This window comes from Macrosteles quadrilineatus, unplaced genomic scaffold (genome assembly GCF_028750875.1).
Source record: "Macrosteles quadrilineatus isolate MER2022 unplaced genomic scaffold, UCM_ALF_1.0 Scaffold_28__1_contigs__length_1566739, whole genome shotgun sequence".
Lineage (NCBI taxonomy): Eukaryota > Metazoa > Arthropoda > Insecta > Hemiptera > Cicadellidae > Macrosteles > Macrosteles quadrilineatus.
In genome coordinates this window covers 1,230,702-1,368,554 of record NW_026542621.1, presented here as the reverse complement: position 1 = coordinate 1,368,554, position 137,853 = coordinate 1,230,702, and the positions used below count along the sequence as shown (strand labels likewise).

General features: G+C 33.6%; 4 protein-coding genes across 4 annotated transcripts; 3 read left to right on the top strand and 1 right to left on the bottom strand.

Annotated features, from left to right (window-relative positions):
- The first annotated feature begins 4,312 nt into the window (after positions 1-4,312).
- Positions 4,313-8,779, top strand: LOC129005633 (ADP-ribosylation factor-like protein 6-interacting protein 4). The gene is made up of 2 exons (XM_054434593.1): positions 4,313-5,122; positions 8,563-8,779. Exons 1-2 carry the CDS (start codon positions 4,731-4,733, stop codon positions 8,687-8,689), a joined length of 519 nt encoding a protein of 172 aa, XP_054290568.1. The 5' UTR covers positions 4,313-4,730; the 3' UTR covers positions 8,690-8,779.
- An 8,422-nt stretch (positions 8,780-17,201) lies between these two features.
- Positions 17,202-72,843, top strand: LOC129005644 (uncharacterized). Its single transcript, XM_054434604.1, has 37 exons — positions 17,202-17,271; positions 17,819-17,947; positions 20,482-20,526; positions 22,448-22,552; positions 23,521-23,562; positions 24,422-24,553; positions 27,448-27,492; positions 29,355-29,486; positions 30,373-30,417; positions 31,707-31,832; positions 33,231-33,275; positions 34,431-34,556; positions 34,911-34,955; positions 38,862-38,990; positions 40,007-40,051; positions 41,076-41,204; positions 42,161-42,202; positions 47,004-47,132; positions 48,226-48,270; positions 48,457-48,582; positions 49,227-49,268; positions 49,677-49,838; positions 51,273-51,317; positions 51,597-51,722; positions 52,356-52,397; positions 53,288-53,419; positions 54,329-54,373; positions 56,239-56,364; positions 58,093-58,134; positions 58,486-58,620; positions 65,651-65,695; positions 66,012-66,137; positions 69,760-69,804; positions 70,073-70,198; positions 70,630-70,674; positions 71,240-71,365; positions 72,699-72,843. Exons 1-37 carry the CDS (start codon positions 17,214-17,216, stop codon positions 72,764-72,766), a joined length of 3,198 nt encoding a protein of 1,065 aa, XP_054290579.1. The 5' UTR covers positions 17,202-17,213; the 3' UTR covers positions 72,767-72,843.
- Positions 72,844-76,069: 3,226 nt separating this feature from the next.
- On the bottom strand, positions 76,070-97,532 carry LOC129005627 (serine palmitoyltransferase 1-like). The gene is made up of 10 exons (XM_054434584.1): positions 97,322-97,532; positions 96,625-96,726; positions 92,829-92,927; positions 91,423-91,585; positions 89,417-89,549; positions 86,236-86,365; positions 84,090-84,287; positions 80,681-80,792; positions 78,726-78,988; positions 76,070-76,431 (listed from the first exon to the last, which is right to left on the bottom strand). The coding sequence occupies exons 1-10, from the start codon at positions 97,367-97,369 to the stop codon at positions 76,249-76,251; spliced, it is 1,431 nt and encodes a 476-aa protein (XP_054290559.1). The 5' UTR covers positions 97,370-97,532; the 3' UTR covers positions 76,070-76,248.
- Positions 97,533-101,808: 4,276 nt separating this feature from the next.
- On the top strand, positions 101,809-126,118 carry LOC129005635 (protein cortex-like). Its single transcript, XM_054434595.1, has 9 exons — positions 101,809-101,936; positions 102,597-102,716; positions 104,916-105,087; positions 108,487-108,671; positions 109,815-109,927; positions 111,887-112,106; positions 114,568-114,769; positions 115,287-115,403; positions 125,496-126,118. Exons 1-9 carry the CDS (start codon positions 101,910-101,912, stop codon positions 125,636-125,638), a joined length of 1,299 nt encoding a protein of 432 aa, XP_054290570.1. The 5' UTR covers positions 101,809-101,909; the 3' UTR covers positions 125,639-126,118.
- The last annotated feature ends 11,735 nt before the right edge of the window (positions 126,119-137,853 follow it).

Sequence of the window (137,853 nt, the reverse complement as noted above, 5' to 3'; positions counted from 1 at the left end):
TTATCCCCTGGCGCTGCGGAGTGGGGGAAATGATTCTCCCTCCACCTCCCCTCTAGACGGCGTCCAAACAAGCCCGCGTTGTTTTACATGCATATCATATACCTATGCTGCAGTTTTTCAATAAGTTAAAAAATGAATATTTATAAAATTAAACTGTCATAAACTAACCTAACCAACCAAACATGCTGATTATATAAAACATATATAAAATAATCGAATGAAGGTTTACTAATCGAAAAAATAGTTCTGTTGATAAAATAAAATTATAAATGCCTTGAATTCAATTTTAGAATTTATTAATTATGAAATTAAACTGTCATAACCTAACCAAACCAACCAAACTTGCTGATAATGAAAAATCGAACAAGGTTTACTAATAGAAAAAAAATAGTTCTAAAATTATAATAGCTCAAATTGAATTTTATAATGTTTCAATTAACAAATTAAACTGTCATAACCTAACCAAACTTGCTGATAATGCAAAAATCTCAGAGAAAAAGTTAGTGCTACCGAGAGGATTCGAACCTGGTACCTTCAGATCCTCAGCCCGGCACGTTATCCATTAGACCACCGGGTTACAAACCGTATCGTTGCGGTAATGGTGTTCCCTCAGCCAATAGAATGCTTCCCCCACTCCGCAGTGCCAGGGGACAACATCGTGATGATTTAGCCAAGGTCTAGTTACCCCGAGTGGTGTAACTACTTAACTAACTTGTTCTTAAATAACTTAAACAAAAAAAAATACTTAAAAAACTTAAATAACTTGTTCAGCACATGACACGCATTACAATACACTTTCGCGGCATATTGAAACACCATGTAGACCGAGTTGTTAATCTAATTATTAGCAAATTTACTGTTAAAAATACCCCCGCCACAGCAAACCTGCCGACTAAGCGAATTTCCATTTGTCTGAATAGATTTTCAGTTAAATATATTTTAATAACATTAGGTTTAACGAGTACCTAGGTTTGCTGCTACAAGGAAACTAATAAAGTGTGTTTTTTTAGTAAAATATTGATAGCTTAGTACAAAATAAATAAATTTGCCAAGTTTGATCAAAATATATCCATAAACAAGCAAACTACAACATTTGACAATATTCTCCATAAGAATAACATGGGAATTTTAAATTTAAAATTTTTTAAATTTTCTCCGTTACAAATAACCGAACAAAAATACTTTAATATACTTAATTATTTGTTTTTTAAGCTCTTTAAAAAGGTCTAAAGAGAAATTGGGAAATTTTGTGTTTTGAGGGTCAAAAATGAGAAAAACCTATTTTTACCCCATAAAACCCCCCGTAAAGCCCCGTTCCCATGGTCCGATCATGCTGGTTCGCGAACTCATTCAAGTTTATCCCGCTTTACACCTTTAACACGTTCGCTACTGCAATAGTACGAAATTTTCCATTCACATGGACCAGCGACGCACATATGCGACGGCCGGTTTCCACCCATGGACTGCCGTCGCATATATGCGACGGTTAGTCACATTAAAATAGACTGCCGACGCATATTTGCGTCAGGGTTCTAATGTTATTAAAATGCTTATATCTTTGTAGTGGTCTATTTGAAGGCACTGAATTCCCTGCAGTGGTCTACAGAGATGTCTGACGCACAACTGCGTCGCTTGGTATGTGGATATGATGATTGGCGACGTCATATAATAGTTGGAAAAACTGGTCTTTACTTTTCTGCATCACTGTATGTATGTATGCAGTATGTATGCTGCATTATCCTATGTAGCTTTTTATATTTGTTCAGTTATAAACTGTTCTTGAATAATCTGTTTATTTCTTTACTTACTTTCACCTTAAAACACAAAAAAATGAACTGTCGCATATATGCGACGTTTAGTCTATTTCAAGAAAACTATGATAATTTTCATTATTGTCTTCGCTGTAGACCGGGCGTCGCAAATATGCGACATTACAAAAGGTTATAAAAAATACAAATAAACAAGAATAATTGATTTACAAACACCATTGTAGCGTATTACAATGTAAATGATCGCTGTTTTACAGGTTTTCGCCCGTGGTCTGTGTGTACTGTTATCCAAGTGACAGTCGGTATATGTGTAAGATTCAAATGTATACCTCGGTCTGTGGCAATGACCGCGGCGTCGCATATATGCGACGCTCAGTAGCGAACGTGTTAAACCAAATTTCATCAAAATCGGACCAAAATTACTCAAGTTATCGCGTTCACGGACGTATATATATATATATATATATATATATATATATATATATATATATATATATAAATCTATATATATATATACATATATAAAAATTTTAACGAATGGTGTTTTTGGCCTCTGGGGACATCAAAATGAAAAAGTAAATCGGTCCCGGGTCTAGGTCTTACCGTGCCACCTACGGTAATAGCTATTTCCCTATAGGGAAATTCGCTAAATAGTGGGAAAACCACACTGAGCTATAATAATAACTGGAGTAACCATTCTGTGTTTTAAAAACGTACCACTGTTTTTGCTGGTTTTGTTTCAGAGTTTCGTTTTGTTAGGTTGGCCGGGTGATCGGGTTGGTGGGACTTGTCAAATTAGAGGCAAAATCAAGATGGCGTCATCCTGTTTTGTTGATGATAGTAAACAAAAATCTGCCAACTCAACATTATGATTGCAATATAAGTTTATTTATTTATTTTACGAGCAAGAGCAACCCATTTTAACAGGATCATAAACCGATGGTCGTTATTTAATCAAATGCAATAGGGCTATTGGCCTAAACCAATATCTCCAAACCAGGAAACTTGACTAGCCTATTTTCACCAAATAGCTTGAAAAGAGGTAAATAAGTTAGTATTAATTTACTATCAAACAAAAACAATTTATAATGTTTCAAAATAACTTAAAAATACAGAGGTTTTAACGTGCCATAACTTAAATAAGTTTTTGATACAAGTCCTTGAAATAACGGATAACATAACCCCAAATAAATAGTATGGTTAGGTTCGAATGAATTGGAATTATTTGACAGCATCCCACCAACCGATCACACGGCCAACCTAACAACACGAAACGCCAAAAACAAACCAGCCAAAACAGTGGCCACTGAGCTAGTGACAGTGGCACGTTTTTCTCTAACGTTTAACCAGAGAGTAGTGACTCCAGTTATAATCTATTATCTCAATGGAAAACCAACGGCATTCACCTAGATTGCAATCTTTTGTTGTCTTTGGATTTGTGAGTTTATGTCGTGTGGTGGTGGTAGTGGAGCGAGTGAGTGTCGAGAGAAAAAAAGAGTTGCTTGAGCTTGAGCTTGGGCAGTGGCTATTCGCACGTCAGACGTGCGCCGCTACCACGCACGTCTGCTCCAAATGACGTCACATTACGTTCCTAATCTAGTAACTGTTATAGCTGTTTGGGAACAGGTTGGACACAAATATATCCTAGTATTAGGTACGGTAACGGTAATACCTCATATTAGCCGAAATCGAAACGGATGGGATAAACTTCGTAAAGAGAAAGGTAAAAGAGTTGAACAGAGCCAAAGAGGTTATAAGCAGTCGAAAATATAGGTGCTGGCCAATAATAAAATGTGTATTAGAAATACACATTAGAAGATTCAATACCGTATAGGAATCGTAAAAAACTTAAGCCTAGGCCAGGCCTGATGTTAGCCTACATTACCTTTACCATATCAACGGCTAGGCCTATAAAAGGTATGGCCTAATATTGGTAGGCCTATGTTGGCCTAGATAGCCCAGAAGTAGGCTAGGCATTAGGATAAAATATTAGTCAATCACCAGGCTGTCATCGGCTTAAAGCTTAACATTTTACAGTGTTAGATGTAAGAGCTTACAAGTAAAATCTTAATTAAGTAAATCTTAAGTAGATCTTAGTTAAATCTAAATTTTAATGTTGGCCTACTTAAAATCTTATTATTTTTTATTTGGCCGCTTTCCCAAGCTTTTACTTTCCTTGTACCACTGTGTATGCATCTGTAAGTCAATTAATAATATTTAAAATTATCATTTGTGTGTGTGTTTTTTTTTTTGTTTTTTTTTACTTTTAACACCTTTCTTTCTGGCTCCATCGATTGTTCTTGAACGTTTCAATTCAAGGCTTCTTAAAACCTCAGAGTACGGTAATTACTCTGAGTTAAAACTTAGAAGTACAGTAACTGAAACTGAAACTGAACGTTCTGAAAGTTCTCGTTGCATTATTTTGTAACTGGAACTGTAACAGAGTAACAGAAAACTGGAACGGGAACGGGCTGTGGAGCATTTTGACGTGCGAATAGTCACTTCGTTGAGCTTGACAAGGACAAGACAGACCACAGCACAGACCAGTAGACCACAACTAACAGAAGAACAGAAGACAACACGAACACATCCACCCGGCACCCACACAAATGTAAAAAAAGACTGACTTGGTAAAGGTAGAAGATTTAAAGTTTTTATTGATTCATTTTAATATCGCGTCACATATGGTTCTTGTTGAAGTTGAAAGCAAAGTTCCATAGTTTTATCTTCGATTATTTGAATAAGTTACCTATTGAAGGTTACCAAAACAAGGTAGGGATCTAGGCCTACTTGCATATCGGACTAAAACTTTAGGTTAATTTATGTATTCCTATGAGGAGATTTTTGTCAGGCCTAATTAAATTATGCCCAATGAACCTGAGAAGGTGGTTATGAACAATATTTTTGTTTACAACGTAAATACGTAAGTCTCATCCTTCTTGTTAATTTACTACTCTCCGTATGGACTCAGAGCCAGTTATGGCTGAAGAAGAGTTACCTAATGATGCATGTACAGATAAGGACAAGAAAAGTAAAAAGTCCAAGAAAAGCAAGAAAAGAAAACATTTGTCAAGTGATAGCGAATCCACTACTTCCCCAAAGAGGCTAAAGAGTAAAAAACACAAAAAGAAGTGCAAGAAGAAACATAAACATTCCAAAGATAAGAAGCATAAATTAGAGGGGACTATCCAAGTAACTAAGCCTGAAGCTGAAGGAGACACCATAGTAGGACCTGAAATCCCAAAAGAGATTCTCGAGAAGTCTCAGACAATGGCTCCTCTGTCCAAAGAAGAATGGGAGAAAAAACAGAACACAATCAAACGTGTTTTTGATAAGACAACGGGTAGATCAAGGTAAGACTAACTTAATATTTGGTTTCGGTTTTTTTCGTTATTTAGCCTAGTTTGTTTTTTAAAAATTATAGTTATTATTTACAAACCTAGAGTACCGGTAACTTATAACTTAGTTAAGGTTCCCTACAATATATCACCTGGATTTCCCCGAGGATTAGGCCTACTGGATTTTCAGCATTACATTTCAACATAAAACAGGAAAATTCCTCTTGACGTATTGAAAAAAATGTATATAGTTTAGTTTTTTTTTTTTTTTGTAACTCAACCCAGATTTTTTTGTTTACAGAAAGATACCTGTAAATTCAGCTGAAGTCTGGTAAATTTTCCAGCAGTTTTGCAATAGTCTTAATACGAAGCTACTTTCCGTGCACAAGTTAGGCTTGCCCCGTACAACATTGCTATAGGCTCTCAATTAAGCTACCTCCCCTCTCCCCCACACATAATAGACTCGCCCACCCCAACGATGTTAATATTTCATTAGTTTAAACTTTAATCACCTCAATTTACGACCTAATATTGTGTAGAATTAATTAATTAGCCTAATGAAGATCTATTTCAACAGAGAAATATTGTGATAGTTCAGTTACTGTAAGAGAAATTAGCACTAGTGTGCTACCTGATAAATCAAAAACTGGTATGAGTTAGAGTACCCTATCTTATTCCATGTTTTCAAAGTGGCGAAATGATAGATAAATTAGTAAGGTTAAACAGTGTTTTGATTGTATATACGGATTGTATATTTCTTACTCTGTACATTTGTTGCTGGTAGTGTGTAAAAAGTATTGTCTGGCTATGTGACTCATCCGAGAAATGTGACTCATTCCCCCCATTGTTGCTTAGTTGTATATATATGTTTTTGTGTTTTAAATGTTTTTAATGTAAATAAGACGCAATCAATCCAACTTTGTTGGTCAAGGATGAAGTAACCAAGTATCAAGTAGGTAAGTAAGTATCAAATAAGTAAGAAAGCTAGTGATGTGGGCCGGGTAAATACCCAGTGGGTAGGTAAATATAAATTGGGTATTTACCCGGGAATTTACCCCAGGCCAGGGTAAATACCCAAAAACTGGGTATTTATAATTTGTATTAAAGTTAGAGAAGATTGAGATGTTTTATTGTAATTATAACCCTGTAAGGATAGTAAAATGATGATAAAATGTGTTAAATAAAATTTCATATGGTCACTACTAGCATTTTACTTCTGGGTACAATCGCTATAAATACCCAGGTCTGAGCATAAAGCATAACCGGCATAAATAACCTGGTCGCATGGTTGCACTGCTCTTGACTTCGTATCATTTTTTAATTTCTATGATAGATAGATGAATTTATTTTATTGAAAGTGAAGAAAAATAATTTGCAAAGTAATAATTATTATTTATAAATACATGAAAATTTAACCTAGTTGTGGCCTAGGCGTGTAAACAATTTAAGAAAATAATTAAAGTTCAATCTGTAGGATGGCAGTATTAAATAAATGATATTTTTGTTCTAGATCTTTTGTTGGTATCAATGGTATCAAAATAATAAAAAAAACTAATTTCATAAACTTGTGATACAAAACATTAAAATCTATAGCACAATAAATCTTTCAAAATTATATTAAGTTAGACCAAAAAACAGGAGATACATTTTTTTAGTAGGTTTATCCAAATATATTATTGTTTCCAACTAAGCGGTAACACAGAAAAGTTTAATTTCTTTTAGTATTCTGCCATTCTGCCTTAGGTCTGTCTAGCCTTCCATGCCATTTATACGATAAACATTTTAACTATCATAATTTAATAACAGTAGAAGTAGGTTTAGGTTCACTATTTCTCTGATGAGGTGTTGTCTTGATAATAAACGAAACCCCATTCTTATTTAAAAACTTAATGTTTTATTTTAAAAAGTCCTAAATCATTAAATAAAAGTTGTTGTATTAATAGTCAAAGATAAAAGGTACTAGCAAAGCTTCAAGTTACAGTAAAAGATGTTATAGACTATCCTAATTTTTCATGTAATGATAACAATAACATATTTAGGGGTGAATATAAATGAATTCCTATCGATTTTATAAATACCCAAAATACCCGGGTATTTATGGATTTTGGGTATTTACCCGGGTAAATATCCAGGGTTTTTACCCTGAGTTTTAAATACCCGGGTATTTTACATCACTAAAGAAAGCTCAATACTTCCAATCCGAGTCCGGAACAAATGGCTAGCTATGTATTTGTAAATTGATTCACCATTTTACAGAAAAAAATACATGGTAGGCTATATTTATAACAACCAGTGTTTCCTCACGACCAAAATAAAAACCCCGCTTGACAGGTCAAAGAAAATCCTGTTTTATCTGTTATTTTTACATATCAGCTCTTACTGGCTTATCTTGCTTTCACACCAGTATGGTCAGGGCTTATTTTGCTAGTTACAGTAAGTCAATCAGCAGTTTTGCCAGTATCAGGAGTTGAGTGCAGTTGGTTCTCTTAGTTCTCTTGTCAACTGCCTTTTGTAGGTTGAAAGTGGGTTGTACGATATGGAGAAAGAATTGACCTATTTACAAACCAGTGGATCTTAATGTTTCTTGGTGGGTGTACTTTCTTTGTAGTTACGACATGTCAAGCATAAGTAAGCCACTTATTTTTGATTGTGAAGTCACTGTGTCCTCTGAACACAGATAGCAGACTGAAACTATTTTTAATGTTGGCCTTCAATTAGTCTGGATAAATGTTCCAATCTGGACCGGGACCACACTGAGTGTGAAAGCGGTCAGAATCAGATGCAGAAACACTTTAATCAAGATTTACATTATAGGCCTATAAATACAGAGGGGGGCGTCAATATGTACACAATTTTGAAAAAGTTATAAAAATGCTCAGTAAATGAGTAGTAACATTTGTTGATTATAAATATCTTAAATTTGTTTTTAAATGTCTTTAGTATAATTTAATTCCTACAATATCTTTAGGCAGGAAATTAAAAAACCTTGACCTGCAGCTGTAGGGTTTTTACCATAAAACTAAATTATGTCCCTGGATGGCCGAAGTAGCTCCTACAAGGACGGGGAAGTCTTCGGCCAAGGTTTGAAACCAGCATGTTCAGCTGGGATGCTTTGATGTAGCTTGGGTGACAGTTTAACGTGTAAAAGTTTCTGCATTAAGGCGCTTAGTTAGGTTGGAAGTTAGTAACTTTCGGCAAGCTCTAGCTCCTTCCCTGGTTTTAAGTTTTCAATTAAATATTTTATCTTGTAAATGCTTCTGGCATTTTGCCAGTTGTAAAAAATTTTGTTAAATTCATAATTATTTTCTTAACACTGCACAAGGAATGATCTTCAGGAGGAGGAGAGGCCATCTCTGTCTCCCCACAGCATTACAACTAATGTCATTAGAATTGCACAAATTTAAATTCAACTTAGCTAATAAGAGTGTAAAATACATATATGTTGACATTTTCAGGCTTATCAGAGGTGACGGAGAAATCATTGAGGAGATTGTAAGCAAAGAAAGACATCAAGCTATAAACCGCCAGGCTACTCAAGGAGATGGTGACTTCTTTCAAACCAAGATTAAAAAGTATGTTTGATATCCATTAACTTACCTGTTGTGTGACATAATTGTACCCTTTAGAGTTTGAACAGTGTTAATAAAATGCAGATTGTGAATGAAATGTTAACTATGACTCTGTAAAAGTTTTTACCACCCTGTAGTTATGTCAATAACAAAATTAAGTTTAAAAGGCCCATAACTTACTGCCAACTGCCTTCAATAATTTTTCACTTTGAAAATCTTACATACAGCACTAGACACAACTACTTCCATTGCAGGAACCTTGCATACTAGCCTAAGCGAATTTCCAGTTTCTGTAGGCTAATGGATATTACCCAAACAGGTTCGTAACAAACTGAAATTTACACTTTTTTTATTAATTTTAGAAGACGAACACTTAGTTTTGCTTCTAAAGAAACACGCAGGGGTTTTGTTTTGATTAAATTCCAAATGCCTACCATGGGTCAGCAGGATTGGCTTTGGAACTCGCTAACCTCATGTTAAATGCCCTATCTTCAAATTTGGTCAATGAGCAGAACTTGCTAAAGCGCAACCTACATTGGAAGCGGAATTTGACGGTCTGAGCGGGTCTGCGCGAGTCTGACAGGGTCTGCCAGAAACAAACACAAGTAGCGCCGTCTCCCCTCCTACACTGGCACAATTGTAGTGTCGGGAAGGAGGAACGGATCTGAGCTTATCGGAAACAACTCAAAATAGTTTGTTTTTTTCACCCGGTCAGACCAGACCCAGAGACCCAGTCGCATTGAATTTTGAATCTTTGACCGAGGTTGGTGTATAGTTGATGTTATTTATTTCGTCTCTTTGTTTTTTTAGATTGTGCTAAAATGGTTGACAAAGTTGGCCGTGGCCCAAGTGACTATAAAACATATAATAAAACATAAGAAAGTGGCTTTGTGGAACCAGAAAGACAAATACTACTAAAACCTCAATTGCTGTCCATTTTTCAAACCGAAAACAATAACAAATACTAAACAACAAAAACTATGCTAAAGTTGACTAAAAACACAAAATTATAAACAAATTTAACTAACAAAAAGTTAAACAACAACAAGTTAAGTTAAATAACTTTAATAACAACACAAATGCTTTGTGCCGCGTGCACTGTGACTGTGGAGTGTTTGTGAGCAAAGACCGTGAGACTGGCTGCATAGAGCGCTGGTAGGAGCGTCACCCCGCTTCTGGTCTGATCAGTCTGGTCGGGTTGGCTGAACAGAAAAAAATCTGTTTTTACTTTTTAGTGACATTTACCCAAGTTCCATTCTGCTAAATAAACTATGATAAAATTCATCATCATGGTCATGGCGAGTTGGTGGCTTGGTCAGTAGTAAACTGAACCGTGAAACCAATGTACTCTCATAGGTTTGTGTCCCGTTGCTGCCGCTTAAAATTTATCCTCCCAATTCATGATTCCTTAGGAGTTAGCCTAATACTTACACGTCACATAGTATTACGTGCTCTAAAATAAGTGTTTGAGTCAGTAAACTTGGTAAATTTGTGTAGGCCTACATGTGTACTTTTTCAAATACATAGTTTCCATCTTTCTAAAGACTAATAAACTTATTTCTGGTAACAAGTCTAAGAAAGTCGGACTTTTCTTTAAAGTTTTTGGAATCTATAAATTACTGTCTTTATTAAAAGTAGGCCTATATATAGTTCTGCCTATTGTTAATTTTAACTTCCTTCATTCTTTTGCGTGTCTCAATACTTTTGACTTCGTCTTTCTTTGGGGATGTGTAAGGATCTGTTTCCCACTTAACATGGCAGAACTCTTTCCATCTATTCTCAGAATTAGAGAGTGGTTGCTTCTATCTTCTGGTTGGCTAGCAAGTACCGAGTTTGTTTCGTCTTCATAAAGTTTTTTTTTTTCTTTTGCAAATGTGACATGAATTTTTAAGCTTGAGAAGCCTCATTACAGTGTTCATAATCCAAAAATCTCCATGAAATTCAACTAGAATTGCTATCTGGATGAATATGCACATTATTTAGAGCACATTTCGAAGAATATGTTTGCTAGTTTATTCAGATTCCAACATGCTGGTGCGCTGATTTGAAGCTTGAAGTTGTTCAAGATTGGAAACTATTCCAAAGTTGTTTTCTCTGTTTTCTACGAAGCTGATTTTCGTAGAACTCCAAGCCTACCCTAGCTCAAGAATTCATGTGTATTGAGTGTGATACATAGTCAGGTAATTTCTTTAAATCATTTGTTCTGTAATGACATTAAGGCAAGCCCTTGCTTTTATTACTGCCTACCATGGGCGTCCAACAATCCACGTCCCAATGTTCCCAAAATTCCCACCACAAATTCTATGTTCCGTTGGTTCTACGTTAACCAAATTTTTAAAATTTTGAAAAATTATTCAAAAAAATACATTTACAATACATAAAACACATTTAGTTACAGCAATTTGTAATATCGACCATTTTGTACATAAATGTTAAACATTTGCCATGTGAGGACCCTTAACCTCCCTTTTTACTGGGGGTTATTCCTCATACCCTCCAGTTCCCCCAGCCCTCTTATGGACAGTTATATGCATACAATAACCTACAGATATTATATACAACACAGATATTATTACATAACATTATAGATATTATTAGCGTTGTTCACTGTATTGACGCCCATGCTACCTGCAAAATTGCCAAAAAGCGGGAAATAAAAAAAAAGGGCTGTGTTGGTTGAGCCAATGCCTACTATACTGTGATGAACATGATGTAACATCTAGACAACCACTTCACTTAACTACGAGTACCATTTCTCCGTACCATTTTTTCATGGTATAGACTAAAATGTTAAGTATCTTTTAATTTTAGTGATCTTAATACAGAGATAATATTAATAACTCCTGATTATACCTGATAGTCTTGCATATGATGGTAAAATTAAATAACAATTCCTCAAGATCAAGAAATTATACGAGTATGGTATTTACTCTTACTGTTGTCAAAACATAGTCTTTTTTGGGCACTAGGCTGTTGAAATGTAAATTTTTTTTACCACTCTACACACTGTTATAACAAACTTACCATGCAAGTATTTAGTCTGGAAAACAGCTATTTATCACCGGTTTAATCAAATGGGGTTTCATTATGTACTACTGTATGCAGTGGCGTAACACCAATGCAACCAAAACGGTGCATTGGGGCGCAGGCCTTAGGGGCGCCAAAAACTGATAGGCTATTCTGGATGTTGAAGCAAAACTCCCTCAAGCTTACCGAAAATAAATGTAAAAAAAATATTCCTGGTACTTTATTCCGTTACAGTCACAACAGTATGTTGATGACTCTTTTGTTAACTATCATCGTTATTTCCTCGGCGCGAAGGTGCACATCTGCGCTTTGTGCTTATCTTGTTCTTATCACAAGAATTTACTGCTCTTGTTTATTTATCGTTGTTTATGTTTTGGTCAATGAAGTAATTTGCTTAAAAATGTAGTCAAAGACGATATCAAAAGTAATAAAATAAGAAAAATCAGCCAGTTGGCTGATTTTCTATCTATTGATTAGGAATAAGTTTATTGCATCAAGTGTGCCAAACATGTACACAGCACTCATAATGTTTCTTACATTACCCATAATTGTTGCAAGTATAGTTAAAAGTCTTTTTCTAAACTAAAAATAATAAAGAACTACAAGGAATTCTATGCCCAATACTAGGCTGTGAGATTTTAGTTTAGTTAGTATTGAACATGAAAGAGCTCGTTCTTTAGCAAGACGGTTCCTAGAAACAAGGAGCCGTAGGGGCTTTGTCAGGGAATAGGAATTAACGTACAGTGTTGTCTTCTGTCCTCCTTCAAACACCTTGTTTTGAGCTTATTTCTAACACTTCTTATATACTAAAGTAAACACCTTTGAAATTACCAATTTATGACACTCAACATTTTGAAATAAACAGTTTACTGACTGTCTGATTTTTTGGAATCACTTGTAATTTGACAGATTATATTTTAAATAAACTTGGACTCACCTTAGTCGGTGGTTTAAACTAATAAAAATGCAAAGACAAAAGCAAATTGTAAATGTATTGGTACGATCGGATAAGGAAAATTAAAGATGGTATTTGAAGGAGAATTTATACATTGTACAAAAAATGTTTTTTTTTTTACAAATTACATTGATTGTTCTCAAATTAATGTTATTTTGAATTTATACAGGCTTGATTCCAGGCATAGCATAAGATTGTAAAATTGTATATATCAAATTTGGTCAAAACCACCAAACGTGCAATGTCCACGGAAAAATAAATAATAGATCAGTGTTTAGTAGAGACCAACAAACTCCCCAAATATATATTTGTCACAGCCGGCCGGTTGTATAGGCCTACTATTCCAACAGGAACTATTTTGTCAGTGATCTGTATTTAAGTACCATCACTGTCGTTGTTTCAATACAAGGGGCTGATTTACTTCTGAGCAAGATCATTTGTACGTTTGATTAATTATAATTTACTGACTCTAATGGGAGTTTATCCTCATGATCTATTGTATTCCCTCCTAAACCTTCGACCGTGAAACAATGCACCGTTACTTTTAATTCCTTAAATACAATCACTTTCTCACACCGGGTTTTAAAATTTAATCGACAATAAACTTAATCTAAAATACAATAATGTTTCTTAATTGTACATTGAACAAAGACAGATGTTTAAATATAAACCTGTAGATTGCTTAAAAATAAACTTTTAACAGGTTCAATCTTATATATTTTAAATATTCCAAAATTCCTGAAGCGGACTAGACGATTATAACAATTTGACAAAACTAATCAATGGTTTACAGCTATATTGGAATTTGGAAATTATTCCCATGGCATTGAAAACATAAAATTTGAAACAAACTTATACAGGAAAAATTGTAACACTGGGCAGATTGGCGTATGCTAAATTAATACTAAGACACAAATAACACAGACATTTACTTACGTTCACGAGGTCGACCACACATTCATTCACACTCACGGACTACATTCATTATAAGAAACTTGGCTTGTAGGGTTTATCGAACCGAGAGAATTATTCCGACAACGATTTTTTCGATGTTTGAACAATAAATTTCTCTAGTTTTTGAGTCAGTAATTTAGATTCTGTCTCGAAATTCTATTATTAATAAACAATTCAGTAACAATTTACTATTGTGCTGACACACGCACAATATTTCCCGAATCCTTCTTTCCAAACTTCAAAGAGATAAACTTTACGAATGCACAAAAATCGTCGATACGTCCGTTCAAGACAATATTTGCCCTCCAGTCTGTTAGAGCTGTTCTGTATCCTTCCGCGATCGTCCCTGATTGGACCATTTCACCACGGTGTTTGGCGCAGATTTTAAATTTGAATGGGCAAATCGGCACACAAAACAAGTATAAATCAGTTTATGAGCAACAAAATCTTAAAGACAAGACAACACCATAGCTGCACGCTAAAAGTAGCAAAAGAATCTTACGATTAAATAGTCTACCGGTGTCCCAAATATTGTCGAGAAATCAAAAAATTAATAAGCTTAAACCTTGTGCATGGTCAATATACTTTGTCTTTACCAAAATGTCAATGGTAATGTCAATGGGTTAAGGTTCAAACTTACTAAAACTTAAAATGTGTCTCTATCCACATGTACAAGTGATATTGAACTTGAATTCACAAACCATGACATATTCAGGAGAGATCGTGACAACACGAGAATATGAGAATAATCTCACAAGTAACGAATCTGGAAACACAACTAATAATATACTATGCATATTTCTCATCATTATTGATATGGTGTCTTGATCTGGGGTAACCCTTCTCATTCAAAAAAGATGATTAAATTACAAAAAAAGTAATACAAATTATTGGCAAAGTTCATTGAAGAACTCCTACCTATTAAAAACCATTTCGAAATTGTCAAGTCTAACTTTTTACGATCACTATATTTATATTTTTTATATTTTGGAAATAGCATGCTGGGTTCATAAAACCTGTCCTATTTAGGAATATCTAAACTAAAAATAATTACAATACTAGAAATAAAAATATTACTAAACCTGTAGATAACAATTTAAAATATTCCAGTTATCACCACGATACATTGGTCCAAAAATCTTTCTTTTAGTTTTAAGTCTTAGATCCAACCATCGATACCAGGAGAGTTAGCAGTCGGCCAGGAAGAGCTATCAAAGGTAAACGATTGACATCACAGCTACTTGACAACAAATAGCATAGTTTATGTAATTGTGCTTTTGGTTATCTTATTATCCATGTAAACCTCCAATACCTGTACATTTATATAAAAAAAATCGTATTGTGGGCGAGCGCCCATTTGATCGTGTACGCCACTGCGAGTTAGACAGTCATGGATCACAGTGGCAGTGGACGACTGTACCACGACAGTTTGTCGTAGTCATGAGATTATCGTACAGTGGGCGAGCGCTCATAAGATCCAATGGTTCACTATTGGAATGTTGTTGTTCCGACACAGTGTCGTACGACCGAAATCATATAGTGGGCGAGAGGCCTATGGGGCCGAGAGATAATTGCGCCCCTCTCCACCTACCTTGTAATATAGGGGAATTGTTCTCTTCCTTCCACCCCAAACAAGCCTAAAACATCTTGCGCTCCAGGGACCTTTATAAAAGTGGCCTTGCCTATGACTGTTACATTCCTTAAAAAAAGTGATGCAAGGATACTGTCTGTAACAATTGCGTGTGCCAAATTCAATCTAAGACTAAATATTGCTATTAGTTCCCGTATATTAGGTTGTGTTTAATAGAAAATCTGCACTACCTTTCAACTTCCAATAATTCTATCCTTCTGAGGAATGACATAAGCACATAACTCTTGGCATGTAGCTGTTTTGTTAGTTTCCTAATATTTATTTGAGTCACGCCTATATTTTTATTGTATGATATTTTCATACAAACTGAAGAAATGTTTAACCGAAGTAAAAAAACTTAAAGTTATTTGACTGTTGCATGTACTGTTATTCACACTTTATATCTCATAAAAAGTTTTTAATTATATATTATTTTAAATGCATATGAGGCTAAATATATATTATCAGTTACTAGCTGAAATCAAGAACATAGACTCCATCTCTGGTTCAAACAATCTTTAAAAACTTTCATTTCATTTTTTCCCTAGGAATAATAACTAGAAGGTATATGAAAATACTCTTATGTCCCTTCATATATTTAAATATAACTTCCCGATTATTATATGGTGCTCTTATATGAATATAATAAAATAGGCCCTCCAAACACTTTCTGATACATGTAGACCATAAGTTATCATTTTTTATTACAGTTATGTAGTTAAATACCATCAAAATTATTGTTAATTTATTTTAGAGTTATGTAAATTGTTATATTTTCAGAGTTATTTAAATGTTAATTTATTTTAGAGTTAATGGTTATGTTAACAGTTTTATTTTAAAGAGTGATTGCTACTCACTTGGTCCATTCTTTCTGTTACTGTAACAGAAAAGCCATATTGTTTGTTAGACTTTAGAAAACATTGACTGTGTCTATTGTAATACTAGTATTACTTAATGACAAATGAAGATATTGAATCTTGAATCTTGATAGCTAAAACAAATGTAAAACAAAATTTCAATCAAACAATATTAATTAATTAAAACAAAATTAAAATCCATATTTTTTCCCTGAGCTGCAACGTAACTTAAGTTAAACAATTGTTAATTAACAAAACATTGTATAATTTTGATGATTTGTAGATTAGTTTAGAATGACACCCTTCAAAGTGTACTAACTGCTGTAAACATGTACAAGAAGGTAAATATATAGAAAAGATTTTACAATGGCAATGGATTTTGATTGGAGACCCCTGTCATCATTAGGACTAAGTAAAATCTTTTATATATTTTCACCGTCTTGTAAAAGTTTACAGTTTCACCGTCTTATTGTCATAGTTAAAACATACTCCCTTAGTAGATTTCCCATCCTTAAAGAACAGCTTAAGCAAATTTTGTCGTTAGTTCTGTCCGGTGCACTGTAGAGGTTGTGTTTTGTTTACAATTTGTTTCTTTGTATTTCAGTTATTTAAAACCTCATTTAACCAAATAAAACGATATAGCGCGCGTGAGTCGTGGTTAGGCGCTCACAACGATTGCGTGAGAAGAGGAATAACCTTGAAAACACCGCACGTTGATTTTGGTGCGGCGAAACGTCGGTGTTGAGAACTTTTGTCTGATATTTTAAATTTAGTTTTATTTTTATTTTTGTATATTTTTATGTGCAATGAACTGTGTATGATTGTGACATGACAAGGACTACGTTCTCGTGATTTCAATAAGGTGAGTGATGCCCAACAAAAAATTATCATACTGAAAAACTTATATTTGTTTGTACTTATGTTATAGTCATTTAGTATATTTGTCCAATAATACTGTTGCACTGTTTCTGACAAAGCAAGCATAACTGAGGAATGTTTGAGTTTGTTGACAGCATAAAGTCATGAAACAGCTATTGAAACCACACGAGCAACTCAAGTTAATAGCTCAAACCTGTATAAGTAGCCATGTCCACAACTGCAAGCCATTTCCGAGATGCAGCTGTTTGTAGCATCTTCGGTTTTAATCTCCATCGCTCTTCTCGCCCCCAGAGGTAAACTTAGTAACTAAATAATTCCTTGTTAGCGTAACAGAGGTTATTAGGACTAAATGAAAAAGAAATTGCTTCTAACATTTTATAACCTATTTAGATCTACTTTGTATTCATTTGATATGATAAATATAGATGAATAGACGGTAAGTTGTGACTGATTGAATTATAGGTACTTGAATTATTAATATAATTAGTTTATGTTCCAAAGCTATTTTCTAATATCTCTGATAGAAATTCACCACCACTTGTCTTATAAGAATTTACCAATCTTATCATGAATAAGAATACTATAATAAGCATTTTGTCAAGTTTTTGGTTTATTTATCCTTTATGAATAATAATCTATTAAATTTGGTTTGAGTAAAACATAACACCTTTTACTTATTAATAAAATATTTGTTCTGCTTAAGTTATTAGTTGAAAATCGGATATTCGTTTTTATAAATTACAAAAAGAAATTTGTTATTAAATGTTTATAGCTGATGGAATTATGGGTTAAATGTTTCATTCTAGAAGATAAGAATAGAGAGAGTGCTTTTGTTGACAGTGGAAGGAGGATGTTCTCTTTCCTGTGCTGAAGACCAGAAGCCTGTTTGCGGACACAGTCGGAAATATGGTTATAAGAGCTTTGAAGATAAGTGTGACTTGGAGCAAGCAAACCATTGCAAAGGAGGAGGTAGGCAAAATGAAAATGTAGGGAAATACTGTTTCGTCATTATAATAAATTTTAGTTTATACCTACAAACTATTTTAAAGTTTTGAAAATATAACCAAACCCCAAAAATATATTATACCATATAGAGGGTGTTCAAAAAAGGTGGGGACATAATTTATGTAGGTAGTGATTCCTTGGGTCAAAATAAAGAGAAAATCAAGAATAACATTTTTATCAAAATCGCTTCGTTAACCAGATATAAGCCATTTTGTATTTTTTACATACAATTTTTTTAACTGATCCTTATGAAACTTAGTGTGTATTTTAAGGCCAAGTCACACCGAGCTCGCTCACTTCCGTGGAGGAAGCGAATTTAAAAAAATCACTCACCATGTTATCAAATGTGTCCACGCCCGCTTGCTGAGTGACTTTTTGAGACTAGCGCGGCGGGAGTTTTGTCTAGCACATGCGCAAAGGTGCATCTCGAATGGCCAAGCTACTTTAAAGTTTTTAAAGTAATACAGCTTAATACAGTTTGAAATTAAATTTAACATGTTTCTTTTGTTTGATGATGTATGTTGTTTTGTATTATCCCTTTACTACTATGTAGTCAATTGTTTTCGTAATATTTTCATCACCAGAAACAAATCACGATTGTGTACCATGCTAAAATAATGTTTACGGTGCAAATTTAATGTTTCCTATCAAATTTTTTATATTGTCGACGTAAACAAACAATTTTTATTTTATTTTGATTGTTTCATCACCTATCATTCATGTTATTCTGTCGTCAACTGTCAATTCGCAACAACCAAAACTGTACAATCAATGTAAACTTAAACTTTTAATAGAAGACTTAGAAAAGTAAGTTACCATTAGTTTAAATGTTTGTATGATTTTATTTAAAAAGTAATAAGTATTTATACTGTAGCGAAAAATAACGTTCAAAACACTGAATGTGGATAATTTATCCTCAACCATATTTAAAATGCTTGCACTACAAACATTTAAGGTCTAAATATAAAATAATAATAGTTACGGTTCACTTTTTAATGTACACTAACAAATAAATAAACATTCAATTTCTCTTCTTAAACACTTTACTACATAAAAAAATACGGAAAATTTACATGGCATGGTACTAAATTGGTAAGATGTGTTTCTTATGTAAAACAAATTGTAATGAAATCACCTCAAAACTCCCGCCGCAGACGCGGTACTTTTGGTGTAACATGGCTCGGCGGATGTCAGTGTGACACGGCCTTTAAGGTAAAAGTTAGAAAAAAAATCATCTTTATTCTGATTTAGTCTGCAGATTTGCTGCGGTGGGGTTATTTTAAAAGTCAGGTAATTACACTTCTAAGAATATTCATTGGGAACCTTTGTCTCGGATAATGAAGGGGGGCTTATTATTAAGTATAATTAACGGTTAGTTCTACCTTGTTAAAAATAAAACAGTGAGGAAACAAATAGTAATTTGATAAACCTCCTGTATAACTAGTTTATATTATGAGGAATGAACTAGAAATCGAAATTTTTTTTGATAAATCATTTTAAAAATTAAGTATTGATTGAAATATGATAATACAGTGGAGTCCCGATAGACTGAACTTCGGTAATCCAAAAGTCCGCATAATCCAAAACCAAAAAATATTTTATTTTTAAAATTTTTAAATTTTTTAAAAATTCATTTTAAAATTTATTTTTGATTTTTGCCCAGTACGGGCTTTCACTTACTGCTTACACTTAAGTCGAAACTACTAGTACCGTCGCGTGAATTAATGCAGTTTATTGTAGACACAAAAATTGATGACCCAGTACGTGCTGTCACCCATTGGGTAAAGCCGAAACTGCTAACACTATCGTGTAATGACAGTTAGCTGTACCTCGTTGAAGTATTCTATAGCGGCCGGGCGAGATAGAATTGTTGTATAGAGTATTTTAGTTAACATTTGGCATTTTTCATTTTCGTCCCGGGTCCCAATCCCGCCAAATCACCAATAGAGTTTATCTAAGTGATAATGCCGCAACCCCTAGATCTAGCCTAAAGTAATGTAAAAAACAATCCCTGGCTCGTGCCTAGCGTCCTAGGACAAAAACAAATTTTAATTTTAAAACAATTAAAAAAACAATAAACCAAAATAACGTTAAATAACGACTATCGGGACTCTACTGTATTGTTTCGATCTATAATAAAACAGCTTTATGTGGACAAGTAGGTGGTATTGAGGATGTATTGTGGTACGAATGCTGAATAATTTATGTTAAAAAAATGTGCATTTATTAGTTTCATTCATGATAAGTACACCAATACACATCGGTTATTGCAAGCGTTACCATTTTGCTAATTGAATGAAGCTCTTTGAATTTTTGTATTTAAAAAATTCTCATTCTGATGTTAATAAAAATATAAATAAATATTAAATATATATTAATATAAGGAAAGGCCATTTACTATTGACAATATTGTTTGTATTAAAGTGCAGTTTCTGAGATAATATATAGTTTTAAATTATTCTTTATTTTATTAATTTCATTACTTATTCTTTTTATAGATTGGTGTCTGATTCATCAAGGAAAGTGCTCACATACTGAAATAGGTAAGCCAAAATTTACTACAAACAAAGGGAAGGTTAAAATGTTTTGTTAATCACTACTTTTGGACTGAAACTAGAAAAGAGTGATTTTCAACTTAAAGATTTAAATAAAAATTTTTCTTAAAGTTGTTTGGACTTTTGGCGTTCTTACTAGAGTGACACACACATACATACATATATATAAGGCTTAGTTTGGTTTTACTTTTTGAAAGATTTGTATATCCTCCACTCCTTCATGTCTGTGCAGCCACCCAGGTTTCATACTAAATAAAATCTGGAAGTAGGATGGGTTTGAAATTCTCATGGGTGCTGAAAATTACCACTCCTACATTTCATATCCTTTGAAATTTCACAACATTCATAGGGTTGCCATAGGGTAATTTGTAAAAAAGAGGAGATTTTAGCTGGCGGTCCCCAATACAGTAAATAAAAATTTACGGGCTAGCAAAATTGTATACCTACATAGCAGAAATATTATAACAAAAACTGTATGGGCCATAGACATAAAAAAAGTCACTGGCCCGGAAGTAAACAAGTTTTTTTTATTCATATTTAAATGGAAATGTCAAAAAACGCCCAAACCAGTTGTTACGGCTATTAGAAGGCCTATTGACATTCGGGCCAGTGACGTCATTTGTTTATGTTTATTAATCCATAACTTTTCTGTTTAATATTCATGCTACAATGTCAATAATCAAATATGGTACGCGAAAGCATAAAATTTGCATTTTGCTTGTCGCATCTCACTAAAAATATCGAATAACGTAAACAAAACGCTCTCCGTCTGCTAGACTCGGTTCGGCTTTGGTAGTGAACACGGATACAGTACCTTCAGACTTCGGACTGGCCGGCAGACGCGAATTGAAGGAATGGGAGCAATGAAACAGACGATAAACTAAGGACATTGCTGGCCAAAGAGAAGCTAAGGAATAAAAAAAACCGTTAGTATTCCAAAAGTGCCGTTAATAGAGAGTCGTTATATTGTAATAGAGAGTAAAAAATTAGGAGATTTCTCACTTTTTGCAGAAATCCCCCGAAGCTAAATTTTGTACGTCAAAATCTGGTAATCTCTGGGGAAATCCGGAGATATGGCATTGGCTACCCTAACCATTAAACATTTCATGTGTTGAAGCATTGCCCAACTAGCTCATCATGCTTGCAAACTTTACAAGTACTGGAGAAAGTCTAATACATCACAGTTTATGGAGCTGTGGTAAACTGCATTGATGTTGATAAGACGTTAAAATGTTTTAAGATATTTTTCACTGTCTGACAAAGGTCAGACTACGCCTTTCACCCAACAGAAGTCCAACACCACAGGCGTCAATTCCACAAAACTATAATAGTCTCTCCCTATTTTGCTCCACAATCCATTGCTTCTCCATGAAATGTACAACAGCGAGCTCTTGATTGAAACATTCACCATAAATGATATGGTGACATTATAAATAGACAATAATCAAAGTAGGCTTATAACAAAATATCGATGTTCACTGAAAGGGATAATCTGCTATGGAGCCTGGGATTTCAGTCAAGGGTTTCAGAGACTGGTGTAATAACATTAGACACTTAAAGATTAATTTATAACAAACTAAACAAAACAGAAGACCAATTAGCTTTTGCGTATTGTTGTGTTAGATGTAGTGTACTGTCGGTCTAAGAGAGTTACCAAATAACAGCACCCTTAAATATTTTTTTGCTAAAGCATGGGTCAAGTTGCCATCTATCCACTAGCTATTTCAGGGCTTTAAAATGTTTTTTTCACTAGTTTGTTTTTATTGTAGTTATGTCAGGGTGGTTTGGGGTATGATTTTGGCTATATGGAAGTTTTTATATAATTAACACATTTGCAGAACTTTGTGTATTCTTTTGAAAAATAAAAACATGTTTTCATATTGTAATACAGATTTTATTTTGTCTTTAGGAGGATGTCCACAGTATTGTGAAGAGGTTTGTGGCTACAGTCCCTCTCAGGGATACAAAAGCTTCATCAACAAGTGCTATCTGGACATAGAATCTAGCTACTCAGGTTTGTTGCACATTCTAAATATGTAGTATCAAATCAGTTTTTCTTTACATCTATCTATACTCAGATACAGTTGAATTGAAGCAGTCATGTTGCATTGCTCTCTTACAGTAATGCCAATACAAAATTTTATTTTTAGGGCGTTTTCCTCATCAAAAATTGAAACAATATTGTATTTTGTTATTTTAGATTATTATTATACTTAAACAAAGAATAATTTGGTTTGCTACAGGTCTCAAGTGGCACTCCGTCCATGGTCATAACGGAGTTGGTTCAGGATTTTTCTGTTGTAAAATTCACTTAATTTAGTTTTACCAGAATTTAGAATAAGATGATTTTTGCTGCACCAATTTGACATTTCAAGCAAGCCAGTTTGGGCGTTTTCAATTGGGATGTTTCAAATAGAGCTTGGGACTAGGTGACAAATGTCATGAGCAAAAAACCATAGATTTCCAGAAGATATGAAGCCAGGCAAGTCATTCACGTATAATAAAAAAGATAGGTCTGAGGTTTGATCCCTGGAGGACACAGATGTTCAGAGCTGGTGAAGGAGATGACTTATATGACCGGAGGATGTTGTCAGGGCCTCTGTGCTTCAAGGATACTATCATGTGTCCATCTTTAAGATAGGAAGATATCCATATCGCAGCGGGTGTCCAGAAATGCCAAGGGCCAGCTTATCCAGAAGGTTACTGTGATCAAAAAGGCCAAAGGCCTTTGTTATGTCGTAGGAAAGACATAATAGGTGGTTAGATATGTCAAGGTGGTTGTATACTTCCTTAAAAAGAGCAAAAATGGTATCACAGGTAGACATGTTTTTTTCTGAATCCAAATTGCAAATTTAATAAGATGTTTGATTCAATAAAATTCAATATTATATAATATATAAAAGTATTATATAATATTTTTCTGATATGTCTTTTCTTAGTGGAGCATATTGCTACAGGGCATTAATTAATGAATGTTTCTAGATTACAAGTTTGCTCACAAGGGTGCCTGCACTCCAAAAGAATGTACGTAGCACAACAACCTTCCTTTGAGGTTTAAAAAAAATATGTTTAGATTTTCAAATATAGGTATAGATGTTTAATTTAAATGTTTAGGAAATACCCATCCACTTACATTCTCAAGACAAAACACTGAAATAGCACTGATCATTTTTGATCAACATAATGTTTATACTAATATGAGGTACATACCTTTATAATGTTTATTTTGGCATATATTACAATTACAGCGAACTTGGATCTGTGTTATTTGACAAATAAGAGGGCTGCATCATATTATTTAGTGTACAGTAGTTACTTTTTCTTAAAAAAAAACCGTTTTTGATTTATTGTCTGAACCTATTTTAGATATATTGGCTTAGAAAATTCTTTTCAAGTTTGCCAAGAGTGATACAAAAATTCATTCGTTAAAATGGAACAAAAACTGAAAATTTGAGAGGGTCTAGAATCTAGATATGGTTCAGTAAAAAACCATATATCAGGATTTCAACTACAGTAAAAGTGTTGTTAAGGACAGGAATTTGATTCGCTAACAATACCTTGGTACCTTCTGACAATTTTTGGTGCAGCCCTTTTATATGCTCTAGACTTGAGACATTGGGGGGAAGTCTAATTATATGCAAGTTGCTAAATCTGACAACTTCTTTTAACTATTGTTAATGCACAGTTTTGGACTTTGTAAAAGTAGAATCTCTTTCCTTATAATATTGTACCCCCTCTCACTACTGGCAATTGTATATTTCTAATCATTTTTTACTAGGGCAGTTTAGAGAAAAATACTCTTAAGAAATGTGCTTTTGATTTTTGAAGTGTATTACAATCTGATAATTTGTTCAATCAAGCTATTGTTATTAATCTTTTATAGTGTCCTCTGCAAGATGTCCTTGGGTTTGCCCAAAACTCTTTGCACCTGTTTGTGTGTACAGTCCCAACAGTGGTTACCGAACCTTTCCCAACAAATGTTTGTACGAAGCAGAAAACAGGTGTCACTATGGAAGTAAGTGCTGTTTTTATTTAAAGTAAATTAAATATACCTCAAATACGAGGGCAGTTCTTTAAGTAATAGCTTAAGTTTGTAATCAAAAAACTTCTCTAATCTTATCTCGCACGCGAAAGGAGATTCGATAGTTTAAGGAAATTAAAAAAACACGCAGCAAAACATGCATGTCAGCTACAGAGATGCAAATGGTGTAATTCTAATCACAAATGAAATGATGCCATTAAGTGGTGAGGAGCCTCATTGTGGAATACAAGCGAACTACAGATCTATATGCAAAAACACCCCTTGCTTAAATAACTGCCCTTGTATTTAACTACCACAATATTGCAAATGTCTCAAAGTTACAAACACATACAAAGTGAAATGAAGTGATTGAGTCGGAGGCTTAGTTGGTAGCAAGACAGACTGAAACCGAGGTATCGATGTTTTGGGTTCACGTTCACATCTCAGTTTATCAATACAGGTCATTTTTGTACTCTAATAGCTCACCCTTTGCTTTGCTTGATACATTAAGATCTGAGGCCCTGTGTGGTGGGCAAATTTAAGGTCAAAAGAAGCTGCCAAGCTCTAAAAAATGGACATAATTATGGCGTAAATAAACTGTATTGGACCTGCCTTACTAACAAAGAGAGTGAACAATTCATTTACCCCCTCAAAAATCAATCACTCCCAGCTACCTCGAGGGTAAGAATAAATTGGCAGGCAATAATAAAGTATAAAAACAAAACAAAAAGAAACAGAAAATAAAACAGGTACGGTAAGGCTAAAATGTTTACTCACTTTGAAGGAGTAAACAGTCTGAATCAAACATGTTATACAACTAAACTCTTCCCAAGCTTATTATCAGATGGAATGAGTACAATTAATAATATATATAATATAAATATTTTATTATTTATTTTAAATTTTTCATTAGATGCAATTCTGCTTATACAGTGTGTAAATTAAGTATGGAAACAAATCTGTATTTTTAAAACCGAAATAGATAGAAATATTCTATTTGTGGCAATAATAGTTAACAAAGATTCCGCAATTTTTCACATGAAAAATATTTTTTTACCCCCCTAACAGGGTAGGTGGTAGGGGGTGACTTATTTTTTTCAAATAGCAACCCCTATTGAGTGACCCCTCATTTTGAAGGGTTTGTCAAAAGAAACACAATGACGCAAATCCGAGGTGAATATCTCACTCCTAGCTAACATGGCGGATATTCCAAAATGGGCTTTTTTTTTACAAAAATTAAATTTTTCATTACCCACCATTTAGGCTAGGGGTGAAATATCTACCTCGGGTTTGCGTCATTCTTTTTCTTTTAACAAACCCTTCAAAATGAGGGGTCACTCAATAGGGGTTGTTGTTGAAAAAAATAAGTCACTCCCACCCCCTACCCTGTTAAAGGGGTTGAAAAAATATTGTTGATTAAAAAAATTGCGGAACCTATGTCAACAATCAATTCCACAAACAGAATAGGTATTTCTATCTATTTCGGTTTTAAAAATACAGATTTCTTTCCATTATTTGTGAAATTGGTGCTTTTCACGTACAATAAATCAAATTTTGGAATATCCGCCATTTGGGCTAGGAGTGAGATATTCACCTCGGATTTGCGTCATTGTGTTTCTTTTGACAAACTCTTCAAAATGAGGGGTCACTCAATAGGGGTTGCTATTTGAAAAAAATAAGTCACCCCCTACCACCTACCCTGTTAGGGGGGTAAAAAAATATTTTTCATGTGAAAAATTGCGGAATCTTTGTTAACTATTATTGCCACAAATAGAATATTTCTATCTATTTCGGTTTTAAAAATACAGATTTGTTTCCATACTTAATTTACACACTGTATATAAATTAATGTTTTGACCTTATCAATTTATAGATTACATAGTTGGGAGTTATTGGTACAATTGCTTTTCATTTGACATATTTTACTTAAATATATGAGTTCAATAACATTTTAAAACTAGATTTTAACACTGAGCTCTAAGTGTCTCTTGTAATAATTTTAAAAACGGACGTGTTAACATGTAGGATTTGTGAAAATTCCTCAGAGTTCACAGACATCCTGCAGATCTTCAAAGGTCAAAGGTGGTTGAAATCAACCAAACAATCTTTTGGAAGGATAAAATTCAAAATTGAAAATTGCATTAAATGAACAGCGTTAATTGAGGAATTCAACTATTTGATGGTAATCTATACTGAAAATTTCCAATAAGGGTTCGGTTTACAAAAAGGGTTTTCTCTGTAACACCCCTTTTTTAGTCCTACTTAACCGATTTTTATTTTTTACGATTGAGGTGTCATGGTAAAGCTTAATTTAGTGGAGTGAGGAATAATACTGTAACTAAATAGGTCCTTTCCTTAAGGTATTTGTCCCCCTTGCGTTTGATTTCTTTCTAGAATTTGCTTTCAAGTTTCAAAGACCTGGCGATGCTGACAAAATTTATTTAGCAAAATGTGAATGGTAACTTAAGATTTGATCCTTCATTTAAATGTTAAACCACAGTTAGTTTGTAAACAAGAGACAAAACATTTTATGCATGCCGTATTAGTTTTTAACGGGAAACCTTTATTATGATATAACAAGATTGAGGTACATAAATAACTCGTTATTATGTACATTTACAATTAATAGTTTATTGTAATTTAGTAGTTTTATTAGCCTAATAACTTCCTGAAACAAACATAAACTCTGAAAGGTAAAAGGGTATTGTATTTTTTCAATTGCAAACAAATTTGAATGCTATTAAAATATACAATATGTGCATGGGTCCCCTTGTGTATTCTTTATTTATGAGATAATGCTTAATTTTCAGCAGCTTGATAAAATATATTGCATACTTATCTAAGTTTGTTTTTGAAGGACTTAAGAACTGAATATGTGTATGTCTTAGGTTACTCATTGAAACACACTGGTGCATGCACTGAAAAAGAGATTGGTAAGTGGATCATTATATTTTAAAGACCTAACTTACACATTTATAATTTATAAAACCACTCTCTCTAGTTGAGAAAGTAGTAAGTGACTTAGCTGTTTTAAAATGTGTTGTGTTAGTTTACTCACTTTTATATTCATTTACTTGTGGATCAATTAAAGTTCATCCAGTTTAAAGATGAGCTTGGTTTTTCTCCAAGAATTGACGTGATCAGACACTTCCCCTAGAAAATCTCAGCAACATTGTTGTTACTAATCTTTGTTTAATAGTTTTTTATAATAGTTTGAAACTTGAATAATACAAAATATGGAAGACAAGTTAAACAAAAAATTGAACTAATTACTCAGCAGCAATCTTTTCCTGTTTTGGAACGTAACATAAGTTTTGGAATTGTACTCTATCAAAACTACAAAACTAATAGAGTGTCTCGATGATCAAAGATTACCTTTACTTAGTCAATACCATATGGTACCGGTAATTGTTTATTTCATTGAGTAGGGATACAATTTATTTTATTTATTCATTTCATCAGTATGCAGGTTTATTTATTTATTTACAAAAAAAGAAGAAATATAGTAATGACAATACTGTAATTCTAAGAAAAAAAGTAGGCAGTTTATCCTTTGAATAACATAGATGCTTGCTGAAAAAGCTAGATACTGTATATTGACAATATAATATGCTATATATGATCTAACAAAGAAAATATTAAAGGATTTTTACGACTTTATGAACAAAATATGTAGGTTTACCTAATGGTTGCCAGGTTCTTGAAGTATGTTTGATATGAAGCCCAATGTACATTTCACCACATGTGTGGCTTCATTAGGAACTAGTTTATATTTACATCACTTCTTAAAAACACTACACTATTTATTTATAATGGTCAACGGACAATTTACAAAGCGGGCGTTGAAACCGGAGACGTTACATTTGTCACTTTCTGATTGTTGAGTGGGTCTGGTAGTGTTGGCTTGAGGTATGGTTGTGATATTGTGATGTTGGAACTTTCATTCTAAGACAGTGGTGTTGTCGGTTCTCTGCAGCATTAGAAGTGATAGTCTTGTATTGAATTGTAAGGGGTCCCGGCACATCATCTGAAGCTTATTGTGCATCTAACTAGGTAAGCCTATACCCGTGTCCTTGAACTTTTGCCCAATGTTAGCGTTTGATTCATCACCCAGCTGCTTTAGACCGTACAGAGCCTCAAGCCTGTTGCAATACAGAATGATGTGCTTTGCAGTCTCATGGACTGGTTGTAAAGTCAACAATCCTATGGTTGACATTGATGATTCCCAGAGTTTGATGGTGTTTCTTGAAATGGCCGTGTCCAGAACGACTCAATAGTCAGGCAATTACAAGTGTAGCGTCTCTCCTCTCCTCACGTGTTCCTACGCCTGCGTCATAAATCGTCTACCAATCAAAGTAAATAAATAGTGTAGTTTTTTTTTTTTTTATATATATAAATACATTTTGCTCCTGGTGATGCACACTTGAGCCCAAATACATATTAGGCATACTTAAAAAACATGGCAACCATAAAGGAAACATTCATATGAAATCAAATTTTCTTATTCTTAGTATACAAGTAGTGCATTTAAATAGCGTCAGTATAAAGATTACGATAATTAACTATAAAATACATAAAAGGTTACATTAATTTTTAGAGTGATAGAGACTTTTCTTTAAAAAAAATAACAATATTGTAATACTGTACAAATTCAAGGAATCGTTCTTAAGACTAGGAATACTACACAAATTTATGAACTACTCGTCAGACAAAACATACTTTCAAGATTCAACCCCCTATCTTTCTATTTATATCTTCCACCCTTAAAATACATTATAGATTCGTTTGTTTATAGATTCCAACTGCAATTGGTTCTGCACAGAGGAATACAGACCTGTTTGTGGCTTCAGCGAAGAAAAGGGCTACAAAACCTTTGGAAACTTGTGTATCTTCTACAAAGAAAACTCCTGTCCCAAGTTTGATTCCAGTATGAGATTGATTTGATTTATTTTGATTTGATTTGATATAACAGATATATTATAATACAGGAAGAATGCAACAGTTTGTTCCTCTAAGAAATTCATTCCAAATAAATTTTTATAGAAATGTATTTTTCTAGATATTTAACTTTTTCAATTATGTAAATACATGCTAATGGTAATCCACAAAATGTACTCAGAAACTAGTTTGAGTATAACATTGGTACCATCTTCAGTTTGTACCAGGATGTATATTTTCCCTTTGTCTTGTTTTGCTATAACCTTCATCTTTATCAAATATAAAACTATTGTTTTAATCTTCTGTGGGAGATGACATATGTCAAGATATGTCCTATTACAGCCTGATATCATCATTTTTGTATTGAAACTAGTTTCTGAGAGCATTCTAGGGTATGGATTACCATAAGCCAATATTTTCATAATTTCCCATATTTATCTGAAATTTTGAGGCTATTTACGATCATTTCCATTTTGTAATGTGGGGACTACATTAAACATTCAGAGTTAATTAACGTTTAGTATACTCTTTAATGAATGTCATAGGTCTTAATTACAGTAATTTCAGTCTTAATATTTCATAATTATTTTTGATGCATCCCTAATCTAAGTAGTTGTAAATTCCACTATTAATTAAACTACTGAATCTAATACTATTATGTAACCTCTTTTATATATTCTAATACTTCATGAACTTAAATTCTCGGTAACGTTATCAGAATTATTGTAGACTTTTAACAAATTATAACATCTGCATTGGAAGCTTCTTCTAAAATTAACATTGATCCTTCAAAATGTTGCTATAGTAATCTCTCAATCCTTAAATCTGGTGACAAACTTATAATCATGAGTAATATGACGTTAACTCTGTTTCAGATTACAAACTGGTACATTCTGGTGAATGCAAAAAGGAAGAAAAAGGTAAAAATTGTATACATTTTTAAAATCACTAATAAATTTCTCTCCTGAATCTAAAACAGGATGTTTTCCTTTTAGAGAAATGTTCGTACAGGTGTGGGATGCTTTGTTATTATTCCCTTTATGTTTTACTAAATCACTTTTAAAGACATATGCCTTAGAAAATACATAAACATCATTTGCATCACTTAATAGGATAAAATATCATTGCAATACTGACTCATCATAATACTCGTTAAAATACTCATGAAATAATCATTTTCTGGTTAAAGTGATACGTTAAACACATTACTTACAGAAATGTTTAATAAATAAAGGTAGTGATTGAGGTAATAGTATATTACGTTACTAGTCCTGAAAACAGGTGTTTACCGGACGAGTGTGGTCGTTCCCGTGCGAGATGAAGTCAAGTTCGGGATTACCATACGAGTCCGGGAAACACATTTTGGACAGGTGACGTACGATGTTTTATGCCATACTACTCTAAGAAGCTAACTGATCAATAAAAAATCCCTACAAATCCTTATTCCCAATGACTAACAATCACTACTCATATCCAATAAGAGAGGTTATGTTTTTGTTTATGATCACTCATTGCCAAATAAAATCAGCTGTTTGGTGTCTTTTAAAATTATTGAATCCCCCACATGCTAGATAAAGTCAGTGATATGTTTTTTAACCACAAGAAAGTCAAGCACAACGATGCCGACATTCATTGCCAGATGACTGAAGGTTATGAACCTAATGCAATGAGTGAGGGTAAAGTGCTGAAATTTATGGTTAGGGAGTGCAAAAATGGCTGTGAAAACTTTAGTTTTTGATAATTTGTGAGAAGTCTGAGTACCCACCAAAAACACAGCTCCTTCCAAAATGAAAATTTTCAGGTCATTTTTAAACTCTCTAACCCATTTATGCTCTTTCACGACTCATTGCATCAGGGTCATCAACTTCAGTCACCTGGCGATGAACGTCTGCAGCCGATATGTTTCTTGCAGTCAAAAACATATCACTGACCTTATCTTGTATGCAGCAGGAGATTCTATAACTTTAAAATTGTTCTAGACACACTGCAAAGTGTGAAGCTACAGAGCTTCAAATGGCGCCGTTCTGTTCACAAATGATGCCAGTAACCGGCGAGCAGCCTTGTAGCATCAAACAAGCAATCTAAGAAGCTATACGCACAAACAGAGTTTACTTAAAATCAACCCTCGTATTTTAGGTTGAGAAAGGTCTTGAATATAAAAATGGACTGAATTCTTCAAATAACCCCAGCTATTCTTATGTTCTTTCAGAATCATTCTGTAAGCCTGGGTTCTGCCCAGAAACTGGGGAACCTGTTTGCGCTGTCAGTCTTCCGTACTATCGAACCTTCCGCAACAAATGTCTCTTCTACGTTGAGAACAGCTGCAAATACGGAGGTAGGATTGTTTATGTACAACAAAGAAAATTTGACCCAAAAGGGTCAAGGGGATGATGAATACTCAGCACTGCTTTCCTACCTAATAATATTATATAATTGTTGCTATAATAATTTTCCGGTGTATTTCAAAGGGCTAAATAAATGTTAGAACCTACCAATCACCACGGTTTTTAGCTAAGTGATAATGCTGTGGTTTGTAGTTCACTTTAATCTGTTGGTCCATCTGAAAGAAAAAAAAAAAAAAAAAACTGTTCTTTTGGTGAGGAAAACTGTCACGTTATTGTAGAACACATTTTTTGTACACTACCCAATATGTATAGGCCAATCACCGGAGAGTAGGTAGGCAAGATTTAATTTAGAATTATTATCCTTCAACACCAAGCTAACAGCTAAGATGGTGTTTGCTGAGATAACCTATCATTTGGTGATTTCCCTCAGATGGTAGGATGCTGCACAAATTACTCCAATGCATGGTAATAACAAATTATAATTTTATTCTTCAAAATAATGAAAATCCTTTATAATCTTCCTTATAAATGATACCTAATATTACTATATCAGTAATTAAATGGCAACAGTCTTACTTGGTAAAATTCCTACGATTTGACTGGCTTAAATAGGCTGTGATTCCCAGTTCCTACGGACTATGACTGTTTCAAGTACAGTAGGCCTAATGCTTGAACTCGTCTGTAACAATTTCAAAAGAAATAATAACAGGTAAACTAAAGTTATACTAATTTCACATAGTTGAAGCAAACAGAATTAATTTAAGGTGATTTTACAATTTACAAAATATTCTCAGAACATGTGCTTTTTCATCCAAATGTAACATGAAAGTTGAGTATTTAATATTTAACATTTACAAAGTTACTAACTGACAGACAATCAAAAGAATATATATAATCATAGGTAAAAACATGGCAATCAAGATTATTTACAATACAAACCACATAAATCAATTTTCTTATTTTTAAAATGTTTTCTACTTACATTTTCACGAGTTTGTACAATTTTTAAGGGAAACAGCCAACTAAGAAAGATTTGAAGAAGCAGCTCATTACAAAAATGACTTTAGTTAATTAACAGCTGTTCTCCAGTTCTGCCAACAAGGTGAAGTGTAAATACAGTGAAACTAGTTAGCCATTGATCATTATATTATATGTACATTATATATTCTGTGAATTAAAATAATTTAAATTTAATAAACATTTCCCTTACATCAGTATACAGAATACAGAACACACAGAAATTTCTTTTTACTAGACAGTTAGACGATTTTAATCAGTGGATAAAATTTGTAGTATGTGCTGTTGTAGCCCAAGTAAAAAGTATTTTAAACATTTAGTGGAAAACGCAAAACAGTGATCCTAAACAATCTATAACATTTTTGTTCCAGATTTCAAGATTGTTCATAAGGGCGAATGCTCCGTTACTGAAACTGGTAGGTATTTTATTTCTTTCACAATAATTAAGATTTGTCAATCATAAATTTTGTAGCCAAATTTTTTTCCGTTTCTTTGTTAGAGTTGATGTCTGAGTTATAACTTTTATTTTAATTTATTGATGAAGGTTACTAATTAAATTAAAATATACATTTAAGAATATTAAAAAAATAGTTTACAATACAAACAAAATGTTCTAAAATTATGACATGTCCAAAATATCATAAAACAATTGTGTTTGTAATTGAATCCAAAATATAGATTATATAAAAAATATTTTACTCAAAATAAGATACTTGGTTATAATGAACAGTCTATTCTGCATTGTTTTAGAATTAAAAACAAATAGTTGAAACCATATTTAATTCATTTCTCGAACAAGGACGCAGTGATTGTGCCGAAAAAAATGTTTCACCTCTATACAGTATATTATATCTATAAAAATATATAACCACAACTAAGAAATTGTGGACTTATTTAGCTCTGAAAATATGATACAGTACTGAATATTCACATGTTGTCTGTGTATGATTTTCTCTTAGTTTACTTTTATAATAACGAATAATTTAGAAAAAATAATTTATATAATTATTGATTCAACTCATTCTTAACCAATGAGCTAGCTGTCCCCACTATAAAGTAGTTAACTCAACAATCATTTATACACAATTTTGTTTGGCAATTGATTACAGGTTTTACATTCATACAATATAGATACATCAATTTTAGATCTACCATTATTTCCTTATGATTGTGTTTTTACAGAATTACGACGCCTATTAGCTCGATACACTGAATTCTGATGTTTTGCTAAATGAGTTATTGTCTGGTGTCTGTGTTTGTGTTGTATTTGAATTTGATTTGTGTTGTGACATGAGTCATGTATTCTTATTTCCATGTTATTCATTCTCTTATAGGAGTCCTTACAGCATTAAATTATTAATTTCACCTCTTATAGTCGTAAAGTAGGTATATAATAAGGCATCAGGAGCTACGTTAATTTTGTATAATTTATTCGATCTGACAATTTTGGTCAAGTAATTGGCTGATTACCGGTATCAAAATTCAGTTTAAGAAAATGATTATATTTTATTTAATTGTGTAATATAGGACAAGTTTTGCCATGGTTAAGGTGTATTGTTTGTCCTAAACAGAGAAGAGCTGTAAGGAGAAGTGTTATCACTCAGAGGAACCTGTGTGCGGTTACAGTTATGCAAGAGGCTACAAAACCTTCACTAACAGATGTTATCTCAACTATGAGAACTCGTGCTACGGATCAGGTCAGAGATTTCACAACTTACTTTTATTAAATAGAACACTGTGATAAAATATTTATTCACAAACGAGAAGATTGTGTTGATTTTTATACATTTGTTAAATTAAATACTTGGTTCTTTAGCTGGCAAACAAATAAACTGTGCCATCATTAATATTAGATGCCACTCGTAAACTATTGGATTTAGAGAAAATTGTAAACTGTTAAATTAAACAATTTTGTTTTGACAGAAAAAAATATTTTATCAATTGTTTTTTTAAATGACCACCATTTTGTAGCACCTTATGTTTTATTATGTTATTATAATTTAAATAGACCTTAAAATCTTTTTTATTCTTGTCATTTTTTTACTCTGTAGATTATGCCGCTGTTCATCGTGGGGAATGCAAAAAAGAAGAACTTGGTAAGCATTCATTGAGAGAATAAATCCTTTTGAGAAATCAGCTAAAACACACAACACAAAATAAGAAATAGACTATGATATCATTTAAACATCTGTTTAACAAAATTGGTTATTCATTATAATTTAAATTGACTTGGTAAGCATTCATTGAGGGTATAAGGCTCTTTAAGAAATCATCTCACTCACACAAAATTAAACAACCTAAAATAGCGTTCACATATCAGTTTAGTAAAATTATTTATTGATTGGTGTGACAATTTATGACCGGTCCCTCTGCAATATTTGCTCACAGGTCTCAGGTTTTGTTACAAACATAACACAAAGTACTCTTGAATGTTCAATAAAGGGTGGAGGTAATTGCTAATAAATTTACTAATAAATTGAATTCTTGTATATATTTATTCTAATATGCCATTCTAAGTGTCAATTACAATGCATGATTTGTATTGTTAAGTCACATATTCATTTGCTGATCTTCAACCACTGTATTGTGAATTTATGGGATGAATAAATTCAACTAAATTGATAGAGGGAGCAAGCTGGTATAGTGGAGTGAAAATTTAAAAACGTACGTTTTCATGTCCCTGGCCTTTTACTTCGTAGATACTGGAGTTATAGTTTATTATTATGTGTTTTAATATTTTTTGGGACGGGGGCAACATGTTACACACATTTATTTGGTTTTAAATAGGATCTAGGTATTTTTTTCGTATTTTTAAAGTCTCGAAATTCACGACCATGACGTGTCCCTAGGGTACATTTTCCAACTTTCACGCTGTTTTTAGACTAATAATTCATGCCGAAATATATAAAGCCATATGTTTATGTCATCAATGGTTATTAAACTTACAAAAAAGGAGCATATTATAATTTTATTGTCATTGCAGACTGACTACCATGACAAAATAAGTCTGTCCCTCGATTTGGCGTCACGACCATTTGGGAAAAATTTTCAACTTTGGAGCACGACAGTGGCAAGCCTGGCGTCGATGGAGTCAGTTGGTTTTATAGACTAGTTCGGGGTGTACGTCAGGATTGTAGTGCCGGTCGTTTTGAGTTGAAAGGAGGAATTACAAGATTAATAAAGGAAAGATTGTGTTTTTTGTAATTTTGGTGTGTCCATGACCGTACGTAGTCATTCGATGAAGTAGACATGGTGTTAATTTTTGTTTATAAGACATTTCAATTGCTAGATTAACCTAGAAGTCCACTTTGTATCCTCGAACATGAGGTGCAGGGCTACCGCCAGAACAGAGCCAAATAACACGTAATTTCACGACCAAAGTTTCACGACCATCGCGGTTTTTTTCACGACCAATCCAGCCTTATGGATTATAGTGTGTTTGGTCGTGACAATAACTTTAATATAATTGTAAATTGAACAGTTAAGTTCAATTGAAACACATAGTTTTATTATAACTAACAGTCTAATTGAAGGATTGTTTAGAAAGATTTTGATTATTCCAGAGAATTCACGACCGTACCGCTTGTCCCTGACCATCACGTTTATGATTTCTATCATAAAAATTTCAAAAATTAAAATATCGTCATATTTCAATGTTTTATACACAAAAGAAGCACACCTCTATACAAACATAACGGTTTTTTGGGTCTCAGGTAAGTTTTTTTGGAGTTATACAAACTTAAAAAGATTTATTGGCTTTTTTCTATTTTTTTATTTTTTTTTATTTTTTTCTAGAAAGACCAAATATACCAAAAGCTCAGTGACCTTTTTATTGTATAATGGTCATAAAAGTAAATTAGTTTATAGCAAAACATAGTTATAAAAATAATATTAACTATTTTTAATATTCATTTAAACGTCCGTTATGGTCGTGACAGGATTTTGTGTTTTTCTACGAAAGATGCTCTTTAAAAAGAAAACTACCAAAGATATTGCGTTACCATGGACATTTTATGAAACTTCAAATGTTAATGAAATAAAAAAAATAATAAAATTTTTGAAAAAAGGGGAAAAAAATTTGCAAAGTGCTTTTCCTGAAAACGTACGTTTTTAAATTTTCACTCAGTGGTAGAATGATGAGATCCGGGGTTTAAGTTCTGCCAACCACCAACCGCTTTAGTTTATGTGATAATGCTAAGCCTCTTAACCTAGCCTTAAGTAATGTGTGAAACGGTTCCGGACTAGAGTCTAGGGTTCTATTCTGAAAAGGAAGGACACACTAAAAATTATTAAATGATTAAAACAATACAAGACTTGCACATTTTTTAAACCAAAGTTGACATATTTCACAAAGAAAATTCTAAAAGGTGTAACAAGTTTTGTGTCTTTGAATTCGTCAGCCCATCCAAAGCTCGGGCGTCCCTGCAGATAAGAATCAGCAGGGGTGTTAGGCCTGTTTCACATATACCCAGCTGTTGGTGTCGTTTAACTGGCATTTGGGTGAAGAAGTATATGGGACTGTTCATATATGCATGACGTGTCGTGGTCGGTTAATTACTTACCCTTCTGCCGTGTATTCTTCGGGGGATACCAGGTGCCCCCTCGAGACTGTTCACATACAACCGGCCACTGTTGTCTGTTGTCCGCCTTAACGAGGTATTTTTACTATTGTTTATTTACTGTAGTGTGTTCAGTTTTAATTATGTCAAAAGTAGATGTTGAAATGCTTATGAGTTTAGTACAATAATACACACTATAGTTAAACATATTAACATATTATAGTTTCAATAGTCATTACAAAATATTAAAATAATCCTTTACTGCCATTTCTTAAGCCATCAAAAGGAATATAAAAAGCCCCAAATTGGTTTCTTTTCATGTTTAAAGGGTGTACCTAGTGCAGTCGATTCTTCCCTCTTCTTATTTTCAACAGTCTATACGAAAGTAAGATTGCAATTGCTTTACCACGTTCCAGTGGCGGATATAGAATAGTTTTTTGAAGGGGCCGAAATTAATTTAAGGTTAGGTTAAGTAATTTAGAGTAGACACACCATGATACTTTATCTCAGTTTTTCTGCGGTAATTTGAGCTAAATGTGTCCTTTACTTTACCAAGATTACACTTTATTATTATATCCTTCCATTAAATTATAAAATATATCTATTCAAGCCAAATGAATAAGATATCTCAATTACTAAATCAGAAAACATTGGTCAAGATTTAACAGTGTGTCATCCAATCTGTAAACACTTATCCGAACCTAAGGAGTCAAATACATGCTTGTGATTATCATATTCGGAGGGATTCTTACCACTGTATATAAGTACTCTTTTGTGCAAACTGCAAAACATTAACATTTCAGTACAAAATATGTCGAACAGATGTAAATAACAATTAGCAAACAATAACAATGGCTACCATTGAACTGACTGAACTCGTCATTACTCCCCTCCCCTGTGGCCGGTAGATATGCTGGTCTCTATCGGTCCCTGCTGCAAGCGAAGATAGCCGGGTGGCGGGTGGGAGCTTGAGTGATTCTGAATCAACCTGAACTTGCACAAACTATCACTGTCTACCATGGCGATGACTTCGCGTATGATTCATGATAAATAATTCATATAATGATACCTATTCTTTCTTAATATCCATCATTTTGGGGGGACCCAGGCTCCTTGCCCCCCCCCCTCCCTTATATTCGCCCCTGCCACGTTCCATTGCTTTGCCATCACTACACACAGCACAAGCTGCAAGTTGCACAAGCAGGAGTAGAACTGCTGGAGTGCCGGTGTTGGCTTAAGTGAACAGTGCACCCGTGCAAGTGCCGACTAGAAATTGGGTTAACGGCATGCTGGGTATATGTGAAACGAGCCTATAAGTTAAATTTAACTGCATAAGAGATAATCAGCAGTTTATACCCTGAAAATGGATATTTTTTACTGTACTTTTATCAGATATGTATTTTTAACATGAAATTTATAACAATGAAATGTCTAATTTTTCAGAATTGTACTGCAATAGCTTTTGTAAAGGATACAAAGGTAAAAAAGTGTGCGGTGTGAGCCCAACAAAAGGTTATACTACTTTCGATAACGAGTGCTACTTGTACTCTGAAAACACCTGCAAATACGGAGGTATGTCTTAGAAATACATATATACAATAAATCGGCATTTACATTTTTAAATTTATTTTCTGTGCCATAAAACCATAATATTTTGTATTATGTTGAAAATAGTTTATTCTTGGCCTTGACACATAAATAACTAATCTCCAATTCCAAGCACTATGAAATAAACTAGGGATGGTCAAGTCTCGAAATTTCGGGAAATTTTAAATCTCGTTACACGAGACGAGATTTCTTTTTGGCCGAGATTTTTATCGAGACGAGAAAAAAAAGTAAAAAAAAAGTCAATGCAATACCCGCAATACAGGAGCGTGTTGTAGTTGCGTTTCCTTTTCGAAGGCGTTCTTTTTTAATTAATTCTTTGAATGTAAATATTACTTTAATTATTTTGATAATATTACTTTAATAACATATGAGAAGTTTTGTTAAGTGTAAGCAGTGTGAGGAATGTTTTATTACTATAAAAAGTTTAAACAAGTAACTATTTTATAAAAATTAATATTGCTTTTATTTTATGATTTATTTTATTTTAGGATAAGTTGAACTCTATCCTAACTGATATCACTATGTTTCCTAATCGTAGGCATTTTTAATAAGTTAGGCGGGATTAATAAAAAAATTTTATGCTGATGTTTTTTAATAAAAGATTGTAAATATTCTTGCCTATTATCATTATTTTTGTATTTAAACAGTCATCTAACAATGTTACAAAATCAGGTAAAAATTTTGAACGTGCATTTCCCGTTATGTATGAGAAGGGAAATCCCGTCTCGATCTCGTCTCGAAATTTTATGAGAAATAAAAAATCTCGTCTCGTCTCGTCTCGAACTAAAAATCCAATCTCGTCCATACCTAAAATAAACATATGTTTGTCATCAACATTTTAAAGTAACAGGTTATAGAAATAATGATAGTTTATTTATATATTTATTCAAGTACAAAATTTAAGTTTTACAATCTCCAATAAGCTGCAAAAGCCTAACAAGGCTTGTCTGCGTTAATAATATACTTTTTTTAATTTTCAGATTATAAATTTGCCCACTTTGGGGAGTGTACAAAAAAAGAGAATGGTAAGTACAATAAAAAAAATTGTATCAGTAAAAAAAAATGTCTTTTAAAATATACAGGTTGTCCCGGAACTTTCTACCAAAATTTTAGAGCATTGTTCCTGAGTAAGAAACATATCTAAATACCATAATTAAATTGTCCGGAAGTCCTTATTTACTCACACAGCCGTCATGTTGTTTGTTCACTTATTAATTTTTTTCTAAAGAATGGTTAAACATACAAAATGGAAACTTCGCACAAACATTTATGACAACTAGACCAAGCCACCAAAAAATTATGAAAAATTTTCAAATTCATAAAACAAAATGGCGGACATTTAAAATTTTGTTTCTTAAATAACTCAAAAACCGTTGATTTTACAAAAACTTTACAACAATAACCTTTTTAAGGCAATTTCATTGTAAGCCGATTGACACCTTATTTTTTAAGTTTGGACGAATATTAACTGAGATATGGCAGCTTTAGTGATATGTGACCGCTTTCAGCATGAGCTGCAACTAACCTCCAGCGGTCAGGTATCACTAAAGATATGTTTCTTACTCAGGAACAATGATCTAAAACTTTTGTAGAGAGTTCCGGGACACCCTGTATAATACCTTTGATTTCTTATATACTGCAGCATCCTGTCTATGAGTTCCTCCTGAGGAAGGTGTCTGCCCCTTGTCATGTTTTAAAGAGTAATTTCCCTCAATCACCCTCTGAATTGCACAGAGATGGTACAGAGAAGAAAGGGAGCGATGGGTGATTGTTCAGCAAGCTTAGAGCTATCAGTCTAAACTGATCCAATATCCTTTCATAAAATTATAATAGGTAATATTATTTTTCCTAAACTTGAAACATCATCTGGAGTTCCAATTTAAGTTCTTTGACAAACCAACTTTCTTTCCCCTTGTTTTGATGTTTGGCATATGGGGATAAGTTTTATCATTTTCCCACAAGCCTCAACTTATGGGAATGGACAAAGTGATGTAAAACATTGTCACTTTTAATAAAAACCTCCAAGTGAAACGGATTTTACTGTGGCAGGTTTGATCTGCTTACCTGATTTCTGCCTGAAGCCTGGAACGAAGGTTTGTGGATACAGCAAGTCCAAGGGCTTCTTCACTTTTCCTAACAGGTGCCAACTGAACAAAGAAAACATCTGTAACGGTAGAGGTGAGCTACAAAATATAACCTACTAAGTGAAAATCTTACTATAAAATCTGTTTACAACTCTGATGTCACCCTGTATATTTTCATATAGTTTTAACTGAAAGTCTCCCAGTACTGTAAATATCCATCTGGTTTATCTGTAATTCACCCTGTAAAATATCCAGCTAGTTTTATCTGTAAGCCACCCTGTAAAATATTCAGCTAGTTTTATCTGTAAGCCACCCTGTAAAATATTCAGCTAGTTTTGACTGAAAGTCACCCATAAAAAATATCCAGCTAGTTTTATCTGTAAGTCACTCTATAAAATATCCAGCTAGTTTTATCTGCAAGTCACCCTGTAAGATATTCAGCGAGTTTTGACTGAAAGTCACCCTGTAAAATATCCAGCTAGTTTTATCTGCAAGTCGCCCTGTAAAATATTCAGTGAGTTTTATCTGCAAGTCACCCTGTAAAATATCCAGTTAGTTTTGATTGAAAGTCAGTTGTGTCCAGGTTTTCAAGATCTTTTGTCATTATGCAGATTTTATTGAAGAAATACCTTAAATTAAATTGGAGGATAAAATGTTCATTTGGTGTACTGTAATAACATCAATATCATAAGTTTAATTTTTTTTTAGTTTTGAATTCTAAATATTTATGACATATTTGCATCAAATTATTGTCTCTTTATGGATAATTTTCAGGCCAGTAAGGAATAATGGAAACTTAAAATTGATAAAATTGATATTATCACCTCATATTATTTTGTCAAAACTCTTTAAGTAAAAATCTACCACTATTTATTTTTGTGTTTAAGGCTGAATCATTTCTACCTCTTAAAAATTAAAACTTTATTAGCCATGGTCTTTTGGTATGAAATATTGATGTAATTTCCACAATAGATGCATTTTGATACATTTTGACAGATTGATAAAACAAAATCGAAATTATTCAGCATCATTTTGTTGTTTTTTTTTCAGACTACATAGTAAAGCATGAAGGGGAGTGTTCAGCTAGTGAAAGTAAGTACAATAATTAAATATCATTTAATTGGTTAGCATATTTATATTACCAAACAAATCAGCTATTTATTTGATTGAAAATGTAAACTTACCTTGGTATATTATGTAACAGGACTTAAAACAAATTTTAACAGCAGTGAACATTGTTTGCTATAATTAAATAACACTTGCTGTATTTGATACAAACTTATAAAAAAATGTTTTATATGGACACTGTTTTAAAGACAACGATGATAAAGCTTACCCCTTAAAGTAAAAACAAAAAAAACCGACTAATAGTTTTTTTGACTTTATAGGCTAAGGCAAAAATAGACTTTATAGGGTCAGTAGTCCAAAATTTTGGAGGTAAGCCTATAAAGTCATTATCCGTAGTCCAGGGGCTATCAGAATGAATAATATAATAGTTTTTTTTATTAAGTTGTTTCATTGCCGTGTGTTAAAAAGGTGAATTATAAACACAGTACGGTATATATATTAATTAATTTAGGAAATAATATTTATAACATGAACTACAAGCTAATCTTTTTGAGTTCTCTCTACAAAGGTTGTATGTAAAATATTGAATCCATTGTGCCCGTGTTGTGACTGAGTCAGTCAGCTCAAATCTGAAGCCAGCATTGTGTTCAACTAATCTATTTATTTATTGGTATACGGCAAACACCATTTTACATTTCACATTGCAATTATATACAGATGGCCAAAAAAAGATGACGTAATAATACATGCGTGTGACCATTACAGCTATCTACTACCTACACTTAATTAACAAAACAAAGTTGAGAAAATAAATATATGATAAATATCACAGGAAGTGGCAATAAGACTAGTTAACATGCAGGAACAATAATACAATAAATATTAACGAAGTAGAGACTAACAATATAGTCCAGCATCTATAGGGGGTTGAGTATGCACTGAAAGTGTAACTCTTTTTGACTTTTGATTGTTGTTGGGGGCATCTTGGAGATGACAAAAACCGATGTTGTCGCCCTCCCAGCAGGTGCACAACTTGGGGGGGAGGGGGGAAGGTGCTCCGAGATGCGTTCTAGAAAATCGCTTATATCTCGTAAACTATACACGATAGAAACAAGCTCTAAACGGCATTGTATTACCAACTTCATCTGTTTTAAATAAGTATCCAGGAAAAGTCCCGTATCTATGATATTAGTTGAGTTATTTAACAATTTCTTTAAGAATTTGAATAAAAACCCCTAAATAACGTTAAACTATCCATTAAAACCCCTTTCAAACAACAAACAGTACAGTTTTTCTTCGTACATAATATGTTTAACACGCTAAAGTGACTTTATATGGTAATTATATAGAAATATTACAAGGTTATGCGAGGTTTCCGATGAAGCGGCACAGTGATGCGGGTGACGCCGCTGCGCGGCAGAAATCAACGTGTAGTACAGACTTGTAAAAATTGGGTATGTACCGAAAGTGTAACGCATTTTGACTTTTGATTGTTGTTGGGGCACCTTGGAGATGACAAAAACCAATGTTGTCGCCATTCCAGCAGGTGCACAACTTGGTGGGAGGAGGTGGAAGTAGCGCTGAGGCGCGTTCTAGGACATCGCTCATATCTCGTGAACTAGACACGATCGAAACATGTTTTAAACGGCATTGTATTACAAACCGCATCTGCTTTAAATATTTTACAATGAAAATTATGTGTACTGTACTTTCCTTAAAACAATATGTACAAAGTTCTCGAGTTAGCGATAAAATAATTATAAGCTGTTTTTAACACTAGGCTATTTTAAATATAAAATTTAAACAAAAATCTAGGTACAACTACCAAAGAAAATGCTTCAGTTTGAAATGTATACGGTTTTATTAAAAGAATATTAAAATAGACTTGGAAATGCTGTACTTCATTTTAATACTTAACTACCATATAAACTACACATAAGAAAACAATGGATACTATTTCAGTCATCTTGTTTGAAACGGTCTTAATGATAAGGATTTCTAAAATTTTTAAAACATTTGCAGTAGGAGCAGCAGGATTAAGAAGAAAAGAAAGCACCTGCAATGACAGCCGCTATATAGAAATCACAACTAATCCATCTGCCGTCAAGGACATTAGTAAAATGCCTTGCACACCGGCCAGCTTCAAATTACACCTGTTACGGTGTAGTGCCCAACTATATTTTTGAGAAAAGTCCTTGACAGCAGAAATAGAGCCTTTAGATCTATTCCAGTACCGATTTTTCAAAGACAGCTCAGGAAAAATGCGCCCCCTTCTTATGACCCTGCCCCCGGCTCCTACAAATTTGCTAAAGTCATGTAAATGCAAGATTTGTTCTAGATCAACTTGTGGCTGCTTTTCAAACAAGTCATCCTGCTGCTCCTACTGCAAATGTTTTAAAAATTGTAGAAATCCTCATCATTAAGACTGTTTCAAACAAGATGACCGAAATAGGTAATATCTATTCTTTTCATATGTGTTGTTTATATGGTAATTAAGTTTTAAAATGAAGTACAACATTTCCAAGTTTATTTTAATATTCTTTTAATAAAAACCGGATACATTTCAAACTGAAGCATTTTCTTTGGTAGTTGTACCTAGATTTTTGTTTAAATTTTATATTTAAAATAGCCTAGTGTTAAAAACAGCTTATAATTATTTTTTTTGCTAACTCAAGAACTCCGTACATATTATTTTAAGGAATGTACAGTACACTTAATTTTTTGTAATTCGTGTGTTGAACATAGAATGCACTCCAAACACAGTGCTATTCATTGTTTTATGAGAGTTATCTAGGTAGATAAACGGTATTTTGACTTTAAATTGTTCATTTCTAATAAAATGTCAAATAACTCAATTATTATCATTGATATGGAATTTTTCATTGTAAAATATTTAAAGCAGATGCGGTTTGTAATACAATGCCGTTAAAAACATGTTTCTATCGTGTCTAGTTCACGAGATATGAGCGATGTCCTAGAACGCGCCTCAGCGCTACTTCCACCTCCTCCCACCAAGTTGTGCACCTGCTGGAATGGCGACAACATTGGTTTTTGTCATCTCCAAGGTGCCCCCAACAACAATCAAAAGTCAAAATGCGTTACACTTTCGGTACATACCCAATTTTTACAAGTCTGTACTACACGTTGATTTCTGCCGCGCAGCGGCGTCACCCGCGTCACCGTGCCGCTTCATCGGAAACCTCGCATAACCTTGTAATATTTCGATATAATTACCATATAAAGTCTTTAGCGTGTTAAAAATATTATGGACGAAAAGAAGAAAAGATATTGTTGTTTTAAAGGGGTTTTAATGGATAGTTTAACGTTATTTAGGGGTTTGTATTCAAATTTTTAAATAAATTGTTAAATAACTCAACTAATATCATAGATACGGGACTTTTCCTGGATACTTTTTTAAAGTAGATGAAGTTGGTAATACAATGCCGTTTAGAGCTTGTTTCTATCGTGTATAGTTTACGAGATATAAGCGATTTTCTAGAACGCATCTCGGAGCACCTCCCCCCCTCCCCCCCAAGTTGTGCACCTGCTGGGAGGGCGACAACATCGGTTTTTGTCATCTCCAAGATGCCCCCAACAACAATCAAAAGTCAAAAAGAGTTACACTTTCAGTGCATACTCAACCCCCTATAGATGCTGGACTAATAAGCAAACCCAAAATTATGAAACACTTCAAAATAAATACATAGTATGGAGGCAAAAACAGCAAGTTTACAGAAGAGAACAATGTGCAAAAGGTACGGTAAACTCTGAAGAAAATAAAAAAAAAAACTTAACAATAAAGGTAACAACAAGATAGACCATAAATCTATCTATATATTAATAGGCAAGCATGTTTCTTTAAAACCTTTTTTCTCAGCTCGTGTGCATCGCAGGGAAAATCTACACATACCGTTAGAAAGATATCTTCCTGTAGAAGTGCAGAATCCCTTTAAAAATTAAAATAGGCTCAAATATAAGCACAAAAAATGAATTTGAATTTTTTTAAATTTAACATGGGCTTTATGGGTTGCCATGATGGTGACGAAATAACAACGAAATATAAACAGAAAATCTAAACAAATGGAAGAAATTTCAATCACATGTTTTATTTACAGGGGGGGGGAATAGAGAAGCCTGAAGAAGAGAAGCTACATTACATTCCCATGTTAAAGTTGTCACCAGTTTTTTTTTTCATTAAATTCGTCGTAGTTCATGTGAGCCACCAACAGACTGCGCTGATCTAAGTGACTTAAATTTCTATCGAATACACGATGTTTTTTACCAAGTCAAACTGTTTGAATTAGCTATAGCAACTGTTATGACCCATCAACTTTGTCAGCAACAAAAAAATGTAGAAAATAGAATTAAAGAAACGCTTTCGGTGAATGGCTCACACAACTATATGTGTAAAAAAAATGGCGACAGTTGGTCCATATAGATGGAAAGTCTACTTCAGTATCCAATAGTCAATACGTGTATGTTACATGTTTTTGGTCGAATTTTCGACCACTGGACGACCTCTAGTATTAATAAATATGAAAAAGTAATGCACAGAAGTGAGGGGAGTGGATGGCCCCAACACTAAGTCATTGTGTTGTCACAACACACAGTCCAAACACTAAGTCCAAATCAACAATAATTGTGGGGTTAATGTTGTGTAGGAGTGGACATAGAATATTAATGGATGGAGTAAAGAGCATAACGCTGGTTCAGATTTGAGCTAGCTTGCTTGGTGGCAATGGAGACAACCCTCGTAAATTTGAAATCTAAGAAACTGAAATTGTTTGTAAAATGTGCTGATTGTGTTGGGTGTGTTGGAGCTTAGTTGGAGGCAAATGTCCGGTACTATGTACCCTGCAGTACAGCCCAGTCTGTGGGTACAGTTCTACGTTCAGCTACAAGACTTTCTCCAACACTTGCATTCTTGGGGTGGAGAACAACTGCAAAGGAGGAGGTAAACTGCTCTAGCAAGTATAGGACGGATACGCTTTTGCACAATCAATTTAAAAACTAATGAATGTTCATTTACAATTTTACTTTTAGTTTTAAAATGTTACATGATCAAAAACCGCAAATCAAGAATTTTATTGTCCTTGACCTTTCTATGTAAAAATGAATAGACATAGTTAAAACAAATACAAAACTTTCCAAAATGATAAATAAAATACAAAGTTTACAAAGTACTTAGTTAACTGAAATATAAAAAGTCTAGAGAATATGGATCATGTACACATCAAAATTAAATATTAACATATTTGTTTGAGATTATATATTAACATATTTGTTTTAGAATTCAATTTTTAAATTTTTTTTACAAATTCATGGATGCCATAGAAAGGATTGCTAATCAACAACCCACATCATTTAGATTTGAATATCTTGAAGGATACAGTTCTGGCTGAATAAGGCAATTTATAAAAGAAAATGTATGTGTTAAGTCTATGACTATTACTACTCTTTTGATGTCTATGAGCCGGGATGTCTAAAGGAAGTTTACTACTTGTATTATGATCTTATATCATCATAATACAATAATACATCTTGTCTTACATCAAATTCATGTAGCTGCAAATTCAACAACATACAATAATATTATTGTATATAGAATTTTTGTATACTGCATGATTTGATAAATATATAGATTAATTATTGTCAAAATTCTAAACCTGATGAAAAGTGTTCTACAAAGATCCACTCCACAGAACCCGCTCCACAAATGGTCCGAATAACTTTTTCCTGTAAAATATGATGAGATAGCAAAACGCTTATAAACAACCGCAGATATTTTCTTCAAAAGAAAACTATTATCTTGTGCCAGGGGTCAAGTTAATTTATAATGCATAATTATTAGCTGTCTATTAGCAGTTTATACCTGTTTATATCTTTACACAATATTAATTTGTAACTACAATCTGTTAAAAACCGAAAAATTCCACTTTGACTTTAAAGTAACATTACATTAAGTCCAAGTTAAAATTAAACAGTATTGTATTTTCAATTATAATTTTATTGCCTGAATTGCAATTTCATTACATTTTGTGTTTTAGATTACAAGCTGAATCATCAGGGGGAGTGTACCAAGAAAGAGTTAGGTAAGATATGTTACTACTTCCTTATTCAAGCAATCTAATCAAAAACTTTTATCATAAACTAGAAAACAATTTATGGAAAATATCTCAATATTGTATAGGATATTAATACAGCATTATCTTAACTGTCCCTGCACTTTGAATATTAGCAAGCTTATATGTAACCTTACCTCTTATTCCTATTTCCAGAGAAAAACTGCCAACTCCAATGCACATATGATTATCGGCCCATTTGTGCCAAGAGCCCCACCAAAGGGTATAAAACATTCTCCAACAAGTGCCATTTCATATATGACGTCTCATGCTACGGATCAGGTTTGTGGTTATAAATACCGTAATGCTTCATATAATATTTCTTTAGTAATTAGTCTGGTATTGTAGTTGTTTGTTGCTTTTTAAATTTAAATTGAATTTACAATTTATGAAAGTGCAATGATTTCAAACAATGATTTAGATTATTTAAAAAAGCAATGGAAATTTATTGTACACTTGACTGAAAGGACATGGTAACTACTTTCAACCTGTTTTAAGCTGACTGATAGATATTTGTCAATAGTGCCACATCCTACCGCATTCTGTTTAGTAAAAAAAATCAAAAAACTGTTTAAAGTTAAAAATATAATAATGGGTTTGGAAGGTTTTTGTAAACTACCTGTTTAAGTAGTACCTATTGAAAATATACAGGTTCATGTTATTTCAAGATATTTTAAAATAAACTATTATTATTGCTTGATATCAAATTAATAAAAGTTCAGAATAAACATTATTACATGGTGTTTATTCGTATTGTCAGGTTGCTACTGCAACACTGTGTTTTCATGAACTTTTCTTAGATTGCAGGGTTAAATGCTACATCACCTCATAGTCTTGTTTACATTGGAATCTTATATTGTGTTTATTCGATTTTAACTACAATTATTTTGCAACATGATTGAGACAAGACTTATTTCTATTTGCAGATTACAAATATGAGTATGGTGGTGTATGCAAAAAGCACGAAGGTAAGTTTAATTTTTACTATGCTTACTGTATCTAAATAGAAAGCTTGTGCCCAACCTTATTGCTCATCATTTGTGGTTATAATATCATAAATGAGTCAATAGTTATCCTTATAATTATTTGAATTCTTAACTTCAAGGCAAAAGACCTGTTAGAATTTTAAAATTCTATTAAGCACTTCAAGAGTGGTTGAGATGGTTACGGCTTGAAACGAATAATTCAATGATAAAAATAACAAAATGTCAAACATTACAGAACAAAATGTTGTATCCCTTAATTTACGGGTGACCAGTTTCTGATTACCAGGCAAACATGTTTATTCGCTTAGCTATCCAGTTAGTGTAACATATTTGTGGCTGTTTTCTAATTTTATACATATCAAAGCTTTCAAATAGTTGTGACTATTACAGTGTTGCCAGTGCCACCTAAATGGGACCAAGGGGACTGCAAAAAGGGGGCCATATGTACAAAAGAATACAAACCGGTTTGTGGATACATCAAAAGTGACAGAATGTTCAAGACATTCTCCAACAAATGTCTCTTCAATGCTGAAAAATGCAAATATAACGAAGGTCAGTGTCAGTGTCTAGAACTAAGAGTTAATACCAGTTCTCAAAAACTGATGAGGTTATAGGAGGATCTCGTCTTACCTCTCATTAGGATCTAGACTAGTGCAGATAGTACAAGGAAAAATGCTGTTATGGGATTATCATTCCAGTTGATTTAAAATCTTTTGGTTAGAAGTTTCTAATGTGATCTGATTCCAAATCACCTTGGATTCTCCTTGACTGGTGGCTAATTCCCTCATGTACTGTACAGGCAAGGCCAGGGATCAGAGGAAAGTAGAATGCTGTGACCAAAATTTTAAAAAGCTTTGTGGCAATGAATCTGTAGGAGTCACTCTGTTGGATTTCAACAAGGCTTTTAACCAAATTTCTCATGGCGTTCTTTTAAATGAGCTTTAATATTATAGAATAATAACGAACAGTTAGTTTTTTTTTTAACATATATTTGTGGTAGGTTTGTGTTTGTTAGAAAATGGTTTGAAAGTGGAAAACTATCCTGAATCTAAATACCCCCTAAGAAAACTTTCCAACAACTATGATCCTCAGGAAAAACTGTATTGCCAGCAAGTGAAAAACATTGCTACCCATTTTTAAAAGACATTCTATTACCTGATTTACCTGGTTCCCAAATGTTATAAGGCTACACTAAACGTTTTGGATTAAAGTATTTATAAGTCCCTGGATAACATTTATTTTTTTCTTCTACCTTTTATAGGGAAAGCCCCTCCCCACTACTCCTCCTTCAAACTGTGATAATGTGACAACATTCAATCTCTACAGTATTGTCTTGTGTCTGAACGAAGCTTTCTCATATCTCAGAAGGATATGAGCTTATGACATAAATGTACCAATCTACTCCAACTTCACATCATTTTATTATTACTTTTGCTATCAAATAGTGTTAAATGTTTGTAAGTTGTATGATAGTTGACCAATAACCATGGAATCAAGTTCTTACATACTTGTTAGTTTTTAGAATGTTATGTCAGCAGCTATCCTAATATGCTTTGCAATTAAATAATAATATGATTGGTCTAATGTGTCTAATTATGCAGACAATTGAAGGTTCATGTTCAAAATACCTATTATCTCACATACCCTCATTTTTTTGTCTAGGTTTATATCTTTAATCCAGTTTAGGTTAAAAATTTATAGAGATTTATTTTTAATTTTAGAGGTTAAAGACGTTGGCGCTCTCTTTAAACCTTGCATTTGCCCGTCGTGGAACGTATTCAGCAAAGCAAGGGGTGGGTCGATACAGTACAAGGGTGAACTGCACTGATACAAAGTAGTGGCAGGTACCAAGATCCGAACCCATGACTTCGCTGCCTTGGGCCCAAAGTCAATGGCACTACCAACTGAGCCACCGACTTATCTTAATTAATTGATGTTAATCAATGTATGTCAATGTTAGTCTAATAATATTTTATTTGCTTTCAGATCTAATATTTGCTCACGAAGGAGAGTGTTCTAAGGGTGAACTAGGTAAATATTTACTTATTTGCAATAGGTACTAAGAAGATAAAAATATTTATTGCATAGGCTGTTGATTGTGGCACAATTTTAGAGAGTGAGCATTGAGTGTTATTAATACTAGCGCAATGTAAAAATATGTGTGCTAATATCCGTTGTAACTATTACACCTTTATATTCTTCAAAACAATCAGAGCTCTTTCGGATATTATGTTTTACATTAATGGCTATTTACCGATCCACATTTTAAGGGTTGCGGGTAGCTGATGTGTGAGTGACGATTTGTTTTAGAAAATGACTGCAAACGCAAAATTTCTGAGGAAATTTCTCCAGTGTGTGGTCGTAGCCCCACTCTTGGCTACAAGACTTTCAAAAACATCTACCTGCTGCTGCTGAGTCTAAGTTGTTACAGATCAGGTGGGCTTGCATGGAAATTATGTTTGTTAATATTTTGTTATATACTAAGTGAGAGACTTTTGTAAGTTATCTATGTTTCTATACTGTGAGAGCAGCAATGGTTACTGCTAAATAGGAAGTGTCTGAAGAAAACAGTAAGCTTTATTAGCATCCTCCGGGCCTTTAGTGGGCACTTAGAGAATAGAATTTCAGTTGAGAGTTTCTTTTGTAGGAATTGCTTTTAGGAGTAAGAAACAGCCTTCCGTATATTGTTTGAATGTCCACCTTTGTTGGGTATTCGCATGACAGTTACCATTGATCAAGGTATAAGGTAAGAGAATGATCATTCAGAAAATCTCAAGGTTCACAAAGGGTCTGAGATTTGATGAGCTTGAAGTAAGTGTCCCCGTCAAGGCACAATAATAAACTAGATGTAACTGAATGAAAAAAGCCCGACCCTCAATAGCAAAATCCAATAGGTCTCTCAATAATCAAACACTTATGGGCACAAGTGTAAATTATTATTTGTAGGCATCATTTTACAAATGAGCAACCCTAGAAAACAGCTTACACAAATTTATAAACTTTACAAAAGAGTATATTAATTCCAAGCATTAAACTTAATAATTATTTGTTACCTATTTTCATTTTCAGATTATTATTTTGCTTATGAAGGAAAGTGCCAACCATCTCACCGTAAGTAGATTACATTTAAATCCGTACAGTATTGTTTTAAAATACATATATGAACTTTTAGCTTTTGTTAAGGCTAACCCTATGAAGGTTAAATGCAACAAGTTTAAATCATCTAAATATCTCAGGGGTACATTAATTTTGACACTAAAATACAATAGGTACCAAATACAAAACCACTTATCGACTGAAAACATAGGAAGTGAAATGAATGTTTTCAACTTGGATACTGCAGAAACTTACCAGAGCATAATTCCAAAACTTCTGACGAGAACCAACTGTATATACAGAAGGATACCATTTCAATTCCCTCAGTCTTCAATTGTGCTCAGTTCAAATGCCTGGTGTGACTGGTCAAAATAAATTGCTGTTGTAACATCTTGTATTTTGGGGGTAAAAGCTTTGACTATTAATACAACAACTAGACATTCCATCCCCATGTTAAAGTTGTAGCTAGGTTTTTAATAAAATTTGTCTTAGTTGATGTGAGCCACCTACAGATTGCGCTGATATAAATTACTGATTTATGCCGATTACATTATGGTTTTTACCAAGTCAAACTGATGGAATGACTTAATTATGAGCTATAGCAACTGTTGTGACCCAGCAACTATGTCAGTAACAAATAATAAGGTACAAAATAGAGTTTTAGTCACTAGCGCAATCTGTGACTGGCTCACACAACTACATTCTTTTTTAGTAAAAAATTGGCGACAGCTGATCCATATAGATGGGATGACTTCTTCTGTATCTAATAGTCATTGGTAAAAGTGTGGATGTATATGTATCAAAAAGTGTTGTAATGTAAGACATATTTGATTTGATTATATTCATACTATAGTAGAGTTTAACAACGGCAAACTTATCTCTTTGTTTGGTTTTCATCTTTCCAGTTCCTCCTATATGCACGGAACTCTGTGTAAAAAAATATGACCCATACTGTGGCTACAGCCCTTCCACAAAGGAATTCAGTACTTTTGACAATAAATGCTGGTATGATAAAGAAGTCCAGTGTGCTTATGGTGGTAAGTTATTTTAGTAATATATTCTTATCAATTGTCTGCATTATCAACAACCAAATAGAAAGTAAATTAAAGTAGTATATTGCTAATTCTTTAGACTCTATAACCCTCACAATCTTTTTTGAGCTCTATTAAAGTATGCAAAACAAATTAAAAGTTCTGAGGGTGGGTCATAATTTAAATTTATTGGTTCAACATAACCGACATATTTTACAACAATTCTTCAATTTTGGATGATAAACATCACTGCTGTGGATGTCATATCCCTCTGTTTGGTTTATCTTCATATTGGCATACAGGCATAACTGTGTTGTACGATTTGTGTTTGGTTCTCACCTTACACAAAAATGCCCTTCCAAAACCACAAATAATGCTATTCAGTATGTATATGCAATAAAAGAAGCAGTGTAGGTGGCTTAAAACCTTTTGCCAGCAAGACTATCAACACAAAATTATGAATCACCAAGCTGCTGTTCCCATTTCTAAATATGTATATTTATAAAAAAAATTTAATACAGTATATGCAAAAGTATATATGTAAGTTATTATTTTTATACAAATAGTTACACTAGTTTCAAACTAGTAATACATCCTTTATCACTACTAGGCTACATAAGCAATTCAGCAATAAATAAACTATTTACATTTATTGGACACATTCAGTTTGTGATCCTTTAAAATGATTTTTAAATTTAAATTCCTGATTTCAAAACTGGAAACCATTTGAGGGTACAGGGGCATCTTTTTTTTCTTAGCCAGTAGCATTTTAATTTTAGTTAAAGTTATAATAAATGCTTTTAAGCGATATCGGTTCAAATCCGTTCTCTTGGGTCTAAATTATCTAAAATATTGGATTTCCAATAAACCTAAGCCCTTTTGTAATACAAGCTGTATTTTATCCAAATTTTTCAGACCATATCTTGGCACATAAAGGAGCCTGTACAAAGCCAGAGATTGGTAAGTAAAGTTGCAAAAGTCTCTATATATAAATTAAATTTTAGGATAAAATGTTAATTTTTTTATCCAAATGATCTATCTCATTTCCAACTGACACTATACAGGGTGTTCAAAAAAGGTGGGGACATACAGGGCCTGATTAAGAGTCTAGTCGCCAGTAGGCTGATGTTTTTCGCGCCCCCCTCCTCCCTACCACTACCACTCCTCTCTGCCACCACTTTCAAAATTTCTAAGTATGAATACTAATACTGAATTCAAAAATTAAAAATGGCCAAAGGCATTATACTGCTATTCAGTTTATTTAAAAACAAAAGAAAACTGATCATTAATTATTGCATGGTTTGATTAGGAACTTTTAAAATAGTAACAAATCGGTTGTTCAAGGAATATAAAACTTTTTGTTTTAAAATAATGTATTTATTTTAAATTTTATTAAACATATGATTGTATTAAATCAAAAGTAGACCTAACCTAAAATATCAAAAAACAAAAAACCAAACAATAATATACTACTTTCTAAATTAACTCTGTTAATCACCTAGGCCTAATACAATTTTATTAGGGCCTTTAGATAGAATTACTTAGTTTTACAGCATTTATCTATATTTATCTGCAACAAAAAGTATCGTAAAATGTTTTTACATTCAATTATTATACTATAAATACAATGATTATGAAAATCTGCTGAACCACCCTTCCCCCGCCTCATTCCCTATCTGCGCGAATCCTTTTTTTGGAATAAAACATTTTTCACACCCCCGGTCCCAACTTAGCTGTCTGGCGCCCCCCCTAAAACACTTGGCTGACTGGCGCCCTAGGCTCCAGCCTAATTAGCCTAATGGGTAATCAGGCCCTGCAATTTACGTAGTCATTCCTTGGGTCAAAATAAAGAGAAAATCGAGAAAAACATTTTTACTAAAACCGCTTCGTTAACCAGATATCCTCCATTTTGTATTTTTTATGTAAACATTTTTATCTTTGAATTTATTTCAACCGATCTTTATGAAACTTGGTATGTAGGCTATGTTAAGATAGAAGAGACCCATGTTAGAAAAAAAATCATCTTGATTCGACTTAAAATTTCAAAATTGTTATTTATATAAATTTACAAAAGCATTGTTCTGGGCTAATATTGAGCATAATAATTGATACCTAACAAATCCGAGATTGCCACAGTGTGTTAGACATATTTGTAGCAAAGAGTGTAACAGTGTGTAACTGAATGCCAAGAAGACAAAGGGTTCTAATCATTCTAATTTGTAATCTTCCAAAATGTGTGTTAATTATTATTATTCGTGGTATTTTTTACATTAATTATACAAAAGGACTACGAGGTAGTAAATTGCCCTTAATAAACAAGTATTTTTATTTTATTTAATATCTTTTCCTATTTTTTATTGGACCATTGATATCAAAAATTATATCTCAATTAGACGGATAAACCAAAAACTCAAAAAACATTTTGGATAAAGTTTTGATAAATAATGCTTTATCGATTGAAGGTTGAATTATCTCATGATTTTTAGCTAAAACTGTACATAAAGGTAACTGTATATAAAGTTAGTGATTAAACCCAAAAACCTCATTTTAATATGGATACTAAGAGGTACTAAGATATACTAAAAGATATTAAGTTCAGAAAAAAGTTCATTCTGAGTTGAGAAATAAAATATAGGTCACAAATATTAGTAAAAATCACTAAAAGATAATGAATGATTTGATATTGTTAAAAAGCATCAAAGAAGTTGATTTTACCAATCTTAGAAGGAAACAATTGAAAAAATTACCAAAATATCATAAATTTACCATCACCAAGAATGTTTGTTTTAACAAAGTACGAAAAAAGTCAATATCTGTATGTTTAGAAAACGACTGCTATAGAGTGTGTTCGTCAATATATGACCCAGTTTGTGCATACAGCTCATCTAGAGGATATAAGACATACGAAAATGTTTGCTCCTTCATACGAGACCTAACCTGCAAAGGCTGTGGTAAGTATTATTATTTTTCACTTGTTCTCTGTCTAGTAATCCTTAGGCTAAGGCTTACCTTCGTCAGTAGTCCAAATTGCGTCAAACTTCAATTACTCAAAGCTTACATGTTTCGTTGCAATGTAACCAAATAAAGATAAAATTTAAGATATGAAATAAAGAACATCCCATGAAATAAAGATATATAACATGCTAAAAGCATCTTCGGAACTTGTAAAACGTCAAAAACATCAAAATTTACACATGAAAAAGTAAAAGTACAAATTTTGTAGTTTATGGGTATAAAAAACTACTTTTTAGTATGTGGCTGATTTTTTACCTCCTCTGGGGGACGGCCCGTCAGGAGTCGGTGAAAAATCTTAAATGTAAGCATGGGTTGTTATGCATATCATTTTAAAGGTTTGAGACAAACACAACAACATAATACAAATGAGAAATGGATGATCCTGAAAAAAGTTATGGCTGTTCAAAGTTTTGATATGCTGGATGTTAAATGAGCCTTATACTAAGTTTAATTTATTTTTACATGTTCCTTGTATTACAGATATTTTAAAAGAGGAAGGCAGGGGCGTATATAAGGGGGGGGCCCTCCGAAATAATGGATATGAAGATAAAATAGGTACCATAATATAAATTATTATTTATCATGAATCATGCGCGAATTCATCGCCGTGGCAGACAGTGATACTTTGTGTGAGTTCGGGTTGCGTCAGACACAAGCGTCTACAAACTGACTGATCACTTATTGCAAATGCAAAAAAAAACTGGCCACTGAAAAAGAAGAACCTTCCTGGTTGGATGACTGCAGCCTGTCGTCTGCTACATCATATCATAAAGAGACGGAATCTCAATAACCTCAAATATCATGTATGCCTTTAAAGAGGGATAATTCTAAGGGAGAGGATTTTATAGGAAAATGGTTTTGGAGTTGAGATATTCTTCTCGGTCAGGGGTCCATCACGCCTAACTTAACTTTCGGGTTTATTAATTTGTGGCTGAACATCAAACCAAACTGAACATTCAGGGAAAACGTTTATTAATTATTCAGTAAATTGATGATAGGTTCCACCCTACCTTCCTAGATTGTATGTTATTTGCAAAAGACTATAAAAAATTAAAATATAACAGTAAAAAGTCAACAAAATAGTTTTTCATTGAATTATTACCCAAATGACTATCATGGTCATGTTTCATGACTTCTTTTTGAGATAGACAGTCAAGTTGTGCTTGTAACTGTTCACAGCAGTGGTAAACCACACTGTTCACAGCAGAAACCAAAGTCCTTTCGATCCTTTTTTCATTTCCTACCAGATACATCATTAATACAATTAATATAATTTACTACAAGAAATTCAGAACTTCTTTTTAAAACCATTTCAATAACAAAATAGTAAAGAAAGCTAAGCTAGGTATAACCAAACAGCTAAATGAACTGAAACGAAGCAGGACCCGAAACAGGAGCGGGAGAGCTAAACAAAACAGACGACAGATCGCATAGTCACCCAGACAAACTAGTTCTTCTTTATCAGTGATGGCCAATTTTTTTGTTTGCAATAAGTGATAAATCAGGCTGTAGACGCTTGTGTTTCAGACCAACTCGAGCTCCCGCCCGCCGCCCGGCTATCTTCGCTTGCAACAGTTAACAGTTGCAACATAGTTGAGGTAGATGTTATGGTAATTAATTTAATAAGAGGTTAACTTATTCTATGATATAAATGTTTGTTTCAGATTATGTCTTTGTTCATAAAGGGAAATGCAGATATCCTGAAGGTAATATATGTTTTTCTTTTCTTTTGTTATTGTTTTATCACCTAAATTGTAGGCTAAATTAAACTTAAACTTAACATAAAAACCTAATATAATTTCATCTGGTTCCTGGTTTATCAAAGGTGTCCAAGAAAAAAAAAAATGTTGTTCATGAATTGCCATCCTTTGCTTGCCTATTTGGCTCAGTTTGTTACCTCTTAGTTCAACAAACACTATACAAGATGCTAAAACACAAACAGTAAGATTTATTCCTGTTAGTTATTATCAATGTTTGTGAACTATTCTGGAAACACCCGTTTGTTGTTTAAAGCTTTAGAAAATATTGTTTTTCCTGATCCTCCATTTGTTGGTCAGGTCCTCAGGAAGGTTGCCCATTAGCCTGCTCTCAGGAAGAAAACCCAGTTTGTGCCTTTAGCAGTAGCACCAAGAGCTACAAAACCTTCCTCAACCAGGATCGACTAAAGGCTGAAAATAAGTGCTATTATGGAGGTAACTTAGATTTAGAGGGCATCTAACCCAAAGTATCCTGAAATAATTATTTTAGCTGATAGTGCAAGTAAATACTATACAGTATCTCAATAAAATCTGTAGCTACATCCCTCCCGAAGAAATACGCGATTGTGAACTTAAATAAAGAAATTGAGGGTAAAACATAATTATGAATATAACTGTATATTTAACAACTTATCATCGTAAAGGATAAAAACCCAAGTTACTATGTATTTTTTTTTTCTCTATGTGTAGGTAAATTTTCCAGTTAAGATTTCTCTGATAATTTCCTTCAATATTAAAGCCGACTTCAATATGTCAGCTTCTCAGAGAGAGGGGGAAGCATGCAAACGGAGTGAACGTGTGTTAGATCGGCTCTTCAATTTTAATTGTTTAAACGGGCTTTTTGTTATATTTCTGAAGCTTTAAGTTGCATGAAGTAGTTATGGACTGTTATTGAACATTTGTGATAAGTGATTTGCTACAATTAGTTATTTTATGCCCGGCATTTGTGATTTTCAATACTGTTAAATCCAAGTGAATAGTACAGGTTATAACATTGGTTAGGAGCCGGTCGGAGTCACGTGACTGGTCAGCTGTCCCTGTGACTCATGCCTGTCATCACCCGTAGTGCCAGTACATCTACACCTACAGCAGACGACAACGACACAGCAGACGACGCAGCAGACAACATGAGTTTGACAACTGATCAGAAGCTTGATTTAATTCTTAAGGAAGTATCTGACATTAAGAATCACAACACTCAGTTTAGTTCTGATATATCTGAGATGAAATGCAAAATAGAACAGTTTCAGAAAGATATAGGTGAAACTGTCGATATGTGTTTTTTGAAACTGGAAGACACTAACAAGGAAGTTAAGGTTAACAAAGAAACCCTATTGCTACATGAGACACGTACAGATGCAATGTCTAGTGAATTGGAGATAGTGAAGAAGCAGTTGGCTGAACTACAACAAACTGTTGCTGTGAATAATCAATACTCTCGCAGTAATTGTTTAGAGATTTACGGAGTACCTGAGGTGAAGAATGAAGATGTGATGGAGGTGGTCAAGCGTGTGGCGAAGGTGATGAACTTTGAGCTAAAGGATGGAATGATTGATGCTGTGCATCGTTTGGCCATGAACCCGAAAAAACCGGAGGCGCACCGTGGGATAATCATCAAGTTCTGTCGTCGCATTGACATGGAGTCCTTACGAAGCAAAACGAGGGTGAAGAATGGGTTCTCAGCGGCGGAGTTAGGCATGATCAGCGAGAGCAAGATTTTCATTAATCTGTCCTTGTCGCCATTCACCAAGTACCTGTGGGGAGAAGTTCGCGCCTTTAAGAAAGACAATGGTTACAAGTATGCATGGATTACCAGTGCCGGTAAGGTGTTTCTGCGGAAGACTGATGGATCTCGTCCCATTCACATCTGTGGGAAAAGTGACTTGGACAAGCTCAAGTGATCTGCCAGAACCTTATGTGAGTCATAATTACTCTTTTCGCACACAAATGAAATATTTATTTGATATTTTAGTATTTATTTATTTGTATATTCCATGTGTTTATTAATAGGCCTAGGCTGTGATGCATGTTAATTCATTTAGGATAGTATTTATTTCTGTTGATTTTTATTTATATATATTCTATTTAAATATTTATGTTATTAAATTATTTATTCAATGAGTAGGATCAATATATACTATCAGAATGTACGTGGTCTGAGGACTAAAACAAATGATTTACGATTAGGCTTATTAAGTAATGATTATGATATTGTTGCGTTAAGTGAAACATGGTTAAATTCTTCTATTCATAATTCAGAAATATTTAGTAAGGAATACACAGTTTTTAGAAGGGATAGGGATGCAAATATAACTGGAATGGATAGAGGGGGGGAGTCATAGTTGGTGTCAAAAGTAGTTTTGTAGCTAAAAGATTATTTGAGTTAGAAACTGATAGTGAAAATATTTGGATTAAAGTAAAACTAACTAATAATTACTCTATTTTATTATCACTTGTATATTTTGCTCCAAGTTCTAATTTTGAAACATACAAAAATTTCTTTGATAAGCTTGATCTCTATAAATTAAGAAATGAACGTTTAATTGTGTTGGGTGACTTTAATTTGCCAATTACTGGAACTCAGTGTGATTTGTCTAGAGAGAATAGAATTTGTAAGCAGTTGCTATTTTTCATGAGAATGTATTCATTAAAATCATTGAATAAAATATTGAACCTCCAAGGTCGCACGTTGGATTTGTTGTTATCTGATATAGATAAATTGTTAGTCAAGCAAGAAGAAGTTCCATTAGTAAATATAGATAATTATCATCCAGCATTAATTGCTTCTTTCAACATTAATGAAAAAATTGTCCCCTTGGAGAAGAACTCAAGTGAGGCTAGTTATAATTTTTCCAGAGCTGATTTTATTTCCTTGTATAATCTTTTGAAGGATACTGATTGGAGTTTATTATTTATGGAGAAAAATACTGATGAGGCTGTTAGATTATTTTATGAGAAATTTTATTCAATTCTAGATTTGTGTGTTCCAAAAAAGAAAAGTTCTAATTTAAAATATCCTGCATGGTATTCAGATAAGTTAAAAACATTAATAAAGAAAAAAGTTAAGATTAGGAAACAATTAATAACTTATAATATGCCTCACTTGTTGGACGATTTTAAGAGTATAAGAAAGGAAGTAAAAAAACAAATAACATTTGATTATAAGGCATATTTACACACTGCTGAAATGGAGTTAAATAGAAATCCTAAATCCTTTTGGTCTGTTATAAAAGATTTGAAGGGTACTAATGTAAAACCAGCAACTATGATATTTGATGGTAAAGAGGTGGAGGGGGGAGCAGCAATAGCTGATGCATTCTCAACATATTTCAACTCAGTTTACAGTACATGCACTCTCAACTCTTATCAGCTTTGGCAACAAGCCTTGGACTCGCCTGTCATGAGCAATGTGGAAACATTGTCTTTTAATCAGATAACTAAACAAGAAGTTCTTATCAGTCTCAATAGACTAAAGCCTAAAAGAACACTTGGTCCTGACGGAATTCCTCCCTATATCTTTAAAGCTTGTGCTGAAATTTTAATTGAACCTTTACACTATTTATTTAATCTATCGTTGAAAAGTAATTATTTTCCTAGTTGTTGGAAACTAGCTAAGATTGTCCCCGTCCCTAAAAAAGGTGCAAGTAATGATATTTCAAATCATAGACCAATAGCTATTTTATCATCTCCAGCCAAGATATTTGAATCAATTATTTATAACAGACTTTTTTCTCATGTAAAAAAATATATTAGTAGATATCAACATGGATTTTTCCCCAAGAGATCAATTAATTCAAATTTGTTGAGTTTTTCACAGTTTTGTTGCAGTAAAATTGACAATAACCAACAAGTTGATGTTATTTACACTGACTTTGAAAAGGCTTTTGATAAAGTTGATCATTTAACTCTGCTATCAAAGTTAAATTATTTTGGATTAACTCCATCACTTGTAGAGTTTTTTAGTTCATATCTGTGTAAAAGAAAGCAATATGTTTGTTGTGATGGATATATCTCAGAGGAACTTGTAGTCGGATCAGGTGTTCCTCAAGGCTCAAATTTAGGACCTTTGCTTTTCATAATATTTATTAATGACATACAAAATTATGTCAAAAATAGTCAAGTTTTATTATATGCAGATGATTTGAAATTATTTAAAACAATTGATGATGTACATGACTGTTATGAGTTGCAGCAAGACATAGATTCCTTGATCATTTGGAGTAGGAAGCATTTAAAATTCAATGTTTCTAAGTGCTCAGTAGTTTCCTATACCAGAAAAACACCCAAATTTCAAATAATGTTTGATTATAAAATGGAAGACATAATATTGGACAGAAAGTCATCAATGAAAGATCTAGGAGTAATTTTTGATTCAAAGTTTTCATTTAATGATCATGTGATTTCATTATGTAAAGCTTCATACTCACTAATAGGATTTATCAAGAGGTCAAGTATATATTTTGAGAACCCCACATCTTTAAAGTTGTTATTCTTTTCTCTGGTTCGATCTAAACTTGAGTATGGAGCATTGATTTGGTATCCTCATGTAAATTATCTTTCAGATATGATTGAGAACATTCAGAAGAAGTTTTTAAAATTTTTATTTTATAAAGCTTTTGGATTTTATACTAATTTGATGCCATATTCTGAGTTATTAGATATTTTTGAAGTCCCTAGCCTAACAAAAAGAAGTAAATTAAATGCATTACTTTTCTTATATAAACTTTTGGATGGTAGCGTTGACAATAGTGATTTAGCTTCATGTATCAGCTTTGCTGTTCCTCGCCTCACCTCACGAAATGCAAATTTATTTTTTATACCATTTTCAAAAACTAATTTGGGCTTCTATTCACCTCTAAACAACATGTGTAGGTTATATAATTTGTCTTGCCGAGAAGTGGATATTTTTAATGATTCTTTTAGTATGTTTAGATTTAAATTAAATAGTAATATCAATAATTTTTAATGAAAAGTGCCAATTAGTCATGTTTGCTGGTTGCATGTTGCATATTATTGTTTATTTATGGTTCTTTGTTAGTGCATATAGATGTATTTATTTATCAGTAATTTATTTATTCATTTATCTATAAGTAATATAGTTATTTAAAACCAGTTTCAAACTATTTCTATTATTAATATTTTTTATGTGCATGTATCAAAGTTGTATGCTGTTTGCTGTAGGGTAGTTGTCGTGCATGTTATTTATGTTATTGTGTATTAGTGCCTTATGTAATTGGCTGTTAAGCTGTATAAGAGCACTTAATAAAGAATTTTGAATTTTGAATTTTGAATTCTCAGAAAAACTATTTTCCATTATCTAAACCATCCGTTTGTGATTTTCCTCACAATCTAGTAGATTCTACTAACTTTCAGCTCTACTTTACAAAAAAAAACTTTAGTATTTAACACGTTTAAATACGTCGAATGTCTTCGATTAGCGACAGAATCCCCGCCCAGAGGCGCATGTCTCCAATCGTAGACACTTGTCATAGACATTGTAATGCGATCATATTTCGTCTAGCTATTGAGAAGGAAACGCATATTGTGCCTTAGCGTGCATGTTAGGGTAGTGGGTCATTAATTTCGCGTTGGTCGAGGTTACCACCAATACAGTAGAACCTCGATAGCTCGACACTTTGTGGACTTAAGCACAGAAAACATATTACTATAACCCAGAATGCCAACCGCGTGGTAAAAAGCATTAAGTGTTTTGAGAGAGCTTTGCCTGTCAATCGTAGGCAGCGCCACCAGCGTTGCCATGCACTCAGCATAGCAACGCTGGTGGCGCTGCCTACGATTGACAGGCAAAGCTCTCTCAAAACACTTAATGCTTTTTACCATGCGGTTGGCATTCTGGGTTATAGTAGTATGTTTTCTGTGACTGATATCGAACTATCGAAATGTCAAACTATATGGAGTAAATGGAGTTTAATATACAGGAAAGTAAAAACACAAGTCTTATATAGAAATTACGCAAATTTATTAAATACTAAAAAAGCTTAACAATTTCACTGTACATATTTTAATATTTAATATTTTATATTTTAATATTTTATTTATAAAGTTATATATAAGTTATTTATAAGTTAAGTTGTGAGTCGGTGGCTCAGTCGGTAGCGTCGCGGACTTAGTGGGCCCAAGGCAGCGATGTCGTGGGTTCGGATCCTGGTCACTGCCGATAACATTTTATCAGTACAGTTCACCTTTGTACTGTACCGGCTCACTCCTTGCTTTGCTGTAAACGATCCACGCACGGGCGCTTAGTCTATGTGGACGGACAAATGCAAGGTTAAAAGAGGCCGCCAACCTCTTTAAAAAAAAAAAAAAAAAAAAAATAGTAAAAATTGTTATATTTTGAAAGAAAATTAATCAAATTATAAATAATTTCTATGATTATCAATCCCAACAAACGGAGACATTATATTTCACTGTTCATTAGTTAATTCTCAACTCAACAATAAATGACAAATTAATGTTCAAGTCAGCTCACATCTCAATAGTAACCATTAAATATCACTTGACAAAATAGCTCAGCCCGTGTCGAACTATCGAGTGTCAAACTATCGAAGGTTTACTATATTCATATTTTCCACAGGCCTTTATTTTCGTATTTGTTGACGTTGTTCATCTTTGCGTCTATGGTAGCATGTTAGACATTCAATGACATGGAATAGAATAATGATACTGAATGTACTGTTGCATTGTGGATGGAATGTAAAAATTGTGCTTAATCCCTGTTTTGCGGTATGTTTTGATGGTGTATCCGGGTACTTTGCCCCTACTTTTTCCCTCCATTTGGCAATACTGAGGGCCGGCTAGCAGTTTTGTTTTGTGCTTCTATCTTTTGGGTTTTTGTAAAGCTACGTCCACGACGACTGGGATGCAGTACATGCTATAACATGCCTCTCATATTTAATGGAACTAAATTCAAACATTTTCGTGCACTCATCCATGCAGGGCATTAGCTGTTGGCGCTCACGGCAGCGGCCAGCCATCACGCAGCTGCAGTGAACGTTTTAAACTAGGCAGACATTAAATACTCTGTTTTAAGGCATTCTTTTATATAATGAATCATTTAAGTCTGCCAGTGGAAATTATCGGCTATGTAACTATGTATTAGTTGACATTTTGTGACATAAAATTATATTTAACTTTAAAAAAAATCAGTTTGTCTCAAGTCTTAAATCTATAATTTTTCTTTTTTTTGGCTCTCGTATTTGTTACCATACCTATCTTAAAAAATTTACCTGTAGGTCTTGTTCAAATTCAGAATAACTAAGCTCAAGAGTTGAACACATACTGCTTAAATATATAACTTTTCATTATAGCAGACTTAAACAAAGCAAGGGGCAAGCCAATTTATTTCATTAATGTATATTAAGGTGCAGGAGAAATGAAATTAAAATGTGTTCTCAATGTAGCCTATTACTGTAGCTAGTATTTATTATTTCCTCTTGATTTTCAGATTATGTATTTGTTCACAAAGGAAAATGCACTAAAGAAGAAATAGGTATGTATAACATGTAACTTATGAAAATATGTTAAGAATGTCTGTAGTTTCTAGAGTCTTCAGCTCCTCTGAACTAGGTAAATAATTAAAATATAAAGATATATTACAAATAAAAGATCTAAATCATTTTTAAAACCACAGAGATATCAGAATGGTTCTATGAAATATTTGGAAAGGTTTACCATTGGTAAATTGCACTTGAACCTTGATAAATATTTAGACAGAAAACCTATACTAAAACGAGTTTTATAAAGTTATTTTCAATCTTTTTTATTCATGCTTGAGTTTTTTGTAAAGAAGTAAATGACTGTTTTAGGTCGCAAGTGTTACCGCAAGTGCCCGTATGACTACAAGCCTGTGTGTGGTGTTAATGTGAAAGAGGGCTATAGGACTTTCCCTTGCTTGTGTGAACTGGAAGTTGCCAACAAATGTGATGGAGCAGGTAGCTTACTTGTGATAAGATAAGACTAGGGATATACAGAGAGTCCAAGTAGCAGCAACAAAAGATGTTTAAAGAGGTTGGTGGCTTTGCATTTGTCCGTCCCTATGGACCTCGGGCTTGTGTCTAGAATGTTTTGAGCAAAACAAGGAACAAGTCAGTACTGATAAATATTGAGGCCAGTATTGGGATTCAAAACCACAATTGCCTTGGATTTGTACCTAGTCCATCTTGCTACCAACTGACTCACAAAATCATTGTTGATACACAACTTACTTAGATATAGATCACTAAAGTTCAAATCCCTTGGTCTTTAGTGATTTCATTACATGTCTCTATTGAGAGGGAAGTAGGAAGACGACGTTTGAGCCACATATGCACAATATTCAGAAGTTTTGTTCATTGAAACCTTTCAGTTTTCCGTTTTTAAAACTTTACAATTGACGAAAAAATAAACGTCCAAGTTCAGTAACGCAAAGAATCGGTGAGACGGTGGCTCAGTCAGTAGTGACTCGGACTTCAGACTCAAGGCAATGATGTCGCAGGTTCGGATCCTAGTACCTGCCACTACTTTTCATCAGTACAGTTCACGCTTTTACTGTACCGGCTCACCCCTTGCTTTGCTGGATAAGTTCTACGCACACGCCTGAGGCCTATGTGGACGCGCAAATGTTAGGTTAAAAGAGGCTGCCAGCCTCTATAAAAACATGTAAAAATAAAACGACCGTCTCGCCGCAGTAATAATCCTACCTTTTTTTGGAACTACAACTGTTACATTTGCGCTAAGTGTCACTCTTTGGAACAGATTGGATGGAACCGTTCCTGAATCCTGATAAATAGTCCCTTCATTACTTGTGACTCGGGAATCAGCCTGCCTGCCTGTCTCATATTTCTAGTTTAGCATCGTGAAGTGTTTCTCTTTCACTAGCGTTTGTAGTAATTATGCTTGTAGTCGATATGTCGAACAAGAATTTGGAATTTTTAGTTTGTAAATCTATTTTCCACTAAATCTAACTTATCGCGTCATTTAAGACAAGACTGGGGAGAAAAGGAATCTTTGTAATATTTTTTAGAATAGTCCTATTTTACTACGCATGAGTTTTTGATGTTTCCATAAATTAAAGAAATATGGGTTATTATGAACTTAAGCTACTCTTTTGATTTTTTTTAAACTTGGTTATCGGTTTAATTAGCTATAAATTAGGCAATCCTAAGCACTCTTTTCCTTCTGAACTTTTGGGGCAAACGCCTTTATCAAAAATTTTGTTTTAAGGTTGCCTCGATTTAATGTGAAATCGCTGAGTTCATAAATAGCTTAAGTTCATAAATACAGAAATATGAATAAGAAATATAAGTTAAAGGGTTTGTTATGATCGTCCTTGTGACTTAAGAGATCTTCAAAATCATAAAAAAGTAGGATAACTGCTACAGGCCTAGTACATCCTTAATTAATTACAATAGGCTATCTAACTTATGTTTTCAAAAGTTATTTTATATTGAATTACATATGCCTAAAGGTTTTAACTTTTTCAGTACATTATGAACAATAGCGTTAAAAGTGGAAAAGGCTTAATTTTAAAGTTACGGGCATCTAACATTTTGGGGAAATAGGTAGGCTGTAGCCTACAGAGCTACAGACTACACCTAGGTGGTCCGGTTTTGATGAAAAATTTGGTTTGTGTGTGTGTGTAGGCAGTCAATGGTATCGCCAGGCGTTTTTTCCATTTAGATTTTAATTGTGATTTTTCCAGATAGAATAACGGAAAAACTCAGATTTTACAGAAACGGTTTGACGATAGTGATTAAAATTTAGTATGTTATGGTCCTTTTAACTCTAAACCAAATGGTACACTACCTAATACTGCAAAAATTATGGTTTCAAAGATATTGCAACTTTTGTGATTTTACCGATGAAAAACCATACACTTATAGTTACTCCCACTGCTTGCACTTTGTAATTGTATACTTTATAATTATAATTTCCACTTATTATAGTTATTCACTTTATAATTAATTGCTTTTGTTTTTGACAAGCCAATGGGAGAAAGTATGTGTCAGATTGTTGATCCAGTTCTTTTAGTGTTATTTAAATTTGTTGTTTTATTCAATATTTAAAGATCTACTATCTACCTTCTACATAAATACTGTTTGGTTTGAAGTTTATTCGATAGTTAAACATGAAACGAGACAGAAATTTTAATCTTACAGCTCTTGTGGTTTCTATATGACAGTTTTACATACCCAGGGTCGCAGCTACACATTTTTCTTGGGAAAGCAAATCCTAAATTTGCCGCCCTTTCCCCTCCGCAACTGTGGATTTTTAAAATTGCCAATGGTACTTTACAGTCAGTCTAAACACGAGGCACATTAACTTTTTTTTTTAAACTGGCCCTAAGGTTTAATGATTCTTTTATATTATATTATTAAAAATGTAATAATTTTTAAAAATTTGTATATTATTACGTAACCATTAAACCTGTAAGTACTATTTTTATAAGAAAAAAAAAAAATTTCTTTAATTTGGTTATCGAATTGCCGAGAACATATAGCGCTCAACACATGAAGTCACTCAATAAGTTTAAAAATTTATTAAATTTTATTTTATCTTAATTTTTAGCTGCAAATATTATGTCAGAAAATTGAATTGTTGTCTCTCTTACATGATTAATTGAGATGATACTTGCTGATAATTGCTGAGTCTTTGATCATCTTGTCTAATGATCAGTGGCTGATCCAGCCAGGGGGTGCGGGGGGAAAAGAGATGCAAAAGAATTGCTTGCGATTGCGGTAAAATTGTTAACACCTCCCGCTATTATGGTACAATTGTTAATGCCACCCGCAATCGAGACTGAAACGTGATTCATGATCATGTCTTGCTATCACGGGAACATTATTAACGTCACCCGCGATCACAGCAAAATTGTCAACTTTCGCCATCACGGGGACATCGGTATCACCTTAAAAATATGGCTAATTTGAACACTTATAAAGTTCATAAATATTTTGTTAATAGGTGGAAAAATTTAAGAGCGTCCTTTTCTAAACAAGTTCCTGGGTTCCCCTCTGCTACTAATCGCTTAGAAAAGTTGACAATTTCAGATAGAAATAAAAGCAATTTAAGAGAAATATATGTTATAAAAATATAAATGTCAACAAGGAGCGGAGAGGGGATCAGGGGTACGATGGCACGGGCGGCGGCACTCCACTTTTTACAAAAGTAAATACGAGAAACGACTTTGACCTTGAGCAGTCATATCCGCCGCTCCCATTCCTGAACCTCCCCACCACGTTCATATAAATATTTTCTTAAGAGCCCTTTCCTTTGTTTTGGCTAGACCACTTTAATGCTAAATAAACTTTTTTGATAGTACGGTTAAAAAATTACATTGCAACCTAAATGTTGCCGCCCCCCAAAACTTGCCGCCTGGGGCAAACGACCCCCCCCCCTGGCTACGGCCCTGTACTCCTATGAAAATCAGTGTAAAGCATTCAATTTATTACTTGCTATCTCTCTAGCCACCCAATAGTCTCAAATTCCAATTTTTTAAAGTTTTCTCTATATGTTATATAAAAAATTGTGAATACCGTACCTAGTTGATATAAATTAATTATTTATACTTTCCAGACTACTCACTGGCACATGTGGGCAAATGTACACATAAAGAACTTGGTGAGTAATGGATTGTATTTGTCTTATTTTTAAATCAAAAAATAATTTTTTGTGTGGTGTTGATATAATAATGCAAAACATCAAATCTCAAGAATTTGAAATATTTGATAAATAAATGTTGAACTTTCCTTTTAACTTATCAGTACATCAACATGCTATTTCATACCTTAAAGAGACAAATTGTTTGCCCACAGCTTCTTGATTAATCAATTTTTGGGTCATATTGTACTTTGAGTTTGTCAAGTATCACAAAATGTTCCTTCTTTAGGAGGTGCCTGCCGCCACAATTGTCCTCTCCACTACACTGGACTTTGTGGATACAGCAAAATCAAAGGCCACAAAACGTTTGCCAATGAATGCTTCATGGATCGTGAAAATCACTGCACTCATTCAGGTGAGTTTCTATTCTCGGTCAAAAGTAAAAAAATATATATTATTGAGAGGTCAAATAAACCTTACCTCAATGAAGTTGTAACTTACAACTTTTGTATGTACAAGTTACAGTATTAGGCTTTGGTTTCATAGCTCAATTTCAGTAATTATACGAGTCGTAAGTTTATTGCGAAACTTTTTGGGTTGTATGAGAATTTTACTGAGTACAACAGACAAAGTATATTGTTTGATAAAGTCTCTGTTTTTATTTAGACCGAACGCTTAAAAAATACTACATGTTTATTAATGACTTTACTTTTTGAATGAATGAGCTGTTTTAACCGCTGCAATGGTGAACATATTATTTTTGAACTAATGATACTGATGAGAATTTTGCTTAATGAATTATCTCCCTACTTTTCCAATGTCAAAGATTTGTGTTTCTTTTTTCAGATTACAGAGTGATTCATAAAAGAAAATGTACTCCTGTTGAAACAGGTTCGTAATGAAATAAGTCTGTTACAAAAATTAGATCCATGAGTCTATTAAATTTACGTCATGTGGTTGCTGACATAGTTGATGGGTCTTAACAGTGTTGATATAGCTGAAAATAAAGGAATTCCAACTGTTTCACTTGGTAAACAATTTCATGTATTCGATATAAATTAATAATTTACATCGGCACAACCTGTCGATGGCTCACATCAACTGTGACGATTTTGATTTCAAAACTGGTGACAACTTTTACATTGGAATGTAATTTCCAGTTGTATCAACAGTCAACGGTCTGACCTAAAAGTAATATACTGTATACCAAAGAAGTAAGCTTCTATCACATCTGATTAAAATAGCAATGACAAGAAGAAAGACAAGTAGGAAGTAAACAAAGTTATTGTAATTAATTGTGTGAAAAATAGAACATATTGTTTTATTACTTAATGCAAAAGAGGCTTTTTAACCTATGTTTATTTTCCAACTTCAGGGTTTACACTTGTGCTTTTATGAAAAAAATGTTGCTCTAGTGACAAATTATGCCGTTTTAACCATCATGTCTGATCTCTAGGACACAAATGTAACCGATTCTGCAAACCAATATATTCACCTATCTGCACTAAGAGTCCAGAAAAAAAATACAAAACTTATGCAAACTTCTGTCTCATGGACAAAGATAACAGCTGCTATTATAAGGGTAAGTTAAAATGGCAAGTAACTTTCTTTTAATAACATTTTGACAAAACTTATATAATTAATAACCATGAATAAACTTGAACTTCAGAACTTTAAGCCGAAGAAGAGTCAATAGTTCCGTCACCCAACAAACTTCTACTGCAGTTCCACTTTTTAATTATGCATTAAAGTGCAGAGGTTAATATTTATGATAAGTTGAGAGAAGTAGTCTTGTGGCTATAGTCTTGTAACTATTCCCCTTCTGTTACTGGTAAAGTGTCAATTTAATGTTTCTCAGATGTGCCATACAATGACTGCCACCGCTCTTCAGAGATTTACTTCCACAGCATTTCAAAGCACAGCCAGTACATTTCAGGATGACATATAAGACTTGTTCGGTCAACACCGAATTGTGCTGATAAACTGAAATAACTTAAATAATCTGGGTGGACCGATTCTTCTAGGTGTCGAGATAGCTTCGGCAAAAAACTCAAACAAACCCAACATGCACCACTCAATACTTTACAGTTTGATACATTACTTATCATCAGATATGAAGTTTTCGAGGGCTATCTGGAAAGTAGATTACGTTTTTGTCTGTATCCGCTAGGGGCGGGGCTAGCGCGACCATCTTGGTGTTAGTTCGTTATGCAGCTCAGTTGGTGTCTAGTGGTGCTAGTAAGAGGTTTCTGCTGTACTCTGTTGAGTTACTGTGACAGTTTAAAATTTCTGTGTTTATTGAAAATGCCGCAAACTGTGAAGTGCGTGCAAAAAATAATGAATACACTCTTTAGTTACAGTTTGGTAACCAAGCTTTTCGGTTATGATCTCGTGCAACAAACTTCGCTAAATTTGTGGAAAACTCACAGAGAGTTCTGTTATTGCGAACTTTCGAGTTATACAGACATCGTTATCGACTTTTTTGTCAGTCACAATACTGGGTCTTCCACTTCGCTCTTACTCGTGAACGTTAGTTCGGCCATTTTTAAATGTTATGACCCTCTGATGAACTTCACCTTCAGTAATAATGTTTTCCCCATAAACTTCACAAAGTTGCCGATAGATTTCTATCGGTTTACAGTTTTTTGCAGTAAAAAACCTTATAACTGCATGCACTTCACAGTTCGTGGCATTTTCAATTAACAGAGAAATTTTAAACTGTCGCAGTAACTCAACGGAGTACAGCAGAAACCTCTTACTAGCACGGCTAGATGCCAACTGAGCTGCATAACGAACTAACACCAAGATGGTCGCGCTAGCCCCGTCCCTAGCGGAAACAGACAAAAACGTAATCTAATTTCTGGATAGCCCTCGTAGTATGTAAACCGTTTTCTAAGAATAACAATTTGTTTCAGATTATAATGTAATACATCAGGGAGAGTGTTTTCCTTGGGAGCTGTGTGTCAACTGTCGAAAACCCTAGTTGTATCTCCATTTAATCTATGAACGAATTAATTCTGATTACATAACTTTAGAATAATTCTTTTTGTATCATTTAAACCATTTTTCCATTGAAAAACACCTTATCAAGTACCAATAAAGTTTTTCAAATGAAGAGTATGCTTACCTTTTACTGGGTGAACTTCATTCAATACATTAAATTAAAAACGTTCCTATAGGTATACAAAATACTTTAGTATTACTGCTACAATAAGAAATTATCACTAATACAGTAAGTAGTTTTTTATTAAATTCACGGTGTAACAGTGACAGTGCTAAATCAAATAAACTAGGTGAAACCCGTCAAAATCGACATTTACTCGTGAGGTTTAGATGAGCAAGCTGGTCTAGTGGTAGAGCTTCGGGCTTCAATGCCCAAGGTCCCGGGTTCAAATCCCGCCAATCACCAATGAGATAATGCCATGAGATAATGCTGTGACCCTGTAGGTCTAGCCTGAAATAATGTGTAAAACAGTTCTGGACTAGAACCTAGCGACTAGGATGTATGGTGGGATAAATCATAATCATAAATCTTTATTGGTCATTAAATAACACAAAGTTACAATAGACCTCGTCAACAATGAGAATGACGTCAAAAAGGGCCTTAGATTATTAATTAGTTATTATATTACTAAACACAGCCATTAAAAAACCTCAAGATTGACACAGGTAACTTACAAATAAATCTAATTTCACTGACTTAGCCAGAATAGCACAGGAGAACCTACACTTAATATAACAATGATAACAAGAAAATAAATTAACTAACATAATTTGAAAAACACAGAAACTAAACTATATACAGTAACAAAAAGTGAGGTGCTTAAACAAAGTGTTTGAAAGACTGGGTAAACAGTTGGCGAGGCACTACCTAAGAACTTGATAACAATTTTACTACTACAATTAATTGTGTTATGTAAAAAAAAACATTTAAACTGTAAAAAGGGTTGTTGGCAAGCCAAACTATCATTATTTGTTTTAGCTGAGTCCAAGGAATGTCAAGTGTTTCACTTGCAAAGCAATTTACTATTTTAATGGATATACTAGCAAAACTTTGCTGTACTGTTGTTAGTCTGGTGTAGGGCCTATCCAAGCAGTTCTTCCCCTTGTGCAATATGAGTGAAAATTATTTCTAGTGCTTAAAAATATGAGGGTTTTGTTTTACAAAAATAAAACACTCTAACCTATACAAAAATGCAGTTGTCAGGATACATTTTGGTTTAAAAGGAGGTTTACAATGGTCCCTAAACCCTGAATTGGTCAACAGTCTTACAGCCTTTTTTAGCTTTAAAATAATTAGAATGTGGGTAGAGTTACCCCACAGCAACAGACCATACTTTAACACACTTTGGAAAAAAGCAAAATACTTGACAATTTCTTACTTAAGTTACATAAATGGGTTGGCCAGCTTAAAAAAAATATCCAAATCTATGCCTGATAAATTTACACTTGACGACAAATTCTTTTCTTCCTCAGGTGTGCGACCTAACCTAAGAACAATAGTTTGAGTCTTTTCAGGATTCATAAAAAACCCATTGACACTGAACCAGTTTCTAGCTTCATTGAGGGAAAGTTCGGACAGCTCCATGAGTTTACTAAAGGTACCTTGACTATTTAAGAAAGTAGAGTCATCCGCATAAATCACAGAGGTACTGGACATACATGTATCTAAATCGTTAATCATTATAAGGCAAAGAACAGGGCCTAACACCGAGCACTGGGGCACTCCGCAAAATACCTCACTCTCATTCGACGAAATACCCGCAACATCGACCTGCTGCCTGCGGTCTGATAATTAAGACTTAAAATATATAGATGGTAAAATCTAAAAAGATAGTATAGTATGGTAGGACAAAAAAAAAAACCCCTTGAGGTTTGACACAAATTCAGCTACCAAAGATATATAGATTGAAGTTATTAACATCTTAAACAATCAGCTTCATTAATTCTTAATTCTTACAAAATGTAGACGATGAACTCGTTGAATACAACATTTCCAACAGGTCACCCAACAGATTTTGCGAAATGTTTGTTTCTTGTTCATCTGCTATGTTCATATTAAAGACTCTTTTTACCATACGGAAAAAGGAAATTATATAAAATTGGGTCTATCATCCGATGGAGGGGAGTTGAGGTTGCTAATAACTGGTTCCATCTCCTACTGGAAAAATAATGTACACTAACACAATCTTAATAGACAAAATTATCAAATCACTAACTAAACCGCTGCTTGTTTGCATTATTAAAAATTTAAACAAGTTGGGAGTCGTTTTGATTGGTTATCTGAACATAAAATTTATTTTTATTTTCGTTTCGCAACTGTGTTTGTTTACTTATTGTGCAATATGGCGAAAAATATAGTTCATCTCACAGGCAAAAATATATTTTCAACCTTCGCTCATTTTCCGTGAAACTTGAGCTCGGGTCCAAAGTCACTTCTCGCCCTATTGGTGAAATATATTACTAAATTTTTTGCAATTTAAAAGCTTAAGATAAATAAATACCACTGTGCCGCGTATTATATTTACCAAGAGTGTCAACACGTGGTGTATTTCAGACAACTTAACTTGTAATTCTTTAGTTCAAAGTGAAGCTTTAAGAGGTAGACATTTAATGAGTATTTTATTTGAGTTAAACTTGTTATGAAAACACTTCTCTTAGAATGGCAATATTTAGTGGTTAGACAGCCTGAAAAACTACAATTTACTAGTTGAAACTATTTGCATTTGCCATTAATTTTATAACATTTAAGTAGATATTAAGCCATTATAGAATTTACTGAGATGTTGAGGAGAACCATAGATAAAACATACACTTTAGTAGATTTCCCTTCCTCGAGGAATAGCTGAAGCCAATGTTATCGTTAGTTCTGTCTGGTGCACTGCAGATGTCGTGTTTTGTTTACAATTTGTTTTTTGTTATTTCAGTCATTTAAACACCCGTTTAACCAAATAAAATGTAAGGGACAGGAAATGTTTTACTTTTTTAGTGTAAAGTTTTACCTTTCTTGTACTAGTTTCGATTCTTTACTATTCAGGTATGTCTGCTATCTTCACTAACAAATCTTTATTTAATTATTTACAACTATGGTTGGAAATTTTAATGGTAAGATTAATAAGCATTTATTTTAAATCATAAAAACTGTCCAAGTCGATTGAAGCTCTTTTAACGTCACCAACGATAATAACAAGTTTTAAGAATTTGGAAAAGAATACAAGAGGAAAAAATGAACAAATAAAAGATTGATTTTCAAATTTATTCCACAAAAATAAATATTTGATACAGTTTCTTTAAGGATGCCTATTAGTGTAAAGCAATCTTCTCATCAAAGACACAAAGAAGTTGCATATAATAAAACATACTTAATAAGTTGTAGATTGGTACAAAAAGCCTGTCTTGACAACACACAAGATACAAATTACAGTGCAACAATAACAATGGTTATAACTTATACAACTGGTGCCATTATGAAGCAGAATAAGTTTCTAAAAATTTGTGACGACATGCTGACTCCAAGGTGCGGATGAAAACAGCGATGTCATCGTCCGAGAGGAACAGGGAAGTGGTGACCCGTATGCAGGCTGGCGTCTTTGAGGAATCATTGGCTAGAAAAGAAGCCCTACTCACAGCTATTCGTTCTTGCAGGCACTGTAAAAAACATAACTAATGGATACTATTGCATAACTGACAATTTGGTTTGAGTTTATAGAAAACATTACTTTAGTTTTCTTAGTGCCTGTATCAAATTTTGGACAAGAACTAATATTGACTTGATTCAAAAACTTAAAATTGTTGTAGTGTCTTAGTTTAGTGACAGTCTGTAATCAGTTTTGATCTTTATGTGAATTACTTAGTATCTCTGGAACTCCAAGTGGAGACTGTTGTTCATCAATAAGGGTAGGGGTTTCTAGAATGCTTGTGATAATTATCAATAGAGACCCACATAAATATGTCAAATTGTATAACTTAGGTCTCAGCCCTCTGTTTCCTTGAGATAAGGAGAGCACTTATCTGTTTAGTTGATCCTTAACTCTGTCAACCCTATCTATTTTATGAAGCTATATGTTAAAGCCTAACCCTACACTTTGACACTTCCTAGATGATACTTAACTTTGTTAATGGACAGTTCTCAAACTATTTTATTAGACATTTATTGATATTGCTAGAAGGTTCTAGAAGGAGGGCTGCGTCCCCCACTTAGAGATCCGTATTTAAGCTGGACTCTGGAGCAGAGCCGGCACTTCTCGGTTAGGACCTGCTACTGGAGGGTGTTCTCAGAGAGCCCGTCAGTGCAGCTATCAACTGTTTAGTCGTATTTTGAGACTTAGAACTATTTTGTATTTTGGGACTTGTAATATTTTGTGTGAATTTCTGAATTGTAGTTTGAGTCAATATATTGTGTTTTACTAGAAGCTCGGTTGATTTTAATCATTTAACTTCCCAAGCGAACCCCCACATTCGTGTTGTACCGGCAGCCACTCGATGGATACAACAAAATGTTCTCAGGACTATTGGCTTGATTCACTTTTACAGCCGATAACTCAGTGATAATCTAGTCATAAATAATTGAATAATTCATACATTTTTCAAAGAAATTAACTCTCATATTACATTACCAGACCAGACATTGGATGGATTAGTTAGAAAGTGACCTATTTTAGGATTAGGATCAACAATACAATTTATCATAAAGTTACTTTGTTAAAATTAATACGGTGCGTAAAGATATAGTTTTATTAGTTTTGTAATTTTAACAAGAAAAAAAACCAGTAAACACTTTGAATAACACACATTGCTATAAATATGTGCTGTATATATGTCGATTAACCTTTCAATTAATTCATATTCAGATAGATTTTTTTTTATTAAGTCCTAAATATACTGTAAGTATATTTTCTAGCTTTTAGTATATGCAAACGTTGTAAATTTGTCTTCTACTCATATCTTCTTTAGTTGAAAATGCTGTTAGTTGTAGCAAAATATAATTTTGTTGTGTATTAAGTGTTGTGTTTTTGTGCCAGATTGGACTCTTTCCCACCCAGGAAAGAGTTTCATATTTAGTCAGATTAGCTTCTATTCTCACATAAAGATTCTACAAGTCTCTCTCAAGTTACTGATTTGTATATGTCAATTAATTTTGTTGATTAAATTGGCAACGTCTTCAAACAGAAGACTGTTTACACATTTTACTTGATATAGTAAATAAAATTGACAGCTATAAGGAAAGTTGATGTACGTTTTTACTAAATGACAGACTGTATAGTACTTAACATAAATTTTGTTGTGAATCACATACATACTGATAAGAGTATTTTTATTTTAACAAATTTTCTGAATGGGATTGGTTATAATCCACCAAACTCCTATCTGTATGCCCCCCTACATAAAGTAATTTTGGGGTAAAGATGTATTTTTGTAGTAAAGAAAAAAAGCTCTTACCGGTCAATCCAAATTCAAAACACTTCTAAAAATTCAAACAAATTTTTTTAAGCCCCTCAGCTGTAACTTACCTAAAAAGTAGCCTTTACCTTTATTAATCAGCTCAAAAGTTGACACTGCTGTTTCGGCATCACAATGCCATCATGAAAATCAAAAGTAAATGAAGATCTTAGAAACTAATATCAAAAATAAAATTTTGTTATAACTAGAGGTATTCAAGCATGAGATTTTCAACCCTGGAACTGCTGGTAAGATTTGCTTCTCCTTTGTCCCCTCCTAACTCTAAACCACCTTCCCCACTCTGCTTCAAGTGTGTTAATTTGTTCACATCAACCATTCTATAATTAAATCAAAACTGAGGCATAACTACTGATAAAAGAATTTTCTATGAATCCTATTTCTCTGAATACTGACACCAAAAACACCACACTTACTTGACGATTTGACTCATTATCTAAACATTATCTAAAGGTTAAAGGTACTGTACCTTTAATGATACTAACCAATTCTATGATGTCACCGATTACTGATTGGGGGTTGGAGCAGCAAACATCGGGTTTGAGTAGCAACAAGTGGACTGGACTGTCACAGTCACCACAGACAGTAAAGTGGTTATTGATGATGGAGGAACTGTTGAGGGCATCGTGCATCACTCCACACAACCGGTTGAGTTTTTCTAGGATATCCGGTTGTTGGTCCAGTCGTCTGAGACCCTCCATCGCAGCAATCACATGAAGAGGAGGCAATGATGCAGAGAAACAGTAACCTACAAGAACATTATGTTTCACTTTTTATACTCCTACATAAGTTACATTTAGTTTATTAATTTTAGTGAATCTCCCATTATAGGGAATATGCTATAATCAGCATGATCATACTGTGAAAACTGGGTTTTATGGGGTAAAAATTAGGTTTTCCCATTTTTGATGATCAAATTAAAATTTTGCAGATTCTTTCCAAACCATTTTGTAGAGAACAAAAAAAATATCTACATTGAAGCGCCGTTGTACGTCTAATGAAAATAAAAAAAACTATAAATTTTTTATATTTATATTAATTTAATGGAGTATAAGTAAACTATTGTAGTTTACTTGTTTACGAATATATTTTGATCAAATTTGGCAAATTTATTTATTTAGCAGCAAGCTACTAACATTTAAATAAAAAACATACTTTATGAAATTCCTTATAGCAGCAAACGTAAATACTCATTAAAACTAATGTTATATTAATGAGGCAATCTAACATGTTTAAGGCAATATTTCAGTAGAAAAGCAATTGGGCAAATGGAAATTCGCTTAGTCAGCAGGTTTGCTGCAGTGGGGGTGTTTTTAGTCCCAATTTACCTATACCTGACATGGCAAGGTCAGATAAAATAGAAAAAACTTAAAATAAAAAATAAAATAATTACAGGTCAATCACATAAATATTACGTAAGTAACCTACCATGGTGTACACTATACAGTCATACCACTTGAATGTAGCTCAAGATCTCATGGTACTCAATTGAACATAGGGAAGGTCGGAGAACTTAAATTATGGTGTCCCCTTCTCAATAATTGGTAGTTGAAAAAAGAACACAGAAAGTTGGATAACGGATGATTGGTAGTAAAGACTACGAATTTGGTAACTTATAATTTTAAAAGAGTAAGTTATTTAAAGAACCCAATTGCATCGTCTTATTTATTTACCAAAAATACCAGTAGGCCTATCCCTGAAACGATAAAAAGGAAAAATATATTTTTGACTAAATTTTTTTATGATGTTTTATAGTATTTTATAGCTGAAAAAATAATAAATATATATGCATACATAATTATGTATTTAATATACATATTTATATGTATTTAGGATATATGTTTACACTATTTTTTATACTTCTCAAACAGATAGGTGCATATATCTGCCTGAAATAAAAATTAGACAATTTTTTTATGTTCTTTTATAGTATTTTATAGCTGGAAATAATAATAAAATGATAATGTATATTATATAATAATGCATTTTATATATATATTATAGGATATGTTTACACTATTTTTATACTTATCAAAAAGTAGGTACATACCTGCCTGTATTACGTAATTATCAAATCATTCAAGGAATATAATATTTTGAGAACAAATTTAAATATTATATATATACATATAAATATAAATGTACATTATATAAATGGTCCATTTTTTTATAAAATTTTCTAATTTCATGGCTGATGTACCAGTAGCCTACGTCAGCCTAAAATCACTGGCAATTCACATCGCAGTTGTTATAAACTGTTTTTAGTGATATTTTAATTTTAAGTTATGGACATCTTGTGCAGTTGCTTCACTAGAATTGTTAAGGTGTAAAGATACAGCACTGTTTATCAAGGAATCAAATCCTGGTTGTCGGTGTTGGTCTGGTGGGAGAGGCCTCTAAAGCAGTAAACAGTTCATTTGTGATATGTCTATAGTCTTACCTAGTCCGGAGAGTCTCTGATGGTCCACGATGAAAAAAGTTCCAACACAGAAGCCACCGATAGAAGCTAACGAGTTCTCCAGACTGGCCATTACAAGATCCACCTCAGTCCTCTGTGGAAAGAAAACATATTCAAATTTTAAATCTAAAAGGAAGTCATCCTAGGATCTGATGTAATTTTTTTATTCATGTTTAAGTACAGTGGAATCTTGATTACCCTGTTTGGTTATCCAATAATACCAAGAACTTGCTGTTTCTGTTTTGTATGACTGATTGTAAGGCGTAGCAGGTACGTCGAGACAAATCCTGTTGCTGCTCCTGCCTGTACTCTGGCCAGGCTTTAGGCACCTGTTTACTTACTTACTACTGTGGCCACAGGTACCACATTTCTTCCTAGCCTCCTTAAGCTAGGCCCTTCCATCTGCACTTGACTAAACTTTCAGATTATTTTAGCGCATTGCATACCCCACAAAGTTTGTCAACTCATCATACTTAAATACCCCTTAGCTACCTGTTTGTACTACCCCTTTAACTTCTTAGCACTGTTGCAAACGGAGAACTGTAGCTTAGAGGACTCAGTTGCAATAGTGATATTTTTAATTTGGTAATAATTTGTTAAGTTGTTTGTGACTTCAAAATAGAAAAAAGTCAGTGGTTTCAACGAGAGACCGAATAAAAGCCTTGAATAGGAGCTATGTAGTAAAACATGAAATGACATTTTTTGGGAAAAGAACAACGTTTTAGATATAAAAAATATAAATTAAGTAAATAAATAAATAAATTAGTACCGTAAAACGGGGTAACTTGAGACAGTGTGGTAACTTAAGACAATTTGCAGATGTTTTTTTTTTACATTTTTTTGTTGGCATACCTGATGAGTTATTGGGAGTTTCCTTAGTGTGATCACGTCTTGGAAGTTGATCCCTTAACTACTGTATATTAAGACATATTGTGATATTCAAGGTAACATACTTTATTTATTTATTTACTTTGAGTTACAGATGTTCAAAAATTATAGGCTGTATAACTTACCTTGTAGCATCAAGTCTATTATTAGGAATTCAATGATTGTTATTACTTACCTAACCTCAAATCAAAATCAAATCATCAAATCATGTTTATTAGCACATAAACGTACAGAGGTTTTAGATAAATGCACAGGTGCTTCGTCATTCTTCTTATAGCCTAATATTATATAATGTCCTTTTTTACAATGTATTTATTAATAATAAATAAAATAGTTTTTTAACATTTGAGGAACTCTTTAAATAGACTAGTCAAAAGGTTTAATAAAAAAGATAACGTCAAGCTTAAAACTAAATAACAAGATTTATAGAATTTAATTATAGATAAAACATAATACCCCCGCCGCAGCAAACCTGCCGTCCAAGCGAATTTCCATTTGGCCGAATTGATTTTCAATTGATCTATTTAAATAACATTATTAGGTTTAACGAGTACCTAGGTTTGCTGCTACAAGGAAACTAATAAAGTAGTGTGTTTTTTAGTAAAATACTGATAGCTTACTATAAAGTAAATAAATTTGCCAAGTTTGATCAAAATATATCCATAAACAAGCAAACTACAACATTTTACAATATTCTCCATAAGAATAACATGGGAATTTTAAATTTCCCATTTTTTTAGTTTTCTCCGTAACCAATAACCGTACAAAAACACTTTGATATACTGAATTGTTTGTTTTTTTAAGCTCTTTAAGAAGGTTTAGAGAAAAATTGGGAAATTTTGTGTTTTGAGGGTAAAAAGTGAGAAAAACCAATTTTTACCCCATAAAACCCCCCATAAAACCCTGTTCCCATGGTCCGATCATGCTGGATCGCGAACTCATTCAAGTTTATCCCGCCTTACACCTTCAAACCAAATTTCATCAAAATCGGATAAAAATTACTCAAGTTATCGTGTTCACGGACACATATATATATATATAAATCTATATATATATATACCTATAAATATATACATATATAAAAATTTGAACGAATGGTGTTTTTGGCCTCTGGGGACATTAAAATGAAAAAGTAAATCGGTCCCGGGCCTAAGTCTTACCATGAGACCTACGGTAATAGCTACTTCCCTATAGGGAAATTCGCTAAAAAATGTACAAAACATGTAATTTTAGTCAATAATAAAAAATGTACAAAACATGTAATTTTAGTCAATAACAAGGTCTTCATTAAAATTTCACAACAAAAACGATATATATATAAAATATGTAACATTTAAAAATCAACAAGATTAACATGGAGAAGGAACTTTTTACCCTATAAAATATTATGGAAGTAACAGGACATGCTTATAACATTTGAGAGTCATTTAGAAAATCGTCAACTTTATAATAGGCCTTTCTGATCAAAATACTCTTAATGTTATCTGCAAATTGTGCTGGACTCAAAAGCTGAGTTGTCAATAATAATCTTTTCACTAAGCTATTGCCAACCTAAAATTTATAAAAAAAATAAAACACCCTGTTCTGTCCTTGGTGGGGTAACTTGAGACAACTGATTTGACGAAGAAGGTGCTACAGTCAGTGCTATGAAGCGGACTCTCAAGGATAACTGGAAATGGCCGGAAAAAAGGATGAACTTGACTATCGTTGGGAAGATATTGTTGGTGGTATTAACCCCCCTAAAATGCTCAATAAGAGGGTTTTTTTTTCTGTGCCAGAATTGAACGAAATTTACTAAGTTATGTCTGACATTGTGAAAAAAAAATTGTTTCCTCTTTTTTAAATACATTTTTTTTAAGTTTGTAAGTTAATATGTGTATTCCTTTGTTTTCCTAGATATTTTATTATGTCTCAAGTAACCATTGCATTATCTAATTTGAGACAACTGTTGTTTTAACATCCGTGTCTCAAGTTACCCCATTTATATGGGTAACTTGAGACACTAATAAAAATAAATAAATAAATAAAATTTATATATTTACACCAATTATTAAATGTAGAAACCATAGTAACCAGGGTAACTAATGTTTTATTCTAGTTTTTGCAGATTTCCCTATACAATTATTTGGTAGGGGTTTCTTTTAGGTTGAAAAATGTCTCAAGTTACCCCGTTTTACTCGGTACATAGCTTTCATCCCTGTCTTGGTATTGTTTTGGGGGTTTTTAAAGTAAAAAGTGCTAGCTAACGAAGGATCACTTAAACTACTTACCTATAAACTATACCCAAATAAGTACTAAGTAATACTTTTATTTTCTCATAAGAGGAAATATTTTACTAAACAAGAGTTTGATTTTGGTATAGGCCTACCTAGCCTAGTATAGAATCATATTTATTAATTTCTCTCCATGCATAAGATGCGCTGACATTTTACCACTTCATGAAGGAAGGAGTAACAATATTTTACAAACTGTATTATATTGATACAAAAATGTATTAACTTACTGGGATCCCAAAATGCTCAGTGACTCCTCTTCCAGTCTTGCCAAGAACACCGAATGATATACTTTCATCCAAGAACAGTCTCAGCTTGTATTTTCTTCGGAGTTCAACTAGTTGAGGCAGAGGACAAATCTCACCTGTGTTTGCACAGATACCTTCTACGACAAGAAATCGCCTTGACCTTTGTGCTTTCTTTGGATTCTGCAAAATAAAAAAGCAGGATAATTTTAAGCTATCTGGTATATTGATATAGGTACTGTGAAAAGTGAGTAGTATGGTTGATTGTAGTGATGTGTCAAAACCGAGTTTTAAATCTCAAAACTACCAAACTAAGGAACAGTTTTGGTTTTGAGATTCAATTGACAAGTTTCAAGATTAAAAACTAAATATTTATTAAATCGAATATTGTTAATATTCCTATTCCAGTGTCAGGAGTTTAATTCATTTCAGTGTTTGTTAAGTTTATAAAAAAGGATGATTTTAGGTTTAAAGTGCACTAACCAATAACCATGTTATTCAGGTTATTATGTCTGAGTAGGAGTAAAATTTAATTCAGTTTTGATTGCATTATAAACATTTTATTATTACCTGTATTTTTTTAAACCCTAACCAGGCCAGTAAAATGTTTTGAGTTTCAGAATTTGATTTTTTAAGTTTCAAATTTGAACTTTCTGGTTTAAACCTTCACTAGTTGGTTGGCGTTAAAACGATTAATTGTTGATTGTATATTTAAACTCTGATTGTTTAGATTGTAATAGCTAGTTTAAATTTATATAGAGTAGTTTATTCAGGGTGAACAACTTAACTGTGTTACACTACAGCGTGTTAAACTTTGAAAAAAGCTAATGACATAATGATTATAACCACACGGCAAGCAAATTTTTCAAAGTTTAACACGCTGTAGCTCCTAAACGAGTAGGTTTAGAGAGAAAATGCAGAGTAAAAAAGTCTTAAAACTGCATCTGAAATCTAAAACACAAGGGTGTTCCATAAGAAAGTTAGCCACCATATTGGAAAATGGCGGCCATTTTTGAAACATTGGAATTCATATTTTTTAATGTCATTAAAACCTAGTTGAAGTTCCCCATTTAATGTTCTCTCTAAATCTAATAGTTTCTGAGATACCAATGGTGGCACAGTTAAGTTGTTCACCCTGTATAGAGTTGATACTAAAAAAATTCATCGATTCCCTCTATTGATACCTGAAAAATCTATTCTCGATTCTCAATACTGATAGAATTTTTTATAGTTTTACCATATTTTCTGAATGGATTGATTATTCTACACCAAACCCTGTCTTTTTGTCCTTCCATTAAGTAATTTTGAGGTAATTTTATATTTTTAAGTAAAGAAAAAGTGTGTGCAGCAATGATACAGCCCAACTAGCCAATTTATTTTTAAACCCATCTAAAGACATTAAATAACTACCATATTTTGATTGATTCTCGATACCGATATCTAAGTCCAAGTATCGGTGGTATTGAGAAACAACACATCCCTCATAAATATACAGTAGGCTCCCTCTTATCCGGGCTCCTCGGGACCGAGGCCAGTCCGGATAACGGGTTTTCCGGTTAAACCGACGTCCCCAAAAACTCGTTAAAACGTGGCGTTTACTGTGATTTTTGACTTAAATTTAGGAGAGCATTGTATTTAAACACGGGATCACTGGTCTCCAATCTTTCCCACGAGAACAGTCGTTTCAGTACCGCCCACTTCTTGCCGATCTGGTCCGGTTAAACCAATGTGCTGATAAAAATTGTCCGGTTGAAGAGAAGTCATTTCCGCCAAGTGTAGTCCGGTTAAACCGATGTCCGGTTAAACCGATGTCCGGTTAAACCGATATCCGGTTAAAAGGTGTCCGGATAAGAGGGAGTCTACTGTATATATGCATTTGAACAGATGGTGTTTTTGGTCTCTGGGGACAACAAAGCGGAAAAGTAAATTGGTCTTAGGTCCAGGTCTTACAATGAGACCAATGGAAATAGCTTATTACCTCTGTGGAAAATTCTCTAGCAAAGAAGGAATCCGAACACTTATAGGGAAACTAATAGTATAAGAGAAAAAGTTACGGTAACAAACAATTTACAGCTTGAAGAGGAGTACAACATTTCAAGTGACTTTTCCAAAAAATAATAGAGAAAAATACCTTGAGATCTGCTTTTTTAGTTTCTTCTAGCAATCGTTCAAGATCTTTTATGTCATTATGCTTGAAGACCTTGATTACACTTCTTGAGGCATCCAAACCTTTCTGTATTGCAAAATTAGCCCTCTCATCGCTGAAAGAAAACATTTAGATATAATGTATTATAATACAAAGGTCAACACTTATGTGAGTTGATGATAATTTGAAATAAAATAATGTGTAAACTTTTAATTTAAATTATAAAAATTTGGTATACTTAGGTAAACATTCATTTTATAGACTATTTATAAAATTCTTTACTTAGATGTTGAATCCAACAAATCAAAACATATTTGTAACTTATTTTTAATGATGGGTCGGTACTTAACGTCAAATGTCGGTCTAACCCGTTCTTGGGAAAAGTACCGGGACCGAGAATCGATGGTGAAATGTCTGTACCTGATACCTTCGGTACCAAGTTATTTTGTTATATTTTTATTTACTCATTTACAACATTCAAATTGTCAACCATGATGATTATTTTTCCCCTAAGACTATTTGAAAGGGCATATTTATCATGAAATATTATCAATAGTAGGCTATAGTATGATTATTTCAGTGTTAGTTGGTTATGTTGTCGTCACATTTGTCAGCTGATAGAGTGGTGCAAACATAGACTGCAATAACTGCTCCACCATCTTCAAGCATAAGTCAGAAGGCAAGCTTAATAAAGAATTGATCAATTAAATTGTTTATTTTGACCAAAATTATTTAATACACTACCTTAATACCATCCTTTCCTTATCTGAGGTTGATTGATAATAACATTAATAATAGTTACAAGTTACAGGGTTATTTCATTTAATTCATACAGTTCTATATTTTACTTTGTTTTGTACAAACTATGGAAATACAGAAGCAACATAAATAGCGCTGAATGTACGACTCGTACCACAAACTTAGTCGAGTTCACTCTAACTGTTTGACTCAGTCCAGTCCAGTTAGTGGCTGAATTCATACTTTTATTTGTTATTGAGAGAAAGTTTAAATGTAGTTTAGGTCGTCTGTCGTCTGTCAAGTTTCTTTGAAATTGAAGAATGGGCCTTTGTTTTCATCAGATTTCTTAAATAATTTATGTTGATGTAAATAATTAAACTTGTTTTGTCTGTAAATAATAAGTGGAAGTGGACCAGTTTATTACAGGAATGTAGAAGTAGGGCTACCATAAGTTGTTGTTGTTATCGACTAATTTGTGATAAATTCTCGATAATTGCTTCCCAAGTTTGGAAGTATTTAAAAATTGATGAAGCAAACAACAGATTTGTTAAATGCATCATATTATTTAATAGGCTTATCTCCAGAGGTGGGGGTCTAAAAGGACTTTTAACCTAATGAAATACCTAAAATCCCACAATACCGGTACAGGTAGGCCTACAAAAAACCATCACAGTCAACTAACTAAGCCTTGATTAAAATCTTTTTTTTCAACAAACCTGCACCTTAAACTAAGTTATAACCTCAAATGAGTATATAGACCTATTTTCTAAAAAGTTTTGTTCAAAACATCCTTTCCATAAATACCTTTATTCTAAATTTCCCTTAATAATGGAGCCTAAAATTAGCTTAATGCAGGCTAGGTACACTATAGGTACAAAATTACTTCCTTCTACATATTTAGCTAGAACCTATGCAGTTAACTTAGTTTAGGCTAACAAATTTCCAGAGCCACTTTTCTTTCCAAGGTTATATTAGTGTTAGTAGCCTATGTTAAATTTATTGGTTTAGCAGTGAATCATTTCAACATATAGGCTATATATTTAACACTTCTGGAATGGTATATATTGTTTTGATTTGAATGAGTTTGGCTGTTAAAGTGTTTTTGCACAAATAGTCCTAAGCTTTATTTTCTTAATCCCTTAATATAACGAACTTACACTAATGAAAAATAATCAGTTTTAAAAGTTGAATTAGGGATATTCTGCTTTTAAAATAAAACAATTAAGTAGCCCAATTTAAAATGAGGTACCGATGGTACCGGAACCGAGAATTGATTTTGTAGGAACCGGTACCGGTATTGACATTGAAAAAGTGGTACCCGTAAAACAAACTAAATTTTGGTGGTGGTGGTATACTAACTTTTTCGTTGTATACCTGAGGACTTATTTTAAGAACAATTAGGCCAAAAAAGACTTTTGATTTTCAGAAAATATTTTATTTAATGGATTATTTAAAAGTATTTTCTTTACTCCTACAAAGGATTTCCTTTTACAATGCCATAAACAAAAGTTGCTTCCTAATTGTTTTTTTTTTCAATCTAATGTGATACAGAGAAAGTTATAAGTTATGATTAGAAATGTATCAAACTTTAGGCTACATTATTGTGTGTTATGTAGTTCAATTTAATTTTCCTTTCTATAGAAGTTGGGTATATCAAATGAAAGTTCGCACCCACTGGTTATAACTTTCATGGGTTAGAACAATATTCACATCCAGGGCTCCATCCCATTGGCTTTCAAAATGTATATGTTTATATGTTATATGAAATAAAGTTCTTTTTTGTAATCCAAAGCAGCTTATTTCAAAATACTATTCATTACAGAGTCAACTCAGAAAACAACAGAGATTGTTTGTTCTTATGTTTTCAATTTGATTTACTCAATGTTCAAAAGTAATATGACTGTGATATCTCATTTTTGGATAGAGAATGATACAGGGTTTAAGCTGAGCAAACATTTCTTTGGGCAAAAATGCTACAAGTTCTCAAAGAGCTATGGCAGTATTGCGGAGGTTTCAGCGAGAATCGGAACTCGAGCTCAAACCGAGTTTGTGTATTTAAAGATCCACAATGTCATACAATAAGTTTACTTGTCATAGTTCTTTAATGAGAAATGCTTTACATGTCATGATGTAGAGTAATTCAATTCTATCCTTGAAAAGACAACTTCATCAGATTAGTACGGGCATACCCTAAGAATACAAATAAACATACGAATAATAAATAATTTAATATATCAAAGTTAAATTTATCAATCACAGTACAAATAAAAGTACATTGGCAAGTTTTTTTTTTATAATTGTAAATAAGTTAGTTTACTATCAACAAAGATATTGAAAGCTGGGATTATTCTTGAGTTGTATACTTTCAGAGAAAAGAACAAATATAATATAGGTTGATTTTCCAATATTGGGAGATTATAAAACTTACACGAAAATCATGTCCCCCTTTTTTGCGTAGGCTGGTATAGCACTTGAAATGGTTGAAAACGCATAGGAATAGACCACAGCATCCTCAGCTCCCATGAATTCTGCCAACTGTTTCTCTAATGCCAAGTGAACTTCTGGAAAGCAAGGACTGGTTGACAATAGATTATAATTGTTACAAACAAAATTAAACTGTAGCCTATAGGCAAACTGAGACAAGTAAGTAATGGACGAGGTCACATATTCATACCCTGAATCTACTAGTGTTACAGCATGATAGTTTGTCAGAGTTTTACTGACTACGGATTAGATTTCGCCCTGAGATTAATCAGCTGACTGGCTTACAGATGCCGACTCGTCATGTCATCTGCAGCTGAGACTAACTGAATTTTGTACGTATGGAACTTCAAATCTTGTTTCAAAATGCAGTGAAATACTGGTTCGGGGTATATTTAAAGGAGCAGCGTGTTTTCTTACTGATCGATGTGGATTATCCTCCACAGCATCTCGAACACACTCGATATTTTGTTCAGAACGGACTTCTCTATGGCAACCGATGGGACGAGGGTTCATAGTTGAACTTGTAGCTTCAAATTTACGCATCCAGCATTTAATTAAGTTCACTCATGGCGTTTGCTTGAGATCATGAAATCTGTATTGAGCGCAGAAGTGTTGTCAAACTGTCACATACGAAAGCGTTTGGTATAGTCGCGTACACAGAAAGCACGCTGCTCACTGGTAATGCGATCCATGGCAAATGGTTTTCCACGATCATGGCTACAAAGCCTTGATAAGCTCCTTATCTTATCTCTCTTGGACATTCAACTTTCCCCAAAATAAAAGTGCATTCCTTTCTGGGACACCCAGTATTTACAAAATTAGAGGTCATTCATTTAGAGCTGTTTATACATTTTTTTTCTTCTAAAAGCTGGGACACCCGGGAACTTAAAATCACAGGGGAGGTCCAAAGTGAGAAAACCCTCTCCTGCCTACTTTTACCCTCACTCTCGGGAAGTGAGGCTGCTTGTCCGTCAGGATTGCACTGAAACACCCGATCGTAGGAGACCAGTTTTTCCAGCAAATAACCTGGTTCCTTTTTGACCAGTACCCAATGAACTAGAACTAGAGTGAAGGTTTGAATCCTGCATACGGCTGCTGAGGGCAAAAGACCACCAGTTTTTTTTCAAATGCATAAATGGTCGTGTTTCCACAGAGCAAATATAAATCTTGCTGAGGTATTCTGAAAATTTATTAAATGATAATTTTGACTACAGATATAACACAAGGTTTAAAAATAATGTTCAATTACCGATCCATCGTCTGTGTCTCATTGAAAAACACCAACATACATGGGAAAAAGCTGTACAATAAGTTCCCACTAGTTTTAAAAAATATAGCCAATAAATAGGCCTACTATGTCATTTAAAAAGAATTTATCAAAATGTTTTGTAGAAAAAAAAAACTGTTAGGCCTACCATAATAATGAGTATTTGATGTAGCCTATTTTTAAATCAAAGTCAGTATTTTTATTTCTATTTTATTTTTAACCATAGAATGTAAGATGGCTAACTATGTAGGGTATTTATTATTATTTGACCATGTCACCTGTTTTGTAGCTATGCTATGTATAAACGTTTTGTGACAAAAAAGTTTGATTTGAATTGCTATTATTATTACTTAAATTCAATCAGAAATATACACGAAAACATAACTATTGTTTTCCAACCAATAATATAAAAATATATTTAGGACTAGGCCTAAAACAACCTCAGATAACCCTAAGGGCTCGGATAACCGGGGCCCATATGGTCAAGAGTGTGCTGTACGTACCACTAGCTTTATCTATTACAGATTACCTTGAACTGTAATGGCTCACCACTTGCTTTGCTGGATATATACGCACAGGCCCAGGGCCTATGTGGATAGGCAAATGCAAGGTCAAAAGAGGCTGCCAACGTCTTCTAAGTAATTCTAGAGTTAAATTTTAATCTTTAGTCTCCAAGTACTTGCCAGTTGTTCCATAGAATCCTCGAGGTCCACACGAGCCGACCCCATATTTTTCTATCGTCTTCATCGCATCTTTTTCAACACTATCATCTCCGATGAATCCAAGATAGTTGTGGGTTGCAAAATTCAAGCATTCTATTCCATCAATGTTTATGTATTTGCCAGCCTAAAAACATGATTACAAATCAAATAAATAAGCATGTGTAAGAATGGGCCTTCTTGTATAAGAATTTTGTTTTATTGTGCATCTGGAATTCAGTTGAATGATTGATTAATAAACTTGACAACTCTGTCAGTTGTGTTATGAGAATGATTCCTTAATTACTTGTAGGCCTAAACTTTTATTGATACGATAAGTTTCAATTATCGTAGTAGAGAAACATTATTTTGCAAATCCAAAATGTCCCTTTGGGTGTTTCGTCAACATTTCCTCAATAGTCTAACTAAATCAAGACCAAGGACAGTCACTTGTTGACATAACGCATTTCAATGGACTGAACAACAAATTTAATACATCGAGGAATTCACAAGATTAGGTTAAATGTGCTATTATTTTGCAATAGAAAAGTAAGCCACACTTAAACCGTTGAAATCCACAACCTAACCAAAAGATGACCTTTGTATGTTCCAGAAACAGGCTGTCCAGCAAGCCATGTAGGCCTAAATAAAATTTAAGAAAGAAGGGTGTCTAGCAAGCCAAGAAAATAAAATTTAAAGAAACAGGGTGTCCAGCAAGTCATGTAAATGAAATTTAAAGAAAAATGGTGTTTAGAAAGCCAAGAAGATAAAATATAAAGATACAGGGTGTCCAGCAAGCCATGAAAAGAAAATTTATAAAAAAAGGGTGTATCTAGGAAGCCACAAAATTTTTTTAAGGAAACAGGGTGTCCAGCACTAGCTGTACTTTAGCCAAGTACACAACATTAGCTTTGTCGAAATAGCATTCCAAATAGCTCTGTCTCAACATTAGCAGTAGCCTATATTGTTAATTTCTGTGATTGCAATGATAAAACAATCTTTGAAAAACATGAGCGCTATTATCTGAAGGGCAGTATGATTGTGCAGAGAAAAATAGAATAATAAACCGTTAACTGAGCAAAATCATTTTTTGAAGAGACAACCGGGAATCTTAACACTCTCCCTTGTCAGTTAATTCTTGTGTGTTGATCTTGGTTGGTTTTGGTTATTATTGTTACATAGTCAACATTAGTGATGGTCAAATCCAGAAACTCAAATTTTTCAATAAAAATCCAAAAAAATTGAGCCCCAAACCTCAAATTCAAGTAAAATTTGCTTAGGATACTATATAAAATATACTGTGAAAATGCATTCCTATTAATTATTTAAATTTGAATTGAATAACTATAGAGAGACACTTGTGAAGAAATTACATTACTTTAATGTCATACCTTCCCTCGTACGACTCTTGGCTTTAGGGCAAAGTGAGATGGGGACACTTCAGTGACTAAAGGTTCTGGCTCGTAATCTCTGATCAAGGCTTCTTTTTCCTGCAACAACAGCTCAAATTAACATACTCAGTTTTAACTTGGGACAAAGCCAATTACAGTAAAGAACAAAAAATATCTTACAAGTCGATCCCTGTCACCCGATTCCTTAATCTGAATAAGAACATTTCAGCGTGTAGTAACTGGATATTTATTGAGGACAGGAAATCTACGTTTGCTCTTTGTCTATTGATAGATGTAGGCATTCTGTTCCCTTGTTAAAGCTGTAGTAAGATTTACAATGTAATGGATCTAGTAGTGTTGTGAAGCCAATTACTGATTTCTGTTGGAAACCAAGATAAAGTGAAAGAATTACATAGTGTAAACTAAAGCATCTTTTATATCACATAACATTTCATGGTACCAAAAATTAAAGGAGAAAATCAAAAGTAGACAGGAGCGCAATCTGTAAGAGGCTCATTCAACTATTGTATATTTGGCTACAACTGGTCTACATAGAGTGTGTCTACAAGTCAATGGTTTAACACGGTACAAGTCTTGAGATTTCAATGGATCCATAAAATAATTGAATTTGTACTATTACACAGTAGTTTAAGTAGAGGGAACATTCAAATGAGAAACAACTGGATTTTTGTTAACAAGATGGTTCTCGGATCACCATGTGGTTGCAACACTCTCCTTTTCACCTCACTATTTTGTCTTCCATGACTCCTTCATCCCTTGAGTCATTTGGGTGATTTTTAAATCCACTGTGGCTAAATTATAACCAAAAATGAGGCACAACCAACAAGTATGTGATACTGCCACCACCCCTTTGTATTTGTTACTTTTCTTTGGTTAAACAAGTCATGCGTAATTCGCTAAATTCATTAAACTTTATGTATAAAGGACATGAAAAAATGGTACTTGAGGTTTGTGACGTTTGATTCACAATACATTACACATTTTAAGTGGCTATCAAGAGAATTGAGCTGAATAGGACCTACAATACAAAAAGAATATCAAATATAAGAATATTTTATAAATATGAATTGTAAGCAGTAAATCAATATTTCCCATACTAAATAACATTTTTATGGGAAATAGTTTTAGATAGGCCTACAACAATACACACATTAGGCCTACCAAGATTATTTCACATTAAAAAAATCAAGATACCAATTAAGAACTAGTTAGTTAGTAAACTTACTGCATACTAATAATAAATGCATTCATAAAAATGTATGATAGGCTAATAAATAAAACTGTCTAATATCAAGCCTCACAAGCCAAATCAGCATTATTATTATTATAAACTGAAGTATGTACACTATTCAAGAGAATTAATACAGAATATTTAATCAACTTTTAAAAACTTAAAAATTCAAAAGTAGGCTATTACACTTTTTTTTAAGTTCGCTAATAGTCCTACTTCTTTAACTTCATAATACTTAAACGTTCATTGGTGTACCGTCTAAGTTCTAATACCAAAAGGTTCTATAGTTAATACAGTAAAATGATTCTTCTTAATAGCAAAGGGAGTTTTTATGAATTTAATACAAAATAGTTTTAACAAATAGTTTATTGTTAGCATATGGCCACAGTGGTCTTTAATGACACACTATCTGTAAATTTTTTGTTTGACCAATGGAATGTACTTTAACAACACAATCTAGGTCAACTTTTAAGTCATTTAACATCTTCGGCTTATTAGTCCTTGGAGCCTAGACGTACCAACTCAGAAAACAATTAAAGAACTACAAGAAGACTACATTAAGACAATTTATAATTTCACAGTATACTAAATATTTAAATTACAATCACTCTAGTGTTTGAAAAAATATTTTTGGACGGTAAATAACTCTTCAGTGGCTGTTTGAAATTAACAAAATTAACATTGCTCTGGTGGGCGAATCCAAGATGGCCGTTAGCTTCCATGGACTCCCTTGGAGAACAATTTAAAACTACAAAGAACATTTTCAATCTCACAGTATACTAGATATTTAAGGTATAATCATGTTACAAAAAATATTTTTGGACGTAACTCTTCAGCAGCTGTTTGAAATTATCCAAGATGGCCGCTAGCATCCAAGGACTCTTAACAAGTGACTTAAATCAAATGTTCCCTTGTAAAATAATCCATTTGTATGTGATAAAAGGCCATGAAGGCTAGACAGTTCACAGGTCTTTTTTGCAAAATCATGTGTTTATTGAATGTTTAAAAAACTATTAACATACCATCGCACAAGGTGGTATGTTCTATCTTTCCTTCTCTCTACTTAGTCAGTGTCAATCAAACATGGGTGTAAGATGACAAACAGATTAAAATTTGTTGCATTATTACAGTACCGATATGTGGACTTCCAGATTGTGTATCGTTTAGAGTCATCTACAATGCTTAAATGCCCAAAAATATTTCTCAACACTGATTAAAAGCGCTAGAGACCTAGTTAGAATTGTTATATGAACTCTTGACTCATTAGAATTTTCAAGAGCAAAAACATGATTACATTTTAAGCAAGTTTAGATTGCAAATTCCTATTTATATAAAACTTACATATAGATTTATCCTACTTAAGTTTCGACAACATTTTGCTTAAAAGACCTCAATAGTGTTGCTGAAAAAATACACAAACAAAAATCAAAGACACACACATTGAGTGCACAAACACTAGGCCTATGTAACTACAATGTTTATAATCTATTTTTGTTGATAGTGAGAAAAATGACTAAACATATTAAGAGATGAATCATGTTAGTCATATACTCTTGTCAAAATGCTCAGAATTCAACTTTTAGATACGGTAGGCCTAACAAAAACTGTTGCAATGAAATGCAATAAATACAATTGCTTTACTGGTAGCCTACTTATTACAAGCAAAGTAAATTATTATTCCAGGTAATGGTGAAGAGGAATGGTCAATTGGGAATCCATCACAATAATTATTATATCTGATTTATGGCAATGGACACATGTGAGTGTTCTGATGACAACTCAAAGTGAAATGCAATGTTAAGATTGATTGTTGTACAGGTCACTGGTGCTTTAAATGCGTATAAAGATAGGAAAAAATCAGCTGACAAGCATTCATTTACCTGGATGTAATTAAATAGTGCTGCATCAATAGTTATTTGTGCAACAAGTGAGCAAAGCAAGTGAGCAATTGACTCACTCGAGAGAAATGCTTACTCACGAGCCGTAGGCGAGTGAGGAATGGTTTCTCGAGTGAGGCAATTGCACTTTGCACTCGAGTTGCACATTATTTTTTTCCTACAGTTACAATAAAACAAATAAATTAGTAGTAAAGAAACGTGACATTTTTACACAGAAGTGAACTTTTAATATGACATTTAATGATCAACACCATCAACAATAGTACAACAGCTGACCAGCTGATTTACAGCCAGTACTGCCAACGTATTTCACGCGCATACGACCTTGTCTGCATGTTACGCGCTCACTATTTCGTGCCTTCACGTTGCAAATCAGGAGTGAGACAATGTAATTAGAGTGAGACAATGTTAACATTGTCTCAGTGATGAGCGAATTGGCCACTTTGCTTTCTCAAATCAGTGAGAGAACATGTACATTGTTAGGTAACTGTAGGAAAAATAAATTAACTACCGTAGTAATAAACAATATATCTGTAGGCTATAGGCCTACTTGAGTGTAAATCAAATATGAATAATTTACTACAGCTTTAAAACCCTGAAAGAAAAATCTACTTCGATGTGAGTTCTGTGATCGGATAATACTTACATTTTCTGTGAGTTTTAGTTCATTTGTTGTGCTTTTCTTGCATATTAACCAAAGTACCCATACTATGAGTGAAAACTCCAAAAAGAGATGATGTGCTTGTCCCTGGAACAAATATTGACCAACTCACAATTTTATCAATGAAAAAGCAAAACACTTTTTAAAAAATTAGCACAGATAACTTAGACGTAATGTGTCAATACTGGAAGGCAATTCTCTGCACCATTGGTTTTTTTGGGGAAAGTCCTGTTACCCAAACCCGGCATTACAATATAGTTACAAGTGCTTTGGCACCAAGAGGACACGGGTCTATTGGCTCATCCTAGACAATATTTTAGATTTGCGCTCACGGTAAGAAACGTCAATTTTTACCATTTTGAAATGATATTTATATCGAAAAAACTAAAAGATAGATTTTTTGAAAAAACTTATTTGGATTCAGGACTCAAAATACTACTAGTATGTAAAATTTCATCAAAATCCAAGATGGTCAGGTTGAGAGCCTAGTTGATTTGATATGGAATGACCCTCCCGTGAATATTAAAAGGACTACCCAACTAACTTAGCTTAGGATGCCAAAAACTAATAATGTCAACCTTTACCCTAAGAATACAATGACACGGTTCCAATAGCTGTAAATTGTATTTTTATAGTTTATTTTATGACTACATAGTAGGCCTATGACTACGTCTACTCTTACCCCAGATAGGCCTATAAATTCTCTTAATTTTTCAACGTAACATTCCATTTCAAATTTGCACACTGTAACTTATTACTTATGCAAAACAAGAATATATGAACTTGTGTTTGGATGTAAAATAATTATTATTCAATAGTCTGTTCCAACTTCTTTAGTTATAAACATCAGCAGATCGCCATTTCCAACCTTTAACCTAAAAAATAAATAAAAATGGGGAAAAGAGAGGAGAAGTATAAGGATTGGTATGGTTTTGCTAAAAAAAATCAAGCAGAAGACAATACCAAACCAGGAGGCAAGAGAAAAATTCTCAGACTCAGGGAAAAGTCCGCAAAATACAAAGAAACTCATAGGGTAGGGGGAAGATTACAATTTTGTATAATTGCATGGTAATTATAAGTGGGTGAAGGATAAAAATAACAGGTTTATACTATATTATACACTATTTTCAGCAAAGGCAATGAAATAGTTAACCTATTCCGCTATCGCGGCCAGATCAAAAACGTCTTCCAGGGTCACTGCGCAATCATGAACATGAACATCCCGAAATGAATAAGAAAAGGACCCTAGCTTTATTGCCATTGGCCAACTCGTGGCAATGGCAGCGAAATTTCCTACTTTCGCTCGCGCAACTTACAGATACTTTATGCAATCGCGAAAATAAGGGCACAACCACGGCCACCTTTAACTTGATTTTGGACGGCACATAAGTCATATTTGTACCAGGGCGTCACGCATGCTGGGATTGATCTCTCGGACGTCAAGACATGGGTTGTTGAGTGCCAACTGACATGCTGACAGCATTCTTGAGGGTACCCCGTAAAAGCATTGTTGTTGTTGTTGTTTCTTTGTTGTTGATTTTTCTCATGTTAATTTTGTGATCTATTTTGTTTGTATTCTTGTTATTGATTGATATATTCATTGTTATATTTTGTTATTGTTATATTTTTTATACATTGTTATATTTTCTGTAACATCAATATCCATTGTTTTGCCATGTAATAATTAGTTTAAAAAATTGTTTTCTACTCCTCTGTTAGTTATTAAATTTTTATAATATTCTCATATTTGTAGCTACTTAATGTAAAATGGTGTTTGCCGTTGGTGTTCAATAAATAAATAAACTCCTCAACGATCCTGTTCAAGGCCTTAGTTCGTCAGCTAACCCCTCCCCTCTTCACTAGCCCTATCCTCTTCGGCCAAATCAATCATCTTGAATCCGTCCAGAGACGCTCGTGAGACATCTTGGTTGCCGCGCTGGGTTCAATTTCATGGACGTCCCAGCCGATGCAATATCTGCAGCTTATGGTCTCCAAAGCTCGGAGTGTATAAGAAGAGTTGCTGATGTTGCCTTCCTCTTCAAGCTGCTTAACAACCAGATCAGCTGCCCTTTTCTGCTCGAGAGGATCAATTTACACGTTTCTAAAAGCACCAGGCATCAACGCTTGTTTGCGCTAGACCATGCTTTGACCAGCTATCTACGTTTCTGCCACCCATACAACGTCTGATGCGCTCCGGGAACGAGATCTGTTCATCGGTAGACTTTTTCGCTTCCAGTTTGGAGGCTTTTAGGCGAGTGGCAGCGGAGGAATGTGACGCTCTATAGTTTTTTACTATTAGTGCCGTTATCGACCATGTTGTTTGTTTTTTTCTAATCATTATTAGTGTTGTTCATTTAATTTTAATTATTGTTAATCATTTCATTATTTAATTTTGTTACTCATTTCATTTCTCTATTATTGTTATTCTTTTCATTGTTTATTATTGTTAGTACCTAGTACAAAACACAAACATTCACTGTTGTAGCTGTCAAACATTATCTTTGTAAATTGGTGTATTGCCGTTGGTAAATAAATAAATAAATGAACTCCAGGCCGTGGCCTGGTGGCAACGTTGCATGTAGTGTTGTTTAGCATCATACGTCCCATAAGATAACATGGCAGACAGGTGACACCAGCTCATTAATTCGAGTATTATTCATTCATTTAAAGTTAAATTTAGGAACATAAATTTATAAAAAAATAAAAATAAAATGTATAGAATTGAAAACCAAAACAATATAAATTGAAAACACATTTCTGTACATTTTAAATGGAGTCAATATTCTCATAGCCCAGTAACCAAGGGGTATTCTGAAAAAAAACACAAATATCATTAACTGCCTCCAAACAAAACAGCTGTTACAACACTATTTGTGACGTTGCCACTTCGAAGGCCGCGGCCTGGAGGGTCTAAAGGGTAAAGGAGTTTAATTCCATGCAGCGGCCTTCGTGTCAACATCGCAAGTAAGTGTTAAACAGCCTTTTCGTTTGGAGGCAGCTAAATGGTAGCCCTAATTGTGTATTTTTTTAAGAATACGAGAGATTGGTCAACTGGGTTATGAAAATACTGACTCTACTTTAAATGTAGGTACAAACATTTGAGTTTCAATTTAAATATTGTTTTGGTTTTCAACTCTGTGTTTTGTTTTTCAATCTTTTGATAAATTTATGTTCATAAATTTTTATTCTATAAATAATAGGCACACTCGAATTAATGAACTAGTGTCGCCTGTCTGCCATGTTATCTTATGGGACGTCTGGCGCTAGACAACACTTGCAACGTTACCAATTCTACCAGGCCGCGGAGGAGTTAAAAGTGGCCGTGGCTCGGTTCGGCTCGGTGCGAAAATCAAGCTGCCCAGCTGCCCACACACACACACATCTTACATCAATTATCTGACCCGAGCTTGGTCTAAGACGATTATTTCCAGGCTGGACCGATCCCTTGGGTCAACTGTTGACGCTAACTGAACCGAAATACTGGGGAACCGCTGACATTTACTGTAGTAACATTTGGAGGGTGACAAAAGAGAACATATATGTATATAGTCCTCGCCACCCTAAGTTGAGGCAGCCAAAGGCCGCACTAGATACACGCCGTGCGGCCTTGGGCTGCCTCAACTTAGGGTGGCGAGGACTATAGTTCATCTAGAATCTTGATATCAATTTACATCTAAGAGGAACAGGAACCGATATCAAATTTAATCGTCCAAATAAGAGGAATTATTTGTGATCAAGCCAAACAAAATTTAGATTTGTAGAGTACCTATATGCGACTTATGAGATTATATAACTTTTTCTCTTTTTTAACAGAAAGCTACTAAATTAAGACAATTTGAATGATTTATTCATATCACTATTACCATATTGATTATATGTATAATCAATGCTATCACTATCATGGGGCAGCGCCTGAAGTGCTTTTTTTTTATACCAAACCTAAATAGAAGATGATTTAGAAGAGGAGACCAAAAACACTGTTCAAATTCATAGCTTATATTGGGTTTTCCATTTTGTTAACCCGAAGAAACATAAAATTTCACAATTTATCTCTAATAAATTTTAATTTTGTAGGTACTCTTGAGCTAATTAATTTTGTGTTGTTATACCTGTACGCTTAATGGTTACAGAGTAAGGTCAACAAATTACTCTTATGGAGAGTAATGATATGGAACTGTTTTAGTTTTCTTTCTTTTCTTGTTTATGGATATATTTTGATAATTTTTATTTAGCCAATTTATTTGTCTTAGGACTATACTATCATAAGCCATTCATTTAAATAAAAAAAAAAAAACACCCACACACACTTAATTATCTTTCCTATAACCAATCCTTGTATCTATTATTTTTTATCTAAATAAGGAATAAAATATGACATGTTTAAGGAAATATTGAAGTGAAAATCCAAACAGTCATAAGGAAATTTGTTTAGACTAGGTTTGCTTGGAAGGGGTTAACTTTTAACTTGTATTGCCACACTTTTTAAAACTGATGAAATTGGTAACCTTCAGACTTTTAGTTGAGCGAATAAAAAAAATCTAAATCAAAGGTACCCAGTTATACTATTTTGTTAACACATCATATTCAGCTGTGTCTCCATGATAAATCAGTCATACAGAAAAGAGCCATGGTTTATGGTGTACCTATTTACAATCTAGCAATAGCAATTAAGGATTGTTATGGATGAGCTCGTGCAAACTAAACATGTGGATGTGAAACTAATTTTTGATAAATTTATGGATGACTGTTCTTTATTTTTACCTTCACCAAATAGTTGTATTGTGATATAACATTATCGTTTGAACATCACAAAGACATGTTTGTTAGGCATGAAATACAATTTCAATTATTTTATCTTAAGTATATTTCATAAGAATTGTTATGAAAATCAGATACTTTCTAAGGAACTTGACAAAAAGTTACATTGGAAAGTAAATTTGCATTGGAACGCATTAAGTTATTTCAAAACCTATACCCTAATTATTTTACTTGAACTAATTTAAAATGAATGATAAATAAGGAAAATTATGCAAAGAGAAATGTTAACACTATAAAAATAACTATAACGTGGACAAAATTATGGGAAATTTGAGATAGTTGGTCATACTGACGGACTTACAAAGACAGGTAGAAACATAACTTTCTTATCAGAATCTATTCTCATATCAGCTTTAAATCCATCTAGTTAGTTATCTTTCCTGATATATTTTAATTTGTTCTTTGATGTTATAGGTTAGTGAGTAACAGGGGTTTGTTTTTATATTGTTCTAATGTCTCCTATTGAATTTTCTCAAGGTGTAAGTATGTAGTTTATTACATTAGTTGTTTTGATTTATTTTAATGATACAAGATTAGTTAGCGATTTAAGGTTTTTCCAGGGATGAAATAATTGTAAATATTGGTATTTTACTTTCAAGGTTTGGCTGTAGAATTTGGTTTCATGTCTTTATAGTCCAGTAAAATAAGACATTGTGGTATGCAAAAGGTTGGGTAGTTTTGATTTTTGGATATGTTGGGCCCATAACATAAAATCCAAGTTATCCACCTCGAGGTACCTCCGTGTGCCGCGGGGCCTGCCACTTGTTAACGAAATAGCATAAATTTGACCATTCCTTTGGTTTTGCAATCTATCTCGCGAACGGTTGGTTTTACTGAAAGCATTGCTTTATTAAATTAAAAGGGAATAAATTTGTGACAGTTTAAGCCCAACTCCATGTATACGAGTATAGCGTAAATAATGGTTGAAATACAGTACAACTATCTATAAACTTATTACATTTAAAAGATGGGGCAGTTATGAAAACATTTAAAAGGTCTTACAAAATATCACTTATATTTCCAAAATGCTATGTATCTTCCTTCTTGCATCTTGTAGAAATTTATTATCTTATAGACTATACGTATATAATTGTAAACATATAATATAATGTTTGTATTTTTTTGTATTTGTGTTTCAGCTTCAGCATGAAGTTAAAGTCTGGGATCGGTTCATACGAAATCGTGAGACAGTTCAACACCGATTCATAGATTCCCCAAAAAGTGACGAGAAAGTTTGTGATGATGCCATAATACACCAGGTAAAATTAAAAGTTGATATTTTCATAATTTTTGTTGTATTGAGGAATACAGTGTTCAATATATATTTGATTAACACCCCCATGTCTTTGAATTATTTATACATTCAATTAAAGTTTTTTTTCCATGTTAAATAGATTTATTGCAGTTGGATCTTTTTTGTACATACTGTACATATTTATTTGGCACGTTTGTTTTTTGTCACAGGTTTTTACATGTAACAAAAATAAAAACTTTTGTTATTTTTTAATAGCAGCAAACCAGAGTACTCATTGAGCCCAATGTAATTAATACTAGACACAGATTGAAGCAAATTTATCTTTGATTAAAAACCATTTAAAATCAAAATTCAAAAGGACATTTTCATTTTCTTGGTGTTTTTTTGTTTGTTTGTTTTTTCGGGGGAGTCTCTTTCATTATCTATCATGTGAATCGTCCATAGGTGCATAGATGGTTTTGTATTCAGTTCTATGTCAATTATTTAAACATTAATCAATCAACACATTGGTCAATTATGACCAATTTAAACTGGATGGTTTAAACATTAGTCTTATTCATATCTTGGATTCAGTGACATGTTATTTGTTAATAACACAAGGCATCAAGGTCTTAAAAATAAAGAGACACACATTTGGTTTTGTCTTAACCCAGACTCAGTAAAAAACCCTCTGCTTCAAATATTGACTATAATAAAGATAGACGGTATGCATAAATTTTCAAAATAATTTAGAGTGAAAAAAGTGAAATTTTCCCAAATATTTTACTTCATCATTATAATATTATAAAAAGTAACATATATTCCTGATCACAGTCACAAAAAGAAGCGGATGCTATGATATGTGTGGGGTGAAATGTTCTGTTTGACTTTTTTGGCCATGCTTGAAAATAAACCAGTTGAAAGTAAACAATTTTGTGATGGATAATACATACGAATTGAAAATGTATATATTTTCCTTAGTAAATTACTATTGCAAAAAGTTCAAATCTTGCTGTATATATATATATATATATACATATATGTATGAATACGTGTTTTTGGCCAGTGTGTATTTAGTCAAATTGCACTTGGGGAATATAACCCAGTGCTTCTACAGTATTACACCCCTTCATGTTTTGGGGGAGCGAGCTGGCGCAGTGGTTAGAGCACGGGACTTCAGTCCCTGAGGTCCCGGGTTTGATCCCCGCCAAGGCACCATTTGATCAAAGTGATAATGCCGCAACCCCTAGGTCTAGCCTGAAGTAATGTGAAAAACAATCCCAGGCTCGTGCCTAGCGTCCTAGGAAAAAAAACCCTTCATGTGACTTAAAAATGTCCATGAGCGTAGGTTTAAGGATGAATTTCCTTTTACCCAACAGATCAATATATTACATATGAGGATTGTATTATGAATCTGTAAAAAAAAACTATTTGCCTAGTCTGCAGGTTCGCTGAGTCAGAGGTATTTATATAAATGTGTATTGTTAAGGCTGAAATATCTGACAACAATAATAATTGTTATCACTGTATATCCATGTTAATGAATGTAAGGTACTTATTTTAACCAATGTAATATTGTACTATTTGTATTGAACAAATGCAAACAAACAAACAAATGCATGAGATAAGTTTAAATTTGCCAAGTCGCAGTACATTGAATAGGATGGTACCAGCTATGCATGAGGCCACATGTTCCTCCAATTGACAGTTTACAACACAATGGAAGATAAGTGATTGACATTGTGTACTGTATACATTTTTTATCCTAAAGCTTGGAACAGCTAGAGAAAGGTTAAAACTCTTGTAGACAGCTAGGTAATGTAAAGACACTACTTACTTTCACCCATGAATATTAGAACAGATAGTGGCATTGGATCATAAGCATAAACAAATGAGTAACAGGCCTGAATTCTACACCAATAACATTAACATATGGTTTAGACAGTTCTATTTAAGTAATGTTAAATAATGTTTACTTTCGGGCCGGTAACATCATTTTTTTATGTTTATGATCCATACGGTGTTTGTTCAAGTATTCGTGCTTTCACCTATGGCCATCCTATATCAAAGGGGATATTTATAGTTGCACCAAGAAAACTTTTCCATTTTGTTCTGTCCTCTGCATCATCTTTTGTATCTATTACTCTCTCCATTTCTGACTTAATTTTGTCCCACCAGGATATGGACACTATATCAACATTCTTCTCCTTCCTTGATGTTTCAGGAACCTTACTGGAAGTCTAAGGAGCTCTACAAGCAGCTGCTGGCGTCCTCGCTCTCCCTCCACTGTCGACCCGACAGCTGGTCCGCACAATGGCCAGTCAAGTCTCGTTGTAAGCCTCACCTCCTTTCCCCAAACATTGTCTTGGACTTGCCCAATATGCGTCAAAATGTCTGTGAGTACTGTGTTGTATTCCTACACATCTAAGCATGGATGTAATTTAATTGTGTTAAGATCACTAACCTCAGGAACATGAAAAAAAATTCTTCAGCTATGTAGGATATGTCAATATGTGGTATGTAAAGAGGGGAAAATAGTAAACTTTTTTCAATGATAAATTTTGTATTTCATAAATGTTTTAAATGACTTTTTCTTTTGTATAAACTTCTGTAATCAGTGTTATAGTACATTTAAATTGCTGTATGCACTCATTTTCTCTTAGCAAATTCTTTTTTACAGGGAATGAAGTACAGTATTCATACATTGTTAAATTCCAAAAGTAAAATTTTAATTGTTTAGGTTTTTAAATCTGTAGATACAATGATTATCATATACAATAATCAATCAGTTCAGATTAAATTGAGTACAAATTTATAAACCAACACCAATTTCAGTCAGTCCTGAAGCCAGATCCAGAAATTCCATGTCCATATCTGAAGCATTCACAATCTGTCCAGCACAACATTTTTCATGAAAATAAACTAAAAATAAATAAAAATAATTTAATCATACAATTTTAAGTCCACTCAAGGTAATTTTCGTATGTATAACCTGAGTTAGACATATAACAAAATAATGAATTCATGTACACATGTATATTACAGTTTTACCAACAACCCAGAGGTTGGCATTATCTATAATCTATAAAACCTTGCATTTATATCAGTCCACATGGGCCTCAGGCCAGTACGTGGAATGTTTCAAGTAAAGCAAAGGCGATACAGAACAAGAGTGCATTATGTACTGAATATTTTTAACAATAATTGGGATTTAACTCTGGACTGAAACCAAGCTAGCATCTGTTATTAACTGACCAATATTTGTAAATGTACCCTCCCAGACAGCACACTTTATCCCAGGGACATCCCATAGTAGTCCCATATGTCCTGAGAATGTCTCGGGATATGTGCGCTATCCTCAGGATATCCCGCAAAATCCCGGGACGAGTACGAAATCCACAGGATATCCTACAATATACCGTAATGTCCCGGGATTTGTAAGTTAACCTCAGGATATCCTGTAAAGTCCCGGGATATGTACGAATGCCATAGGATATCCCAGAATGTCCCATGACATCCTGGGACATGTACAAAATCCACTGGATATCCTGTAATGTCCCGTAATGTCCCGGTAACAAACTGAAGAAAAAAATACTACCACTGATGAAATGTACAGTATATCTAAATTTAAATGTTCAACAAGGCCAATATATAATAATTTGTTTTTTTCACTAGTGCTTTCAGAAACTTGGTTTCCATCTTCAGGCTGTGTTTACACTAGTACAAAAAGGAAATATTTACTCAATAAATTAATTTTAAACAAAGTTAAAACAGATGATTTAAAGGATATTGGAAAAATTAAAAATAATACTAGAAAAATTAATCTTTTGAATTTTGGATATGTTACAGTGTTGTTCTTGATGAAATTATTTTCAGTAATTCCGAATTTATAATTGGGCCGTCTTCATTATTTAACAAATAATTTTGGTCTGTTTTTTTTTCTTTCTAAAAATAAGATTCCCACGCATTAATATGTTGAGGTTTTATAATTTATTTTAAAAGTTTAAGGTTTCCCAGATTGAAAATATGTCTTGTTAATACTATGGCTAGCAAGGGTTGACTTTACTTTACTGACATATTACTACCACTGAGTTCAGGAAAACTAGAATTCTATCATAGTTGTGTGGAATGTGAATTTAATTCTAACTTTAAATTAATAAAACAACAAAAAACTAATTTTAATCATATAACAATCAATTATTACAGTGCTAATCTAATGGTGATTAAATAATCTATATTCAAATACCAGTATCCTCTCCAACTACCAGAAAAACAATTCAACTACTTGAGGCCTAAACAGATTAACAGAATCATATATAGCCTATACTGTAGTATCAAAAATATTTTAAGTATTGCGACCATTGCAACTGTCGGCTACTCTTTAACCACTTGAAAACACCCATAATCAACAAGCGCAGATAGCTCAGGAGGTAAGGTAAGAGGCTCACAAGGCGAAGGTACCAGGTTCGAAACCCGTCTGGGCCAAAAACTTTTTTCTCGTTTTTTTCTTCAAAATTTGTGTTTATTAACTATTTAATCAATTTACTAAACTTATAATTAAGCTTTTCATACTAAATCTATATTATTTTGTGTTTTTTATGTTCAGGCCCAGACCACACTTTATCCCAGGGACATCCCATAGTAGTCCCATATGTCCTGAGAATGTCCTGAGGACTACCCTGGGATGACCTCGGATGTCCCACGGATATGCGTGTGAGCTTATCCGTAGGACATCCCCGGGCGGGGACATTAGGCATTCCTGTGGATATCCTGTGATATCCCAAGTTGACCATAGGACCACTATGGGATATCTTGCATATCCTGTCGCAATATCCGTGGGATGTCCTGAGGAGAAAGTGTGCTGTCTGGGCTGTATGTGTGTGTTAGTTATTAACATGTCTTAAATTTAACACCTTTAGCTAGGAAAACATCCTTGTGATGATGGTTCCATATTGTAGGAGCTCAAACTAGTTGTATCTGAAATTAGGCCTATATAGATTGTCTAAAAGCAGTTATTTAAACCTTTTAGCGAAATTCCCATTGGGAATAAGCTATTGTACTGTAGGTCTCATGGTTAGTCCTAGACCCGTTACCGATTTACTTATTTGTTTTGAGGTCCCCAGAACGCAAAAACACCCTCCGTTCAAATTCATATAAATGTGTCCGTTAGCATGATAACTCAAGCAAAAATGATCAGATGAAATTTGGTACAAACGTCAAACGTATGTAAAACTAAATTTATTCAAACGAGTTTGCAAACCAGCACAATCGGACCATGGGAGCGAGGGTTTATGGGGGGTTTTATAGGGTAAAAATTTATTTTTCCCATTTTTGACCGTTGACCCTTAAAACACAAAATTTCATAATTTCTTTCCAAACAATTTTGTCGAGGTTAAAAAAAGAAATAATTTTGTACATGGCAGCGTTGTTGTAATGTCAAATGGTTAGAGGGATAGTTCAAAAAATGTTAAATTTAAAATTCCCATGTTCTTCTTACAGAGAATAAATAAACTGTTGTAGTTTGCTTGTTTATGGATATATTTTAATCAAAGTGGCAGTTTTGTTTATTTCATACTAAGCTATCAACTTTTCAATAAAAAAAACACCTCAAAACCTTCCAGTTTTAACGGAATATTTTATTAGAAATCAAGCCAGGTAAATGGAAATTCGCTTGATCTGCAGGTTTGCTGCGGCGGGGGTATTTTAATAAATGGGGCATGAACCCTTGACATTGCTGTCATAGATTTCTGTTCCGTCACGCTATTTGAATGAGCTGGATTGAATTTTTGTTTAAGATGGGTGCAACATAGTGGACTGGAGTGTGACTGGGTATCTGACAGTGTCGTTTCCAAGAAGTGTGTACCTTTGGCAGGCTTCAAACAACCAGACACTCAAGATAGACTACAAGGATACCTGCTGTGTTAAATGGAATGTGGACGGAACTGGACTGTTTATGGCGTCTAGATGTGGCGCTTTCAAGGTATTTCACATTCAATTCAAAATAGCTTCATTCACTCTAACAAATTTGTACAATTCCGTAGATGAATAGTGTAATGTAAATAATTTACTCTTGCTACCTACATTCTTACATAAATATTAGTAGGCCCTCGTGTACAGTGTGTATTGCATATTACTGGGTCAACTTCCTGGAAATATTTACTTTGACTGCTTCAAAAATCAAATCCTTGAATAATAAATTCAATAAGGTAATCCTATAAATTATTATTAAGTTTATTAATTTGCTATTTATCTTTCAACTGGTATATAATGTTAATGAGAAATTCATTTTAAAACTTACCATATTTCTAGTAGTTATACCTACATAGTTTTTTTTTTATAGCTCTAGTCTTTGATGATTGGGAACAATTTCATGTCGGATACTGATCTTGTGTAAATAATTTGTAATATTCTGATCCTTCTTTTTTTTGTAAACATAATAGTTTGATTATTTTACATAGCATTGATTACAAAACATGTTCTAAATTCACCAATATGAATTCAAAGAAAATGCTCTCTTGGGTCTATAGCTTAACTGATAGAGGTACTGAAAGTCGTTGTACTGCGAAAACAAATGTTAAGACTATTCTTCCAAATTCATTTATACTTAGCAAAGACATCATCAGTACCGTTTACTTAGTTTTATTATGACATGTCATAATTATCAATTATACAACAATGTTGAAGTATGAAAAATGTACCATCTTTAAACATAACCAAAACTTGTGAGACTCTTAGTAAATTAATTGTAAACTGTCATCTAATCTATTAGCAATAGATAAATTTACACAATTGCAAACCCTTTATTTTAGTAACAGGCCTACATTTAAAATATCCCATACACATCATATCTTTGGGATATTGCTAAAAAATTTGTTTCACTGATTAAAATGTGTACGTATTTAGAAAGGTCGGAACAATAAGTACCGGTAGTTGTATAGATTGAGTGCCATATACAGTGAGTGCTCTCTCCTATATTTACAACTAGAATGACAACAATCTTTAAAATCACAAATCATGTTCCCAACTCATTACCATCATTTATACACGCAACCATTTGTATACCTGTATTATTGTGTGAATGCAACTAAACAATACTCACTCATAACGAGTTTCTACTGTATAGTATTCAGATATGAACATTAATGAGGAATTAACTACAAAAAGATCCGCACCCTGTCATCTCAGCTGTTTCATATCTTGCTGTGCCTTCCATCCTAGAAGTCCCATCATGTACATGTAAGTATGAATAACCTATCCTATATCCTATATCAACATACAACAGACGATTAGGGGTAGATAAGTTTGTAAATGTCACTGGGTTTTTACATTTTATTCGTAGAATTTGTTTCTAATAATAATTGCATGTCATTTTTCATTTTTAATATATGACACATCAAGTAATATAGCAATTCAAGTAACATACCATAATTAAGGTTAATAAATAGTAGATATTTAATCTTCAGAACTTTGTACAGTATGGATGTTTTTTAGTTGGTACCTACATGTCTCCTTCAGAGCAACAAGTCCAATTCAACTTAATTCAATTTCAAGTTAATTGAGTAAGTTTTAAATTCAATTCTTTGAGGGAAATATGTCAAGGGGGTGTTACAAATTGACTATCTCTTAAATTATATCCAAAAAGCAGTGATTTTGTATTAGATATGCATAAAAAAGGAATCATGTAAGGTACAGTACTTCAGCAGAGAGATCCAAACATTTATTTCCTAACTCTTTGAGACCCAGGGATTATTTATTAATTCAACGATGCCTATTTATGTATACAGGGTGTATATAAAGTCCCGCACGGGCTTAATATTTTCTAAACAACAACAGATAAATCAATAAGATTTGGTACATCAACACCACACCTAAAAATCTACTTTTTTAAGGAACTATCAATTTTCTGTCATATCATAGGGACGTCAGGACGCAAGGACGCAAGGAGTCAGAAGGAAATCTTAAAAAGGAGCATAGGTCAATATGCACATCAGTTTAAAGGGCTTAGCTAGCAGAGTTCAATGCCGGAAACCGCGCCTAAAAAGGATCATCCGTTACAAAATGGCGGCCGTTCAAAGATTTCTTGAATCTGCCATTTTGAATTTTTGAACGACTACCATTTTTCACTCAGGCGTTCTTTGAGCTTGAATTTACGGCATTGTAATCTACTAGTGAAGACCTTTAATTTTATGTGCATATCGACCTATGCTTATGTTAACCATTTTCTTCCGATTCCTAGGTCTGTGCCCCTGAGGAGTAAGCGTATTTTTTTTTTTTTTTTTTTTTTTAAGGGAGAGGAGGGAAAATATTTTTACGCACACAGGTAGCCAGCCTGTAGTGTGAGACTTCTGAATCTATCACAGACTACTCAAATTTACAAATTTAATTTTACAATTTAATTTACAAATTTTAAAATTTACAAATAGTAATCATGCTATTAATGGAACTATTTGGACAACTGAACACCAGGTGTGAGTGTGCAGTGCTGTATATGACTCTGTAGATACTGGCAGCTTGGCCAGTGGCGGCACGTTTTATTGGCGACAATCACTAGCTCTCTCTACGGCATTCATAAGGATAATATTAATTTTATAATTTATTATCAATGGATTAGGTATGCACAAACCATTAGCAGTGTATCATAAAATCAAAGAATATAATTATTATTGGGTGGAGGGTATTGAAAATTATATTTAAATGGAATAAGATTAGGTAAAACGAATTAATTCATCAATCTTGACCCAAACCTCTACCTGTGGGCAGTTGAGCGCGTTCCACCGAGCTCTGCTAAAGAGAAGTTGGTCCTCATGAGTTGAACCAGACTAAACCATCAATCTACACTGCTGTATCCTGTCTGTATCCGACAATGCTTTCACCGTTCATCCAAGGATCAGACCTAGCACTAGCAGTCTAACAATATTGTACTGGATTTCCCAATGCCCAGGCTGGTAGTGTCCCAGGCATTATTATAAAAGTATGCTTGCATAAATAGTTTTAAAGTAAGGTTTTGTTACATGGCCATTATTCTTACCTTTTGTGACTTGAAGAGTTGATGTGAATAAATGCAGGTTGAATAAATGATAGGGAATAGTATTCTTGCACTCTAAGTAAACACTGTGTAATTTAGCAGCTAGGAAAATGATTACTTTGGTAATTTATTTTTTTCTTTTAAATTATATGGTGGATTGATTTTTTTAGGGGCTGTTGCTTGGGTTCAGTGACTGCCCACTATGTCAACAAAGGTCTTCACATGTTTCTCCAGATTGTGGCAATGCATAAAGAGGAATCCATTGTTAGTCTCGGGGCCTCCCCCGATGGAACATACTTAGCTGTTACCCACATGTCAAACGAGATAGCCATATATGAGACTACAAAGTATAATTGTCTGTTCAACATTGTTATGATGGGTCCTTCTAGGGTAAGTGAATATGACTATAACAAGTTACAAGGAATGTTGTGTTACTTGTCAACATTAGCTATGGTATGTTTAAAAAATATATACTATTTAATCACACATGGCTTTTGGAAAATAATTTACACTCGATTAATTAAAGGGTAAAAATAAATCTTACATTCATCAATGACTGTAAGATTTAATACCATTTACTTTATTTGTTCAGAAAGATTACATTGATTAACAGACAAGTTTATGCAATAAAGTATTTAATATTCTAAACATAACCCTGGATAAAAAGTCCCTGGTTGAAACAATCTCAGCTATGATATTTCAGCATATTTTAGCAATTAAAAAGAAAAATACTGTAAAAAGTTAAACCTAAGACAAAAAACCCCTTTTCTTATTGGGTGAAATTTTCAATAAAATCAATAAATACCCTTTCATAAATACCCTTCACTTCCGAAAATTTTATAATTATTCTCTAATGCTAATTCACCTTTCTCTTTCTTTTTTTGAAGTTTGTTGGGCCTATATGAACTTTTGTGGTCCTGTCTGAGTGAATAATATTGTAAACCAGCTGTTATAACTACCTTCGTAAATTAACATAAAGTTCAAACTATAATAAGCCCCAAAGTAACATAAGAGACTTATTTGGTGGTTCAGAAACTGAGTAACTATCCCTGCTACCCTGCTAGTTGGTCTTCTTCCTTCAGATGACCTGGGCTTACTAGGTAACACCACAGTTGGGACACCAAAAGTCAGATATGCCAAACCGTTGACTATAGTCACAGAAAACATATTACTATAACCCAGAATGCCAACCGCGTGGTAAAAAGCATTAAGTGTTTTGAGAGAGCTTTGCCTGTCAATCGTAGGCAGCGCCACCAGCGTTGCTATGCTGAGTGCATGGCAACGCTGGTGGCGCTGCCTCAGGCAAAGCTCTCTCAAAACACTTAATGCTTTTTACCATGCGGTTGGTATTCTGGGTTATAGTAGTATGTTTTCTGTGCTATAGTGGCCTATACATATAATAAAATACCATATGATGGTATATAGTAAATAGCCATGATTACACTAAAATTGTTGAATAATTCTTGGTGGGATTGGGATGTGTCACCAAACATTATTAATCTGTAAAACATCATGCAACTGTTAAAAACACCTACTTATAAGACTTGGTGTTAAGTTTTATTGTAATATTTTCATTAGTAAAGAACTTATCAAGCTGTTCTGGGACTTTTTCCCATCATTTATACGTATACACTACTGAAATACCCATACATAATGGCTACAAAAGTGACTTAACACATTCATTATAACTGATATTCTTGATTGATAATAATACAATTGACTGAGATCATTTTCTCTGCAATTAACTCTCTGAAGAAGTTCTATATAAGGACAAAATGACATTGTTGTCATGGTTTGTGTGTATTTACTGTGTATCCATTAGCCCCTGGACTTTAGTTTTCTCAGGTAAGCTCTAGCTGAACTCCATCGCTTCCTGAAATATTCCTGAACACAAAATAAGTGAAAATAAAAATTGAAATAGTCTTGCGAATCAGACTATTCATAGGTGTTTTGTTTCATTTACTTGAAACTCTTCCTCACATACATCCGAGGTATCCACCATGACTCATATAATACCCATACGAATAAGGTGATGGAATGTGACAGGTTGCTGAATGAAACTACAAACTTCGCAACGAATGATTAATTTATTATAATAAAATAATGTAACTTTCGACTTGCCTTATTAACAAATTTATAATCACAAAGTACTAGCTTATGAGAAAATACAATTCCGAATTAAAGTTATAGGTTTACAATGCTAAGATGAAGATTGTCATGATTAATTCCATTTTAGAAAAAGGGGGGATAGGCATACCAACTTAGATTAATTTAGGCGACCAACCGAAACGAATTTTGAATTTAGACAAACTTCAGCTGAGTGCTCTCCGTCCGTAGCCAAGTTGGCCGTGGAGGGGCACCAGCATTGCGGCTATGCCACGTGACGTCAGTTCAACGTTGGCCAGTGCTGCTGCCTAACGATCACTTGGGGCGTTAGACAAACTGTAGTTGCGCAGTTACTGGGTTCAGCGAAGAATTTGCTGAGCAGAGCCCAGCAAATTCCAGCCATGCGCGTTACACTTCTGGGAACATTGGCCTGGCCTGGGGTTGAGTCATGGTTGACGGAATATTCCATGGTGAGGAAACTGGGCTGACGCAGAAGTTGGGCGGTTAAAACAGTTCAATATTACAGACCCTCCTTTTATATTTTAAATAAAGCAAAGCTTTTGTGACGGTATTTACAGGGTTTCTTGAGGGTGTAGCAAAAACCTCCCCAACTGATATGTAATGGGTCTAGGAATTTTTGGGGCCGTCACAGGAACAACACTAAATTGTTATAATCTATAAGCTATAACAACCTTGAACTTCATCATCATGTATTATGTATTATTTACACATTTGTTGAATGTAGGGTGTTGCTTGGCATCCGTGGAAGAAACACTTGCTAGTTGTTGCTGATTGTCTCGGTTATATGGCTTTGTACAATGTCTTGGATCCTCTCAATCCCCTGGCTACTTACGAATCTGCATACGACTGCTCCATTCTTAACATCACCTTCAACCCTATATCCGCAGAACTTGTGGTCAGTCAAAACGTCTACAATGATGGAACAGGTAATTGGTTAAAACATAAAACTGCAGATTGGTATTGGGTGCTGACGACATGCAGCTTGAAATGTATGGGGTGTTGAAAAAAAAGGAAACGCAAACGCTAAGAGCTATTTCATGAATATTGCAACAATGATCGATCAGCTGATCGTCGAAAATTGTTGAAAGTGTTTCTTTTACATTTTAACAGTTTTCACGAAGGCTAGGACTACGATAGCCAAGCCACAGCACAGTGTTCAAAAACTAATAGTAAACTATTAATCATTTATTTTTGGGTTTCCTTTTTTTTGCACCACCCAGTACTTAGATATAAAATTCTGGCACATGTGATTTTTGTGTAATTTAACTTTAAAGCATGAAATTAGTGTGATATCACTTTTAGTCAACACATTTTTTGTTATCAAAGTACAAAATCCATGATAACTTTAGCTAGTTTTTCTGACTGTATTATAAAATTAATTTGTCATAATCTTGTTCTACAAGAAAATATTTCCTTGTAGTAAATTGCCATTCCCTTTGTTAGGTAGCCCTTATTCCCAGCTCTCAGTTCTTGCTTCCTTCGACAGAGTTGTGGACAGAATGGACGGCCATGAAGGTCCAGTCCAATTCCTCAACTGGAGTCCTGATGGTACGCAACTTGGTAAGTTAGTTGACAAGTAATGTTCTGTGGTCAAAAATTACCTCTCTCTTATATAATGTTCCCAACTCATCTCACCATATGACACTATTCTCACAAGGTAAACATTAATACTTTATTGTTCAAAGTTAATTTTTGGTGATGGTGATTTTATGTTATCAAAGGAATTATTGGGGACATTTTCCATTACAATTAGTAAAATACTCCCGCCTTTTGGATTGCCAAAATTGGGCAAACCTGCATACCAAGGGGATTTCCATTTGCTTGATTGAATTTTGACTTAAACTTGTCAGATTGATTCCATGTTTGAATAACATTAGGTTTAACAATATTAGGTTTGATGCTACAGGGAGGATAATAAAGTTTGATTTTTAGTAAAACTTTAATAGCTTAGTATAAAACAAATTAATTCGTTAAGTATGATTAAAATATCAACATTTTATGCATATGACACCTTATTGGTTGGAGGTCTATGTACCAATTTGCAATCCAAAGTTGGAGATTCAGTTAAATCGCTTATAAAGATGGTTACCACTGAACATCCTTCTGTCCAAGTCTGTTTTCATGCAATTCCTGACTCTCAATAAGAGCCATCAAATGGTCTCATTGAATAAGTGTGAGATACAAGAGTTCTCAGTAGCAATATTTTTACGTATAATTATGAATAATATATGTTGTCATGGTCCATTAATGTATAAGAACTTTAGTATGTTGAACCGCATCTGCCATGCATTTAGGACGCTGCAACCTCTTCTTGATTGGGAAGTGTTAGTTGCAGTCTACTATGGTTGTTTTTTTTTCATTCATGATATATGATATTGAAGTCTGGGGTGGTTCTATCCATGCTACTATAAGGTCTTTGCCGTCCAGAGAAGGGCAGTGCATATCCCTAATGGCTTACCACCACTTCAGTCATGTAGAAGAGTATATTTTGGGAGCAAAATATTTTATCATTGCCTTCATTATTCATCTACAGAGAAATAATGTAGACAGTTAATTATCTGAAGGATTGGTTGGTCAATCATAGATATCCCACTCTGACGCTCTCTGAAAGGAATGCAAATTTGTCTGGACTCATCATCTATAATCCTCTTCCTAAGGAAGTAAAGCAGTGCAGTTCAAGGTTTTTGGGAAACGGCTAAAACCATATATATATATTGGAAGGCGAGTTTTCCAGTCCAGGAATTCCTGTCTGCCTGATCTCATTAAGGCAGTAGTTCATACTACCAAGAATCCCATAGACAAGTAAGAAACGGTTAATTTTTTTTTTTTACCAGGCCTGTTTTTGACTATGTCAGCGCCCTAGGCACAACTAAAATAGTAGCGCCCCTTTGCAATATGTATAACAGGGTGCCCATCAACCGGGAAATCCGGAAATTAAGCGGATTTTTTTGTAACCGGGAAACATGCGTGAATTTTTTATTTCTACCTGGAATTGTCAATTTACCACAATGCCGCATGACAACAATGACGTTTCCGTGACAGCGGGAGACGATAATATGGCCGTGAGGGATGATCAGAACTTTGCCGCGATCGCATGAGACGATGATAATGTCTAAACGACCGCGGGATATGATCATGATTTTACCGCAATACGATAATGAGATCTACAGAGCCGTGAAGGATGATCAGAATATTGCCGCGATCGCATGAGACGATGATTATGTCTAAACGACCGGGGAACATGATAATGATTTTACCGCGATCACGCAATACGATAATAAGATCTAGAGAGCCACGAATGATGGTCAGAATACTGCCGCTATCATAGAAGACGAAGATAATGTCAACACAACCGCGGGAAATAGTCAGAAATTTTCCATGATCGCGGAAGACGATAATGATCTTCTCATGACTGCGGGATATTATTAACATTTTGCCATAATCGTGGGAGACGATAACGATGTCTTTACGATCATGGGAGACTATTACGATGTTACAGGATCGCGGGAGTTACAATAGTGATGTCTACTATTGTACACGGCTGCGAGGGATGATCAGAATTTCACCGCAATCGCGTAAGACGATGATAATGTCCAATCAACCACGGGAAAGATCAGAATTTTGCCTTATTCGTGAAAGACAATGATGATCTCCAAACGACCGTGGGAGATGATTACCATTTGCCACAATCCGCAATGGTGGGAGAGGATGACAATGCCTCACGACCGCAGGAGGCGATGATGTCTTCACGGCTGTGAGGGATTATCAGAATTTTATCGTGATCGCGCAAAAAGATGATAATGTTCACACGACCCCGGGAAAAAATTCGAATTTTGCCTCGGTCGCGGTAGACGGTGATAATCTCCTCACGACCGCAGGATGTGTTCATATATTGCCACGATCAAGGAAGACGATAATTATGTCCACACGTCCGCCAGAAATAGTAAGAATTTTGCCGCGATCGCGGGAGACGGACAATGATGATGTATACACAACCACAGGAAATAATTAACATCATGCCGCAATTGCGGGAGACGTTTAAGATGTCTACACGGCCGCGAGGAATTATCAGTTTACCGCAATCGCAAGCAAATACAGCCACAATTTTTTTTTATTTTCCAATATTTTGGTGCCCCCAAAAAAAGCCAATTGCCTCGCGCCCTAGGCACGTGCCTACCGTGCCTATTTGGTAAATCGACCATGGGCTTAACAAATTGTGAATTTAACAATAGAATCCAGTCTTTTATTGATAACAACTTTAATAAAAAGGAAGAAATTAATATCAGTACTTAACCATTAGAGGATATGATAGCAGCCGGCATAACATCGCCTGTTCAGCTGACACCATCATATAAAACAATAGATCGTAGGAGCCCAGACCCGGCATCGCCCTGTCCAGCACCACCTGCCTCAATAACACCTTCAGCAGTCCTGCCGACACCTTCAGCAGTCCTGCCGACACCTTCACCGGAGACACCAATGTTGCCACCTGCCCCACCATCACGACCTTCAGTGACAGCTGTGAATGAGAATGTGATCAAAGTAGTGCCCAGCGACTTCACCTTCTGTGAGTTGCTAAAGCAGAGCAATAGGCCAATGGTGGAAGTGAATAAAACAGCTCATGTGCCACAATTGTTAAATTTGGAGGTAGATTCTACAAGTCAAAGCCAAAACGATACCTTTAATTTTTTAGTAGATCAAGCAACCCCCATTGGAAAAATAACAGTAGAGTAAGCAATTTTTTATGTATTATTATCGAAACATTAGAGGGTTGCAATCATCAATTGAACCTTTAGAAGTAACTCTAGCTGAACTAACACCTAGTATTGTCAGAGCATACAATGATAAGTTCTTCTCTGGAAAAATTAAATATTAGTGGTTACAATGTTGCTTCCAGTTTCGGAAAAATCGAGAGTTGTGGTGGTGTTATTATTTTAGCAAAACCATTTATTCTTTGAATGAAATTATACTACTTGAAATTCAAAATCTCTTCACTGAACACATTTTTGAATGTTGTTTAGTAGAAGTAGATAAAATTATCCCAAGGAAAAAACTCACTATAATTGGTTTCTACAGGAATCCAACTAAGCAAAATGAATATGAATTTATCAAAGTACTTAATACAATGCTTGAAATAATTAGTTTTAAATAAAAGTATGTGGTTTTTATGGGAGATATTAATATTGATATGCTGAATTTAAATGACACCAGCAGGAAAAACTTACTGCGTGTTGTAAGCTAATGGCTTCCAGTCATTGGATGATTTTCCGACAAGAATCATCGATACAACTAAAACTGCAATAGATAACATTTTCACAAATTTAGATAGGGGCTGTTATAAAACTATGGGTGTTAACACACAACTTTCAGACTATGATGGCCAAATAGTTGAAGTTTTTAACAATACAAAAAATATAGCCTGAATAATTCTTCCTTTTATTTTGAGCATAAATAAATTTGTATGATAAAAACGTTGAACAATTTATATCCGCTTTACAGCATGAGTCATGGCTTAATCTTTATTTATGCCCTTTGGAATACAAGTATGATGTTTTTATGAAATAATAGCAGTTACCCGGCGCGTGTTGCTGCGCTAACAATTATTGTTTTAAATGGTAATTTGTTCGTTACGATAACTAATAAAAATGTATACCAAATACAAAAATATAATATTTATATTACTTAATTGCCAGTGGACAAACAATGTTTTTATTTTTTCATTAGGTGTATAAATATATAAGTTTTTAGGCGGACCTACCACCACGTGAGCACGTAACATACTGCTGTCCGTGTGAAATCATGTATTTTCTAAATTTAAACCAGCGATAGCCCTTATGCCTTATAATGGTGATTGGGAAAGCGAGATGCAAAGGAAATTGTAGTCGCTTAGATTCAAAGGGTAATTCGGATTAAATATTCGGTATTCTTGGGATCATGACTATTACTCCTTTAAACTTACCACTGATGATTTGTTGCTTCGATCAAGTTTAGTATCACTTTTTTAGCGAATTTCCCTATAGGGAAGTAGCTATTAGCGAATTTCCCTATAGGGAAGTAGCTATTAGCGAATTTCCCTATAGGGAAGTAGCTATTAGCGAATTTCCCTATAGGGAAGTAGCTATTACCGTAGGTGGCACGGTAAGACCTAGACCCGGGACCGATTTACTTTTTCATTTTGATGTCCCCAGAGGCCAAAAACACTATTCGTTCAAATTTTTATATATGTATATATATATATATAGACTTATATATATATATATATATATATATATACGTCCGTGAACGCGATAACTTGAGTAATTTTTGTCCGATTTTGATGAAATTTGGTTTAAAGGTGTAAGGCGGAATAAACTTGAATGAGTTCGCGAACCAGCACGATCGGACCATGGAAACGGGGCTTTACAGGGGGTTTTATGGGGTAAAAATTGGTTTTTCTCACTTTTGACCCTCAAAACACAAAATTTCCCAATTTCTCTTTAGACCTTTTTAAAGAGCTTAAAAAAACAAATAATTTAGTATGTAAAAGTATTTTTGTTCGATTATTAGTAACGGAGAAAATTAAAAAAATTGTAAATTTAAAATTCCCATGTTATTCTTATGGAGAATATTGTCAAATGTTGTAGTTTGCTTGTTTATGAATATATTTTGATCAAACTTGGCAAATTTATTTATTTTGTACTAAGCTATCAATATTTTACTCAAAAACACACTTTATTAGTTTCCTTGTAGCAGCAAACCTAGGTACTCGTTAAACCTAATGTTATTAAAATATATTTAACTGAAAATCAATTCAGACAAATGGAAATTCGCTTAGTCGGCAGGTTTGCTGCGGCGGGGGTATTTTTAATTGTCTGTCTGGTTCCGATGCACAGCTTGGGTGGATTTGCGTTTCACATTAGTATTGTTGGAGTTCATTCTTTACGACAGTAATGGGGTGGGTTAATAACCGAAATTCAAATTTCAAATTGGGAGGCATTTGAATACCTGAGATAGCAGGCACAATTATTATCATTCACTTAATAATTTATATTAGATTGTGTGGGTATAGAACAAAAGATAAAAATATTAAGGCATTGCCATCCCTTTTATTTTTTATAATACTTTGATAAAGGTTTTTACTTTTTATGTTTACATATTTAATAGTGGAGAATTTAAACGTTGTTGAGTACACAGGTGTGCTGCGATTGGGGTTTTATAGATTTGGACTTATCCAAAAGTAAAATAGTTTTCTGTGCTGTATTCTGTGGAAACAGTGGGGCACTATTTCAAATCATGACTAATACAGAATGTTGTGATTATTCAAACCTACAAAACAATTGGTAAAAGTAAACATCTGCTTTGAATATAATATTTATTTGTAAACATTGTAGTTCCAATAGTCTGACATTGGACCCCTTAAAACCCTCTGGGGCGAAGCCCTTTTGACGAATCTGCACCGAACTTCACACAAACCATCCTTGAATAATGATTAAAATTCATTGTTGTAGCCCCGGAACTGTAATATATAAAATATTTGGCTTTACATTACCTTTACCTTTTGGAACTGAGAAAGGTAATGTAAAACCAAATATTTTCTTGAATAATGCTTAATAATGCCTGAAAGTTTTATTACAATCTGTCAAGTGGTTTCGGAGTCCATAGGGTACATCCATACATACATACTTCCTCTTTTATAGATATAGATTTATGCGTTATTTTAATACATTCTTTCCATCAACTCTCTCAAGACAATATACTAAGTAGATTTCTAATGAACAGACAAAATTGGAGACAAAGTTGAACAAAGTTTGGACAACGTTGGAATGACAAAATATTATTAATCTTAACAAAGCAACTAGAGAGTTGAATTGCAAACAAATTTAAAAAAATAAGCAGTTTAGGAATAAATTGTATTCTTCTAAAAAAAAACAAAAAAAACAGTATTATAAAAGAAAAATTGGTAATTATGACAATGTTAATATGGCATCTTGGAAGATCGTATATTCTGAAGTAGGAGCCAAAACTATAAATAATCATAATATAAACCTAATAGTAAATAATTATGTATGTTCTGACTCTTCCCTGGTCTGTGGCCAATTCATCAATTATTTTGCAGATGTAAAAGAAACTTAAACTTTCAAAATTGTTGATAATATTCTGCATCATGTACTTCCTTCATATAAAAGGAGCTTCAAATTTAGCTTTATTGATGAAAGCAACATTGATAAAATTAATAAAAGTGTCAAAAATTCCTATAGTGCTGGCTACGATGGTATTCCCGTGGTTCTTTTTTAAAAAGCTAAATCAGTCCTACTTAAACTAATAACCCATCTTATATTAATTAACTCATCTTTGATATCAGGAATTTTCCCTAGCAAACTCAAAATTAAAACTGGTGTATTCAAAAAATGAGACAGACAAACAGGATCAAACTTCAATTTCAAAAATCTATGAAAAGGTTGTTTATTACCAACTGGTATGCTTCTTTGAAAATAATGGTACATTTGATGACTACCAACATGGATTCCGCAGTGGCAGATCTGTCATAACAGCTTTCATTAAATCCATCGTTGATAGTTTAGAATAAAGTAAATCTAAAGTGGTAAATGGTGTATGTAGTGGTTCATGGACCTCAGTAAAGCTTTTGATCCATTTCTCATGAGTTGTTACTTTCAAAGCTCAGTGGAAGTCGACAAAATAGTACTGCATTGAACTGGTTCAATTCATATCTTTTTGGTAGAAAACAATAACCAGAACTGAGTCACTGTAATAATAAAAAACTATAAAATTGCTTACAATTCTTGTACTTGGCAAGTAAAATATGGGGTGCCCCAAGGATCAATCCTAGGCCTCCTTTTATTAATCTTTTATTTGAGAAATTTTCCGTAATTAAGAGATTTTAGCAAGCTTTGCTTATATGCTGATGATGCAAATTTAAAAATATCCGCAGAAATATATGCTGAACTTGAAGCCGAGGCCAATACTGATACTGTATATATATTATTACTCAACAGTATTTTAATTAGAATAATTTGCTTTTGAACACAGATAAAACTAATTTTATGTGTTTCCAAGCAGGCAAAACTAAAATACAAAATCTGCCAAAAATTGTAGTTAATAACAACACAATTCGAAATAAAAACCAAATCAAATGCTTCTAGGATTATAAATTGTTGAAAATTTGAAGTGGAGCCATCATATTGATCACTTACTTTCTAAAATATCATCTGGTCTATTTGCGCTAACAAGATTAAAACCCCTATATGAAAAGGAAACTTTAAAAATTATATTTTTCATACATACATTCAATCATATATTTTGGAGTTTCACTTTATGGTGCAGTAAAAAAGGAAAAAAATTAAAATCAATTCTAAAAATGCAAAAGAAAGCTTTTAGAATATTATGCAATTTAAAACGCAGAACTTCAGTCAAAGAACATTTTAAAACTGAGAATATTATGACTATTTATGGGATGTATGTCTATGAAACAGTTTTATCAGTAAAAGACAGATTTGATGAATTACAACTTACTGGAGACTACCACAATTACTTTACTAGAAATCGAGAGAACCTGGCCACAAGCTTGCATACTCTGCAACTTTTCACAAAGACACCTAAATATGCCGGTTCCAAATTTGACAATAAACTTCCTAAGGAAATTAAATTTGAAACTTCAAAAAATAAATTTAAATCGAAATTGAAAAAAAAATTCTAACAAACAAGGCTATGTACTCCTTTGAAGAGTTTTAGTTCCATAAGTTATTGCTTCATTTCATATAAATTGAAACTTTTGGTTTTAAAATAATTCTATTTATTATTTTAATTTGGATTTTTTCATGTAAACACTTTTACGTTGCACTGTTTGTTTTACTTTATTTGAGCAGAAAAGCTATTAATATTGATGGAATGTTGTTACACCATGCATGATAATGACGAGAGTTTTAGTTAAGTTAGTTTTATTAAATTACTCTTGACGCCATTCCTTTATTGATGTATTGTACTTAAATGAATAAAGTTATATGAATTGAATTGAACTAAGCATGGCATTATTATTAATTTTATTTATGAAAATTTTGTATAGAATAAAATATGCTAATTAATTGTTTGTTTTAATTGTTTGTACCGAATTTCATTGAAATCAGATCATTTTACTTCCAGTTATTTTATGTATATGGATTTGAACGGAGGGTGTTTTTAGCATCTAGGGACATAAAAACAAAAAAGTAAATCGGTCCCAGGTAGAGATCTTACTATTAGACCTACCTAGTAATAAGTTATTCACTATATGGGAAGTTCGCTAAATATAAATATTTACTGCGCTTTCGCTTAAGGATCTAGAATATGATCCCATCTTCAAGTGAGTTCTGAGGGAAATAGACTAGGAGGGAGTCCTACAAAGTAAGTTTTTAGACGTAGAAAACGTCATACAATTTTTGTGTTTTACTAATATTTATGAAAAATGGCCACAATCATTAAATCGTAGTTGAATTCTTTGTTGGAATATCCACTTATGATCACAAAATTAATTAGCTAGTACCTGTAGAGTCGATAGTTTCATCCTGTCATGATTGTTTTTTAAAATAAGTCCAGCGTATAGTATAGGCCCTACTTCTTAATTTAGAATCTTAGTCTTCGGACTAACTGCATTGTTGCATTAGAGGAGATAGAGAACGACATTTTGGATGCGTTCCAGTGATCCATTTTGGGCAAACTACAATTTAACTTTGGTTTGTTTTGCTCCGAAAATATATTGCAGCAACATATCCAAAAGTCGTCCACTACCTTCACCAATTCAACGACATGGTTATCTCCCAAAGACCAAAGTTTTGACTGCCTACTTTGACAGTGCCTACCATCAGGATTAAGAAGATAGAAGAAACTGCTTACTAGGGTATTATCGAATTAGCTACCATAATGTTGTGGGTTGGTATTAAGACCGAAAACCTTAATGGTTTTGGACCGCTTTCCCAAAAGTGTTTAATCTAACTCTCTGACTTAAATTAAAATGCCAATAGCGTGGGGAAAAACGTATTAATCATCCAATTAAGTTAATAAAAGTAGGTAAATTTAAAACTGGTTTAAATTACAAAATGTCAACCAACCAACCAAAATTGAAATTAATGGTTGAACAACGTTTACTCAAAAGATATGTTGACCTGACATCAGTGGTGTGCATAATTGAGTACCATACTTTTGTCCATGTATTCTACTTATCAGATCAGAACTTAAAATGCACCTCTGTGATCTTTCGGTAATATGTGTTCAATATATTTGTTGTATCAGTGCTATGGTGTGTTTGATATAGTTTTTGTTTTGTTTACCATTTGTAAACCTGGTATATGAACTGATTAACACTAATCAATCCTGTATAAAAGGATTTAATAATATATCTTTCTCTATTTCTGTTTGGTTACTGTGTTATATTTGTATTTATACTTGTTGTTCAAGAGTAAATCGATTTAAATATTCTTCTAACACTTTAGCTAACCAGATAGAAAAGAGTGTAATACATAGTATAAAATATATTTCACAAAATCTTCAAAAAACCCGCAAAAATAAGGGAAAAATAAGTTTTTCATGATTTTATCTAAACTATTGCATATTCTCTTTGGCTATGTTTACAAAGCAGACCAGGCAATCTTTTATTAACTACATTCACTATGTATTTTCTAGCTACTTCAGGAAGTGACGAGACAGCTAGGATCTGGGACTTTCTCCCTCAAAATTTCAAACAAAGGACAAAGAAGTCCAGCAAAATAAACTCAATTTCTGCTTCTCTAGAAATAGGAAAACGCATGGGATTGTCTATTAGATAAGCTACAAGTCTTTTGACTTTAAACTACAATTTAACCTAAGCAAACACTCTAAGAGTTTTACATCACAATGGTATGGTTGCATAGTTACCTTCTAAGAATTATATCCATAAGTATAGTAAGTAATTTCTCAAACCCCTTAAAATCTTTAAGGATATTTGAATTTTTCAATCAATTAAATGCATTGTGTCAAAAGCTTTAAAAAAGGTTATACTTAAATAAATTACTAATTTCAATTGGTCAAAAATATTCGGTACTTTCTGGTAGGCCTACTCAAGAATCAAATGGTCTAGTTAATTGAAACTTATTTCACATGCAAATAGCCATATCATTCATTAACTGAAAAATATATTTTTTCTAGTCAGTGTTAAGAATTTGGATTTTAGTTTAAAGATATATGTTTACTTTAGTAACTCTCTATGTTTGTTGTTATTTTTAAAATATTTTTTTATTTCAAACAAATTGCTTCATGTCATGAGCATGTTTTTAGTAGTACAAGTCTATGCTGTATTTACTTTGTTATTAAATATATTATTCCTCCAAACTTTAGTTTTTTATTTAATTAAATTTGTTTTCCTCATTGCAGCCAAATTATAATCTTTAAGGAATGTTCAAACTCTCCACTCCTTGAACATTTAAAAGTATTTTTGAACCACATTTAAAGGTTGTGGTTTCGGGACATTTTATATAATACAATTTCCATTAATTGTAGGCCTATGTAAATACCTACTCAGTTATAATCCAAGATGTCCAAGTTCAGGCGTCAAAGGATGTCATGATTATTTCAACTGAAGAGGTCGTGAACTCACATAAAGTACATAGGGACACGAACACGGACATTGGAACAAAACCAAGACCCCACTACACCACACTACTATTGTGGGGTCTTGGTAAAACGGTATATTTAAAACGAATAAATGATCAAGTCAAGACTGCGTCCTTTCACGCTGAAGTTGACTTCGTGAAGCTAAAACTAGTTGCGACATTAGCAACATTTTGGATTACAAAGAAGCATGTATTTACACCAATTCATATATTCAACGTATCCGGAGGCTAACGTCGAAAAATGAAAATACAATTTAAATGTATATTATTTTTAAATAAAACTCTTGGACGTAGCAGAATATTTAAACAGATAATTTATTATAAATTGGAAGATAGTATCAGCCTAATACTGATAGAAGATCTTTCTGTTAAAGGCTATACAGATGGTTGGAGCTATTTAGCTTAACAAAGTATAATATTACACTGAATAACCCTGTTGCAGCAAACATGGAGACGAGTAGAATCTCCAGATGCTTTGTTTACTTTGTGTTCAAACAGGTACACATTTAAAATAAATTTACACATATATAATGTACGGCTGTACACATAGTACAAATAACATTAGGTTGATGAGTAATAAGTACTTGGGTTTGCTGCTTTGAAAAACACTAACAATTTTCAGAGTATACTTTATGTAGTGATGACTCTGATAAAAGTGAAGAACGATGCCAATCTAATGAGAGAACTGTACTGTATCTAAGGCAACCTTCAAATTCTAGGTATAATCAGAAACTAGAGACAGATGTAAGGAGGAATATCTAAACATCCTGATTAAAAACAGCTTATCAAGAACATAAAGTTGTAAAGTTTTAGTTTATGTTTTCGTTAGCTTTATTTGGTTTTTATGCTAACGAGTTTCTCAAAGTCAAAATGTTCATCTTGTGAGACCTAGCACCGCTGAAGCATATACTCTTCGCTGTTAAATACTGTACAAACTTCTGTTCTCATTGAGATTGGAGGGTGTAGCCTACAACAAACTAGATAAAACATATATACCACTCGCAATGCCCATTTACACATACACTATTTGGAATTGTGTGAAAAAAAATACCAGGAATAGGAGAGTCTTGTCTAATGCATAAAACTAAGTTTTTAAACGTTCGTTGTTTTACTGTAGGTATTTAAAAATGTAATGCTAAGTTTAAGTAGCCTAAGACGTCCTCAAAAAGTAGTGAATACATGGAAAAGCGTTTAATCTTGATCGGTTATATAGTTTTCCCGAATTAGGCAGATCTTAGACCGACAAACAGACAGTCAGAGATTGGGATAAGACTAGTTTTTGGACTTTTTACTGTAATAATAACAAACAACTCCATTCCATTCCATTTTGTTTTGTCATGAGAACATGAAGCTCCCTGACTGCAAGCCCGGTACCTATAATTACAACAACAAACAACCTATAATAACAAACAACTGCATGATTCTACGTAATGCACAAGCAAAGCTGTATTTATACATGTGTAGATCATAAACTCTTTGAAATGGTCAAAAAGCGTTTCAGCAACGTAAATAAAGAAAATATAAATATCATTTGTTTGCTTGGTTTCTATGGAGACCAATAATTGATAACTTCACATAAATCCATCTAAAAACTGGTAAAGCCCAGGGTCAAAGCCTATGCCGTTATCGAAACGGGAATAGATAGGCATGAAGTTATCCTGGTAACATAAATTATCATAGTACATTACATATAATTTACAATTATTTTAGATAATTTGTACTCCAGCAATTGCCTAATATAGAGACGTACTGTTCTGTATATTACAGATTAAAATATTACGTTGTAAATACTTTTTTGTGGCTAGGAAATAACTAAAGCAATCCAGGACAATCTGAAAACTTGATTGATTAGTTTATTTATAATCTAACTTCAGATTACTGAGGGGCTGCAAATAAAGGTTCGAAACTAAAAAAATCTATCCAACTACGCTATCTTCGTAGTATTGAAAATGTCAAAGAAGCTTCGACTGAAAAGACTTTTCGAACCGAATATCGAAAGACCACTGGAATGTAACAACATAATGCGACGTTCTTTTATTCGAAATCCAAGGCAGATTTGATTCAGAGTCAAGAGGTGGTTCCTAACAAAGGGGCAGATCACTGGAAGGAGTTGAGGAGTGGCAGAAGAGTTCGTTATCTAGACGGCATCGATCACCGGCTCTATCGATACAGGTGATGGTACGCCGTCTTATAATGACGCTCGTGTATATAATGAGAACCGCTTTCAAATAACTGGAATAATGAGCCCGGATCAAAAACACCGCCCGGTGGTACTCCTGTCGAGGGTCCTTGGTATCCCGTCGATCCGGCATATTGATGTGTTGCGATCTCTTTTATCCATAAATTGCACTTTTATCCCAAACCAAAACCGCCCCTCCCCCCCCGCAACATCGGTACTTCGCGTCGTATGCGCAATCAGGACCGCGGCGCGTCTAAAGTTCAATAAAGGCTTTACGGGTACATTTGCATGGAGAAATTAATTGATAGCGGGTTGTAGTCGTAATTCTGAGCAAAGAGTATCCCTGTTTAGAAAATTATACGATTCACTGATAAATGTAAACCCACGGTTGAGTACTGTGATAGCTTTTGATTTCGGTGGATAAATATGCGAAGAACATCTTTCGTGTTTATAGTTTACGCTTATTTGTCAAAACATCAATGATAATATTTCTATTGAAATCGCAAATGATATGTGTACATTCCTTATTTTGGGGAAAAGGTTCGAGAAGCATTATAGGATGAAGGAGTCTATTAAAAGAAGTAGACACTAATTCTCCGTCCACAACATCTTAGGGATTATTATTCTCAAGAATTTTTTGCATTTTGTAAATAAAATAACACACCTTGGGGTAAAAACCCTAATGAAACAATGATAATATTGGAAATCGTGGTAATATTTGAGACATGACATTTTATCGTAAGGCAGACTGCAGAACTATTGATAATAGGCTACACTCCTGGAATACGTTTCATCTAGCTTTTGAATTACCATAGCATGTGTTGTTTCAATAACAACTCTATAGGCCCTATCGATTTTTAAAAATCATTTGTAAAATACTTTCCAATTAGCCATGGATTAAAGTAAAGGTTTGTAGTAAACTATACGTGTTACATGCTACAAAATATATCATGTTAGGCCTACCATATAGTTGTTAATATAGATCTCCGTTTAGACTACAAAACAAAACAAAAAAACAAGAAGGGTTGTTTTATTACCCTGGCTTAACAACAAACTCGGTGCTATACATCTTACCCTCGAGTTAAACGTGTTTTCAAACTAAAAAAAATTTATTTAAATTCCGTGTAATATAGTGGTTTTACGTGAATCACGTCACATTAAGCGAGTGGTAAGTGAAGTGCTAAAGTGCCAACCTGAGAGTGAAGTGCTGAACTACTGAAGTGCTGAACTGCAGACGTGAGAGCCAGTGAAGGAACGCGCTCTAATCAGAGTAAATGCTGGCGAGGGCGATCGTATCAGCAAAGGTTCAAATCTATCTCCAACATCAAATTTTCATAATGGCGGCCGGATGTGCCACTCGACCCTATAGTCTGATAGCGATATTTCTCCCCGGCATTTTGTGCTGCCGCCTCTTTGTCGACGGTTATTTTAAGCCTAGTGGTTTCAAAATCACGCCTCTCGATCTTCATGAGGAACCTTTAACTGAAAAATTTGCTTTTCTACGAAAACTTTTACTATGCATAGCATACCTAAATGTAATAATCGCGCTAGTGTTGTGTAAAATTAAAGACAATAAGGGTTGGGTTCACTTGTAACTTTTTTATAATTACGTTATATGTTCCTGGATCAAGTCCAAGTCTTGTTTACTGTGGTGACTAGCGCCACTTCTCTTGAAGTTACTGGATGCTTCCACGGTCACTTAATGTAGAAACGTGGTCTTCTGGCGACGACAGGTGAGTGTTAGTGCTTCATCGTTTTTTACAAGGTCGTCGCCAGAAGCCGACTCTATGTTATATGTTATTGTATATTGTAAACATATGTGAACACTTCTCATATCTACATCTCTAAGGAAAATAAAATACAATCTCTTATATTAATACGTGAGGGCTGTTTTTGTGAACACTTTTCCTCCCTTATTTATGGACCAATTTCAACGTACGGTGTGAAAAGATTCGGCCCAATTCGTAGTTTTGCATTAAGGTTTTAGAATTTAATAGTTCCTACCCTTAAACGCATGAGACCCTGTCGACCCTTTCGAAGGTCGGGGTTTCACAATAAGAACTACATTGAACAAATAAAAAAAAAACAAAAAAAACTGCTGTTCATAAAAAGAAACTCACGCTTCTTGGGAATAAATATTAATGATTGTAATATTCAGGAGGTTAAAGACCAATCCAAACAATTACCGTAATCAGTTTTGTTGGAAGAACATTAATGAATCAATTTTGAAATTAGAGGACATAAGAAAAATACGAATACTTTTCATTACTCATTCAGTCATCAATCTTGAAAATTATCATCTTGCCAAGAATTTAAAATTTTTGAATAGAATATGGGCAAGGGATACCCGCTCTGGCTCGTCCACGCTTCGCATTCCTCATCACAGAACAACTGTTTATAATAAATCATGTTTAGTAACAGCATACCGCCTATTGAACTCCATACCTATTACTATCAAATCCATAGAAAAGCGATCCCGACTGATGGTGGCGCTGAAAGAATATTACCATGATATTACCTTGGCGGGATGGCGTGCATTAGGCATAGGTGCAGCAGAGTTTGTATGTGTGTGTGACTGTATGTTAGGGAAGTTGAATAAATTTATGCTATTTTATTAATAGTAATGTTACAAACTTTATTGTATTTTTTGTTATTACTAAGTTCGCCTCAATAAAGAAGGGGTTTCATTTCATTTCAACGGTATTTATTATTTTTACAATCAAAATGGCTGAAGTTGCCATCAAGCTAAAGGTGTCATATTTATAGATTTAAAGGATCACTGAAAATTAACAAATTCTATCATCAATTAATTTATCCAACGGAATAGTTTTGTAACAATACTATTTTAAAAGTAAATTAATAAAAGCTTCCATGTAGTGTATACAAATTAAACTAAATTTATAGTTTTAAAGGATCACTGAAAATTAACAAATTCTTTCATCAATTAATTTATCCAACGGAATAGTTTTGTAACAATACTATTTTAAAAGTAAATTAATAAAAGCATCCATGTAGTGTATACAAATTAAACTAAATAACTACTTGGTTGGGGACAGGAATTTACAAGGGTCTTTACAAATAGAGAAAATCAAATGTATTTATTTGTCAATTTACACATGAGCTCGTCAATTTGACCGAATTTACAGATAATTTACTCTTTGACTGAACTAAGGGGGGCTAAGGGGGCCCTCTTTGAGGGTGGCTGGGAAGTAGCTAACTTGCAGCTCTACAGCTCCTTTAACTTTTTAACTATTTGAAATCTGTTTGTGGTAACCTCCTTAGATATAAGGGGCTACAAGAATGATGGTTAGTTCGAACAATTTTAACCTCAGTTTTGGTGGGGCTAGGGGGTAGCACAACATGTTCAAAGTGTGGTTCAGTGGTGGTGGGGCTAGGGGGGAGCACAACATGTTCAAAGTGTGGTTCAGTGGTGGTGGGGCTAGGGGGTAGTACAACATGTTCAAAGTGCGGTTGTCTTATAGCATTTTACAGGTGGGACCACTAATAACAAAATGGCATCCAAAAATTACTTTCAATAACCTAAGTCTTAAACAGCATTGTATTGTGGTAGTAAACAAAAATAATTATTTTATTAACTTTCAATTTGTATGAAGGCAACATTTTTTCTAGTTTAGATAATTGCTAATAAGATCTGCATGGAGTCCGTTTTCCTTGCAATTACCAGTTCTTTTCTCTGGTGGAAAGTTCAGCAGTACTTGGAACTGTCCACACTGTACGTACACGATATTACTGTAAACCATGTTAATTTTTAATGTTGTGTGTTTATTGGTTAATGTCGTCATGTTTTTTAGAAGAGAGCGTACGAACAGAAGCAGACGTTTTTGCAGAGTATTCTGTTAATCCGTAACAGATTGCTGATAGCAAGAAGAGCTGCTAAAAACATAATTGAAGTCTGTGGGCAGTGAGCAACGTTTTAAAAACCACAATTAACAAATGACACCCCTGAGAAGGAAATGTGTACAGGAACTGTCTGAAGATGACTTTGATAGGTGAACTGGATTCTGTGAGTTAATGCCACAGAAGTTGGAATCTAGAGAAACTTATTTGTGTCCTATTCTATCTTGCAGGTACAGACCGAAGTCATAAAGCATTTCATCGGATGGACCTTACAAATTCAAGCACCTGATGAATTCCTTTAGTGTGCCAAACAATTCCTTCTTGGGAAGGCAACTTCTTCATACCAAATTACTAAGAGTTATCCCTTTAACCTCAGAGAGCTGTTCACAGTCGTAGAGCAGGGAACAGGTGATCAGCTGTTTCCTCAAACCTACCGCAATTCGTAGAGAACCTTTACCTCGTTACCTTCAATGCCTGAGTGTCCAGGCACCCAGCAAAGCGTAAGAGCATGCCTTGTACCCAATTCAGACACGGAGGCAAGACAGTCTCACACAAGCTTTGAGCTAAATTCGTATGAGTTGAGAGCTTTTATAGTTGTTTGGCTAACAGTATAAATACTAATTTTCTTGTCTCTAATCTCTTTACTAAGATTTTCGCGAGTACAATCCAAGATAGCGGTGACCCCCGCATGAAAAACCTTTGGGTGCACTCCCATAGGAAGGCTGATACCAATGGAAATTTCTTCATTTGACTTACTCTTTAGTGACGAGGCTTCATTTCAACTCAACGGACACGTTAACCGACATAACTTTAGGTATTGGGGACAAGAGTACCTCACTAGTACTGGAGAAGGCCATACATAACACCCGCAAAAGCTCATGGCTGGAATAATTGGTGACTTCATAATAGCTCCTTTTATCATAAATGGTCATTTACATGCCACAGTCTACAATCGTATGCTAAGGAAACAATAGTTCCAGCTCTTAACAACCAACTAAAACAACTGAAACATCAGATGGAGATCTAGTTTCAACAGAGACACAGTATTTTTCAGCACGATGGAGCTCCCCTCATTATGCTAGAGATGCTGTTAAATTCATTGAATTTCCAAATCATTGGATTGTTCGAAGAGTGGTCAACATGATAATACACACATGAATGGTAGGTTCGAAGAGTGGAATACTGCGTGGTCAACTAAGGCCTGATTCCAGACCTAAATTTATTTTTTCTATGGGGCTTTTTAAAATAAGTGGTCTATGCTTGACAGCCAAGATTCCTCGAAGAATTGATAGGACGGATAAATACTGAATGCACAAAAGTAAACAATAATACTTTCCAAAATGCAAGAAACATATTTGAACAGACATTTTACTCTTATATCCGTACGGGGATAGCAATTATTTGAATATCTGATCAAATAAAATGTACAATTATTTAACATTCCTTAATGGACTTCTTCAAATGGGGAGATCAGTATTGTTAACCTGGTTAATTAGATTTAAAATATTATAGCGCACCATTTTGTCATTAGTGGTCCAATTTTATTTTATTTATGTCAATTGTTTTTTTTATGAAGACCTGTGCAATTATATGAAAGTTGACCATACTTCCCATTTGACTATTTTCAGCTACCCCTTACCCCCACTACCCCAGAGGATATTTTTTAATCAGCCATCTTTCTTGTAGCCTATCCGTGTAACATATATCTAAGAAGGGTGATGCAAACCGATTTCAAATATCTCAAATAGGCCTAGTTAAAAAGTTAAGGTGGGTGCAAGCTGCGTTTCCGCCACCCTGTGTAGTTCATTAGGTATTCATAAAACGATCGAAAGTAGCACTATAAAGCCACATATTATTTAAAAAGAATCTAAGTATTTTTAAAACTCATAAAGGATTGATCTAGATTCTCGATAGAAATACAAATGTTTTGTGAGACGGGTGTGGCATAAAAGACCTTTGATAACCAAAGACGACACGAGAAAATCCTCAATGCTTTCTACTATCAAGACACAACATAAGATTTGTCCACGTCCTGAAATAGAAATAAGTAAAGGATTCCACCCACCTGGTTTTTAATGTTTTATTGAATAATCTGAACTGTATTTTTGAACCTTAATGTTATAACAAGCCATATCCGACTATGGTCATAGATTTTACCTACGACCGTGTTTTAAAGTTGCCGTTTTAGTTCAGTTCTTAGAATTGAAAGGTTCCTCATAACAGTATAGTTTTATCTAACAACACGGGTAATGGACCAATGAGGTTCAAGGATTGAGAGAGCAGAAGTAAAATTGTAATGCCCCGAACTTCAACTAATCAGCTGTTACCAATTTAATTGTTAACGATTGGTGTAATTAGTTAGTGATTGGTACAACGAGTCACTGCATAAGATGTCAGTGGCAATGACAGGTTATAAACAAAAACATAGCCTCTCTTAGAAGTTTTGAGTAGTGATTATTAGTAATTAAAAAACGGTCGTAGGTAAAGTAGTGTACGCAACTCGCGTAAATAGTAAATAGACACTTTAAGCTTTTAAGGCACTCACCAAAGCTCGTACCTTACATTTTCTACTCGTTGCGTAAACTACTAGTACCATTGGACAGAGCATTGTTCGTGGTGTTTATTTTGTAGGAGAGGTTTAAAAAATAAACATAGGCTTACACCTGTAAAATGTTTAATGATATCATAAAATGCAGTCTAAAAAGTGTATTAAAGCAAATTTAATAACAATTTAGCTATTTGTAAAATATTTTGTGCATGAAACTGTCGTCTCAAGTCATTGAAAACCATTGTAGGCCTAAATAAACTCGCATTACTGACACAGTAAAAAAAATACCAAAATAAAAGTACTGCATTTAAAAAGTGTATCTTTACAGTATTGTAATTTTTAAAGCATGTGCTAAAAATAGCAACAAAAGTAAGACTTGAATTAATAATAGTTAATGGTCATATTTCATAGTTCATTGGCCTATATTTAACCCCGATTTTCCTCTACCAGTTGACTTTAATTAATTGCCGTTAGACGCATCGTACAGTTTTGTGCTAGGCCCAAGAAAATATTATCTTATTTAAAATTAATGAATTCCACAGTTGATTCTACTCTTAGAAATAAGTTAAAGTGTAAACATAAAAATAAACAAAAACTGCAAATAAACACTCCGAATACTCTAAGATGTGGTTTTCTGCTGTATAGTTTCAAAGGCTGAATTTTAGGGTTCGCGAGACAAAAATGTCATAGCCTTTACTTCATTCAACAAACTTTACTTTCATTCTGTCCCATCTGGGGTAGTGAAAGTCAAAAGACTAAGTTTCTTTTTGATTTCAATTGAAGGCTATCCGCATTGTATTTTCCTTACCTACAAAGAAATTTTTAAAAAATTCCGAATTCTAACCTTTTCATCCATATACATTTTTGAAACATTATCCTTCACTAGTAAAAAAGTATCTTCTTTTTGTTCACAACTTAACAGCAGATAACCATTTCGTAATTCTTCCGACCTTGCAATTCCTACGTCATTCTTCCAAAAAGAATGTTCAATACGTCAAGCTTTTTAATAACCTTCCTCCTTCCCTAAAGACCGAATAGGATTTAAATAAATACCAGAAAAGCCTAAAAGAATGTTGCTGGGTAATGCCTTCTGCAGCGTCCGTGAATTTCTTTGCCCAAGAACTGGTAGTGTAAATACTTATAAATATTACTTATAAATAGTACTTATAAATAGTACTTATAAATATTAGTACTTATAAATATTATCTTGTAACTTGAATCTCATGTATTATTGTCTGTAAAAATGGTGTTTACCGTATAAATAAATAAATAAATACAGTAGTATAGTTGATAGTTTTAAGGGGTTTTAGAGAGTTTTTAAGTTAAGACATGTTTTTAGTTAATGTAAATATTTCATTATGTTTTTGACGTAGCTAATGCATTTTTGTAAATTTGGGCTGAATAAACGTCTGATGACTTATGATTTTATGCTCTTGAGTATAGAGCATATTTACTCGAGTGCGAATAGGTTAGTTTTTTTATTGAATTGCATTTAGAATAGGCCTAAATAAAACAATAATGTTATAATTGAACTATTAATTTGGAACCCTAGTTAACCTATTAAACCTTATTTATTTAACGCGTAAATCATCTTCAATAACAAACTCGTGATAATATTTAACATCAGCTGTTGACCAGCATTGTTGCGGGTTGCGAATATTATGCGCTCTCTGGTTGCGACATGTTAGTCAATGGATCGAGGAACGTCGCAACAATGGGATCGTCGTTGTAAATATATGTTTTATCGAAGAAAGTTTTATTTTTAAATGTTTGACGCTGTCTACCGGGCCCTGGCTTTTCAAAGACAAAGAGGAGGTAATCATGTAATCATTTGTGTGTTTAGGATCCATATTGTTTTTATTTTATAGTCCGTCATACAACGGCCCCACACCGGTGACGCATCGTCGGAAACTATAGAACGTCCTTGATGGGTTTCCCTCAAGACTTTTATTTCAGCATTAGTGTATCATCTGTGTGTCATCTTTTGTCGTAAACTATTCTACGATTATTAGCAGCCATAAGACCCATTGCTTAATAAAACACCCTAAGTGTAATAAATAACCAATGCTAATTGGTATTTATACGAATGTCCTTTACTTTTGTACTGTATTTAGTAATTTGTCACTGCACTGTAGATGATTTGTTATAAGCATATGTTATAATTCATTTATTTACATTTTCGTAAAGCTGTCTTGACTACAGTTACCGTTTCCATAAGACCAATATTTAAAATATTTAAATTTCATTTACAGTTTTTAACGAAACACGAATTTTCCCAGAACAGTGGCTACCACGGATATTGTTTTTAGCCTGAAACTAAAACTAAGATATTCTTAACAATTTAGAGGAAATCATCTGTATTTTTAAAGATTGTTCAACATTTGATATATTTATAAAAGTAGATCTTTGGAATTCATAGGTTTTAAACAAACTACATTTTGTTTAGGTCTAGAACAAACCTGCACTTGTATCGATGTCATGTAGGTCTATAAACGAAACAAATTGTAATGAGCTTAACTATTATTAAGTCTTATGAACAGCTTTCAAAGGGGAATCTGGTTAAGAAACCAAAAAGTTATTAACTTGACAAAAAATGGGAAACTTATAATCACTATTAAAACCCATTTTAGCATAAGAAAAAAGCATTTGAAGTATTTAGCTATGCTTAAAATGGCCGAAATGGTGATGCTTAAATTGTTTAACTAAGTAATTTCAAAACCACAATGCCATTAGAATACCTTCAAGGATCATAAAAAAACTATTTAGTAAAATTATATAGCTTAAAATCGGTCGAAACCGCGTTTGAAA

What these genes read in the sequence shown, in the direction of transcription:
- LOC129005633 (XM_054434593.1), top strand. Translation starts at nt 4,731, where the DNA reads ATGGACTCAGAGCCAGTTATGGCTGAAGAAGAGTTACCTAATGATGCA. An exon ending in AAGACAACGGGTAGATCAAG is followed by an intron (nt 5,123 to 8,562) that starts GTAAGACTAACT and finishes TGACATTTTCAG; the next exon opens with GCTTATCAGAGGTGACGGAG.
- LOC129005644 (XM_054434604.1), top strand. Translation starts at nt 17,214, where the DNA reads ATGCAGCTGTTTGTAGCATCTTCGGTTTTAATCTCCATCGCTCTTCTC. An exon ending in ATGCAAAAAAGAAGAACTTG is followed by an intron (nt 34,956 to 38,861) that starts GTAAGCATTCAT and finishes CTAATTTTTCAG; the next exon opens with AATTGTACTGCAATAGCTTT. An exon ending in GGAGTGTTCAGCTAGTGAAA is followed by an intron (nt 42,203 to 47,003) that starts GTAAGTACAATA and finishes GTTGGAGCTTAG; the next exon opens with TTGGAGGCAAATGTCCGGTA.
- LOC129005635 (XM_054434595.1), top strand. Translation starts at nt 101,910, where the DNA reads ATGTCTCCTATTGAATTTTCTCAAGGT. An exon ending in ATGATGCCATAATACACCAG is followed by an intron (nt 102,717 to 104,915) that starts GTAAAATTAAAA and finishes TTGATGTTTCAG; the next exon opens with GAACCTTACTGGAAGTCTAA. An exon ending in CAATATGCGTCAAAATGTCT is followed by an intron (nt 105,088 to 108,486) that starts GTGAGTACTGTG and finishes TTTTTGTTTAAG; the next exon opens with ATGGGTGCAACATAGTGGAC.
- LOC129005627 (XM_054434584.1), bottom strand. Translation starts at nt 97,369, where the DNA reads ATGGAATGTTACGTTGAAAAATTAAGAGAATTTATAGGCCTATCTGGG. An exon ending in AAGGGGGACATGATTTTCGT is followed by an intron (nt 86,366 to 89,416) that starts GTAAGTTTTATA and finishes GTTTTCTTTCAG; the next exon opens with CGATGAGAGGGCTAATTTTG. An exon ending in CTAAAAAAGCAGATCTCAAG is followed by an intron (nt 84,288 to 86,235) that starts GTATTTTTCTCT and finishes TTTATTTTGCAG; the next exon opens with AATCCAAAGAAAGCACAAAG.